This window comes from Pyxicephalus adspersus, chromosome 1 (genome assembly GCF_032062135.1).
Source record: "Pyxicephalus adspersus chromosome 1, UCB_Pads_2.0, whole genome shotgun sequence".
NCBI classification, from domain to species: Eukaryota; Metazoa; Chordata; class Amphibia; order Anura; family Pyxicephalidae; genus Pyxicephalus; species Pyxicephalus adspersus.
Window position 1 is genome coordinate 142,691,240 of NC_092858.1, and position 139,827 is coordinate 142,831,066.

General features: G+C 36.4%; 4 protein-coding genes across 4 annotated transcripts in view; 1 reads left to right on the top strand and 3 right to left on the bottom strand.

The window, feature by feature from the left end:
• The window catches only part of COL26A1 (collagen type XXVI alpha 1 chain), a 216,355-nt gene extending 174,246 nt beyond the window's left edge, over nt 1–42,109 (bottom strand). Inside the window, exon 1 of the mRNA XM_072429704.1 lies at nt 41,831–42,109. Coding sequence (XP_072285805.1) covers nt 41,831–42,003 — 173 coding nt within the window. The 5' untranslated portion in view covers nt 42,004–42,109. The remainder of the gene's footprint in view (nt 1–41,830) is intronic.
• A 14,107-nt stretch (nt 42,110–56,216) lies between these two features.
• On the top strand, nt 56,217–63,946 carry IFT22 (intraflagellar transport 22). The gene is made up of 4 exons (XM_072429714.1): nt 56,217–56,424; nt 58,218–58,300; nt 60,459–60,658; nt 63,545–63,946. Exons 1-4 carry the CDS (start codon nt 56,386–56,388, stop codon nt 63,691–63,693), a joined length of 471 nt encoding a protein of 156 aa, XP_072285815.1. The 5' UTR covers nt 56,217–56,385; the 3' UTR covers nt 63,694–63,946.
• A 6,808-nt stretch (nt 63,947–70,754) lies between these two features.
• NOS2 (nitric oxide synthase 2) lies at nt 70,755–112,101 on the bottom strand. The gene is made up of 28 exons (XM_072429727.1): nt 112,059–112,101; nt 109,516–109,659; nt 108,787–108,993; nt 106,190–106,262; nt 103,249–103,371; nt 101,820–101,968; nt 100,482–100,644; nt 99,388–99,479; nt 98,045–98,186; nt 96,984–97,123; nt 95,840–96,014; nt 93,361–93,462; nt 91,606–91,800; nt 90,250–90,332; nt 89,772–89,916; nt 88,314–88,418; nt 87,503–87,552; nt 87,082–87,256; nt 86,143–86,275; nt 85,079–85,157; nt 83,951–84,132; nt 80,702–80,865; nt 79,846–80,056; nt 79,192–79,279; nt 77,628–77,749; nt 76,678–76,823; nt 75,088–75,282; nt 70,755–74,352 (listed from the first exon to the last, which is right to left on the bottom strand). The coding sequence occupies exons 3-28, from the start codon at nt 108,897–108,899 to the stop codon at nt 74,293–74,295; spliced, it is 3,405 nt and encodes a 1,134-aa protein (XP_072285828.1). The 5' UTR covers nt 108,900–108,993; nt 109,516–109,659; nt 112,059–112,101; the 3' UTR covers nt 70,755–74,292.
• An 18,130-nt stretch (nt 112,102–130,231) lies between these two features.
• LYRM9 (LYR motif containing 9) overlaps nt 130,232–139,827 on the bottom strand; it is a 99,146-nt gene continuing 89,550 nt past the window's right edge. The window contains exon 5 of the mRNA XM_072416633.1: nt 130,232–130,291. Coding sequence (XP_072272734.1) covers nt 130,232–130,291 — 60 coding nt within the window. The remainder of the gene's footprint in view (nt 130,292–139,827) is intronic.

Below are 139,827 nucleotides of genomic sequence, written 5' to 3' on the forward strand. Positions count from 1 at the left end.
GTCAGCATCAAAGTCAAACACACAAGTGCTACAACTTTTCAGCTGCTCCTGCAAATGGCACACAGGACATATAGGGGTCTATTTATAAAGCAGTGATACTGACATTCGCTAAAGCATTCCCTGGTGGAGAATCTTCCATGTCCATGTGTTTTAATGACAATATTTGAAACTCCACTAAGGAATGATTTAGTCAATGTCAGATTCACTGGTTTATTAACAAATCCTACAGTCACTCATAGAGTTGCTTTAAGCTACTTTTTAGACAAATTAGGCAAAGTTCACACTTGTACTCATCTGACATAGTTCCAAAGTACAAATATTATCTATTTTAAAGATGAAAATCTAAAGATGCTGGATATTTTTTTGTGGATGACTTGATCAGAACTGCACAATCAGAAGTTTCAAGCCTAGAGAAATATGTGAGCTGACCTTGCTGACCTCTTGAAAATTCTGTCTGTCTCTGATGTCGACGCTGTCTTGGTCAGTGACCTAGAACAAGCATATAGCAAGTGATGTCAGAATTTCCAATTTACATTTTTGTTTCATGTCATTTTTCCACGCCAATAGTATTTTCAGAGGGAAAGGTCAGCAATAGTAGCTCATGTAGTTTCTCAGTACAAGATTTTTCTTAAAGGCTAGTTTCCACCACATGCCTTAACATGCATTGTTTTTTTAATGTAATGTGAAAGGGTAATGCAGTATACTCAAAATGCAGCAAGCATGACTTCTCCCTCAACATAAAACACATTTGATTTGTAGGAATCCGGTAAAACGATGAATTTGATGTTTGAAAATGGTTGGTTTCTTGAGCTTTGTGATCATTTAGTTTTGGCCATGGTTTTATTATGCCCTTGAATGGAACAGCAAATATTTTTTGCATTTCCCATTGCCTTATTCAAAAGAAAAAAAACACATTGTAAAGGACCTAATCATACCACACACAGATAGAAAAAAATTTTAGGTTTACAGTTGCCTGAATTCACCTGCATTTGCTGCTTGGCTTGAGGATTAATGAATTTGTATGACCAACTTGATTTGTTTTCTGTATCTGCCCAAAAAGCCAGTCACTTCTATTATGGTTACATTAGAGCTTCCACCTTCAGACATATTTTATTAGTTTGTATTTGCCCTGAAGCCATTATCAAATGCAATGGCTTTCCTTTGGGCTTTACCTTTTGGTTTATTTTTCAAAGCCTTCATGTCATCAGTTGTTTATTCTAGTCAACCTTTAATACCACATAGGTTAACGTCTCACATTCTATACAAGTGAGACAGTCTTGAGTCACATCAAAAGAGATTCAACAAAAATATCCCTTCATAGATCATAGACGATGGGGAAATAAAGCCATAGATGTAGAAGGCACCTCATTAGAATGTTGTTTGCAGACAAGTCAAACACTGCTTTTGTAAACGAAAAAGAAAGATATTTATATCTCATCACTGCCATCATATAACCTAAAAGAAGTAATTATTCTTTAATTATGGATAATAGAAAGGACCACGTAAATAATTCCTTTATACCACTATTGCTAACTTTGCATCAAGAACTTGTGGTTTAGCACACCACTACATCAATTACATGAACACATACACAACGCTGTTTCAAATGATATGGTACAATGATTAAAGTGAGTGCTAGCAGGAATGCAATTTAGGCATCCAGATGTACCTACTTATACTTTTATAAAATATCTAGAGTGCCACAAAACTGTCAAAACTAGTGGGATGCAATTGGAGGAATGTAAACAAGTACTTAGGTTCAAAAGTTGTGCATTGGTTGTACCCCTTCTGTATCATGGTTAGGGCCACGATAGAGCCATATATTACATTGAGGGACCTACATTTAGATGTTGGAAGAAGGGTGAGGAAAACAAACATCAACTTCAGATGTGACATTTTCATGTTAAAAAATCTTGGTTCACTCAAGTATGTATGGTAAATTGCAAATCCAACAGGGAGTGTAACATGCCAGCTATCTGGAAAAGGTCAGACAATAATTTTGGGTGGACTGATGCTTTGATTTCATTGTACAAGAATCTCTGCACAGATATAGGTCAGGTAGTATACTTTTGTCTGTCCAACTGGATTTAGTATGCACACCTTTAAAAGAGGCAAGAGAGTATCCTGTAAATTGCTATCTGGGTGGGTAGTCTTTCTAAATTACAGGGTGCAAACAATTCCCAAATGTATGAACTCTGAAAAAAGTTCCTAATCTTTAGAGAATTCATGTATGTGTACATCTGTGTCCAAGTGGGATGTGATTAGATGCAGCAGTCAGGCAGTATATACTTCAATTTTCATGAACTTTTGCAAAAAGGGAACAAGCTTGAAAACAGAAAAAAGGTGCCCTTTCATTTCCAAAGAAAGGTCCGAATATTATTTTGTTATAAGGAAGTTTGCTTCTCCATTGGACAAAAATTTTTCAGAAATGAAAATGTTTACATTTTAGATGTAATTGGTCAAAAATATCTCCAGATTTGTTTTTTGCCTTCCTCTTCTACAGAACAATTATTATTTATAACAGTGAATTGGTCTTAATGACTGCACTGTTTTAGGGATTTACCAAACTCTAAACTGGAAGACATTATTTTTAGAAGGCTTATTATAGTTTTTTTATTTAATGTAACTGTTGTTCTGCTTTTGTCAACAAAAGATGTTTATATATACAATGGTGCTCTTATAGTCTTTATATTGTTTCCATATTCCATATATAAAAAAATGCTTTGCCTTTCCTGCTAACCCAGCAATACAACTTGCTTGGGTCTATAAGGATAAAAAGGGTTCTGTTTTCCAATAAACTATTTTAATGCAGCACTCCAGCTTCCAATGTTGTGTTCAAATAAATACCCCAGTATTGGTGAAGAGCTAAGATGGGGTGTAAATGTTAAAGCCTACCAAAGAGAAGCATATCAAAATAGTTTAGGACCCACTGACAAAGTGCAACTGTAAAGAGGAGGACATATGAAAGATTATGGTTAATAAAAGTAATAGAAGGGAACTGGTTCTTTTATTCCTATTGTTACTGCATACATAAATAAATGCTAACAGGTATCTGTAACTTTATGCATGATTAGATTCGATTTTGTCTATTTGTATACTGTGTGGCATAAGTAATGTTCGGTGTACTCCCTCAACATCAATTCCATTTATCATAGGTAAGTGAACACTCCAGACGAGGAAGAAGACCAGAAGACAGTGAAAGCATAACTGTCAAGAAAAAAACACATCTCAAATGCTGACAAATATCACTTTTCAATGTGTGTGTGCCATACTGCCATACTGCCATACAAATATACTGAGCACACCTGCAAGATATGGCAAGAGCTCTGGAAAAAAAACATACAGTATATAAGGCCTGAAATAGGTGACGTCAACAAATCAGCAAGGCAGCTAGAGGTTCCCAAGAGAGGATCCATTTAACTCAAAATGACTCTGGTTGCCGCAAAGTGCCATGATCCAGTACTACAAAAGTAAAACCCAACTATGAGGTGCAACAGTAAATTCCCCTTGTCTACCATAATGCAGGATTTGAGGGCTAAATTTCCAATCACCATGCCTAAGCACTGTCACATGGGGATACCTTCCAGAAAAGTTGAAATTTGTATAGCAGATAAAAGGTTCAGTGGTTTTGCCTTTAGACCCCCATTACATTAAGTCTATTTAAACCCAAGAAAAATGTATTATATTGCAGATTACCTTTTTCAGGCTTTTTCCTTTTTTTTTCCATTTTTACCTAGTGATTCTGACTGTAACACATTTTCTCACTTTTAACACTTTCTTTTAACACTTTCTCACATACAGTATCTTTTAAAGATTAGTAGTGTCAGGAAGAAAATGAGCTACAAGCAAGTAGTAGTAAGCTAATGTGATTAATACTTTTTGAAGACTCCTGCATTTAGCTTGTTATTAAAGAAGCATTCAGAGCTACTGATGTATATTTATTTGAATTGTTGTATAACACACATACCAAATGGTAATGCTTAACAAAACAGTGATTCCAAATATTAGCTGTTTAAAGCCGATTTGTTAAAGTATACCCAACGTGTATACCCAATGTGTTTATGGACTCAATAAATCATTTTGGAGCTGTCAGGAATATCAAATTTAATATACCAAAAAAAATAAAAAATAAAACTCATACAAAACTAATAGCTATTGTACTTACACAAAGGCTTTTGTCAGCTAGTATTTGTGCTTGCTTCTATAGCAGAACATGATAAATGTGTTTTCCTGTGGAATTCAGAAGGAGCCAGGGAAACTAATGAGTATTGCTCTCAATTAGTGATTGACATTGTGCAAAATGAGCTATAGTATGGAAACAAACTTTGTAAATGAACTTAAAGGTACACTTCATTGGTATTTCAAGATTGGCCATGAAAAGACTTTCTTTAAACCAAAAACCTGATAAACACAGAAGCAATCAAACTATTTGCAGTTCTGCAAGAAATATATATATACAGATACCTTCAAACTTTTTTAATGCACACAGATACATGAAGGGGAAAATTGTACCACACATACCATATTTAAACATCAATGAAATAACCAACAGGGACTTACATTTCATCAATCTATTCCTTACTACTTAAAACTATAATCCTATTTAACCCTTCCAACATCTTAAATACAAAAATTCAATAACAGTTAAAGACTGCAACCCAATGCCACTTACAGCCACCAATATTTCTGAAAATGCCACACCAATTGAAGCAAATTGTTAACTCTTTCTGCATTATAATCCTAATTATTATTATTATGATCATTAATAAACAGTAATACAGAATTACACCAACAACATTACACAGTGCTATAGATTAAATAGTACATGATTCCCCTCTACTAATTTTCAACAATGCCCCTATATTTGGTCAGATTCCTATTGTCTGAAAGAGAAAATTTTGGACCCAATTCTAGTAAATCATTTATGCAGCTATGAACAAATAAGTTAGCCAAAACTCTATGAAGCCATTTTAAATGGGAAAAAAACTAGAGTCAAATGAGACCCAACTTTGGGTAATATTTTTGCTAATTAGGAGGGTAATAACCCTAGGTTGGAAAACTGCAGCAAAAAAAAAGTTCTACCAGAAGCTCTCTAGCCATAGAAAATTATTGCATTCTCAAATTTTGGTCTCTTTGGTCTCTATGAAATTATCGTTTTGCTAGCCAGAACTGGGTGCTGCCCTGCAAGGAAGCAATTCCCAGAGGTTAGTGGATGACCCTCTTACATGGCCTGTGTAACATGCCATAAAGGTTGGTAGGAAATTTGTGACTTTTGGATTTTGCTTGGGTATAATGAAGTAAATAAAAGTGTGTAAGTGTGTTACCTGATTATCTACAATTTATCTTCTTGTTTTGTCTATTTTGCCAACTGCAACCTTAAAAGAGAGATGGTTGCATATTGAACTGAAAAGGATCTGCTATCTAAAGCCTGCTTATTTATCCACTTCCAGGAAAAGTGATTTATTACAATTTAGCAACAGCTGCAGGCTGAGGACTATGGGAAGCCTGCACCATATTCCCCAGGTACCCAGGTCTTATGACTTCACTGACTACAAAAGAAAATGTATCATTCCAATTTCTCATTTTATTAATGGAAACCATCTAAAACAGTGTTAATAAAATATACAAGTTTTTTAAGCTGAATTCCTATTACAAAATCTTTTTTCCTCAATAGCAACAAAATATGAAATCTGCTTGGGGATCACTGGATGCCTTGCAAACCGTAGACCAAAGATGTGTATTGCGTAGACCAAAGATGTGCAAATCCGTTTCTTCTTATCTTTTCATATATCCCCATTGTAGGGGGATATATTCATACATGTGCAGCCAATGTACATTCAATATATTTCTGCCTCATATGTTGTACAGCATCCATAGAAGAGAAACAGGTGAACCTAGTTTACACGCAGTACATCCAGATAAGATTATTTCACTGGCAGGCTTGGCATTTAATGCATTGGATCAGACTTTCTTGACCTTTAAAACACAGGGGAACCCCTAAAATAAGTTTCAGGTCTTCAGAGAACCCCTGATATAATTACAATATCCACAGCTATAGTACATTAGTGTGGTGGTCAGTAGGAAAAACGTCTTTTACATTCCTGGCCATTGGGAAGAATGTAACCCTTACAGATAACCAAAAAAGATCATTGGTGTCAGTGGAAACTGTCCTGAGAGGTCCAACTTTCTCATGGCTTAAGGAACCCCTAGCAAACCTCTGGGGGAACCTTTTTTTTCATTGCAAATGTTTTTCAAAAGCTAGATCCCCTGGCAGGTGTCTTTTGATGTCTTTTCATGGTGAAATTGTTCACATTAAATGAGGGGAAATCCCCCTAATGGAGCCCCCTATAACAGTAAAAACCTGATAGGGGTTCAAAACATTCCCCATTTAATCTGATACTAAACAAATTATAGTTTATGATATAGATACATTTTATTTCTGCCTCCCAACAGGAAAAATCACAATTGCCTATTAAAAAGAAAAGATGTTTTACATAAAGCATAAAAACATTACGCAGATGTGCTTAAAAATGAATGACTTGTAAAATAATAAATTTGATACAATCCTTTTATTCCACGCATTGGCAGAAACAGAACGTGTACTGGAGTTTTCAACAGTTGTCATTTTGAAGCTTTCTGTTCTTTTCCGAAAACACATTGGAACTGTATGAAGACTGTTGGTGCTGCTGTGCACATTGAGGTAGTAAAGCAACTATTAATAAATCCGCCATGGCATGTTGACAGCATTTCTGCTTTGAGACTCTAGGGAGTCCGCAAGGGATGCCAGCACAGCTGTGCCCCAGATCCAAACAGGCGACAGGTAAAAAGCTTCTTTTCAGCAACTGCTGTTTATTTAAGAAGGAATGTGAATGCTTTGTTGAAAAGGGTCTGACTGAGAGAGTTTCAGAGGATTCTTCCCTTCTTATTAAAAAAAAAAAAAAAAAAAAACTATCCAGAAAACATGACAACTGTGCAAAATTAAATAAATATATATATATAAAATCATGTCTTGCAGTCATATTTAAGATGCTGTTGCCAATGATTCTGCATGCAATGCATCTTTTTGTCATGTGATTCTTTCTTTTGCCCCCTTCTTTTTGAGAATTACTGAACCTGACATTCTGCAAATGCATAGCACTTTATTCACTAAAAAAACAGTATAAAAATATAGTAAAAGTTAATAATCATAATTGGTGCTATCTACCCTCTAGGTAAAGTTTATGCATTGCACAGCTTTATTAAACTTTAATATAGAACCTTACTTGCATGTATTAAACACCAGGAGCCTTTCTTTTAATCACATGACAAATATCATAGTAATACTGAAACTGTCTTTCAATGCTCTATTTGGATGAGCAATATATCATCACCAAAATGAAACTCTATTTGCAAGGGATACCTGAAATTTGACCATGTACAGCTGCCTGGGAAGACAGTAAGCCAATCACATGAGTAAGAGAAAACAATGTACAGATGGATGGCTGCATTGAAGAAACTCACAGTTGTATTCTGATTGAAATAAAAAGATACTAAATTACTCAAATATAAAATTTATGAATGTACATAAAAGTGGACACATAAAAGGGAATGTCACCGCTCAAAAAGCTCCACTGGTGCCGAAAGATTAGGGTGCTTAGCATGATATGTAGCCTGTTTAATTTCATTATTTCTGTCCACAGATTCAAAGGACTTATTATTTCACATAATGAACTTAGCATGAATCATTTTATTGTTCCAAACAGTACATGCTCAAATGTCCCATCTTGGATCTCCCAATCCAAGATACAGTGGTAAGGATAGGCACAAACTTGGTAAAAGTTTTGTGTGTTAAGTATCTGTTCTTTCACTGAAAGTAAAGTGGGTAAAACCCTAGCAGGGTATTTTGTGTGGTTTCACCAGTCCCTTGTTTGAATATAGTCTTTAATTAGACCATATGTAGTATATAAATTAAGTGTAACCTACATCTTACCAGTAATATATCCTCTGGATCACTTAAATGATGTAACATATATGTACTGGTTTTAAGAGTTGACACCTATTCTATGGAACTAAGATGGGTTTCCTAATATCTAGAAATGTTTAAAGGCAATATTACCGGACATTAAGGCAGTTTCTCGTTTTACCTTTGAGCAGCCTTGAAATAATTGTCAGGTCCCTAGTAACTCCTGCAAAAATAATTACAGCTTATGGTACATTAGTGTAAAAAGTTTTAAAAAGTTTTTAATAAAATAAAAATGTGGCATATCTAGTGTAGTTGATGCCACACTGTATGACGATACATTGCCCCTGATTCATCAATGAAATCCGCGCTCGCTGGAAGCGCGAAAGTACGCGCGGCCAGCGATCGCGGATTACCGCGGTCCGGACTCGAGTATGCGCGTACAAAAAAAAAAAACAGAATTTTTACTTTACATAAAAGTGTTGTCTACCCTTTTAAGTAAAGTGAAAATTCCGAGTTTAGGTACGCTTTAATTGATTCAAATTTTGGAACAAGATTTAAATTTCAATAAATCATGTTGATTTTTAAATATTGTTATCTTAATAAGGTTCATGTTAAATTCATAGAAAATTAGGGTAAGAGGAAGTATATTTACATTTAAATTGGTTTAGGAGTTAGGATGTATGTGTTTAGAAGTTGTTTTGCAGTTTAGTGGTTTAGGGTATGTTTAGGTTAATGGTGAATCCCTTACTTTGAATTACATTCTTTGGAGGTGATTTATGTTTATTAGTTCATGTTTGAAATATCTTATCATCAAGCTCATATGCACCTAGAATTACTGCACAATGAAATCATGAATTCTTTATCAGCTGTGCATGCTGGTATACAGTGACCTTTGGAGATTTCAAAATCTTAAAGCTATCAATATTTTACCTGTCATAACTAATCCAATTGTTTATGTAGTGAAGGAATTATTTTATGTAACCATACCAATACTATCTGAAGCCAAGGTGAATATTACTACAAAACTGAAAAACCAAGGACAGAATTTGCAAACCCCTTTCTACATACTCGCTCCCACTTAACAGCTTTCATAGAGAACGTTATAATGAAGGGCCTGTACACCAAAACCAGGTATTACACCTATAGTTAAATTCAGTAGAGCTGGCTTCTGCTTCTGCCTACCTTTTTCTATATATTCTCATCCACCTTGTGATGTTTCTACTACTCTTTTTGTATTTTACCCAATATATAATAAATTTAACCCCAATAAGGCTTGTGGGACTCCCTTATGAGGAGCTTGGCTGGTGTGACTACCTAACTCAAGTACAGAGAGAACCTGTGAGAAGTTCTTTCACTTTCCTACACTGAGACCAAAAAATGTAAAACTCTATACTGGGTGGACTGACAAAACTCCATGCAAAATATTTTTTTAAGCTTTGGACAGATAAGACGAAAGGCCAGGACTTCTGGCAAATTGTTGTTATTTGTGTGCCTGTTGGGAAGGTACCCACCAGCCCCAAACTCTTAGCCCCTCTTTTAGGCCTTTATGAAGGCAGGTCTACTCCTAGTGCTATGCTAATGCAAGAGTAAAAATGGCGCCTGTCTCAGTATTCTTTCAGTGAGAAATCAACCTATTACGCATATGGCAGGCATAATATAATCTTTTCCTTTCTTGCCAGGAGAATAAATATCAGTTCCTTTGCACTGTTAGAACAAACTGAGCAACTATGAAATCGATGATAGTTTCTTTGCTTTCCCGTCCAAAGTCATGTTTGCGCAGGATATATACAATCTGTAGCCAAATAAGTGATTCAGATTCCCTGTTAAAAAAGTGGGGTTCTGCCACATTCTTTAATAGTGAGGAGTCATAGGCAATACTTTAAGCTCATAAAATGAATTTGAAAGTTAAACATTTAATTTAATAGAGGTGTTTGTAGAGTGACAGGCTGTGACTCATTAACATTTCTGTTTCAGGTATGTGACTCTGAGGTGGCATTCTAACACTTTAATGTGTAAAAACAGTGACACGTGCACTGTGCCATGTACTAGGCCACACCAAGAAGCTATTTCTGAACCATTTACTGGGCACTATGAGTATATTACGTAGTAAGTGCTGACCAGGCCCTTTTGGCGACCAAACTCTACATCAAAAATAGCCAACACATAGATCAATGTTGTTTTTAACAACAGTTAAAAGACCTCGAACTGTAGAATACTACCTACATTTTTTAAACAAGGTACAGATTCTGGTCCAGACTTCAAAACATTTGCAAACAAATAGCAAATTACTTTGAAGTAATCTATTCCAGGTTTGCCGGATCACCAAGCTTCATTGATGAAAGTTTATCCTCCCCATTCTTGGAGAGCTTTAATAAATCAGTCCCCTTATGTATACAATCATTTTTCAACTTTTATCTGAAAACGAGTGCAATGTTTCTACATTGCAATAGCATGTTTCCTGTGCTTATACATTTCCTGAATAAGCATAGCAGCCTTGCTTTTGCTATCTCCTGGAAAAAAAACTCAGATAGAGGGTACTGTACAGGTAGCAAAAATCCAGATAGCATTTCAGCTTTCAAATTGACTATAATCAGTTTGATTGTGTTTTCAACATCAATTTAACACAGACAGTATTTCCAGAATAATATAATAGCAGTAATCTAAGACAGAATTTCCACAGGAAACAATACAGTTTGATCCATATGTCCATCTCTTCAAAATATAAGATTGCTGTTATGAAATCTGCCAGCATATAATGTTTCTGTCTGGGTAAACTGAGATAAAATTGTTTGAGTAAATGAGGTGCTGAGTCTTGTTTTAACAAAGTATTCCTATGGTAATATTTGTCTTAGTCCCACTCATGTATAGGTGTCCTTTAACACTTTACCAGTGAAAAATGTATAGATGTGTACACATTTTGACACTCTTTTGACAACCACTTGAAGTTGTTCCATTGAACCTGAAAGCTAGCTTCTATGTTCTCAAAACTCTGCATGCTCTTTTACTTAGAGTAGATCAAATTGTTATCTACAGTTGCATGTTTGTACAGAACCTGCAAGGATCAATTTCCTGCAGTAGTGACCTGTGTTGAACAGCGGGATACCTTATAAAAAACAAATCCATCTTATTTTTTCTTTTTTTTTTATCTTCAAAGCTGTAGGCATTTGTCTAGATACTTCCTAGACAACGTTCTGTTCAACATACTAACTTACATCTGGAGGCAAATAGTAGAAACACAATCTTGTCTCTTTCTCTTTGCAACTCTTAAAACTTGTCTTTAAAGTTTCAAATTCCATACCAAGCAAAGTTCATCTTTTCACGGTTAATTAAACAGTAAGAATATGAAAAAGTGAATGAGGAAAAGGATCTGCATGCTACACGTTTTAACTTGTCTGAGAAACATAGAAAAATTTGCTTGAAATGCATAAAGTTTGTTGGTCATATAACGATTGATTAAAATACTACACAAGGTTTTTAAACCATTTGTTTAATGTAAGCACAGGCTTTTACTGAAAACTATGAATATTTTATTTTGTATATAATAGACATAAAGCTCAACTCATGAAGATTTACAAAAGGATGAGAAGTTTTATTTTAGCCATGTGACTGCAATTTTGAAATCTTTTTGATCTCAGATGAAAATAACTATCCATTTTTAAAAAAAATAGGGATTATCCTAGTGTTTTTGCTTTGTGAATGGAACCCATATAGTCATATTATTCTAGTTAATCCTAGATTACCAAACATGAAGCATCCTGATTTTTGTAACCATCAGATTTATGTCAGAACTGGTATAGTATTAACTTGTATGTTGACCTGCAAGAGAAGAATATAAACATGCATGAATAATAGATTAAACTGAACTGGTAAGGATGCTAATATCATTAAAAAAAAACAACTTAACCCCTATGCTTAAACTATTACTGACCCTCAACCAAAACCTCAAACACCATTTTTCAAAATCAGGCTCACACCTACCTGTTTCTTGATTTATTTTCTATTTCAATAAACTCCTTAAATCCAACCCAAAGTCCATCTAAAGCCTTTATCTTTCCCTATGAATAATAAACAGGCATTTTTTAAAAATGTCACTGTGTTATAAACTTTAAAGAAAAATATAATTCGTCCAATTTTTTAAGATAAATTAGGCAAGAGGCTAGATTTTTATGCATACTGCTATACAGAACTGGAGGGGTTTTTCATGACTTTAAAGGTCTGTGGACGGAGCTTGGTGTGGTTTTTCACAGATAAGGTAACCAATGGTGTCATTATCTAAAGCTACAGTGACAACTCAATTTATGTTACCCTAAAAGGAAGAGCCATGCCACCCCATCAAAGAACCAAAAGGTTACACTGGTGGCATCAACAGCTTTTTAAGAAATTATACTAACACCTAAATCTATTTTTAACTTTCTTAACCAACCCTTTAATAAAAACATTCAATCTAAGCACTACTATAATCTAAACAAAATAAGCACTACTATAAAATAGTCATAATCATAGAGGCTGATAGGTTTCAATGAACATAAAAGTGCTGTAATGCAATATATTAACAACAAATGTTTTGGAGACTACATCACCTGATCACCAAAGACACATACCAACCTTTTATGACAAGCTTCCCAAAGGGAGGCAAAGTGATCTAAAGGCTGCTATCAGGTATAAAGTGTATGTACCTAGGTGCCAGTACATATTTATGTTGGGCTGCTTCATTGATCAAAAGGAAAGTGTAGTAGAGGTAGGGCAAGATTGTTACACCCAATAAGATTTTCCCAATCAGAATAGCTGCTGGGGTTACTGCACCAGGAGGTGCCTGCAAAACGTTTAGCAGCTTTTTTGTTGTTGTGGATATTATTAACAGTATTTATATAGCATCAACATATTACTCAGTTCTGTACATTAAATTGGAGTTGCAAATTAAAGACAAATACAGACCCAGGAGGAGGGGAAGACCCTGCCCAGAAAAGTTTACAATCTAAAAGGTGGGGGAACAAGCACACAATAGGAGGGGATACATGGTAGGTAGGTAGTGAGGATTTTAGGAGACAGAAGAAGATGGGTAGGCAAGTTTGAAAGGATGGGTTTTTCCTGGCATATATCTTTTCTCCCGTGGTTTGGACGCATACATGCTATCAAGATGACCTTTTTGCCTAAAAAGTTATATCATCTGCGGGTTCTTGCAATTCCTATTCCTTATGGGATATGTCAAACCCTTCAAAAAGGTGTTACGGTTTATTTGGAAGGCTGGGTTTCCTCGTATCAACAACAAGTACTTTTTCGCCCTAAATTGGCGGGGGGTCTTGGAGTGCCTCATTTATACTCTTATTATAAAGCATCCTAAAAAGCCCCTTTCATTTTTATCCATAATAAAGACTTACAGTTTGGGCTCCGATCGAAGTGACTCTTATCTCTCCTAGTTCTGTGGCTAGTTTGTTTTGGGGACCCTTATCAATTAGGCCTAAGACTATCCCGAGTCCATTTATGCTGCATATGTGACAAGTCTGGGCAAAACTTATTAGTGGTTATCGTCTTTTAATGGATCTCTTTGAAAATCCCGTTTTGACTGGGTATTAGTAACAAACCTGATTTTACATTGTAGATCCAGCACAATCTTACTTCCGTAGGATCTATGATCTCTAGTTCAGGGGTATATACTTTTGTTTATTTTAAAGACAAATATGACTGTTAGGAGACGCTTTCTGGGCTTAAGATCCCAGGTGATACCTCACCGCAGGAAAGCGTACAGCCTATTCCCTTCGGAGGCTGCGCTCACAGTAGCACTGGGGTTGCAGGATCAGTGCCCTGTAGGTTGCAGCATCCCTATTGCTGAGGTTTCCCTCAGCATCCTCTGCACTAGGGCTGCACAGCTGAAGGGAATTGAGTTGTGTGCAGCTGATTGCTGAGTAGTTCCTGTGTAATCCCAGGCTGTCATTGGCTGCTGGGGCTTTATAGCCTCTCTGCTTCGAGTCAGAGGTGCCTGTTATACCATCTGCTGGGCAGACGGTATAACAGTTTGTACTGTGGGGAATCCGGACATTTTGTGCGATCCTGCACAAGGTGGAAGTCAGGACTTCAGCGCCTAGGGAGGCCAGAGGAAACCTCCCTAGGCGAGCAGGTATGTCCTCTAAAGTCAGATCGCATTTTATTGCCAGTTGAGATTTCCTGCGGTTCTACTGCAAAACATTGTCAGGCCTTTTTGGATAGCGGTGACGCTGGCAAATTTTTGGATAAGGCCCTAGCACACCTTCTGGGATGTCCTATTATTAGGCCTCCTGAATCTGTGTGTGTGTTGGCTATTGATGACTCCCCTCTGCAGTAGGGGAAACCCATAACCGTTACCCCTGAGATTTTGGGTAAAGTAGGGGTTACCCATTCCGAAAAGATTGAATTTTTTCTTGCTTGATATGCCTTCCTCACCTGTAGATTTGGGGCTGTCTTGGTTGCGCAGAAATAATCCCATAGTTGACTGGGATTCTGGACAGATTGTTAAATGGGGTGAGAAATGTTTTGAGAGTTGTTTAATAAGCTCACTACCTCTCCATATTGCTGGTACATCCCTGGAGAAGCTGCCCATTTCTTATTCAGACTTCTCGGATGTATTCTGTCCTCAGGCCGCGGATGTTCCTCCACCTCACCGGACCTATGACTGCCCAATAGACCTGCTTCCAGGTACTATGCCACCCCAAGGCCACCTCTAAAATTTCACTGTCCCTGAGAATTTGGCCATGAAAATGTATATAAAAGAAAATTTGGAAAAGAGCTTGACCTGGCCTTATACATCCCCTGCTGGGGCTGGTTTCTTTTTTGTTGAAAAGAAAGACGGTAGCCTAAGACTATGTATTGACTACAGAGGGTTAAAGATATCTTTTACCCTGTATCGATGACCTGTTTGGCCAGGTAGTCATGTTTTCCGTGATTTTCCAGGGAAATTTGTAGTGGTTTACTTGGACAATATTTTAGTCTTTTCACCTTCTCTGGCCCAGCATCGTGTTCATGTTAAGGCGGTTCTTCAGAAACATAGGGAGAACTGTTTGTATGCAAAACCAGAGAGGTGTGTGTTTGAAAGTCCAACAAGTTCCTTTCTTAGGTTACATTGTTTCTGATCAGGGTCAAGCGATGGATCCGGCCAAGATCACCGCTGTCCTTGATTGGCCCCCCAATTTGAAGGCCCTACAAAGATTCCTAGGTTTCACTAATTTTTATAGAAGATTTATTAAGAACTATTCGGTCATAGTCACTCCCCTTACTGATCTGACACAGAATGAAAAAAAATCCTTCCCAATGGCAAACCCAGGCTTGTGAAGCTTTTAAAAGGTTAAAAGAGGCTTTTGCCCCCCCCCCCCCCTTATCCTTGGAGGAGGTGGAGGCAGATGCATCCAAACTTGGGGTAGGAGCAATTTTGTCCCAGTAGGGGGGAAACCCAGAATGTTTACACTTTTGCGCCTTTTTTCCCGTAAATTTTCTCCACCAGAACAAAACTATGATATTGGAACTCAAGAACTCTTGGCTATCAAGTTAGCTTTTGAGGAGTGGAGACACTGGTTGAAGGGGGGAGAGCATCTAGTAACTGTATTCACTGACCATAAGAATCTAGAGTACATAGAGGGAGCCAAAAGGTTTATTTCCCGACAAGCACGTATTTTTTCACATTTTAACTTTACCATTACATACAGACAGGGGTCCAAAAATCTTAAGGTCGATGCCATATCACGTAATTTTCCTGAAGCAGGCTCCCGCACTGATTATGTGCCCCAATCCTACCCTTTCCTCTCACTGTGTGCTTGGGGTAATTATCTGCCAGTTCGCTCTCCCCCCTGATCTATCAGCCCTGTTAGAGTCCCATCAGTGTGACCCACCTCCAGGCAAACCCTTAGGGTGGCTATATGTACCACTGCCCCTACGCCTGCAGGTCCTCCAGCAGTTTCATGAGTCTAAGGTTACTGGACACCCGGGAAAGAGAAAGACTTTGGCGTTACTGGTATGTCGTGTGGTGGCCGTCCATTCCTGAGGATACTCAAGCATTTGTAAAGGCTTGCACCACATGTGCTCGTAGTAAAACTCCTCGTGCAGCCCCAGCGGGCACCCTTTGGCCCCTGCCTGTCCCTGACAAACCCTGGTTGCATATTGCGATGGATTTTATAGCAGACCTACCAGTGTCCAAAGGATGCACTGTGGTTTGGGTGGTGGTGGACTGGTTTAGTAAAATGGCACAATTGTGTCCCAATTCTAGCGTACTTTTTCTGCACGTTTAGGCATTTCCCTAAAGAACCTAAGGAACATATTTTTCATTTCATTCGTTTTTTCAGAGGATGATACTTTGAATTTATGGCAAGCTATACCCAAAAGTTCTAGAAACGTGTTTGCTTTGTAAAATTGTTATAAGGTCCTAATGAGATGGTATCTCACTGCTGCTAGAACAGTGTGTGCATTCCTTTCTCTGTCATCAAATTGTTTTAAAGTTTGTAATGTGAAAGTTACCATGTGTCATATATGGTGGCTTTTCCCTAAAGTATCGAGATTATGGATAAGAGTATATTATATGATTTATACACTATTGGGCATTAAAGAATCTTTGTCACGCATTCATTCATGTTCCTTTGCTTAATGTCATGTGTGTTAATATTTTTTGGCTACCAAACAGACTATGTGCATGAAAGACTCTTGTTTTAAACTTTATGGAAGTTAAAAACTGAATGCATGGTACTATGGTAATGAAAAAATTACAGCTATTGTAAATGATTCTCATGATAGGTTTTTGGCTATCTGGCAACACTGGTTAGACTATTATCTGCCTTCCCCAAGAACTCTTTCTCTTCTACATATTTAAATTAATATTTTCTCCATATTTTCTCCCATTTTTCCAACTTTTTCATTTCACATAACAACCATGTGTGTATATTTGTATTTTATTTTGTTCCTTCTGAGTATTTTTATTGGTGTTTTGTATTTGGTTATGACCAAAAGTCACAGTTAAATATCTTTTTTCTTTTTGTGTATTATGCTGGATTGTTGTTTCCATTTTCTGTGTTTTTTTATCGTTGTACACTCGTTGATGTTTTTTGTATATATGAATGTTCTCAATAAAACTTTTGTACCAGAAAAGATGGGTTGTGAGTGGTCTGTTTAAATGAGCAGAAAGTAGGATCAAGTTGAAATGAATTATGGAAGACCATTCCAGAGGGCATGGCCTGGCATGTGTCTGAGGAGGTTACTTATCTTAGAGAGATTGGGCCTCCTGGTTAAGCATTCCCAAATGCATAGTAAAATGATACATCTTCTCCTAACAAATATATCATAAATATTTAGTCAGTTTTTTATCCTCTTTTTATCCTCTTTTTACCCTTTCCCCTTTTGTACCCCAAACACTCCTTCCCCTGATTTTTGATACAATGATCACTACTTTGCAATCTCCTTTATTCAAATGTTTTATTACCTATCATGTTTATATTATCCCTTTTTTATACATTCTAGTAATGAAATACTTTTAAAAAAGTGACTTACCTTAAGCATGGTGTGAATTTTCATACAAGGCCTATCATAAAAATTTTGCTATACATACATATGGTTAAACCTATCTGATCTAAATTCATAGCTGTGGTCATACACACAGATGTAGTCATTGAGCAACTCATTTTTCCCTTCCTATCAATATTCCATCATATAACATTCAGTAAAGTAGTTACTTCCTCTATATACATGACCCAATTATCTCATGGTACATAAAAGACCAAATCTGAATGTATGTCATTTATTATAAAGGCTAAAAAGTAAAAACAAATATTATAATAAGAGTATTCCTCTAAACTCCAAAATGGTCATTTTGCTACATTTCTTTAAACACCTGCCTGTCAGATTTTACAATGAAACATTTTGATATTCACATGTCTACTCATGTTGACTTCTTCGTATTCTTGCAAAATATGATCCAACTTGCAGATGTTTCTATAATGAAGCCTGAGCTTCTTTTTCCTCAAATAGTTTATCTTGATAGTATTCACTGCTATTGACAACAATTTCCTGTTGGACACATTCCACTAATATGCCTTATAGAGTCACAGAAGGCAGAGTGATCAAAGGATTTACTGACATCTAGTGATTTCGTCTTATCAGCCGCCTTGTGTTTTAGGTAAAAGAAAGGCCAAATTGTTTATTGGTGAAAAGTGGTAAGTGTACATCCAGCACATTCTTGTGTGGCTCAAGATAAAAGAACCATTTCTAGAATGAAGCAGCCAGTGTGAATCCTGATGTAGGAGGATTGATACCGACACAGCTGTAAGCTGCCTTGGCAGGCCAAGAAAAGGACAAAACATTGCAGTCTGTTTCTTTCCTTATGTATAATATTAGACACAAGATCTACTGCTTCCCCCTACTGGGTCTATTCATCAAATTTAGGAAATGAAACAAGAACTACACTGAAAATGTGCACTATACATTATAGACAGGAACAGGAAAATAGTCTGCAATACATTATTAGACGAACATGTCTTTGTACCTAGCTAAGAGATTTAAGACATGGAAAAGAGAACTGACTGGCATCTCTCATTATTTTTTGGTATAAATGTTAGTAGGAGCTGTTTAAAAGGAAAACCAAGACACAATGTTTTCATTATCTATACATGCAACCAATCCTTTACCGATAATACTTTTTAATTAAACATTTTATTTCTTTAACTCCAAGTAATAGGGAGAATTAGTCACAATTGGGCATATACAAGAACCTGAATATGTAGAACCTATTTAGATGCATCGATTGTGTTAATGCATTTATATTAGTCGGAGTTATGTTGAATGTGAATCCACCAAAAAAAAAGGAAAACACCCAGTTAAAGATATATATATATATATATATATATATATATATATATTTATTGTTTAATGAATGCTTCATCATTGTGGTTCAAATATGGGCCATCTCCAGTCCACTAGCAACTGCAGTGCAACCACGTTCAACCTCAGCTCATTGGGGTTGGAACACATCCTATTCAAATCAATAGAAACAGCTGGTTACTCAAGACCAGAGGCTGGATGGTACATCCAAGAGCCATGTCGCAAACCACCACAATATGAACCTGTTCAAAAAATGGTTTCCAATTACTCCTATATATTTGAACGAAAGCATTGTAGAGAGTGGGGTAAACCCCTTCTGATAGCCTATCCCTTAGCATGGTATACTTTTTGATCTGCACTCCTTACCCCTCCACATTGCAGGAGTCCACCCTGGTTTTATAGTTTCAAATAGTGTAGAAGCTTAACTTAGTGGATAATGTCACCACTATTTCCCAAGTGAAAGTCTTTGGGCCTGGCAGCTGGCCATTGTCACATGGGAAGTTCATGATACTTAGGGGGGAAGTAAGAGCAAACTAAAAGAAGATTTTAATGGAGTATGGAGATGGCCAAAGAGCGTGGATTGATATCCACATTGTTGGGGTGTTGCCGATCAAAACACCTTTAAAGAATATTGACAAATGACATACTCCTGCCATGTCTCTATTTTACAGACCATAAAAAATAAAAACATAAAAGATTGGTTTGCCGATCAATACCTTTTTCACACATGCATTTGTGGTATGGGCTCATCAAGTGTCACAGTCATTGAACAGAAAAACCAAAAGTTTAACGGGATCAGGTTCTGACCAGCTCTAAACAAAACATAGGAATCTATTTAGGCTGAAGTTATCATTCAAAGAAAACATGCACTGCACTGAGAGGCTGTCACTGCTAAATGCTATATCCAAAATGCTTGCGGCATAGCTTTTATGCTGATCCCGTAACTTTTTCCTAAATCAATGACCCAAAACAAGCACTCAGATCATGAAAGCCAAAACTCTGCATACTTGTTCGGCTTTAGTGATTCAGAAAGCTCTGAAATTCTTACAATTCTTCTGACATTCTGACAACTAGCATTTTCTAACAGAGGTAAATGCAATATGTAAATAAGTCTTACCATTGGAATTGATCTGTACAAGTGCAAGAATTATGTAGCTGTGTACCTAATATTAACTAGTATTTTTATAGGGCCAGCATATAATATAGCATATATGTAGCGCTGTACAAAGTCATGTCATTAGCTGTCCCACAAAGGGGCCCACAACCTAATGTCCCCACCATAGTCATGTCATTATCACAGTCTAAGGTAAATTTGGGAAACCAATTAACCTACCTGCATGTTTTTTGGAATGCATCTATGCACAAGTTCAGGAACTCAAGGTCCTTTTAGTTTCCTGGTAATAAATTAAGGTCATACAGGTGCTCACCAACTTCTTCCTGTGACTAAAAGTCCTAACCCTCTTCATGTAGACACATGGGGGATGATACTAAAAGTATTTAGGTGCTTAGAATGGCTTTTTCACATAACTTAGTTGGGATGAACGTCCTCTGACTTTAACCATCCAACATATACATGGAGAAAAATCCTGTTTTTTTAGATTTCCTTGTGATTTTGTGTTATTTGCAAAGTGAATTTTACCTGCATTCTCTAAGCTAAGTGAAATATTCTTGGCAAGATTATAATTCACCTTGGTGAGGCAACTGCCTAAATTCCTTTAGTATATCAGCCCCATAGTTTTCACAGTAATGCAGGATTGATGGTAAATGTAGCATGGCGTCTGTTCTTCTTCTTTGGTCACAAGTTCACATCTAATTGACCCTCTCTCTGGCTATGATGAGGGAAATAGCTGTAATGAAGTGCACAAGCACGATATAGACCATAAAAAGCATATTCTGTCTACCACTTTGCTTCTATCCATTGTTTGTATCTACATTATTTATGCAGATGATTGCTATTACAATTTGCCTTGTTAAATTTTAAGATTAGTTGGACTTCAAGTAGAAAGATTAAAGAGGTGTTCTAGAATATGTAGTTCGCCATCTGGATCTAAGAAGCTTAAAGTGTCCCTTGGCTAACGTAAAGCTATGATACTTTATTACTCCGAAAAAATGGGGAAATTGTTCTTTTGACTGTCAACTATGAAATCATTCCCTGTTTCCACCTCATGCAGAGACAACCTGCTGACAGTTAACACCAGAAAGGAAGTAAAGAAAGTCAGAGGGAGAAAGAAAACCACACATCCCCCTAATTCAAGGTGAAGACACATAGGGAAACATCAGGGACTCCACAAAGACACAACAGCTGTGTTGCTTTGCTCTCTGAAGCAAACAATCCTGCTGTAAACTTTCTACCTAAGCATTTTTTAGAAATTAAATTGCTGCAAAGATCTGTCTGTCATTATTCTATGAATACCCTAAGGGTGCCTTCAGATATAAACCTAAATATAATGTAATGTGCAGTGTGATCAAAGTCTGACTTCACAGCAGTGTTGCAATGAATTGTGGAAGAGCATAGAAGTGGGATCATGGAGTTGATGGATGAAATTGGAGCAAAAGTGGAACTGCTGAGAATAGAAGCCAATCAGATCCCTCAAGACGGATCTATGGAAACTAGAGCAACATCTGGAATAAAAGTATAGCTGTTCTGCTGGTCATATCGAACACTTCCATTTTTCTGTAATTTGACTGAACCATTTTTCTTATATCACACTATATATCAATACCACTTATTAAGGTGCAGCTAAAAAGCCAACAATTTGTGTTTGTTTTAAATAGAGCAAGGAATGGTTAAAGCCCAATGGTTAAAGTTTTTTTTTGTCTAACTTTTAGGATTTAAAATTTTAAGTTTAAAAATTATTTTTATTGGTCACCTAGACACACAAAAAGAGAATATACACAGAAGCGCACAGATAGCAATACAAAATCTGACAGGGATTCTAACTTTTTAAACTTTATCCAAATTTTTAAAAAGAGTTTAGGCTATGATTACACCCTGATGTTCACCGTACATTTCTATTTGCATGCTTTCCTGCCTATGTATTCCCACAATTACATGCGTACATTTAGGCTGGTCAAACAGGCAGGTCTAGATCTATTGAGTCAAAAAAATAATAACAAATAGCATAAAATAGGACTTGGTGTACTTAGTTTGACATATAAAAGACAATCAAAACTAATGCTGTCAATGGAAAAAAATAGCAAACAAATCTAATTTATTTAATAATATTTTCTGCTCTGGTCTTACAAAAATGATCTCTTCCATGTGTATCTCATTTCTTTGTTACAGGATGCCAATGGTAGCTGCCCCTTCTTCCCGGCCCCCGGATATAGCAATTAAAATATCTCCTAAATTGGTAATAATATCACTTAGTATTAATTACTCCTAAATAAATTAAAATTAAAAAAGGGTCTCTTATTTCAAACACTTCACACTACTAAAGCACTCCATTTACTTGACTAACATGTGCTAAAATAAGCACATCCAAAAATGCTGGAAGCTTCCCTGTGTACATAGCAGCCAACTGGTGTATTCTTTACATGCACAAGGGAACAGGGTTTTCACAGCACCTTTGTTCAGCAATGCCTCTGTTTGCTGGAGGAACAATTGGAAAAACATACTGGAATTCTGTACTACAGTGCTACAAATCACAAGAGATGTGCCACCTGCTCTGAACCGTCATCCATATACAAAACCTGAAGCATCCAAAGAATCTTTGTCACACAACTCTGGTTTTGTTGTAAAAACAAATCTCCTTTGGGTGTTTTTTTGTGTATTTTAAACGTTTAGAGTCACACAAGCAAAAAGATAGAAATTTTGGGAAGTTCTGTACTATGTTCCTGTAGCAGTAATACATACACATGGCTTACATGTACTCGAAAAAGAACATATACAAATTCAAGGGCCTTTCTTTATTACACTGTATGATGAATAAGGACCATGTCACACTAGCAACTTTATAGTAGCAATTTCAAGAGTTGCTGCTGTAATACTTATCAATGCAGCTACTAATCAACTATATGCCCTCATTTGGGTGCCAGAAGCGGCTGTACTGGAGAACATGGGTAGCTAGCTATTCTGTCCCAAATTTTGAACACTGCAAAAAATAATGCTCAGATACATAATATTAAACTTTGATTTAACAGACCTTTCATTGCATGCAGTATTTTTCCTAGAAACATCAATATTAATGTAATGACTTCTACAATTCCTACAAAATAAGTGTTTTACAAATGTGCTTCTATCTACTAAAATTCATACAGCAAAAACAAAACAATAAGGAAGTCATGCAACCTGTCTATCTCTGCTGCAATTATGAAGCTCTTTGTGCTAGATTTAGAGGGTTATGTTGGCCACCCACCCTGGCAAAAGTTTTCTAAATTGGGTGGGTGGCCCTAAAGTGGCCGTACCAATGCACATTGCACAGGCATGATCCCCAGTCATAAAAAATGATCTGTAGCACTGGCTGGAATGCACACATGTAGATGGGAAGTGGCTGAAATCGGCAGCATGTCTCAGGATGAAAACAGGATGAAATAGTACTTATGGTAATTATTTATGTTATTAATGTTTTGGCAAATAAAACGTCAATCAGTTAGGCTTTGCCTGCATTCTAACACCAGGGTTCAGCCATGGGCACATCTTTTGTTTCAAAAATTCTATACATTACACCAAATAAGTCCCTTTTACCCTGCAGTATAAAACAACAGGAATGGAAAGTATTCATGTACACATTTCTTAAGGGAATGTAAACAGAAATAGCAGCTGCCCGTGTTCGTGTGCACAAGCCACACAAGTTTCAGGTTTATAAAATGGAGACAGTAATTTAACACAAATTTGAAAACAAATGCACAAACTAAAAGTTAGACAGATGTTTACTTCTCCTTTTTACTACTTTATACAACAAATGAAAAACCTTCATTTTTGTAATAAACTAAATCCAAAATACTAAACATTTCCATATTATCATGAAAGAGGATAATATGAAAATATTTTTTTTTTCGATGTTCACATTTCAGCGCTGATTGCCAAGTGTTTAGAAGGTGTCAGAAAGGAACAGACCTCCACTCAGCTGTGCAAGCCCTTCGTTACCGCCAGACACCAAACAAACGTCATCCTGGCTGCCTGTCAAGACACATCTGGTGGTGTCATGAGGGGACTTACTTGTGTACAGCACCTACTTGTTCAGGAACCTGAATGAGGAAATGACAAAATGAGCCTAAAGTGCTGCTGAGTTTTTAATGTGATGCCACCGGGGTGAGGACAACCTGGCTCACTCCACTTTTTCATATGATGAGCTTTAGAAGAATGTCACTAACACTTCACAGGCAAGTATGTATAAAAAATTAACAAGGAAACAATGCACTTGATTTGTTCACATAAGCCAATAATATCCCACTTGACATGTATTTCACTAAAATAAGAATGAAAACATTTAGTTGGTTGCTGTTGGAAACAACTTTATTTTTAATTTCTTTAGGTATTTAGTAGATTTTACCATTCCCCAAGCATGTATTTACCAGTAACTTCAAAATCCGATCCACCAGCTGTTTCATTCATGCTTATCCTTTTTTCCCCAAAATTTTAAGCAGCCTAAACAGTGCCAATACCAATTTTTAAATTTAATTGTATATTTATAACTGAAATCAGTTTGCAAATAACTGTATATACTTGTATATAAACAAGTCTGAATACAAACCAAAGTACCAACTTTAACCTGGAAAAACAAGAAAACTACACTGACTGAGCATAAACCTAGGGCACAAAATGCGGCTCTATTATTCAAATCAGTAGTTAATAGAAATGACAAAAAAATCTTTTTGATTTTGGATCATTGAATTCAAAATAAAATATGTGTACATTTTGGGGTAAATGCTGGTGGAATCCTAGGTGAAAGGATCAGTAAATCTGAGATTTTTTTTCCCTCCTGTTCTATCCCCAACTATTCCACTGGTCACTGATGGATAGAGAGAGTAGTGGCACATGACTGTCACGGGGAGACCACAGACGTCTTTCCAATTTATAGTGTTGAACAGTGATCCCCCAACCTTTTGGAGCTCACGGACAACCCACCTGTCAGACGGCAGGCGCGACCCAAACGCTGTATGGGAAATAAGTTAAGGGGTACCAAATGGAGAATAGCTGGTTCTCGGTACAGATTGGAACATAGAATTTTATTACTGACCATGTACCAGTGAGATAAAAAGCTAAATAGTTAATTTCAAAGCAGTTTATGTGAATGCTGGAAAAACAAAAGTTTCTTTACTGGTATATTAAAAAATCCAAGTATCTGCATCATTTTTGGTTCTTTATTCCTTTAATTTGATCATCAACTAATTTGTAAGAGCCATTAAGTCAGGGGTGCCCAAAATGTTGATCGTGATCTACTGGTCGATTGCAAAGGCAACCCAAGTTGATCACAGAGCCCTGCCCTACCCCTCCCTGCTGTTTCCTAGCAGCCGGGCTGCACGTCTTTAGGGATGCTGGGGATGTCTTTCTGTGTGAGAAAGCTCCGTGTAACAGTGGGGAGTGGGGAGGGAGGCAGAGAGGGCAGTCTGAGGTGAGCAGTGCTGGGCGGTTTCTTGTGCAGCACATCATTTTCCTATGACAGGTGCGCTGTACCTTTCCTGTCACTATAGTCTTGTAATGCAATGTCTGTGCAGTGTTCTGCCATTCAATGTCTTATTAGCTCCAGTCACTTCTGTGTCATACTCGGTATATATATAAATAAATATATGTTTAGCATTTTTACTGTTGGTAGATCATTTGCGTGGGCACCCCTGTATTTAGTCATTAACTTTAGCCAATGTTAATTAAGGTATATTCATACTTTCCAAATGTTTAAAATGTAAAACCGTGTATGAATGAGTTTTGTTACAGTCCCAATATAAAAGGTATGTGTTATGACAGCAATTGAACTGAATGTGGGCCTGACCTAATATTTTGACAAGCTGCTCTGCAGCTTAGTGGGTAATATCCTGCTAGATTGGGTAAAGATAAGTTTGATGGCTAAGAGTGATGGCTAAAGCTGCGTACACACGTCAGATTTTTCTCGCCTGATAATCGGCATCGGCCAGATATCGGGCGAGAATCTGGTGTGTGTAGAGTCGGCGTCGTTCATCGTCCGTGGATCCGTCCTGGCGGATCCACGAGCGATGAACGACGAGCGATCCTAATGCAAGGGAAGGGGGAGAACGCGCAGCAGGGTGCCGCTCCATCGCTCTCCCCCTCCCCTCTCCATAGAGCAGAACTGTGCTGTATGTGCAGCACCGTTCATGCATCGAGTAGTCCTTTGTCGTTGGAAAGGATCGTGAAAGATCCTTTCCAACGAAAAAAATTGCACGTGTGTATGCAGCTTAAGGGGGCTGGGGGGCAGGCTACAAAATAACCATAACTTTTTCAAAGGTGTATTTGATAGTATTTGTGAAACCCCTTTTCTACATCACACAAAATATCTCTACATTATTACTGATATTTAAAGAAAGTCTTAGTGTATCTTTGCCAATTAGCAGCCAAGTAACCTAACTGCATGCTTATGGAGGTGTGAGGAAGGAAACCCTTGTTAATACAGGCTGGCTTGGATTCAAACCTAGCAAAGGCATGAGTGCTGACCAATGAGCCATCTATGATGCACATTTAGATTTTAATTTGACATTTGACTAGTTTAATGTTTTTCACTGACCACAAATTTAGGGGGAATTACACTGGCCAACCATGAAAAGGTCATTTGTAGACTGACCACCAATGTAAATGCCATTCAAGACTAACCACATTTGTAAGAGGATACAACACTGGCCACCCATGTAAAGGTAATTTTTAGAATGGCCACCGATGTAAGAGACACTATACTGACCAACCCATGTAAGAGCTATTTCTGTACTGACCACCAATAAAAGGCACACTATACTGGTCACGCATATAAAAGCCAATTCTGAACTTGCCATCAATGTAACTAGGGAACTCCACTTATCACCACCATAAGCATTCACTAATCATCTATGTAAATTTTTTTTTGTAATTTGGAGGGTTATCAAACTAGATCCACTCTGATTGTCAGATACAGTAGGCACACCCCATTCCTTATTATTTTATTTACATGGTTACATAGTCAGGTTAAAAAAAAAATATATGTCCATCAAGTTTAACCACTAGGAAAACATACCCCAGATAAAACCCTACAGACATAGTTGATCCAGAGGAAGGCAAAACTGATTCAATTTGATCCAACAGGGGAAAAAAATCCTTCTTGATCCTGTGAGACAATCGGATGTTCCCTGGATCAACAGCCTTTGCTATCTTTTACTTTAAAACTTTAATACCCAATTAAATTATGTGCTTCTAGAAAAGCATCCAGATTTTTCTTAAAGCAATCAATAGAAATTACTAAAACTACTTATTATTACTTCTACAACTTACTTATGTTGATGTACCATGTGCTGTAATTATAATAATTCTAGCAGCATTTCCTGTAAGACCTGAACATTTTTCAAGTGTTCTTCCATGGTAAAAAAGCTACAAAAGACTTCCATAGACTAAACATGCATTTGTTTACTCAGTGATTTCACATGAAAATAACCAAAGACAGCTGATTTTTTAAACACAAAGGACGATAGAAGAAAGGAAACATGAACTAGCACAAAATTCTTACAGACAGAACAAGCATTACTAAGGAAAGGACACAAATGCAAAACATAATTCTAAATTTAAATGGAATGCAGCTAAAAGCGACATTCATAAAAATTAACAATATTTACTATACTGTCATAAACGAGTACAATAATTCATAAGCCATTCTAAATCTATGTTTGGTTTATATTAAATGACAAACTATGATATATTAAATTTAAACCAATATACCGCAAAACAAAATAAATCTGTTTGGATTTACATGGCAATGCAAATTGTAATAACATTACAGTCAGGATTTAAAGTAATAGTTTCAGTAGTTACAGTGAAGAAATTCAAGCATTGTACAATACTTTATTATAATATTTCCTATTTCAAAAGGAAATTGACAAAGGAATTAGGATGTGTTAATTTTAAGAAAGCCTGTGCTGGAAAGTAATGAAAGCTACCATTGCTGAGATCTGCTTTTAAAAAAACGCATTGCTTAGTTACTGAACCAGAACAATGTGCAGATCAGATGTATTGACCTTTTCAGGAGATGCTTGCTTGTTCCAGGTCAGTTACTCATAAAGTATTGAGGACAGAATCATCCAAGGATGTCACTCACTATATGTTTGTTTAAAGCTGAAGTGTAATTTGCTTACCTTCCCCAGTTCCTGCCTCCCATACTTATCAACATGCCAATGGAATGCTTAAATAAAACATTTTGTTTTCATTATATACCTTATAATAGACCCAGTGATGGCAATGCAGGCAGATCATGGAAGGTGGGAAGGGGTGGTAAATTAATGTGCATAACTTCCTGAAAGTATTACAGCACCCTAATTCTCTTGAAGCAGAACTAAAGTAAAAATAAAAAGAAATCACACTTACCTTTAATCCCGCAGATCCGTCGATCCATCAGGAGGTTTCTTTTTATTTAAAAAAAGGGTGTTGCATTTAAAAAAAAATAATACATTTTAATTTATATGAAAGAGTTGTCTACACTTTTATGTAAAGAAAACATTTTAGTTTAGGTCTGTTTTAGGGCTAATAACCCCAATGCAAGCATTGGGTTGACTTTTGAGAAAAGGTATGCAAATACCAAAATGAGATGATAGCTGGATATCAGTCTGCAGGCTGCCTTTGCATGACTACTGCCTTAAGCTACATAAACACGTGCAATAATTATCATTGGAAAGGATCTTTCACGATCCTTTCCAGCGACTAAGGACTGCATGATGCATGAACGAGTGCTGTACATACAGCAACATTTTGCTCTATGGAGAGGGGAGGGAAAAAACGACGGAGCGGCACCCCGCTGCGTGCTCTCCCCTTTCTCTTTCATTAAGATCGTTCATCGTCCATCATCTGCGGATCCGCCAGGGCGGTTGTTCAGATGATGGGCGCTCTATACACGCCAGATTCCCATCTGATATCAGCCCTGAGTCTCCGACTCTCTCCTCTAGAATCTATTATGAATGCTGCAGCCAAACTCATCCATCCTTCCCTCCGCTCCTCTTCTGCTGCCTCTCTTTGTAATTCTCTTCACTGGCTTCCATTTCACCTTAGAATCAAATTCACGCTCCTGTGCTTTGCCTTCAAATCCCTACACAGTTCTTGTCCCACTTACCTTTCTGGCCTGGTAGAAAAATACACCCCTAGCTGCTCCCTTAGCTCCTCCAATGATCTACTAATGACTTCCTCACTCATAACCTCTTCCCACACGGTTCCAAGACTTTTCTAGAGGTGCCCAAACTCTCTGGAATGGTCTTCCTCGTCCTATTCAGCTTGCTCCTACTTTCTGCTCATTTAAAAGAGCACTAAAAACCCATTTTTTCAAATTTGCCTACCCATTTTCTTCTGTCTTTTGAAACCGTCACTACTTCCCACCACTGCGTATCTCCCCTCATATTGTGTGCTACTTCCCCAACCTCCTAGATTGTAAGCTCTTTGAGGAAGAGTTTCTCCTCCTCCTGTGTCACTGTCTGTATCTGTCTGTAATTTGCAACCCCTATTTAATGTACAGCATTTTGTAATATGTTGGCGCTATATGATCCCTGTTTATTATTAAATAATAATAATTTCAGTACAGAAATGAAGCCTGTGTAACTGTAAATGTCTGAAGGTAATCCTGTAATTCATTTTAGCCATGGGCCAGTTCTAATTCAGTTCACTGCAACACGCTAATATATTTGATATTACAGGTTACACAGTGATGATGTGATTTCAATGAAAACAGTTTTTGCAAATACAAAAGTAAGTACACCCAATACACATAATTAAAGATAAATTAAATTTAAAAACGCCATAAGCTGCAGCTTTTATCCATGAGTGACTATAGAATAAAGTTATGTAAGCTCTAATGCTAGGGTTTTTTTCCAATCTATAGCTTGAGGGGAATTTGGGCTTGAATCCAGGTGACACTGAGCAGATCAGAGTCAAGAATGTGATGGCAGCTCTATTGTCAAGAAAAATGACTTCTTGTACTAGTGCTGGAAATGTAAAGTGAAGTTAGCAATCTTACAAAAAATATAAAATTCCTTAAGTCTGCAGAGGATGAAATATGATATAGTGCTTTAGACTTCTTTCGGAGACCCACATGCCATGTACCTGGCTTTTAATGTTAGAATTCCTAAATATCAATTTTTTTTTTACATTCTGATTTAAAAGTGCACAAATAAGTTTTTATGACCCATATTAGGCAGATCTTCTAACATTAGATATCAAATATTTCTTAAGTTGCCAGCTGCTCCCAGCAGTAAAAGAACAGGTATAAATATAACAATAAAGCCATAGATGTTTACACTTAAAAAAGGCAATCCACTAAATCCATTGGTGATTTATGGCCACTGGAATGGGGAGGGGGTCAGATAAAATTAACCAGCCTTTGAAAGCTTAGTAGGTTTATGCCCTCTCAAACCCTTACCATGCTATATTCTTATACAAATATTATATACTAAAGCAAACTGAGGGATCCATGTGGATATTTTTCAACTTTTACACTCGATTGAGTTATTTTTTATTTTTTTTTGGAACATGCAGCTTTTGAAAGAATTTTTTTTGTATGCAAATATGCATTTAAATAGAAAAAACATGTAAACTCCACAGTTTACTATTGTCTTTATCTGATAAATACAGACATTGTTCTGTGTTTTTTCAAAAGATTAAAGTAAACAGAGGAATCATTTTTAGTATGTACTGTGACCTTCAAATTTAAAGACATGTGTATGTGGTTATATGGTTTCCAGAATCTAAATTTCTTTCTTACTAACTAGGATAGTCTGAATATAATCAATACCTAATGAATCCCAAAACCAGAACATGGTGAGAAAGAATTCTAGGTTTTCTCAGACATTCTTGGTAGGATGTTTGTTTTTGGTCTGTGACTAAGAAGTATTAAAGCTTGAGCACTGGCATTTTCAGAAGAAATACAGCAAAGGTATATAATTTATTTCTCTCTAGGTGGGAGTAAAACTTTTTACTTCTAAGGTAATAAAGTATATATAAACCCAAAACAAAAAAATCATCTGTTGAAGTTTACCAGCCTTTAGATGGTTGGATTAGTTTTCTTATTTTAAGCTATCTTTCATTTGTTTTTACCTGGTCACCCTGTCCTTTGGTGGATATGCCTAATTTTCCATCATGGAGGCTGCTATGATTCTTATACATGATTACCTTCAAACATGTCTGCCTTTGTTAATCTCCATTGCATGGTAGTTGAGGGGGTTTGTGGTTTACACAAGAAAGATAACATTGCTTTTTCTATCTTTTCAGTTTACAGAAAATGACAAGGACGCTTTCTGGCAAGATCAACAGATCTTTCTGCTTACTGAAATATTTTCTTATATATTGTTTTTGGGTTTAGATATGTTTTAAATTCACTTATTGTCCTTGGGTATGTTTTTTTATTTCAGTATAGCAGCACCCATGGCAGAAGCAGAGGGGGGAATGTTCAAACAGAGATTGGGACTATTAGTGGCACAGTCTCTACTGAAGGATGCGATTGTGGGTCAGATAATCACATAGAAAAAAAAGGTTAATGAATCATGATAATGGGGAGGAAGCCAATCTGCTACAGCTAGTAAGATAAAAAGTGTTGAAAAAAATGTTTTCCAACATAGAAATAACATACAGCTCTTATTCTTCTTACCTATTGCTCTAATGGAACTTAGTTTGCATGACTATATGAAATATAATATATATGCTTGCCAAGTTATATGCAACAGGTTTTAGCACAGTCAAAACAGACAGGCAAGACATAAATCATATTTCCATCCAGCCTACCTGCCGCAAACAAGCAAATTGTTTCCCGGATAATAATTTACTACAGCAGAGTCGTTCTCCTTCTTTCTGTCATCACATCAGTTGGTTCTTATTATAATACTACATCATCAACTGAATGTTAACTTAAATGTTTCTTTTTGGTGATGTCCTAATTTTGTTATATAACACTGGATGATACACAGAGGTCTGCCTGAGTACTATGGTAAAATACTAAATTCCAATACTGCATTGTTGACCGATTACGATTACCAGAGCCCATTACCAGTTGAAAACAGTTTCCACACACATTTATTATGTATGATCAAAGAATATGTAAAATAATTCTGTATTGACTCTTTCACTAGTCATCTTGTCCAGTACAAGATTACTCCTAAATATGGTTTAGCAGATGTTTAACAAACCAAATTTCAGGGTAAATTACTGAGGAAATAGATTTTAATAAGTTACTCTTCTCTAATTTTCTAAAGTTCTAAAATTAAAAAAGAATGAATTCCATGAGCTCCATTTACAACTGCCTAAATAGATACGTTTATTGTGTATCAATGCATAGATTTCATGAAATTCCTTTTGGCTCCATCAAACATAAACGTAAAAACAATTATTATCTTTTTTAAGATAAACACCGGATGACCAAATCACAAAATATAGGTACAACATGACTTGCTGCTTTATGATCATGCTGAGACTTCATCAATCTATAGCAAGGCTCTATAGTATATCACAACAAGGAGATTCCATTCATATCACCATGGAGGACCTTAGTGTTAGACTTGGGTGCCTTCCAAACCAGAAAAGATAAAAACAATAGTCTTCTTTTGTTATACTCAACCCCAGGAATAACACTGAAAATGAAGAGGGGGTTAAAGGACAGCAGGGCATGTGGTCTGCATTACTGTCCACAGACATGCTTTTTTTCAACTATTTACTTTTCAACAGTTTTTATTTGGCTCTTTCCCAGCATTGGATAATTTGACCATATATTATACAGAAACATACCAGAACAAAATAAAAGCAATATTGCCTGTTATCATACATAAAATATCATAAGAACAAAAAGAGATAAATCATGAAGGCAGAGTAAACAAGAAAAACACATAAGAAAGAAACATAGCAGACAAATGTAATTAGCACAAAAGTAGCATCTAAATCAGTTTCTACTGGACATTAAATTAGATTGTATAGTGCCTTAGCCAGCACCTATATGGCAGGATAGGCAGATATTATCATATATAAAGAAGCTTTTAATTTAAAAAGATTAAAATTACTTTTGAAATGATAAGAATTTTTAGTGATGGGTTTACATCCAATATTCCTTAAAGCAGGGTAGAATTGGGCTTTGGGTCATTTTCTCATAGGGCCAGTGATAATACACCATTTAATACACCAAACAACATTTGTTAGGCCGGTAGTTTTGAATGGAAATACTGCACCAATGAGATATTGATCAGGCAGTCAAAAAAGGTGATGGCCATTTTATAGCTACCTGCTTGCCTATGATCACCGTGTCTGGCAGAGAAAAGTCTTCTACCACTTGCTTTTATGCCAAAAGCCACAAAAACCAGCTATAGTAAAGTTTCCATGTAGAAGACCCAGAAGAGCCCTTGCTGTAGCAGAAGAAAGACCATACAGCAACAGGGATAAGAACCATAAAGGGAAATCTTGGTGCTAAATTCACCAATAAATATAAAATACAGTGGCTATATCAGACCAGTATACCAAGCCAACAATCTTAACATCAACTTTGACATTACGTGATTTTTCACAGGGAGGACAATATTTCTGAAGAGCTTGAAAATGCCAAGTAAATATAGTTTTCAGTGCACAATTTCTCCACTCATTTTTGGCATATTTAGGTATTTGAGCATTCTAAATGTAGCAGTTACATCTTAAAAAAACAAAGTTTTTAGGATATATCTCCTTGCTTATCTTCTTTCTCCCTTTCGCTGTTTCCCCTATTGTTAATAATGGTAAATACCTGCAGTCAAGATGACAGCTGGGAATTGTTGTGTATTGCATAGCTGAAGTGACTGTCTCAATGTTACTTTCATCGATCAAGTAGAATAGTGTAACAATGTAATATTACATGTGAATCAAAGGTGACCTTTTATGACATTGGTTAAATAAATCTTATTTACTGATGTAAAGTGAAAAAGCAAAATGATGTTTTTTTAAAATTAAGTGTACTACCATTAAACCCCTAACTCTCCTCCTTTTTTTTAACATTTTCTCATGGCTTTTTTATTCATTTATATTTTTTCAACTTCGTTGAAGCTGGTGAATGTTTATTTTTCATGTTTGAATGCATATTTGGAATATTTGTTTCTCTTCATTTATATTTTTTTCCTTGTTCTTTTTTTTTTCTTTTTTCTTCATCCTATGTTGAACATTTTTCTATTCCACTTTTATTGCCATACATGACTTTGCCTACAAAGTTTTTAAAAAATGTAAAAAAAAATAGCAGTTAGGTGAGACAAAACGAAATGCAGTTATTTTGCCATCTTTGTAAATAGATACCAGACAGATGTCTGTATGGCTGGATCCGAAACAAAAAGAACTGTATAACATATACAGCTGGTTCATTGACTTGCCACATCCCTCATATTTTCCTTTTATCACATGAAGTCTCTGGACTCATGACTGTGTATTTTCTCATATGTTAAATTGACTCTTGATAATGTTAGAGGAGAAAAGTGAGTTGGCAGCTTGCACTGAGTCATTTCCTAATGCTGTCCAACACAGTACCAATTTCTAAGCAAAGCATTTATTTTCAATGACCACATAATAAGGTAACCGCTGTGTTACCACAACTGTCACTTCTATATAGTGGCGGTATATGTTTGTTTGACAAATGCTTCCCATAGCACTCCTCATAAATGACATAAACAATACATATGTGTACACTTACAGATGTGCAGGTCTGCTTACTTGTCATGTAAGATTTATGTGCAGCGATTATGTATATGGTGTGAATTTGACAATGAAACACAGAACATAAAGTACTCATTTGGTCTACACAGCTCATTATCCTGTTTTGTTCAAACCTTCTCAGCCACAATTCCCAATGTCTCAACTGAATGGAATTGTAGAAGGAATAATAAGTGTTTTAGATCAGGCTGTGACATATCTGCCGTGTTTGGGTTTTCCTAGTTGAATTAAAAAAAGTTGAACCATTACTTTGAGCTGATGGAAAAGTACAACTAAAGAATTATATATGACAGCATAAACAAGTACCAAATGGACTTACATGTCTCATAAAGAAAAAAAATTTACCTTCCCTGAGCCAAATCCTTTTTTATTTTTGTCTCACATATTATCTCTCCCAAACACTGCAAATTACAGTGGGATGATTTCAGAAACAAAGAAATTGCTGCCAATCTGGGAAGCAATGGGCAGGAATGGGTGCAACCAGGTGCTAATTGACAAGCTTTGGACCTGTAAATCAGCAGTGCAAAGTTGATGGTCAAGTCCCTTGTACTATTTTCTTTTATGATAATTTTGTTCAAGCAGACAGCCTTCATGAGGGTTTCAACTCCATCAAAGGGGACTGCATTTAGTGGATTTCTCTGGCATGTCCAACAAGTATCTGTGGGACTTTGTATGGGGAATTGGAGAAAATTGTAAATGCAGTTGGACTAAATTGCTACAGCTTGAACACAGAACTTATGAAACCCAAAACTTCTCAAAAAATTAAAGGAACACTAAAATCACTGGATGAGCTAACCTAAATGTTACCACAATGACTCAGGATAATGTGGATTATTAATGTGTATGGCCCCTACATGTCTGTATGTACCCCCAACAATATCTGGGGTTCTGATGGGAAGGCAGATGGCGCCCTAAGGGCTCACCTCACAGACTTGGATCAGGAATTCAGTGATCACTTGGACTGTGTAATTTTTTTGTGGAGTCAGATGCATTGATATATACTATCCTAGAGGGTGTCCTTTGGATTTGGCTCTGGGGACCATGGGGGCCAGTCAGTGGCATCAATGCCATAGTCATCCAAGGAACTACCTACACAATTTGGCCACATGACATTGTCCTGGACCAGGAAGAACTCAGGGCTCACTGCACCAGTGTAAGATCTGACAATTGGTCTGATGATTCCATCCGAATACCTAACATCAGTCCGGGTAACGCTAGCTAGCACATGTAGGTAGCACATGTAGGTGCACCCCTCAAAAGATATGCAGCTCAAAACCATTACAGATCTATTGCCAAACTGCTAATGCTGGATGATGTTGCAATGTCATCTCCACACTCTTTCATATGAGTCACATGTGATCATGGTGAACCTACTCTCATCTGTGAAGAAAATGGGCTTTGATGGTGAACCTGCCAACTTTAGTGTTCTCTGGCATCTCAGGAGGACCATAGTCTGAAGAGAGGACCCAAATATCTACCCAATGTTCAGCACTGTTGGTTCCCTGTATAAAGAGTAAGCCAGTTCCAGGAGAAACTCCCCTATGTAAGCCACTTGCTACTGATGTAATAGCTTGTACAGAGCTATAGACTCTCAGCATGTGCTTTGTAAAGTGGTATCACATCGTATGAATCACATGCTCCTCCATACCCAGATTTACCAGGTGTTTTGTTGGCTTGTAGAACCTGAACACAAAAGTAAGGGAACATTTTATTTAAATATGTGCTACTGGGGAGTGGACATTAAAGATATTAAAGCAAACTTGTGGCTTTACTCTGTTTGGATACAGCATGGGTTTGCTTTAAAACTTAATTCACTTTGGATCGTACTCCCACATAGATATATATTTACCATTGTAAAATCCATCTTTAATCCATATAAAAAGTGTCCCAAATACTTTATTGCCTCACTGCATGCACTGAAGAATATTTTATCATAGTAGACAGATGATGTCATTAGGTTAAAGCTCCATTACCTCCATTGCACCACCAATCCCTGGATTATATAGGGTACAATGGCTTCACAGTCTACACTGTGCACAGTCTTATGTGGTTTGTTAAGGAATGTCTGTTTATCTGCATCACCTTTAGCACAACACTAGATCTGTAAATGTGTGATGATGGCCAGATAACATTACAATCCTACTTTGTGAAGTAATCCTCTAGTGTAAACTTGTGGTCATGCCATCTGTTATCATACTAAATTCCAATATCAATGATGTCACAAAACTGTCCAGGTTCTGTTTCTTGAGAACCTGCAGGTTAATGGGATGTCCTAGACTAGAGCTATGGATGGTTATTCTAATGCACACCTGCAAATCATGTAATTCCTTACTAATGTACTACATAACCACTAACATACACAGTGTATGTATAGAGTCCATTCAACGAAACAAAAAATACACAAACAAATCATAGATGAGGTAACAAAAACATGAAAGATGCAAACCAAAAATAAAGGAAACATAAACATGAAATGTGTTAGCCAAACCAGGTCTACTCTTCCAAGATCCTACAGGAATACAGTTTTGTTTTCAGTGCTGTCATAAGAACTATGTTAATGTGACTGTATGGGAGAACCATTTGACATTGAAAACATGCAGTCTTACAAATGTCTGAGACAACATTACAAACATGACATCATTTCCTCCAAGCTGCCCTTCCCACAGGAAATTCTTTATGGACTAAACAATTAAAGGCATTTCAAAAAGGTACCTTAGAGTCCCAATTGGCATAACCACACTTTTTAAACTTGGAATGACACTGAATATTGTGATCTCACTGTGATTCAATAACATGTACGTTAAGGGACTGGACATCACCATAAATCAGAACGGTCAGGTTTAACATAAACCTTTGCTATAATTCATCCCCTGATATTTCAAAGTGACTGCTCAATATACTGCTATCTACACTTTGACATTGTCTGGTAACCTGCTTTGTTGTTTTATATAATGACCCTTTTTGTCCCCAGAGGTTATTGATGTCTAGATGCCCCAGTCAAATTTAAAAGCTTCAGGAAGAGTCTGTTAACTTGACTAATTTGTATAGCTAAATGATTTTTATATTACAATAAGACATATGAGGCTTTTTCCATATAAGTTTTTTCTAAAGTGTTACATTTTTTTACATTGGATTCAGTTTGCAAAAGTGTGAATAATTTTTTACTCCCAATTCATATATTTTCAAGTCTAATGTGTGTCAAATTGAGTGCAATGTGTAATTTCTGGGTAAAAATTGGGTGAATCTTGGGTGAAAACATTTATAAATAGACTACTATGTTTTTATTAATTTCATTGGTGATCAGTAGTGTTGGTGTTCGAATTTGGGTTGTCCTTATATTCGACCCGAATATGGCTGTTCGATTTCAGATAGACCCGACCCGAAAAACAAGGGATTCGACGGCGCAAATTTGTGTGTAAAAAATGTGTTAAAAAAAAAATTAATGGTAAAGTAATTTATTGAATGTGTGTGATTTGTGTAACTAACTTTTATTTTTTACAGGTTATCCCACAATGACAGAATGATTCCCACCGCTGCACAGCCGTGGGAATCCTCCTGTCAGTGTGGGATCCCCGGGCACTAGAGGTTAAATGGGGACAAGTCTCCCCATTCATCACCTCCAGTGCTCTGTGATTGGCTAAGGAAAGGTAAACTCTAATCAAAGCTCAAGCATCATCAGGATTTTCCTTTCCCCAGCCAATCACAGAGCACTAGGGGTGAATGAATAGGGAGACTTGTTCTCATTTAAGCTCTAGTGCCAGGGATCTTCTCAATGAATGCGGCCATGGCTAGTGTGCAATCCCGGCGGCACTAGAGGTTAATTACCTCTAGTGCCGGGGCCGGCCGCATTCATTGTCAACAGTGTACGATCCCTGGCACTAGAGGTTAAATGGGGAAAAGTCTCCCCATTCAAAACCTCTAGTGCTCTCTTATTGGCTGAGGAAAGCTTTCAGCTCCGCTCCCCTGATTGCTCTTACAGTTCTTCACAGTCCCTAAAAATAACCCGAATTCTCCCACCATTGACTTTAATGGTGTTTGAATTCAGCATTCGATCATCGAACAGTATCTCCCCATTCGTTTGAGTTGCTGTCGAATCGAATTAAGATATTCGACCAACACTAGTGATCAGATTTTTTACTTCTTTTAGTTCCTTATTAAAAGTGATGATACAGTTTGTCTTACATTTCTTAAACTCAAATAAAGGCCACACTTTTTTTATTCAGTTTTGGATATATTAGGGATCTTTTTTATGCTAACAGTATCTCAATGTCTCAGGATAATTACATTTCCTTCCTGTCCAATAAGATGACACAACAAGAAATAAGAGGAAACCTCTTCAAAATATGGGAAACCCCTCTTGGCTATTGTCCCAATGGGAAGACTCTCCTCTATTCCATAGTTACAGAATAAGTCAGGTTGAAAAAAGACATAAGTCCATCAAGTTCAACCACTAGGGAAATAAACATATCCCAGATATAAAACCTCATGGTGTAGGCACCCACAATTATCCCTATCTAGAAGATAATGGTCACCAGGACATATAGAGAGAGAGAATATCACCAGTGGAGACACAGACAGCAAGAAAACCTAGGAGTTATTGCAATTTCATACTCTATCCAAAACATAAAAAAAAAATATATAGATTTATATACGGTTTAGGAATGAAGCCAAGAATACTGTAACTTCATTTTAAGCGAAAGCAGGTGGAATTATAATATATGAAAAGCATTACTTGCCTTGTTCTATTTACCCTACTACACAAGCCTTCAATTGAAGAAGGTCTGCCCCAATATAGAAAAAAGGTAAAAAGCAGAATAGGAATCTGTGCTTGCTTTCCCCTACAACTGTGAACTAAAGGAAGTGACTATTGTTTCCTGCTGTGGTGATTGGAAGGAGGTTGTAGGGTCAGAGGAAGGACAAAGAGCAAATACCACCTGCTATAGGTAGCAGCTGGATTACAGAGCTCCTAATATTCCACTTGTCTCTAATTTACACAATATTTCCCAGCTGTACAATTCTACTGACTTTGTATTTATTTAAAGTGGTACTAAACTTAATGATTAAACAATTGTGAGCAAGAAGGTCCTTGTTATAGAAGAGACAGGTGATATCCCATCTGCAATAAAATAAACTTACCTGCCTGCTCACAATTGTTTACTTTCACTCCTCTGTCCTTGCTGTGATACGAGTGCCGCCATCTTGACCTCTTCCAGTTTCTTGTTTTTTGTCCATCTTGATTGGCCAGGCTATAATGATCCAACTCCAATAAATTCCAGTTTTCAGAGGTATTCTTGCACTGTACAGTTAGCTGTGTGGGTAGCAGTCCCTAAAGCCTGTTTGTTCTGTAATAATGAACTTTCCAGTTCACATTTTTTCTCTCCTTGGTTTAGTTCTAATTTAAATTTGTTTCCTTGGTAGATACATGTATAAAGAATGAAAAGTAATAGTGTCTCCTGATAGCACCCCTTCTCCCTTTTTCAGATCTATGCTACCTGATCTACCCATTCTGGCGGAAGCTCTTTGCTCCTCTGGGTATGGAGAAACATAAAACCTTCCCCTCAATTTGCCAGATCTGAACACTATTACCTGCAGGACCAGCAATGTCATTCCTCCAGGTAAGCTTCGACAACATCCAACACCAAAGCTAACATAGGGTGGATGACTGCAGTTGGAGGAGCCAATGACAAATGGTGAATACTTTGTTTCTGCTTGCTTAATCATGCTTTGCAAATTATATCAGTTAGTTGCATCCATTGCTCTAATATAAGCTCAAGCCCTTGTGCAAAAGATCTAAGTAAATGTTATACCAGTGCTGCACAATATGTTGGCACTTTTTAGTAATAATAACAAATATTATATATATTATTGTTATTTTATTATTAATATTAGCATGCCAATAATGCACAGCCACATTAGTCATACTCTGTATAATAATATTTTTTGTAATATAATGCATTAAAATAATACCTGGTGAACCGACCATGAAGGCCCTTCTCCAGGCACTTCCTGTTATGGTGTGACAACTGCCATTTGTGCTACTGCATTGTCACCCCGTCACATCTGCCACTGGTTAAGTCTAAAAACAGCTGTGCTGATTGTTTAGGAAAGCTCCTATTAGAATTAGACACATGTGCTAAAGAAAAGCTATGGCCATTATTTACCATGAGTCTGGTCCCTTAAGCTCAACTGTACAATTTCAAGTGCTCAATTCCAAATTACAGCAAATTAAATTTAGCTGGACATTAGCTCTTTAAATACATATACTAAAAAAAACTCATGTGACATAAACAGGATACATTATTTCTGAGTGGTACTGTAACCCTCCAAATTAATATGATACAAATCTAATATACCTGTGAACAGCAGAATGTCCTATCCTGTCCACAACAACACTACCCCCTGCTGGCCCAAGAGAGAACCACACAATGAAGTCAGCTATCCAGATGTGGAGTACTGCTTTCTCAGCAATGAATTTAAGACATTGGAGTTCAAATGGGTTCATGATCTACAAGATCACACCACTAAGAGTAGCTTGGGAAAATCTATCTTTGTTAAAACTGAGAAATTAAGATTTAGAGAAGCCAAAGGAGCCTGATAACATGCATATTAAAATGCTATGCTATAAAGCTTGAGAAATTGTATGTCCTGTTCACATGGCCCTGTTACATTGCATCTTTACTCCAACATTACTGTAATTGTCAAAAAATATACTCATATAATGCAGGAGGATCTAAACAGACATTCAGAAACTTTGTGTTAGTAAAAATGAGCATGCAAAATGTAAAGCCTGCAGTTTTGTTTTAAATATTTTATGAAGATACAACAAAGTCAAGATAAGTTAATATGACGTATAAAATATTGTGCTTTTCTAGACAGAAGTGCTGATATAGGAATACACCCAGTCTCATCTTGCAGAAGAGGAGGGAATTACCTTAAAAATGTCCAAATATCCAGATATCTAATCAACTTTTTTGAAACAGTGTGCATGCCATTGAGTGACCCATGATGGATAAGAATAAACTTTGAACAGCAAATTTCCTCCATGCATGAAATGTTTGTACAGTCCATTGTGCAAAGCAGAACAATTGTTAGGTTACAGTTTGAATCAATATGGGCAGTGGGTACATTATATTTTCCCTTGAAAAGGAAATTTCATTCATATAACAAGCCAAATGACAAGAACATGTAATTTCAATTTTAAAAAAATAAAGGAAAATGTCTTTGATATGCAGAACACTTGGACTTACCTGCGATTTGTGTAACTGGTACTTGCGGATGCTGCGTTTTGATCAGGGTAGTTGTGCTGCAGAGTGGATGCTGGGAATTGGTACAAGAACCCAGTGCCACAGGTAAATCCGAACAGACTGGAGGACCACAGCAAAACCAAAGGGTATTTCATCTTCATGGATGGGGGAATCATCTCAATGCCAAAAGTCAATCCAGCAGCAATGTAATGGAGTCTAAGGTACAAGAGCCCAAAAAGTTTTGCAGAGCTGGACTGAGCACACAGGAACTGGCTGCTCAAGGCATTCTCTGAACTGAAGTCCTTTAAATTTGGTGAGTTTGCTCATTGAAAAAGTGGGCTGTAACACAATCACAGTGTATATTCCTAGCACCATCTAGTGGAATGCATGCACAAGGTTCTGTATTAAAACCAGAGATCAATTAATGCTTAAAATAGAGCAGCAAGGTTTAGGTTTGCCATGTTATACATGTGGTGTAAAGCAAATTAAGTCAATATGTGGCATGACATTGCTAAAAGAAAAGGAGGTACATGCTACAAGATGTAAAATGGCATTACATTACATCACAAGTAGAACCAATTAGAAAAAATTAGAGTAGAAAAAGAGCAGCATGTGTATATGCATAGACTACTGAACAAAAGTTTGAAATACCTTTGTTTTTAAAGAAGTATCTTCTGGTATTTTGTGGGGTAAAAAATCAAAATGGATCTAACTAGGACAGAAAATGAAGTGGAAGGATTGTCAGTACAAATATACAAAAGGTTGAATATATCAGAGCATGCTTTTTAGGAAAGAATAACCTTGTAGGTTCTCATTTGTATACTCTGGACTCTGGCTTTAAAGGAAGTATCCTATATGCAAAAAAAAAAGGCTGAAGTGCATGTAAACGCAAAATAGATTGTAATGCAATCAAGTTATATGCTTTTTATTAATATACCCATTTTACATTTTTATCTTTTGTAGCCACTGTACATAAATGTGCTCCAGAGATGACTGTATACTAAATCTCAAGATAAGTTTCCTAACAGTGATAACAGTGGACTAAGCCTGTGTAGTGTGTTGAAGCTCAGAAGTGTGACAGCGTGACAATGCAAGAACACAAATGAGAGAAAAAGTTGCAATCAATAAAAGGAAATGTCTTATTAAAGCATACCTATACTCAGAATTTTCACTTTACACTTTAAGGGGTAGAGAACCCTTTTATGTAGGGTAAAAATTCTGTTTTTTTTTTTGTTGGTTTTTTAAGTGCAACACCCTTTAAAAAAAAAAAAAAGGTGCAGCACTGCCCCCAATTCTCGGCCACCTATGCAGTCGAGAATGAATGGGAGCCCTCTTGTATGCGCAGTGAGATTGGCAAATTTTTTTTTCATCCTACATCACCCAATCTCGCGCCTGGGTCGGGTGACGTGGGATGAAGAACCCGGAAGAGAAGACGAAGATGGCGGCGCCCAGAGCGCTGGTTCTAAGACGGTTGTTGGGATGACGCGGGACCAGATGCCGGACAGCCCGGGAGTGATCGGTCTGCCCTGCAGGATTAAAGGTAAGTGTGGGGTTTTTTGTTTTCAGTATAGTTCCTCTTTAACACAGACCTTCTTTGCAGGATAACTAGGTATTATCTCAATGAAAACTGCATGTATCAAATGAATGAAAGTTATTTTTAAAACACAATAACATGATTTTTGTGATTGGGTGATTTGCTCCACAAATGTGTGTTTGCTATAGAGTCTAAAATCATTGGTGTGCTTATAATGAGAACATGATTTTCTGTATTGTGATTAAACATAAATAAAAAAGTTTAGGGTAAATATTGATTCCATAAAAGGTGATTAAATAAATCGTTACAAACTGTTTGACATCCATATGATCAGTCTCAGGGCGCATCAGTGTTCAGCATTAGCACTAAACAGGGCTTTATTGTGCAATGCAACACATAGGAGTGAATTGCTGATAATAGTAAAATCAATAAAGAGTACATTGTGCTAGGACCTTTACCGTATGCATTACACATCAGTGTACAATTCCATAGATACAGGGATTAGCAGATTACTCTTTCTCTCTCCCTGTTTATTCTAAAGGCCAGGTTTACCAACAAATGTGTGACAAATTATGATTGCTGAGGATGCATTTAACCCTTTTCACTGCTGTCCCTGGAAATATTATGATGCAAGAGATAAACTTGGTACGCTAATTTTTCATTACAAACATTTTGTGTAGTACACATGATACTCTATTGAACCCAGGATTGGTGAGCCCAGTACAGCTTTCCGTTTTTAATCATTTCAATGTGACCATGTGCATGTCTCCTATAAATATGTTATTGCTTTTCCACCTCCACATCAATAGTTTTCAATGTAATAATGCTAAGATGTTTTTTGGCTTGATGCAATTTTGGCTTATTATTATGATAGTACAGCATTTTTATAGGTGTTTGCCCAGTGAAAACTATAAGGATAAGGTTTAGGTTTCTGGGGTAAGAATTTAATTTAAGAGTTACAAATAATGGTTTGGTTTGTCAGTAGGTTTAGTTTTTGGGTAGATTTGGGATTACATCTAGGGTTTAAATTTATATTTAGGGATTAGGTTAAGGATTAGTTTGTTTTGGGTTGAGTACATTAAGTGATATGCTTAGGCGGTTAGTTACTTTAAGGGTCAGGAGTTGATGTTAGGGCTTAAAATTGTTGTTTTCTATTAACATTTCTGAATTGTAAAATTACTGTTTTTAGTGGTTTCTGTTTAAATTTAATTGGTGTTTTAAGTTTGTCCAGGAGCCTTAGTGATATCACATATTGCAGTCATTATTTTGTTAGTACCTTTAAGGAAGATGCAGAAATTGAGTTGGCTACAGGACAGAGATTGCTCTGGGACCATTTAGAGATAAAACTGACCTCGAGGTCTTTCTGAAGAGTAAAAATAAACAAACATACTGCATCTAAATTTACCAAGTTAAATATAAATGAGAATCAAAACAAGCGCACTCCCTTCCTCTATTTGCCTAAGCATTTTATAGTATTTAGGCTGTAGACAGGGACTAAACTTTGGGGAAGGAAGTAGCTTGTTGGCACGCAACACTCAGAGTCTAATTTAACTCATTGTTGATATGACCTAATAGCTAACTTTTGTACAAGTAGGAATAATTTATTATAATATATAGTAAAATCCTATTTTTTTTATATCCTGAACTATATAATTCCCTGTGCTGTGAACATTGGGAAAGACGCTCATGGCATTGTAAACATTGATTAATTTTAATTTAGTTTGACTGTACTGTATGTTGTAGAGTAGGGATGAGGGAACCAATGTATTGGAGCAAATACAGTTGCTCTACTCCGAGATGGAATTCACCATCACCCGGTAATAGGATTTAACAGGAAACCTCATATATGATTGGCCTGTATTGGTAAAAGTGAAATCCCGTTTGGATTTTGCTGGCTGCCATCAAGTGCAGTGGCCCATTCTGCTTCTGGTAGTGGAAGGTAGCTGCCATTTGGCCAATAGAATATGGGATGACTTTAGGATATGACTTTAGGAGATAATCACAAGGACAAGTGACAGGGAGGTAGGATGGTATGTTTGTAATAGTGCTTGCTATTTCTGTATATGTAACAAATGCCAGCCTAATGACAGATAAAGTTGTTTCTCATTCAAATCAGATTAATTTCAGGTTATTATTGCTATAATTATTATTTTTTTTAAATATATTGCTATAATTATTATTATTATTTTAATAATAATAATTGCTACTTCATTTCCACTTCAGGCACCAATACAATCAAATACATTTTACTCTTCCTAAACACATGAGCACAGAAAGAATTTACCTGTAATTTATTTTGTGTTATATTTCCATTGTAAAGTGGTATCAAAAGTTCAAACAATCGTTATCAACAATGGCCCTGATATATTAAAGCTCTCCCAGGCTGGAGAGCATACACTTTCATCAGTGAATCTAGGTGATCCAGCAAACCTGGAATGGATTTCTTCAAAGCTATTTACTAGCAAATGTTTTGAATCCTGGACCAGATCTATTCCAATGTGCCCTTCACTTGAAACTGCAGTCTTCTGAGACTTATCTGTGACTGTTGGTATGACCATTCCAGTCATTCCATTTTCCAGTATTTCTCCAACTTAGGCAAAATAACACCTTTAGTGTGTTTAGTCTAATCTTGTGCATTCGTGTTATTAATTCTTTCTCTAGTTTAACTGTCCAGATGAAGGAAAACAAGTACTAATAGTGTAAATCCAACCATATCAACATTACATTAAAGTGCTCACAATCAAAGTTCACGGGAGTACTATGTAAGCCAGAAAATCTCCCTGTGATTATATTACCAGCAAGATATACTACTGACCTTCTATGAGTCTTATAAGTTTTATGACCTCTTATAAGTCAGTAGTGTGAAAGAAATACACCAAACAATTTAACTAACAAATACCAGTCTAAAAATAATTTTCTTTAATTTGATTGAGCAAGCACTAACATACAGACTATGGTGGGCAGGAGTGTTAAGGGCTAGGAAAAAGTGGCAATGAGGCCCCTAGGCCAAGGTTGAGTACCAAGGTTTTATAGAATATGTGGTGGTATTTGCTTTGCACTCTGCAGTCCATAGGCCGAGCAGAAAATTCTTTTACTATGAATTTTTTTTTTTTGTACAAAAAGTCTTACTAAATTATTGTATTATTGTAACACAGTAATAAAATAGGGAGGACATATTATGTAGCTCTTCCTGTTACTAGCCATAGTCATGTCACTAGATCATATCATCCCTATCATAGTCATATCATATCATATCATATCATAGTCCCTATCATAGTCATATGTCATTACCACAATCTAAGGTCTAGTTTAGGGGGAAGCCAATTAATTAAACTGCGTGTTTTTTGGAATGTGGAAGGAAACCAGAGTACCCAGGGGAAAGCCATGCAAACACAGGGAGAGTCTGCAAACTCCATGCAGATAGTGTCCTCCAAGATTTGAACCTGGGACCTAGCGCTGCAAAGGCCATAGTGCTAACCACTGAGTAGACAACCCTTCTAAATAAAGTAAATATGTTGGTTTTTTTTTAAGTGCAACACCCTTTTTTTAAACAAACAGATGCCACACTGCAATAAGTCTTAATGAGAGTGCAGAGTCTCCCGGGATAACTATGTCATGCATACCCGGAGACTCAGGCTGCTCTTTCTGTGCATGCCCAATCTTTCCACTAAGGGAAAAGAGATTCCGATGTCATGCATACTCAGTGAGATTGGCTCTTTTTTTCCCCTTCACACCTGCGCAGTGTGAGATCGGGTGATGTAGCAGGAAGAAGATGGAAGAGAAGATAGAAGATGGCGGCGCCCAGTGTTCCTTCACCGCCACAAACAGAAATCCCAGGACGACGCAGGAGTGGATCGTTAGAAGGACCAGTGCCATCAAACTATCTGCTAGATTAAAGTTAATTGTAATTTTTTTTGGTTTTAGTTTAGTTCCCCTTTAAAGTAAGTACTAACCCCACCAAGCCATCTACTTTGTTCATCTGCTTTACACATCTGCTTTAATGGTATAGTGGATCATTTTTTTAATCCAGGCATTGACATGCAGGATCAGTATTGGAACTCTCCTTTGCAATTAACTTGAACTTCTTTATAAATCTATAAATAAAGTAGTGGGAGGAAGTGCCATCGTGCACTAATTTTTGAAAAACAACACGTTTTCTATTGATAGTAGTGGACAGCTGCCTGTAAATGAAAGCCTATAAATACAACAATGCATAAGCAATATTAGTACAGAACTTTTGTAAGTACTTTAATTTATTTAAATAGGGTATTACAGAAAACAATGAACAATTACCATTTATTGTTTTTAATTTATTGCTACCATTTAGGCATCAACTACCCACGAATAGCAGCAGGACACGGCTCTTTCTTTACAAGCTAAATGTTTTGTTGAATATTGGAATTCTCAGAAGAAAGAATCCTAGAGGGCCATGTAGGGCAGAGCCCACCCAACCACCCATGCAAAGCCAATGAGGAGCAGCAAAATAAACAAAGCTATTCTTCAACTTTCTCATCCGCCTCAACATATAAAGTAAAAACAAAAGCATCAACCAAAATTATGAAAAGAACATAAACAATGACTTTGATGTTATGAAATGTGATGAACATGCAATAGAATGATTTTTATGTAAAAATATGGAGATATGTTACACAGAATAAGATCAACATCAATAGGATTTGGAGCCCTTGGGATATTTACATGAGAGGAGATCCTTTAATCTATATGTAAAGTATAGCATACTGCATGTGTAATCATCTGTAGTCTCTTCTGAACAAGTTTTAAGTGACTGTAAAAAGCTGAATACACAATTTTATGTTGTGATTTTATCAGACTGTATCTGATAGTGACAGTGTCAGTTCAATGCCAGGGGTGAACTGTTAAGTTAAAAAAAGAAACCAGAAAATCACTAAATACTGTTTTTTATAAATTACCTTTTCTGTAATTTATTGTGTTCTGAATTAGGATATTTACAGAATGCACAAACTGGATATTATGTGAGCCTAAAGCTGCAATCTGCTGTCCTCTGAATGTCTTTCTGAAGCCTTCCATTTAGTTATATGTATAAAATACTTAAGCCAGCCATAGACAAGAACATGCAGACACTATCTGTTGTTTGGAACCCCTTTGGCTTTTATGAATGCCAGCACAATCTGACATTCCTCAAGAGTTTGCAGCAATTCTCTGAACATGTGTGTTCACATAAGGTGGCCATTTGTGCTTGGACTAATTTGAAAGGCATGGGGAGATATACTGCACACACTTCCGGTGCCAATTTATCAGGAAGACCAGTCAAGGTGTTTTAAAATATCTGGATCTCTAGTGTCACTGAGAAGACTCAACCAATAATGTCCATGGGAAAATCATAGATGGTCATGTTGAGAGAACTAATGTCTAATGTTACTTAATGTCTCAGGCTCAGAGTGGTTGATAATGTAAAAAGAGAACTCCCCAGCTACTGATACATTCTCCATGTTCTCCACCATTCAATCAATTCATGCAATACTCTCTTTTGGATAGCACTCGCACAGTGTTAATAAACCCTGAGTTTAGGTAATTTGATGATCTTTTTAAATCCCTTCCTATTCTCATCTGCAACCTTTTAATTTTGGCAAGATAACTCCATATACATTAACATAGAAAACACTAGACCTGGGAAAATATAGCTAAAGAATTAAACAAGATCCAACAGAAAGCTCCCTAAGGATGTTCTTGTTATTGCCACCTAATATAAAACACCTAATTTCTCATCATTTCACAGATTTCAATTGGTGGTAAATGTAGGGGGTCTGCTTTTTCCTTTTGACAAATCTGTATTTTCATTTATTTAGAATATTTTCAATTATGTATAAGTATTGTATGTGTTTTATTATGTTAAAACTCACCTTTTTACATAAAGGTATTTTGGTTTAAAAAACTGAAAGCATAAACTTTATACAGGCTTTTATGGTAGGCTATTTTGCCACCCCTTCACCAGCTTTACAGATTTCACATTACCAATGACCTTGCACATCTCTTGCTCTTGGTTGGACCTGACCCCTATAAAAAGTCACTGATGATACATCTAATTAATACTGCTGGGGTGGTTGTCCCATAGTTTTGGAAAACTCCATCTTAGATTGGTGTAAAGACCTAAATTCTATATGCAATATCTAAATATACGAGGTCTATTGATTAAAAAACAAGACTGTGTTTATATTTTTTAAACAAAGCAGTGAGAACTGATTATGAGCACTTACCATGAAAATTTAAACTTACGCAAACATTCATGACAAACGACGCCACTCTCTGCTGTTTAGTTTGTTGCCATTCAACATTTAATGCATTTGTGTTCCCCTCATGTGCAGAAATCATGAAAAGTTGACCAACACGTCAATTTAAATATTTAAAAAAGTGCCGCCAAAAAAATTGAACTGACATTCTGCAGCAACTTGCGGTGGACCCGAACCCTTTTCAAAAATTCATCAACGAATCCTGGATCTTCCAGTATGATCCAGAAACAAAACGTCAGTCAATGCACTGGAAACACCTTCATCGCCAAGAATTGTTTTTTGACAAGGGCATAATTTTGACAGAATGGTTTCCAAAAGGCACAACAGTGAACCAACATCATTTTAAGGAAATTTTGACAAAGCTGAGAGAAAGAATCATGTGGCGAAATGATTTCATTCCTCATCAGCTTCTTCTCACACAGCACTTTCTGTTAAACAGTTTTTGACCGACAAACACATTGCTACACTGGAACATCCTCCATATTTACCAAATTTGTTACCTTCTGACTTTTTTTCCCCTGGTGTATATTTAAGCACACCCCTTCCCTTAAGGATCAAGATGAAAATTTCTGATGTACTTGGTACCCCTGGTTTATCTGTCCATATACAGAACAATACAACATTCACATGGTCTAATCCTATTTAGCATTTCCACCCCCTTAGATTTTTTGTAAACAATAATTCAGCCTGATGTGGCTCATTTGAAAACTGGAATGGAATTTTCTCCCCCTTTTCCTTATCTGCTTCCTTCCCTTAGTATGTTTACTGCCCTTTTAACTTTTTGACCCTAATCTCCATTCATCGCACAGATTTTCCTGGTCTGATCTTGATCTGTGCTGCCAATCAGCATTACTGAATGTAAGGGTACAGACAAAAATCACAATTCACTGTAATAGCACCTAAAGGTATTTTTAAAGTGACTGCCACTAAAAAAAAAAAAAGTGCCGAAAATGGCTTTCTAATAAAGGGTAAATCCCTAATTCGTTTATGTCACTGAACATTACACTATTGGAAAGAAATCGCTTTTCAGAAACCAAAAATGTCAGCCTCCATACAAACGTCAGCCAAGAGGTATCTTCAATAGAGCAATGTCTGTAGGTATAGGCATTAGGAGAAGTAAGTAACGGCTCATCTTTACAGAAACATATTTTTTTGGCACTTTTTAGTTATAGTGACATAGTTGCTTTGGTCATGCTACCATCCAACTATATAATCATAAGTCATTTTAGCATGCCTTAGATGGCTTTGCATTTTATTGAATTAGAACCATAATGTGGCATTGAATTGGGTGTTGTATTCACTTTATATATTTCTGTCAATCAGAAAAAGTATTTCTGTTTTGTGATTTCACCAGCTACAACAATTTAATCTTAAATAGGCGGGTATTCTGCATGTATAAGACATCTACACAGATCCTTCTTGGGTGATTGCTTGTCTAAGTTCAAAGCTGCGGGTCACAACACACTTACAAAACATGTCTGCAGACTGACTTATGGAAACAATTTTTATACAGGCATTCTGCTGAATAAACCATTTTCTTCACTGGTCCCACGAGTGCTCTTAGTAGAGGAATGCAATGTTTAGAATCCTATTTAACATTGTATGGTAAATATTATCTACTTATTACTTTACTGTTTTGCCCTCTTTATGTGTTTAGATCTTTAAAAAAGTTTAGTCGCTCTCAAAGCTTCCCCTTTGGCTCATGATGATGATTTATGGCTGTAAAGTTTGGGCTGATTTATTCCAATATGTATCACCTGAGTCACAATGTGCGCCCCTATGATTTTTTGACACAATGTGCACCTCCCACATCTGATTCTGCTTAGTAGAACCCACACAATCTGTAAATCCTTCTGTTTTGATAGCTGTTGTTCTGACTCGGTGCCAAACTTGAAAAAGTCATGCTCAATTTTCACAAGTTCTGCTGTAATTCTTTTGTTTGTTCTTTTCTTTTCTGTACCAAATGATAAAAAAGGCAGACATCAAGGTACTATTGTACTTGGTGAATTGTAGGACAAGATCACAAAATACTATTTTAATGGAAAAATTCTGCCTTTAATCACGAAAGTTGAAGACTTCTGTTTGATGATATGATTGAAGCTGATAAGGTACCAGAAGGAGACAATAAATATCAAAAGCATCCAGAAGTAAATTGGTAACATTATATGAAGTGAAAGGAAGATGAATTCTGTTTGAGATTTAGGAAGATAAAATTGGGAAAATACCCCACGCAGTAAAAAAAAAGTTATGTGTACGTGTACGTACAGTATATTCATATGTAGCTTTATATATAACTATATATAGTATATGAAATTATAAAATTACCAGTTTTGACACTCGGCTATCTGATTTTGCTCTCTGAAGTGTAAAGGGGGACTTTGGTTGGAAAACAAGATCTTCCTAAAATGAAATAAAAATATGAGGGTAAAACGGTGGTTTTTGTTCCAACCTCAGGATAGTTGTAAGGGCTTTGTAATCTTCAGGAAAAAAAAAACAATCTTAGGACCTTTGTTCCCAATCTATGAAAATGCAAAACCCCATTGACCTGAAGCTGGTCAAAGGCAGATCAGAATAAGATCAGTTTCATATCCTTTTATTCTCATAAGCATCTCAAACCAATGAAAAAATAATCTTAATTAGACCTTTTACATTAAAGCAAAACTAAGCATCTTGGCCAAATTTGACAGCGGCAGTGATCAGTTTTCAAAGTGAGACTTTTGCTCAATTATTTCTCATATTGCAGGGACAGGAAAACTTTTAGCTTATCTCCAGAAGTTAAACCTAAACCAAGAAAACAAAAAACCTCCAGGATGTAATACTATTTGACAAATAACTAACTATGTGACTCCTGGTGGCTTTTTGCCATGTAGCTTAGAGCTCAGCTCTGTGGAGCATTACTGCACACACAGGAAGCCGCCTGGGGGTTACATCATTTGATCAGTGAGGGGCATTGACATCTCTGTGGAAGCCCACCAGGAAGCTAGCAGTGAAGATGATGGCGCCCAGCGTTGCAGCAATGACAGGCTATGGACCCGTCATCACTGCAAGGCAACAGCGCAGGGTATGTGCCATAATTATGCATTATCTATATTATGGCAGAAACTCTTCACCCACCAACGAGTTGAGTTCCACTTTAGGTGAACATGTTACTTTGCCCTGCATAATCAAATACTGGTTAATTTTAAGATAAACAAAGTGGAATTTCTGAAGGTTTCCTTGTTTGCATTTGTTTTAGTCAAGCAGTGACTGTGTCAACAAATACTTCATGTGCTTAGCTATATGTTTATGTGACCTGCAGATACCAGGAAAAGGTATCCTCACAAGGAGGAACTCTATAAAGAGATCATTACGTCTGTTTACAGGTGTTATGAATCATACGTATGAATCATACGTTTACACACCTCCATTTTCCCCCATCTCCCGACAGATGGATGTAAGAGTTGCGTGTGGGCTTTTTACATTTGCTGACTATATTTGAGAGGCGAGAGACATAAACATACTGTTAAGGAAAAGTATTACAAATAATTTTAGAATTGTGGTTATGTTGCTGTACTTTAGTATGTTTATCCATTTATATTTTATAAATATTTATTGACATTTATATACATGTAATGTGAGTCTTAGACTAATCTTCACAGCATTATATATTGAGTGTCAGAGTACTTAATGTCAGTGCACCAACTGCATACAACAGAATAATTTGTTTATAATTGTTATGGAGTATACATTTCAGATAAAATCAATTGTTTATTCATTGGGATTCTATAACCAGCAAACATTTCAAAGTTAAACTAAGACTACAACACTATAGTACATCATGCAAAGGAGATCCTGTTCTGTTGTTATCTAGATACAGAACATTTTTTTGGGGAACAGCTGAGACATTTATAATGCAAAACCAAAAAGTGGCAGATTTGACCAGTTGCGTATGGCTTGTTTCCAACAGTGTGTTACGTTAACACACAATTGTATGCAGAAACACACACATTAACTTGGGGCACAGCAACACACAACACAATGGGTCTGATTTATTAAAGCTCTCCAAGGATACAAGGAGAGGATACAATTTCATCATCAAAGCTGGGTAATCCAGCAAACCTGGAATGGATCTGGTCCAGGATTCAAAACATTTGCAGTCATAGCAAGGGGCTTTGATGAAATTCATTCCACGCCCATTGTGTTGGTGTGCTGAATTGCCATTTATTCCTAATTGTGCCCTAAACTTTTAAAACTGTAGCATTCACAATTTATGACTGTCATTTGCTGCATTGGAAAGTCCATTCCAATTTATGGGCTACCCTAACATACAAGCAAAAAATATTTTAGAAATTCCGGGATGTAAAAGTTTTTGCAAAGTTTTTAAAGAGACATGCAAAAGAAGGGAAATGGGGGTGCAGAACCTGCATTGAGCAGTGATATGCATAGGCATGCTTGGAAGGTAATATCATGGACAGCATTTTTTTTTTTAAGAACTAATGTACATGTTTATTGAAGCGCCAATACAATAAATGGTTCCCATTATTGGATGTATAAGCTGACAAACACACTGTTTTTGAAGGGGGGAAAAAATTTCCACATAGGCAGCCAATACTGGAAGTTGCCAGGCAAAACCAAAAAGATGGCATATTAGGAAACAGGCTGCTGGTAAGGTAAATTGTTTCTTCTATTACAGATATGTAATAACACATAAAATGGCACTGTGCTGCCAGGGTCACTTTCACATTGTGGTATTGTTTTGCATTGTGTTTAGGCAGCTCAAATATTTTGAATAGGCCATCACTGTACAGATTTTAGGGTTCAATCTGCGTTTTGTTGTATTACAAATTTTTTGTGTTAAAGTTGAACCAAATCCACATTACTCACTTGTGTGTGCGCAACACAGCTTTTTGCCAGATACCCAGAGCAATCACTCAGGTAGGAGGAATCATTGCACAGGGGACATTGTCTGTCTCTTTCTGCAATAATGACCTGCCTGATTGTGTGTTATTAAAAGTGGATACTTTGTTACTGCGTTAAGGCATTTACCACTTTCATCATGACCTGACAAATGCATGTGAAAGTGGCAAAAGTAATGGCTCTGCAACATACTTTTTATGAGTTCAGGAGGATCAAAACTTTACGGTGCATTAACCAATGCATGTCAATATGCATTATTCTGCGCTCCTATGTACTCTGTCATGAAGCTACCATTGCTGAAATATTTCTGTAGAAAGCTGATTACCTGAATGTAAAGCTGATTTTCTGGTGTTGATAGTTCTAGTGACACAACAATAAAACAAGTAAGCACAAAACAAATTTGTGACAATTAGCTGAACACCTGAGCTGTATACTCATTCTGGGTCAGTGATTCACTTCTCAGGATAGAAGATGAAGCCGAGAAAAATGGAGGTCAGATACTGTGCTCCTGAACCCATGGAAGTGTGAGCCGTTGTTAAGTAAGTGAGGAATAGCTGTAATTAGTATTTTTTAGATCCAGGTTAGAAATGACAATTTATGTATTCTTTCAGTGACAGGTCAGCTTTAAGAATGAATGATATCACACCACACTAGCAAAAAGCAATGGCAATGACAATGAACTAATATATACAATGGCAAGTGTGTATACACAGTGGCAATGTGTGTAATACTGCAACGCCACAGCCTTAGGTCTCCTCTGTATTGTGGAAACACATGCATTACCACAACCTGTAGCAACACACAGGACAGACATTTGCACGCTGGGTTACCATTCATTCAGTCACACGCCGCATACACAACATGCAGCACAACATGCACAATGCATTGCCGTGCCTTTGTTAAGTGTAGCTTGCATACAATATTGTGCTATGTGGTGTATTGAATGAATGGGCTATGGACACAGCACATAACAAAACACACTAACAAACCCCTATGTAATGTACAGCGCTGCGTAATATGTTGGTGCTATATCAATCCTGTTTAATAATAATAATCAGGGGGTTAGGCCTCATTACGTGTGGTGCTGGTCACTGCTTGTCACATAGCGTGTGATACACAAGGACATCAGATACTTCATAGAGAGCAATGTCTGTGCCTCCACTTATTCTTTGCATTATTACAACACATTGCAGCTCACATTTCTGTCCGTTGTCATACGTTACCCCAGTCAGTGTGTAATGGACAGCCACGCAGGTATAACGCATTGCAGCTGCACTTTTTTTTTGCATTACCACAACACATACATGTGCATGGGCCCTCATGATAAACTTTACAGGCTTGCCACCTCTTAATCACATGAGCTGCAATGCAATGTATAGGTATGAAGGGGGGAACATTTAAAAAAAAATATAGAGAATATGAAAGCAGAAATTTAACATTCAATTCCAAATGTCATCAATGTCCAAATTTTCTGGTCAAGGCATTATAAAATTAGGTGTAGCATTCCATCCAGTCCCCATGTCTCCAGTACATAACACTGCATGGAGGCAAAGATCCCTACAGCTTAATACCTAGCCTGCAGTACTGCAGCTTGACCGCTGTGCGTCGAATGTGCGAGTGAGAAGTAGAAGGCCCGCGTAATATACATGTCATTTTCTCGAAAGTGCAACAACCAATCAGAACAGAGGAGCTGTTGTTATGGCAACAAAGAAGACGCCGCTGAAGGTGTAGGCCTCGGTCAGCCTTACCTATAGGATTGTGTGTGGCCCCTGTGCCGGGATAACGATAACGAGTGCCCCGTACAAAAGTCAAGGTGCTGCGTGTGAGGGAAGGAGCCGCCTCTCATCGTCTGCTGGAAAATGCTAAAGGCAAAAGTGCTGCTGGTGGGACCCAGTGAGGTGAGGACAAGGCCTCCTGTTATCCCGGTGTTGTCTCTGCTCTACAACCTCAATTCAGCATTGCAGAGTCCTATGTGTGTATGGATTGAATATATGGGCTGATTTATAAAAGTTCTCTAAGGCTGGAGACAATACACTTTTATCCGTGAAGCTGGGTGATCCAGCAATCCTGGAATAGGTCTGGTCCAGGATTCAAAACATTTGCTAGCAAATAGCAAATGACTTTGAAGAAATCCATTCCAGGTTTGCTGGATCACCCAGATTCACTGATGAAAATGTATCCTCTCCTAAAGCTTTGGAGAGCTTTAATAAATCAGGGCCATGGAGTCTCAGTGTGTGGAGCGCGGTGACCTTCTATCGGTGCTTGGGGCTCATCCGGTGTGACCGAACTCCTCTCAGTGTGCAGGGACAGAGATCAACCTTAATGGGAGAGAAGAAAACAACATCATTGGTGTTAATTAATTGTCCCATCATCAGTGTTAGTTGGGGTAATAAATGCCCCATTATTGGTGTCAGTAGGAGTAATAAATACCCCATCATTTGTATTACTGCAAAAAATAAATATCATCAGTGAAAGTAATAAATGCCCCATCATCAGTGTTATTGGGGGTAACATGGAGTAATAATACCCCACTGTTAATGTCAGTAGAGATAATAAATGCCCCATCATTAATGTAAGTGGTTTTGGGTGCCAATGGGATTCAGAAAGCCCCTTCATTAATCACTCATTGACGGATTTTACAACCAATAACATAAACAACCCTATTATTAAAGAGGGCTTCCAAATATGAAATAAGTCCCCCTCCCCTTTCCCAACAGACCCTCCCGACAGAGCATAAGGGCCCTTTCTCCCAACTCTGGGCCCTCACTGTTGGGGTAAGCAGAAGCCTAGTTTAGGGGGGGAGGAGGGACCTCCTTTTTGCTTTCCCTTTTCTTACCAGGTTTCATAATAAAGGTCTGGCTTAAACCAATTTTTAGGGACTGGGGGCATGTTCCTTCCACAGTTGTGCTTGGCCACCTAGCTTTTTTGGTGACAATACCATGTTCAAATAAACCATTTTAAATCCCATGTATTGTTGATGTTCTACTAATTGGCCATAGAATGCTTGTATACATTTGGGTATAAATAAAAACTAATATCCAATGAGGTTTGCATTTTGAACTCTTAGGGGAAGTTAGGAGCGCTCATACTTCTCTACAACCCCTTCCCACCTACTAAACGTTTATAATTGATCGTATATGATTTATCTACATTCTCCTCCAAGATATTCATTTTGCAGCCTACCAAGCATGGCCTAAACCAGCAGTCGCCATCCGGTGGTCTGTGGCTCTGTCCCCCATATGGACACAACTGCCCACTGTCCCATCGCAGACTCAGACCTGCTTGCTAAATTCTGGGGAAGACAGTAGTGCAAAAAGTTCCACAGCCCTGCGCTACCGCCCCCCTGGAATTTAGCAAGCAGGCTCAGACCTAAATGGGAGAGTGGGCGGGTTCTGGCATTATGACATCACTCTGGGGGAAGTTTCTTCACCTTTGAGTGACACACAGCTCCCCACGAATGTGCGGTCGGAGTTCGGTGAATTTAGTATTCTGTGAGGTTGGAAAGGTTGGCACCACTGGCCTAAACCATCCCGATTCTGTAGTGCCTCATATTAACACCTCCATTTGTTTCCTGATATCTCAGCTTGATGAATAATACCTTTACACTGCTTGTTATTCATATGAGCTGATAGAAATGTGTATATTAATGTTTGGATAATAGTGTGTTCCATGATTTATTTATTTTTTTCAGTGTGGAAAGAGCGTTTTGGCAAACTTTTTAGCTGATGCCACAGAGAACATTGGTGGGGAATACAGCCCAACACAAGGTGTAAGGTAATCTTCCTTTGGATTGTTATATATTTTAAGAAGAACTGGAACATATATACCTGGCAGCCAATTAGAATTCACTATTAAGCAAAGTTAGAATGCAAAATAGTTTTTTATTCTTGCCCACAAGTTCACAAAGGTATCCTTACGCTTGGTTATTTCCTGCTAAAGGTATTAGAGTGCATCAGATAGGAAGAAAACTTTACATGTTAATGCTTACCAGTCCTTAAATGTGGTGGCTGAATTTAGTTTATGATTTTCAAAACTAGTAAACACATATGAGAGGTGTTCTTTAGTTCAGAGTTGGACTAAACTGGTAAGACTTGAACATGACAGATAGATTTCTGGTATCCAGTCCTATTGCCCTATTGGAACAGATCTCACAAAACACTTTTAGTGCCGAAAAAAGGTAAATTTTATTGCTACTGTTTGAATTTACTTTAAATATACACAGAAGAGTTACTGAGGTCAATGTTTTACGTCTCTAATCCATTGTCCATTGAGAGGTTTCAGAATTTCTTCTAACCCAATAGGCATTTTATTAACATGACAGGTAATGCAGGGATTGGCTGGGTTCTCCATTGTGTTAAACGTTTGTTAATTGGGTAACAAAGCCAGGATGAACTAATAAAACAGAACTAAACTGTTACTTTAAAGAAAATGGCCAGATACTTTATTGCTGAGGGATTCCCTGTGCACAGAGTCCGGTGTCAGTGTGGGCCCCCTGTGCAGAGCACGTTCCTGGAAACAGAGTGGGCATGGTCCTTGCAGGTCCTGCACAGCACACGGTCATTATAATGACGTAGGAGATTCCCTGTGCACACATGGGGACTCCCGTTCTGCCGATTATGCCCGCCAAGTAGCAGGCTTTAATGAAATATAAAATTTTTTGTACGGGTGTATTTTATATTGTGGTCAACAGTGCTGGCGGGCCGCATAATATTGATTTTATGACAGAGGCCGCAATTGGCCCCCGGGCTGGACTTTTGACATGCCTGATCTAGGCAATACAGTGAGATGAGGTTCTCTCCTCCTGCTGTGTCACTGTCTGTATCTGTCTGTCATTTGCAAACCCTGTTTCTTGTACAGCGCTGTAAATGTCGGCACTATAAAAATTCTATTATTATTATTATTATTATTAATAATAATAATAATAATAATAATAATAATAATAATAATGAGTTGAGTAAATCACAAGAATAGCTTTTGTATGAGGTAAAACCTATTTGAAGGTAAAACAGTTCACATATATACATTTTTCTTGTTCTGTGTGAATGGATATGGACTATTGTACCTTAAGGTTAACTAGAGAAGGACACCTTCCACTCCTTCAGTCCTGGCTGCAGAGGTGTACTTTGTGAATAAGATTTCAAACAGGCAGGTACATATGTTATATTGCAGAAGGGATATCACTTACCCTATCTACAATAATAAAAAAAAAACTTAAACACAGGTAAATGTATTGATACATTGGTTTAATAACAGGTGTCATGCTCAAATTGTCCACTGTGTGGTGCTGTGTTCTCACAATGAATTACATCCGTATTCCAATCTTTGATTTACCTGTAACATTGGCTGCTTTAAGAAGGTTTTAGTGATATTCTGATATGTAAAACAAATATGCTGTTACACCATTATCTTTTATTGTCACAATGGCAACTGACAGAGTGCTACAACAGAAAATCGACACTCATAGAAGTGTCAATTGCTAGAGGGATTTTTATCAAGTGATTCCTCTAGGTCAGAATGGTGATAAGCGGTACAGACCGTGGAAAAGCTAAGTATTTTCTATATTGTTTGCAGAAACATAGGTTAATATTGTTTAATTTTTTTAGGTGCCTGCACATTCATGCATTAGCTTTCATTACAGCTAAAAGCTGGGCCATTCTGAATGAACATAGATTTCTTGAAGCTTGTTCCCCTCCCTTACACACATTGGTATTGGCCAATGATAGAGCCTGTTATATTATTGCAATAGGAAGGGGACTGGAAAGGGAAGGGGTTAGAAGTTTCGCCTGTTCAGAATGACCTTGCATTCAGGCTTAAGAAGGGGCAATTAAAGCTGCTGCAGGTATTTGCAGGAAACTTTTTTTAAGTGACAGAGTCACTTATTTTGATAATATATTTTTTAAGTCGTCCAACCTAATGTTTCTTCTTTTTGTAGGTTTGAAAGTTGCTGGCCTGCCATAATGAAGGATTCCCATGGGGTAATCATCGTTTTTAATGCAGACATTCCAAGTCACCTCAAAGAGATTGAAATGTGGCACAGCAACTTCATCCAACAAAAATTACAAGAAAATCAGTGTCTGCTGATTGCACATCACAAACCTGGGTCAGCAGATGAAGCAGAGAGACCAAATCTATGTAAGGATAATATCAAAATATATTGTGATCCTGTTTGTGACTAAGGTTTTTATTGTCTCCCATATTGTTAAATAAAAGTGCCAACAAACATTATCAATTGAGCCACTGGATTGTTACCCAAACTTCCAGTAAGCATACTACTGGAGTGTTGGCACAGAAATACATCCCATCCAGTCAGGCCTATTGACCGATATAGCTTGGACATGAGATATGAAATGCCACCTGAACCAACTATAAATGGCTGGATGATGGTTCAAACATTCTGTTGGTATACCAAGGTCTGCCATATATGTGCAGACCAGAACACCATGGCAGCTTTAGGACTCTAAAAGGACTCACTCTTTAAAGTTAATCTATAATGAAGGCAATAACATTTTATTTGTCTGTGTTGTCCCAGGTTGCAACTTAAAGCAGACCTAAACCTTTATTTTATATAAAAGTACAAAGTACAGCCCATTTATATAAAGTACAAATATTGTTTTTTTTTTTGTGCAACACCCTTTTTTTTTTTAAAAAAAAAAAACTTAAAAAAGGGGTGCAGCACCTCCCCTTTCTGTCTTGATTGCCGCAGCGAATAAAACTGAATGGGATCGCAGAGCCTTCTGGGCTACCTACGTCACAAATCCCAGGGGCCATTTCCTTCACTGAAGGGTAAGAGATGCTGATCTCATGCATGCGCAGTGGGACTGGCACTCTTTTTTTCCCCCAATTTCATGTCTACACAGTGAAAAATAGGTGATATAGCCAGAAGAAGGGTGAAGATGGCAGCGCTCTGCGCTCCCTCCTCGCCGGCAAGAAGAACAGTTCCAGGACATCACAGGACCTGAATGAGGACTTCTCCATGTATCTTTATGTATCAGCATATACTTATCAAACAAGTCCATAGGGTGTCTGTGGGAAAAGTGCTTTGAATGTTAAGAAAAAAACAATACATTGATAAAAAAATAAGGTTTTATGTGTAAAATATATTCTTACTAACTTTTATGTAAAAACAAATGTGCAAGTTAGTTACAATATGTAAGCGTCCGGCTTTTTGGGCAATTCGTGTCTCATAATTTTCATCTGTAATGGGCGATGCTGTGAAGGAATCAGCTTAGAGGAGTTTATTAGTGTCAGGGCTTGCTGTGTTCACATAACATTGTGTTTCAATAGTGGAATGTGCTGAGAAAGTTGGCTAGGTTGGTCCTACAGAGGTGACCATAGCCCCTCTAAAAAGTAAGTGCAAGGCTAATATACAAAAATTCAGGCATATGGAAGCAATCATGTCTAATGAAACATATTTATATGTGCACTAGATATGGTAATGGAAATCATACAAATATATTTAGTAAATACTTTTAATAATCTTAGTAGTATATGTATATTTTGCCATCATTTTTTCATCATGCATTAGGTGTACTTTCAGTCTTCTGACACTAGGTGGCTGTAGAGTACCAGTTTGTGTACACACTTCCGTTTGCTGCTGGTAAAGCTGTTCCATGGCCCTGAGACTCTTAAGCAGCTTTAGGGACAACAGTGCAAAGTAAAAAAAAGCATACTTTTTTGTCAAAGCTTACTATGTTTTTTCTTGTTTTATTTTATTTTGTAAAATACAATGTTTTTTGTTTGAGTATTTTGTGTATAAATGCACAAAAAATGTATGTAGACCATATAATACTCTTTACACTTATTGCTCTTTTGTTATGAAAAAAAAACTTTCAGCAATTGACTCTATTTTTTAAGGGATCTATTTATAAAACATTTACCAAACTTTTTCAGCTGGAGAATCTTCCAGGTCCATGTGTTGTCAATGACAGTGATTGATTCTTTAGCATAAAATGTTTGGTGAATGCAAGATTCACTGCTGTACATAAACCCCTAAAAGTCATGTGTACATTGTTCAAATAATAATAATATAGTGTCTTCCACATATTTTAAAATAACAATACTATAAAAATGCATAACAAAATAGGCCAATATGAACATGTTCTTTTTTTACATTTTCTTTCTTTTTGTCCTCCAATCACTTGTTGGCTGCATAAAACAAACACATGGTAACTATAAGGCCAAGGCGATTAAGAAAGGGAGGGCAAAGCCTCCCGGGATACCTAGGTCACGCATCCCTGGAGGCTCTTGGCTGCTCCTTCTGCACATGCCTAAGCATCTCGGGCATGCGCAGAAGGAGCCCATAAACAGGGAAAAAAATTGCAGATCTCACACATGTGCAGTGAGATTGGCAAGTTTTTTCCAATCTAAGTCATCCGATCCCCTGCGTGTGCAGTGCGAGATCGGGTGACGTTGAAAGAAGAACACGGAAGAAAAGAGGAGAAAATGTCGGCGCCTGGCGCTCTCTCTGCACCGGGCCAAAGACAGATACCGGGACGACACGAGATCTGATGGAAAAAACCTCCAGACGGACAGACTGATCTGCAGGATTGGGTTTTTTATTATTGTATGAAAAAATCACAAGTAGTTACAGAAAAATGCCTCAGAAAGTGAGATAGAAGCCACCTCCATGACTTAGTTTCTTTATGCATGTCTGAATGATGGCAGTTAGGGGATAACTCAGGTCAATGGAGACAGAGGCAGGTGGGCATGGCTGAACTGAAGAGACTGGATCAATAAGAAGAAGCTATCCCAATTCTCCCAGGATGCTTTAAGGCCAGAATAGTCTTGCTTATATTTTTGTATTTATGGTATTCAAATATGGTCTATAAGTTGATACTAGATAAGATAATAATAACATATTGCTACTGCAGATATAGTAAAAAAAATTCACAAAGTCTATTCACTGCTTTCAGCTTTATTTCGGAATGCAATAATAATTTTTGTTTATGGGAAAACAATTTTGTTTTATCTTTGTGTAGTTAAACATACAACAATTTTACGTTACCTTGTGTTTTACAGCGCCAGCCCTAGGCAAATTATCACTGGTACATTCAAACTTAGAAGAAGATCCTGAGGATGTAAGAATGGAATTTGTTAAGTATCTCCGAGATGTCGTCAGCTCATTGTCAGAGAGCAGAGACCGGGAAGAGATGTCTATTATCACATAACATGCACAGTGATGCAGAAACTCTTTTTTCTGATGAGTTTCCTCATTGATCAGTGGACTTTACACACATGTTTATACAAATGTCATACTTTGTTCACATTTATTGTTGAAATATATGTTTACTAAGACATTTATACTTCTTGTAATAAATAGTAATATTCCCACATTAATTTATTATGTAACAGTACCCACCATGATAGATATGGAAAAAATTCATAATTATATTTAATAAATAGGTTTATATTTGAAGAGAATTTTCTGCCCCATGTCTCTTACTTGGCTCATTTTTGACCCATGAATAACCTTACTGATTGCTTTTCAATCTTTTTTGTTTGACCCCCAGATGATTTGGTCCCCCTGCCTTCATCTTTAATGTGTCTTTATTGTGATCTTCTTTCTTTATGCTAGATTTCTCATAACCATATATATCATATCATAACCGTCTTCAGAATTTTCTGTAAACTGGGCAAAGCACCAAAGATTATATAAGTTTTCTATACACTTTAATTTTCCTTGTACTCCCAGTTACCAAGGACTATGCAGAATTATCAAGGTTCTTGAGTGTGTCTGTTTTGCTCATTTATCTGTGATAAGTATGTTGCTAAGAATAACAAATCCATATGTCCTCAGGCCTTTGGAGTTGCAAAATATACAAAACCAATGCAGAACTGTTCTGCCAAAACTGCATGCAAAACAAATTATTTACAAATGTAAAACAGATACTTAAAGCAGAACTAAACTCAATATAAAAAAAAAAACACACATACCTTTATTCCCGCAGATCCGTCGGGAGTTTTCTTTGTTTAGGTCTCGCGTTGCCTCGGTATCTGTCTTCAGCCCAGGGCCGGGCGCCGTCATCTTCTTCTTTCTACGTCACCCTATCTTGCACTGAGCAGGCGCGAGATCTGCTGATGTAGATATGGAATAAGATTGCAGATCTCACTGCTCATGCGTGAGATCAGCTTGATACATTAAAAAAAATAGCTCCTTTTGCTCATACCCAAGATCGGCATGCGCAAAAGGAGCAGCCAGAAGCCTTCCAGGGTTTTTTTGTTTTTTAAAGGGTGTTGCACTTTAAAAAAAATACAACTTTTACATAGTTACATAGTAGGTTAGGTTGAAAAAAGACATAAGTCCATCATTTTCATCCACTTGGGAAATAAACGCCAATCCATCGGTACCTTGCCAGTGACTAAAGAGTTTCCAAAAATTAGAAATAATAGCTTTGAAATAACTGAGCTCAGCTCTTTGAGGACACGTGGATGTAATCCATCGCCCTTAATAATGGAAAATTTGCTTTCCTAAAATTAAATGTTTTTATTTTTCCTGTTTTTGCTTCCTGTTTACAGCTTACATTAAATGAAATCATATTATGGTCAGTGCTATCTCTTTTATATGCACATTTGTTATAAGCTCTGCATTGTTAGGTCCAGCAGAGTATAATTTCTAGTTGGGGCTTCTATAAACTGTACCATAAAATTATCTTGTATTAAATTACAAATCTCCACCCTTTTGCTGTTCCTGTAGTGCTATTACTTTAGTCAATGTCAGGGTAGTTGAAATCTCCCATGATTAAAACACTTCCACTTTTTGCTGCTTTTTCTGTACGTGCTAGAAGTTGATTTTCTATTTCTTCCTTAGCACTGGGGGGCCTATAGCAGACTCCAATAATTGTGTGGTTTTCAACCCCACATTCAACTCCCATAATGCCTCAACCTCATCGCTTTTTCCATCCGCAATTTCTTCACTTTTAGATCACTTCTTACATAAAGACAGACACCACCTCCCTTTCGTTTGACTCTGTCTTTACAAAAGAGAGTATGCCCAGGAATATTGACAGCCCAGTCATGCGAGGAACAAAGCCAGGATTCAGCAATGCCAACGAAGTCATAATTCTCCTCACTCATTAAGGCTTCCAACTCCCCTTTTTTGTTTGCTAGACTTCTAGCATTGGTGAACAGACTCTTTAAACCATTGCTTATTTTACAGTTAAAATACAGTTACAGTTTATTTACAATTTGTGGTTACTATAGGGATTTAACTCCTTTTGTTTTCAAACTCCACTTTATTAAAAAGCCACTTGTTTCACCAGCCAAACAGCAAGCTCAATGTGAGTCTGGCAGGAACTTAAATAACCCGTGAAACCTTGACCACTCCCCCTTAGAGGTCAGCAAGAAAAAAGGAAAAAAAAGCTATTTAACCTACCTAGCGGTAACCCCGAGTGTGACTTGGGGTAGAAAAAAAGTCACACTCGGGGTAGGTAAACCTATGGGAAGGTTAGTAAATACAGCGCTTACCTGATCCACAAGCGTCCCGCATTGTCCATCACCATGAACCCTGTTTTCTTTCCTCTTTCTCCGGTGTCTTCTGCACAGAATGATTCACCGGGGGAGTTCCTGGTGATGTCGGTGTGTATGTACGTTGCCAGTGGGGTGGGGTGGGAAATTCAAAATCTATTTGTATTGCATTCAATACAAAATAACTGAACTGAATGCAATACATTGGATTTATATGTGCAAAAGCAGTACGTTGTTTTCACAAACATTTATTTTACAGTATATTATAAAAGTATGAGTATAGTATTATTATATAAGGGTTCAATATTTATTTATTTTTTAAATTAAAAAAAAAATTAAATAAAAATATATTATCTTTTTTTCATGTATTAAATGTATTATTTTTACATGATTTTGTTTTTCAAACTTTAATATACTCATACTATTATACTGTAAAAAAAGTTTTAATGAAAAACAATGTACCCCTTTTAGACATGTAAATCCAGACAGAAATATACCACTAGGGAGGTTAAAACAAAAACTCACAGTCAGGCAGACACAACCCAACAGTCAAACAAACACAACTCCCAAATGCACAATATTAGAGTCCTGTTTTTTCCAACTCCACTTGATTAAAAAGCCACTTGTTCACCAGCCAATCAGTGAGCAACTTTAAATAAAAGGGTTGTCTACCCTTTTACGTAAAGTAAAAATTTTGAATTCAGGTCTGCTTTAAGTTTTTCATTAACAGCAAATGAGAGCTTACAAGTTCATCCAAAGCAAAGGACATGATGTATTTTCCCAGTCCTTGCGAGACGGCATTTGAGGCCGATTTGGGTGTGCAGTCGCCGTGAACTCCTGACACCAATAAACACATATTTGAAGTGGAAGACAAGGGAAAGCAGAAAATGGAGATACACAGAACTAGTATTCAAGAAAGACGTGTACAGGTGCGCCAAACGTGACCAGGTGCAAATATTCCGCCGTCTGGAGATCAGAGAGCTCCGGTATACTGCTCTGTATCTATGTCTAATTCATAACAGTTCTCATTAGCTGCAAGGTATGTCAAAAATGTCCTTTCAGATATCCAGACTACCTACAGCCATCTACAGGAATATGATATTAGCAACATGATATCTATTATTAACATCCCTGCTCATCACTTACAGTAATATATTTAGTCTGGGATCAGATATTACTGAAAAGTATAAATCAAAAACCTTTATTTCAGATCTGTTTCAAGTTTTTGTTCTCTGTACAGTTTGTTCCTAGCAGAGCACAATCAGCCTCAGCTTACATAGGTATCTCCCTCACTTTAAGTATTATTATTACAGAACCGCAGGGCTTGTATAGAATGTATATTGTATGCAACTTTTAAGATGTTTAAAGATGTTTTAAAGAAATGAACTATAGCTTTTATAAAACAAAATGCCCTGATACTGCTATAGAAGGTTACTTATACATTTGTTGGCTGTAAATGTGTTTTTTGTTAATAATGTGACTCCTATATGTTTATATAGGGAGAACATATTCTTTAGAAGTGTACAGACAACAATGAACCATTCTTATCAGTTACAGTCATATGTATTTATACTATGATCTCAGTTGGAATATCAGCAAAAATGGTAGAACAAAAACTTCTTACATAAACAGACTTCCAAGTGTATAGTCAAGGAACAAAGTAAAGTTCACTTTCAACCAATCAGAATTTATTAGATTAATATTACATGGCACAACATGGGTTTTAATTGTTGCAAGTATTGTATTTGTATTTTAGCAATGCAAGTCCAGGCAACCAGTAATAATATTTGGAGAGCTGAAAATGTTATATAGCAAATGATGCAGTCATCAGAAAGAAAAATTAAATATAACTAAAGTCATTTTTTTTTAGATTTGAAAAGGCAATGAGGGGTTGTTATAAAACTGTTAAACTGAGTTTCAATGTCAGAAAAGCAACAGTAAATCCAAAATTTTGAGTTGCCATCAGAACAGGAATCTTTCAACAGGGAAGCTTGTTCCAATAACAACATTTACAAAGATATTATCTCACTTCCTTTTGAGTCAAAATAATGTAAATCCCTTGGATTTAGATATACTTTAATGTATATTAATCTTAAATTTGTATATTCTACTGTACTGCACAAGTTTACATTGCTCCATTAAGGATCAGCAAGGGGGAGAATGTACCCTCAGACATGTGTAATACATGTTTAAAAAGTTTCTTTTCAGTTTCTACTGTCTTAAAACTGTCACATGACTGTCAATGAGATCCACACCTAATTTTTTGCAAAAGTTTTGCAAAGTTTAGCTATAATATTTGTGTAGAATGAAACTCTCATGTTTCGAAAGGCAGAAATGAGGAAGGAGAAGATGTAAAACACCATTGTGGATGATTCAGCCCACCAGTGCTCATAACCAAAGACTGAAAATGGTGTAATGGCTTTTATTGTTCATGTGGCACTAAACCAGATCAGGAGCTCTGGCTTTACTAATAGTTCACTTTTTTAGGTCATTAACTTAAGCAGGAACAAAGTCAGCAAGGCAAGTGAGCACAAGCTAAAAAATAATAAGCCGTACACTGTTAATCCATGTCAATCTTTATGAGTACCAAGTCAACCAAGTTCATCTAAAAACAAGCCACTCAGATGAGTTTTACCCTGTAGGGGATCCTAATTGTAGCTTGTTTGGTAGTTAACTTTTAAAGATAACCCATATCTGTAAAAGAACTGAATAGATTTTTTCCTAGCTGCAAGTTCCACCTGAAAAAACTCCTGTTGACGTCTGCAAAGAAACCAACGCTTTGGGAGTGTGAATCTCTTAGGTCCCCACAGCTGTCTATGGGTCCTTCTACTAATATCAATGCAACTGCTGTATTTTGTATGGTCAGCAGGAGGAACCAGTGAAAGCTACGCAAGACCCAGGTGATCAACCCTGAAAAAACAATTTGATTATTATCTGTACAACCCTTGCCTTGTAAATGAGAATATATTTGTTTTTTAATACATGATTTGCTATGTACTATGTCTAGGTGATGTGCTAAAGATTCCCTTCCCTGGATGTACCCCAGTATAGGTCTCAGCTGATTTTGGGGTATGAGCAAATTGCATATTCTGAGATGTTAGGGGTACTCTTGGAAACATGTAATCTGAATCTGCTTCCAATACAACACAGTTTTTTCTAATGTATGTTGGGTGTATAGATGATTAAACTACTAATTAGTATTTTGAAAACTTGACTCCAATAATGAAATTGAGATAAAAATATAATGACGTTGATTTTCTAAACTAATAGAGCAAAGTGGAAGTTCGCCAATCTTAGTGAATAGGGTACAACTGAATTCACCTCTGTCATCAAATCATAGGCCCACAAAAGTTCTTTACTTGGTGATTGATTATTTTATGTCTGCATTTATATGACAGCTAGTAAAAGTGTACTCGTGCTTGCCCTCTCCAATTCCTACTCTCCTTTGGTGAAAATAACTTACCTATTACCAGTGCAGCCTATATATGCCAATCCTCTTCCAGAGACTCAAAAGATTTGCATCAAATGCTAAGAGAAGGCCCATAAAACTGGGTGACTCCTAAATTTCCTGGCTGAATGGACAGCTATGCACTTTACCTATGTGGTCAGGCAGTCATTCCAGCACTGTTCATTGTGTGTGATTTTAAGATAAAGAGGAGGAGATCCACATTTCCAGAGGAAGATGGAAGGGTTCCCTTCCAATGCAACAGTAAAATCCAAGAAGTCTGACATCCACATGTATTTTTTATTTATTATTTTCAAGCAACCCCAGTAGGTATTACTTCTATCTCCTAAACTATAAAACCTTTCTATATTCTTATTTTTATCAATCTTTTTATCAGGAGAAAACATAACATTTCTTGGATTCTCTTACAAAATGAATATTGTAAATGAAAATGTTCATTGTAGGATGGAATAAAGAATATATTTGTAGCGGTATCAGACAAACAGAACAGGGTAATCAATGTACTAATAAACTGCAGGAAGGGCTCCATGTACTCCATGTATTAAACAAATAAACATTTAACAAATATATATGTAGTGCTCCTTTAGGGTGGGATGCTTCCAGTCCTAAAACTCTCCAGAAACTTTAAGGTTTATGTGTTCATTTTGATTGGTTTGAAGTTGTGATCGTCCTTGCGGAGTGATTGGTAACTCTATCCTGTCCCCAGTTTCGGTATCTGGCCAGTAGTGAAGGGGATCATCAGCGACAGGTGTTTTTCCTGTGCCCAATCAGTGTGATTGTCAAGTGCATTAAGTGTATTAAAAAAAATTGAGAATTAGGAGGTATGGAGACCTGCCATGGAGTTCTAGTGATGAGTCTGTGGAGTTGGACAGCTCCGGGTGGGAGGGGGATGGGGGCAGGTATTATGTTGCCAAGGAAGGAGAGCAAGGGAAGCCTCCCGAGACGCCTTTGAGTTATACTAGAGACCTGTTGAGAAAGGGAACCTATAGTGATTACTATTTTCCAGACCTAAACCCCCTAGAACTAAGCTGAGTTCTGAATCTCTAGGTTTATTTCACTCCAACAAAAAAGAGAGGAGACAATGAACAAGCAGCTCCTATGGTGGTGGGGGGTGCATTCTACAAATATACTATATATATATATATATATATATATATATATATATATATTTATTTATAGTATATTCTTGTATAAACTCAAGCGAGAATAGGAAGGAAACAAATGTACAGAGAATTACCATCAAACAACACAAACATTTTTTCAGACATCAATTTTTCATTACAAAGACTTGACATGATATTGTGGTCATTCACTGTATGTTTTTATTTAATATCCTTTATATATATTACAAGATATTAGGATTTAAAATATATGTTCTGTACATTTATTAAAATATGTAAACTACTTTCCAGTTTTTAATAATTATTATTTAGTAAAAAACTATTACATAAAATAATACAAACTGATAACATTTAGATAAATTACAGAATACTATTGCACATTATAAATATCAAAGTACACATTTGGCCAAATATTTAAAAGAAACATGTATTGAGATATATACTGGTGCTGTTGTTGCTGACCTCTCATGAGAATACTAGTTACCTGGCTGTTAAGGCAACACAATTACTTCAATACTTTTTACTGGGCCAAAATAAGTGCAGACTGGAAGTTCTGTCTGCGCTCATTGAACAAAAAAACGGCCAGATAAGTAACATTTTACAAGGAGGTCATCAACCACAGTCTACCTGTTATATCAGGAATAGTAGCTGTGCAACTGGACCAGCCAGGTTGCTGTCAGAAAAATACTATACCTCCCAACATATTTAATTCACCCAGCAAAGCTGTCACATTAGGGCTTTAATAGAACATTCAGACCTCCCCCTGAGTCCCTACTGCTGTACAACCCAGTTCCCAAGCTCATCTAATGGTAGTCAACCTACACAGCAGACAGTGCTATTTAGCATCTCCTAAAAACGTGCTATAAAAGCCCTTATAAGAACAATTAAGGTTCATCTATTTACACCACAAGCAAATGCCTTTTATATTTGTTTTGATGCTCTGTTTTGCAGTTTCCAAGAATACCTCAGTTCAAAAATGTAATGTCAAGGCATTCTTTCTTAGCTCCAAGGTGCATATTTTTTGTAGCAGTAAGGATTCAGAAGGAGGTCTGCTTGTTCTTTGATACAATTTTAAATAATCAACTGCAATCAAACTGCAAAATGCAGCATTATTTAGGTTGTAATGAATTGCACAGGATTGCATACATACAAATTCACCTAAAAACAAAGAAATCTCTCATGCAAAAAAAAAATAAAAAATAAAATTCAGGTACCGGGACCCCTAACATCCAGGGCTGTGTAAGCTTTAGATTTATAACTGTCTATAACATCTTCCTGCTCCCACATGACAACACTAGGTACCTTAGCATTGGTAAATTACATGTTCTATATATGAAATGTAGTTCAGTCAACCCTAATAGTTACATATTTATGCTAAAAAAAGGCAAATGTCCACCAATTTCAACCAAAAAACAAAAACAAATTTGAAATCTGCATTTACAGATCGCTAGGGCTATGTTCAGTTTGTGAATATTGTAGTTAGCACTTCTTCACATCTGAGAACTGTGCCCACCTGTGGCTGCCCATACAGAATAAACATTGGTGATAGTGAGCAGTTTGGTAATGCTTTTTAAAGCAAAGATTTTAAAGCAAATCCATGTAAATCCACGTAAAGACATATTTTGGAAACTAGAGCAGTGCAGCCTCCATGTGTTATACTGATGTTACCTATATAGCATTAGGTGATTAAGGAAAAACATTCTTGTCCTTAAAATGTTAAAACAATAAAAAAATACAGAAAATATAGTTGTTTGGTTGTTTTCATACAATATTAAATTAGCACATTTAAAATTGAAATAATAGATTGGTAAAACTGTAAATTAGGTAACTACATCAAAATCCCACCAAAACACTCCTTAGTCATGACTATGCGATTGGCATCTGATTACATTGAACCACAATTTTTAACTCTGTACCTTAAATTGTGCTCTAGGGCAGTTCCTAGGTTGATCTTTATACTTAGATATGCTAAAGAGTTTCTACAAAATATATAAAAATATTAATTAAATAAGATTTATTCATATTATTTACACAGCGTTAGTATTACACAAGTGAAACAATGCTGGAATGTTCTGTTTTGTAATCAATGAAAAAAAAAATAGGTGTAGACATCAATGAGTGTTCTGTAAACCACAAAACAATAATATTATAGAAGTTGTGTGACAGCACCTTTGTACAAAATGTCACAATAACCCTATCATACTGGTAAAATCTAATATGTAACACGAGTTTGGTTACAAAGTTAAAAAATGGTAAGCCTAGGTTTACAGTTGCAGTAAAGTTGCGGTGTGTTTACTGCTTCCTTATGCCAGGAGCCGCTGCCTCTTGGGAGACGCTACCTGGTAGCCTCTACTTGCAGCAGCTCCATAAGGAATGAATAGGGGGTGGCAGTGAATGGTCATAGAACTGCTTACTGCCTCCAGCTATCAAATGTGCTGACGTTGGTATATAAGAACCAGTGCTGCAGTGTTCAAGTACCACCAAGTTGCCAGGTGGGGGGCCATGCAGGATCGCTCGATCCCAAGGTTGCATGTGAACCTGGCCTAAATCCTGCCTGCAGGATGCATTTCTGCACTGCCTTGTTGTATATCCAGTTATTGCTAAAGCTTTTCAGCAACAAACTCACATAAATATTAATACATTTTTATGCAGATTCATTCACTTTAAATTGAGTATACACAATAAAGTTTTTAAAGATGTTAGCAGCTTTAAAAATGTTTATCATTGCACTAGTCTAACAGATCTCACTGGTGTCATTTGACCTATTATTGTGCTGCCCGTGCAAAACAAAAGAGTCCGCTATGTGGGACAAAGGCACATAGTGTTTTTTGCTACATAAATTGTCACACTAAGTATCGAACTCATCCATCTAGTCAAAAACTTGCTTTAAGATTCTGCAATTAAATCCACTATATTCCTTGCAATATCCATAGCAGGCTGGGTGGGGTCTCTTACCATGCATCAGAGGCAGATCATGGTTGGCGGGACAGGAAAGCAAAGTGCCGTACATGCCTTCCTGCCTCAACTCTCAAGAGCCCCCAGCCCTGATACAAGCAGTGGAGATGGCTTTTAGGAAACATCATGCAAATATAAAAATGTCTCAATGGATGGATGCTTTTCTGGGGTAGGCTTTCCAAAGCGGGCTGCCCTAGGTAGCACCAACATGTGATGCTTTGTCTTCATGATTAAAAGAACTAAAATTCAATAAATAATGGTGGGCCAGGGACAGTAAGGCTGACATGGAAATAACTAGATGATACTGGAAATGAAATGGACTTCTAATACACACTGTGAAAAGCTGACTCTGAGCAATGAAGTGAAGGTAAGTCATTTCAGTACAGGAGAGTGAAGGTAAGGCTAGAGTTCAGCTTTAAATAAATATTGTGGACTGTGAAATTATTTTTATCAGGTATTCTGTAGTGACCCCAATATTGGTAAACTATTAGGTAATTTCCATTAGTAGGTGGAACCTGATAGAAGAAATTAACCAAAGTTTCTTTGTTGACTTTGGGTTTCATACTCTTTGCACTGTATATAAAAGATTGTATGATTCTAACTTAGCTTGTTTTGCATTCAACTTTTGATTATATTATATTTATACAAAACTAAACCACATATTATAATAACATTTTAGATTTTTTATAATAATATTCTGTTAGGCATTGAAAAACTAGCGACGTGCCAGGAACCCAGCTGGGTGAAATTCGAATTCCATTCTAAAGCTGGAGATGTTTGTGGCCAGCTCCAAATATATCCTCATGATAACGCATTTCATTCTGCAAAGCAAACAAAAACAATCACAATGTAGTGATCATGCATTTTGTTCTGGATATATTTCATAATTCTAGGCTTAGAACACAGCTGTTTGGAATAACTGTACATGATACCAAAATAATGGGCTCTTTGTCTCTTGAAGTAAGCTTCAACATTGTAGAATGTTTATGAATGGCAGTTACCATTTCTGGTATATGACAATGTTAAGGAATATTGTGCACCACTGTGAGGACAACGACATGCTCTCTCTAGTACCAAATCCAACTTACTGGCATTGTAACTTTTAAGGCAAATTGACATTAAATTTTTTTTTAAAAGATTCTCACATTTTAAATAGTAAATGCCACTGGCGATCTGGTTTTCTCCTGTAATTTGCTGGAGAAGGTTTTTACATGGTTTCCCTAAGCTTCAGCAGCTGGATAAAGGTACTGATGTAGGTAAATGGCTGCGGGCAGAGCTAGATGTAGCTATTCACTAATAGAGCTGTCTATGGTGCTACAGTTATTTACAGCAATAGAAAAAGATTTTTATCCAATCAAAGGAAAAGCCTGTCCAATAGTTGTAATAATAGGATCAACGGGTAAAGCCTGATACAAATATCTCTAGAGAGAGCCTGGTACTTGTAGCAGCCTACATCACATGAGATTTTGAAAATTTGACCATAGTTTCCTAATTCCTGCAACTTTTATCTTTAAGTCATTGGTTACTGATTGATGGCTCACTATGGTATAACTAACCTTTAGCTGGGAAATATAGTTTTCTGCTTCCTCCTCACTCATTCCCTTGTTTGTTGCAATAATCCACTTAATTGTTTTGGCCACATCTCTGGCCATCTCAATGTTTCCGCAAATATATATATGTCCTTCATCTTTGAAAACAATCCTGATCATATCATCAGCAAGTTGATTCTTCAGAATATCCTGAACATAAGTCTAGGAGTAAAAACAAGATTTATTAAAACATATGTATTGCAGAAAGTGAATGTGGTGAAGCTCTAACTTTAGCCAAATGATCAAATGCAAGCAAAACTTATGTTTTTTCCATGTGTTTGGGTATTCTTTACAAAGTAAATTTTTAGCAGAATTACTAAGGCAAGTGAATTACTGTGAACAGCCTAAACCTAATGAAATACAATAGGAAAGGTGTGTAGTAAAGCTGATCCCATGATTAGAAGAAAAGTTTAGGAATTTTAAAGCTCTACCCCCTAATGATACTTATCCCTAATGTAAGTGGTCAGTGGTCAAATACAAATGTATCTGCTTAAATTTCACTACTGGCAATGCATTGGAGGAAACATACTGATGGGATGCTAAGACTACAAATGGCTTCTTCTTTTATGTTTAATTTTCATCCTATCAAAGGCCACACTGTTTTCATAAGTAGTAATAATGACATAATTTATTCTAGACAAGATAAAACAAGAAATGAAGTCTAAAAAAAGAAAAAGAATGTCACCTAGAGCACAGAGAGTTGTCTGCCTATTAAAATCAGGCCTTGACCAGAGCCCCCCCTTTATTCACCTTTAAACCAACCCCCCCGTCCAAATGGGCATGAAGGGAATAGTATGCATGTGAAGGAAGGTTTGCAAATTGATGTACAAGCCCTTTGACTGGGTAATGCATGACAACATGTACAAGTCTAACAGCATTTCTAGTTAAGATTTCTCTCTTTATTGTTTTTAGTTAAAATGCTACCCAGATGAATTTAGTGGGAAACCAAGTAGGTATAATATGAGCTATGACTATGGGTAATAAAGGGTCAAATTTTGAGAGAGGTAAAAACATCTGACAACTTCTTTTTTGACTTTTTTGGTAAGAGATTGGCTCCTAAATTCCAGAGACTGCAGATATGTTATGTGGGGACCTACTGTATATGTTGTATTTATTTTGTATTATGCAGAATGTTATACGAGTCTTGGACACCTAATACTCCTATGATGATAAAAATTTCTGGCAGGTAGATCCCACTATTGGAGCACCTGAGATAAAGAAAACAGGCTTAGTTAGCACATCAGGTGATTTATAACTAATATTTAACTTTTGGCTGGCCTATCCTTTAATTTTTTATATAATGAAATAAAATACCTTATGGTATTAAATATACTCTTGTTTTGTACTCACTTTGCCAAAAACCCTGTCTTTATTCTATCCTCTTCATTTTGATTTACCTAATTACAGGCCAATAAAATCGAAAAATTTGATCTCCCTAAAACTGACACTCCTAGGGGTTACCACTATTCTATAATGAAATAAAATACTATAACAAAGTCACCAAGTTAGAGGCCAACTAGCCAGGTAAACAGTAATTTTACCCTACTTGTTTCTCACCTTAGTTTGCCCTGGTTGCCTGGAATATGCAGTGAATACATCTTTTAAAACACCTTTGTTTTTCATGAATTCCTTTTCTTCTTTGTAGATTTCATCAGAGGTTTGCTGGCAACCAGACAGCAGTATCATAGGGCTAGCCTGTGTTCCTGTGATTAAAGCAATCATACATAATGAGATCATTGTTAGTGAGGAGTAATCTATACAGTATAGGTAGATCCTCCTTAGGGAATAAATCCGCAGCAAGATTGGATTCTTCCTTGTATGTGTCTGTACGTGTTCATTTATTCATTCATAGACTAAACTAGAATAACTAAATCGTTAAATGAAACTTGTACTGAGATAAAACTGACTGAGGTCACCATTTCTGACTTTTCTAAAAGGTGAATATCCTAGATGTCTGTGATCTCAGTATTATAAGTTACTCATTCACAATAAAACTAAGCACAGATGCTAGATTGCTGTTGCTGAAAATGATCAATAAGGACAGTGTTTTTTATTGTATTGTGTGGTTGAAAGTCAGTAGGAGTTGTAGCTCTTCTTCCTTTTTTATGGGAAACAGTAACAGTCAATACCTGTCAGTCATTCATTGATTCAGCAGGGCAGGTAATGGAAAATACCAGTTCTTAGATCAGTTTTATTTTATTTTTTAAAGTTTATGTTTTTACATGCCACCGTCCTGGTACTACACTTGTGATACCTAGTGCAAAGGTGTGAGCCATCCTTCATAAGACCTTTATTCTATTTATGGTTTCAGCTCATATCATGTAAACTTTGTATATTTATAGCTGTCAGTCACAAGTCTATTTATAGTGCTGATTAGGTAACAACATTGAATAAATTAAAATTTGTTGAGAAAATCAGCACATTATCATGGAGGGCGCTTTAATATTAAACTTCATAAAAATAAAGTTACTAATATTAATTTAGCATCAGTTGGCTATTAGTCATACCTTTATTTTCTGCATCATACAGTCTTTGTTGCCAGAATGATCTGAATGGTGAAATTCCTGTACCTGGACCAATCAGAATGCAGGGAATTAAAGGGTTCTCTGGAAGATGGAACGTGTTTGTGCTGTAAAAAAGTTACATGTACATTATTACTATGTACTCAGGAATTCAACAAATAAAGATATTGTATTAAATTTGTGACTATTGAGATCCATGTCATTCAACGGTTTTTTACCTTTTTGCTAAACACAAACTGATAAATGTAAGGAGATGACTGATCAGGAGCATATATTGGGAAAAAAACTGGCTATTTAGAAATCAGCATATATCTAAACCAAAACACAAAATCTAATGTGTAGCAGCCAAGCAAACCATTAATATAGTAGCTATATTGGTTGTGCTTTTAGTTTTTCTTTCCTGGTGATCCTGCTAGTAACACCCTTCTTGTTCTAGGGTGAAAACAATTGTTCACTGTTTATCAATGGAAGAGTAGAATTGTCACCCAAGGACAGGAGGAGTGTGCAGGTATAAACGTACATTGGCTCACAAATAAATATGCTACAGCCACACCATTGGGTACACTATACTCATATTGGGTTGGACCTACTTTTGCCTTTAAAACTGCCATAATTCTTTGTGGCATAGATTCAACAAGGTGCTGGAAACATTCTTCAGGGATTTTGCTCCATATTGAGATACCCATGATAGAATACATCAGTTACTGCAGATTTGTCTGCTGCATATTCATAATGTGATTCTTCCATTCAACCACATCCTTTCTGTTTGATAGAGATCCTGGTGCTGTGGAGGTCATTTGAGTACAGTGAACTAATTTCCATGTTCAACAAACCAGTTTGGAATGATTTCAGCTCAGTAACATGGCATGTGTTTATACTTGAAGTATCCATCAGAAGATTGGTGCATTGCAGGAAAAATTTGTCACCAAGAATACTAAGGAAGGCTGTGGCACTCAATGATACTTAACTGGTACTAAGGACCCAATGTATGCCAATAAAATATGCTTCACACTATTACACCAAAAACTACTAACCTGAACCCATTGATACAAGGCAGGATAAAATCTATGATTTTATGTTGTTGACAATTCCAGTCCTACCATCCCAATGCAGCTTAGTGGATTTTTTTTCCCTATTCTGACCATTCTCTGTACACCTTGAAGATGCTTATACCTGAGAATCCTAGCAAATCAGCCGTTTCTGAAATACCTTTCTTCCCCATTCTGATACTCAGTATGACAAAAAGTTTAACAGGTGCATCCAATAAAGTGGCTGGGGAATTTACATACATACATATATATATATATATATATATATATATATAAATATATATATATCTCCTAGATTGTAAGCTTTTCTGGGCAGGGTCCTCTCCTCCTCCTGTGTCACTGTCTATATTTGTCATTTGCAACCCCTATTTAATGTACAGCGTTGTGTAATATGTTGGTGCTATATAAAGCCTGTTTATTAATAATAAAAATAATAATATTATTATATCAGAATTCCAATATATGTTACGGTATTGTGCATAGCAATATCTTATACATACCTTCTAATAAAACAAGGAACCAGTGCATTGAGACCAATGGTATTAAACCATGTACTGCACACTCCATGGTGAACAGGACCATGACCTCCTAGAACAGCAAAGAAAGGAATTTTTTTAATATACTGAAGATTGTAATATTATAAAACAAAGATATTTACCGTGTAATTGTTTTAGGTCTGGAATGAAAAGCTTACACAGAATCACTCCATGGAAGCCTTTTGATTTTTAATGTTAGAAGCAACACTTCAGAGTTGCTGTCGAGTATTAAAAAATTACTATAGTTAATGGTCTGAAAAGGAAAACCCTTTTAGCTTTCTACCATCACAATGGCGATCCCTACATACTCAAGGCATTTTCTTTTGCTTTCTATGTTAAGAAAAATAAGTATAATAAAAAGTAGTGGTAATATTTTGCTATTTTATTTAGAAAATAATGCAATTTTTTCAGTTCTGTAAATGTATGTGACAATTACAGTAACTACCAGTTGGCAGTGTTAATCTGCAGGCTAAATGCAGCCTCCAGGCTTATTGTGATCACTGTTATAGCAAAGCTGATCATATGACTCAGAATTGCCTTAGTGGTTCCTTAATATCAGTGATAGCCAAGGTTAAGAGTCCTTTGTGGTGCAAGGTGTTAATTCAAGTTCAGTATTACCTTTTGTTTTGTAGTTTACAACAGCCAATGTCAGATGGATCTCCCCTGGTGACATATCTTTTGAAGAGCTTATAGAGTAGTACCGTGCCTTCAGTGGTGGGAGCTGGGTTAACACAAATGTAGCGGGCACCTCCAGAGATGGAAAGTCTTCCAGTACCTCAAGTAATGATGGAAAGTTGTACGACTTCCATGCATTATACTTTTCAGTGTTCTACAAAAGCAAAGACATTGGCCCTATTACAAAGGATAACCTGGCAAACAATTAGGAGATGCAATTTAAAATCCAATTGGTGATTATGTTATGTGTAAACTGTAATTACTACTGCAAGGGGATTACCATGTAACAAAAGCATGGGGATACCTACAGCCTAGCCCCTAACTCTAACTTGATATGCTGAAGAACCAAATAAGTGTTGGCCCTCCATACCAATGATGGTGCCATGAATGTTACCTGTAATGAGGGTTGGTATTATAGACACCCCCTGCAATGGGTTTTTTCCCACTGGCCACCAGTTTAAGATACTTTTTTCGCACCACTGCATCAAAATAAATTGGTTTTGCTAGGAGTTTTAATATGGCAGTGCAAAATATTCTCTTGCCTAATAGGCCGAAAATCTTAAATCTATTTGGTTGATATGAAGTTAGGACCCTTTAAACTGCTTTTCTACATATATTTAAATGTCTGCTGCTTAGAAAAGTACAATATCAGATTCACTTTTAAATTATTTTGTCATGCAACTGTTTTCTATATACATACCAATTGAAGTATATCTCAAATGCACCTAAAATAGACATACAACACGCCTGAAATAAAATGAAAGTCTGGTGCTTAAAATGAAATGAACCTTGTACGTACATTACTCAAGTCTTCCAGTCTCTGTTTATCCTTTGCATCAGCGGCCAGCAGTGACAGCTTTTTCAGAAGTAGCTGGGAGGGTGGAGTAGTTATGTCTACAAAATAGGTCAAAGCTTGGAACAGAGAGCAAGGAGGGATTTTCTCACTGACTGTCCAGAAGTTACCTGCAAATACAACAGAAGAGGAAATCATTTGGAAGATGTTACAAATTGTTCCAGTCAGTTTCTAATTTTCATTGTCTCAAAAAGTTTGGGGGATTATCCTGTTATCCTGTTTCAGGGATACTATAATGTTTCGTAACTGACGTAACCTTGAACAGTTTTGGATATCCTTCCTACAGTATATCCTATTTAGATAGCTTCTCTTGCCAATAAACATTTGTAAATTACCCAATTTAATACTTAAGTTTAAAAGAACCGTAATTAATGTTTGTACCAACTTTTGCACTATTACATAACCCATGTCACGTTGAAGGCCCCTTAGTTAACATAAATAGATCTTGACATCATTTAAGTTATTTTTAAGTTTTTTATAGTATATAATTATTAAAGATTTTTAAACAAAATGATTGTGCCATTTTTTAGAGGAAATTTTCTAAATTTGATCTTTTGATCATTATGGCTGTGACAGCCTCTCTTCTAATCTCAAACAAGCAGTCTGGCAGAGGTATGTTGCTACAGACCTAAATCATTTTATACTTATGAACAATTGTATGATCTGCTCTCTAGTTGATACTTTATAGAAATACATACAAGTGAGCTGCCTGGCTAGATCTTTGACTGAATGGTTTTGACTGAATGGTTGAAAAATTTCATGTTTTTATGCACAGATATCAACTTGATCAGTTGGCACTGGTTGAATAAAAATCTAACGTTTGCTTGTTCAGATATGTTGAATAAGTTAACACTTCTATGTGATCTAAATACGTTTTTACATATATGTGAGATTTTCCTAAAAGATAAAGACCATGTAAAAGTTTCTACCCAACTTACTGTACCCAAAACAGTAAAAATCCACCTTGAGAACAGTGGCTATTTAAATAGAATTTACATGAAATGATGTATATTTTCTTTATTACAGTCATCAAATTATACATCTTGAGTAAATGCAAATTTCAAATAAAATTAGCATTACAATTAACTTGCATCTTCTGCTGTCCTTGGGCTTTAAAAGCCACATTAAATAGAATTTGTAGATGAGGATCTGAGCACATAATTCTAATGTCAGTCATTGTTCTGCTGACTTTCACTGTTGTATAACAAAATGTACCAACATCATGAATCTCCTCAAATGGCAACTCTAGTCTCCCAAGGTTATCTGATGTAATCTTACACACAGAATGTGTGGTAAGGCACTAAAAATGATGATACGATTCAATAATCATATGTTTTCCTGTTTAGGAAGTAGATCCTGGAATTTTATAAGGGGTCTACATTTCCCCTGCATGCTCTAATTCAAGCAATAGGAAAGCCAGTTGACCTAGAAAGGTGTGTTTTTTGATGTTCACATGATTATATTGCTGTTATTGTTCTTTATAGTGGAGGCACTGTAGCTACTGATGTAGGAATGTCACAAAATGTTGGCAAAGCCTGGTCAATCGAGAGCATATTGCTCTCTCCAGAAGGGGTAACTGTGAGGCATCAATTTTGGTACCAACAGAGAACTAATTTTTAGCGAACTTAAACAAGTTCCCTTTCTCTGCAAGGACAACATTTTGTTTGCTCGACTAGAATTTATTTTCATGATTTCTGCTGTGGTTGCTTTTGTAATCTGCCCATACAATAAAGTAGGTTGTGGCAAGTTCAAAATGAAAACTGCAATGTGCAAAAGTTATGTCCTTTAAAAGAAAAACACTCATTTCAGAGTATAAGGAAGTCAGTGTTTTATTGTTTTACAATGGTTCAATGTAAGCTATAATTTTCTAATTAGTGTAACCAGACACCAGGGTTATAGCTTTTTTTAAACTTTATTCTTCATCGATATGTCTAACTAAACAGACTTTCCTTTATAATCAGCAGCTGTTGCACAATATATACAAAGCTGAAATAAATATATGTTTCTTAATGCTTCTGATTTTACCAGTGTGGCAACAAATACCACTGACAATGGCCTTGTTGTGTCTTTGATTTAAGAAACCTAAAAATAATAATAATTATTTTTCTTTACTATGGCGACATGAAATGTTTGTGTGAGTGATGCGACTCACTCAACTATTATGTTAGATCAACCATATACAGAGTGAGCTTTTTCAGCATCACAACAATTGAGCAATGATTAGGAAGTCTGGGGGTCTATTTATAAAACAGTGATCTAATATTCACTGAAACATTCCCTGGTGAGTTAAAATGCATACATTAGCCTTAACTGGTACTCCCCCCAAGTACCCCAAACTCAAGTTTCCACTTGAATGAAAATGACACTACTGTAGTTTGTTCCTAAAGCAGCGGTCGCTAACTGGTGATCCGCGGACCACGAGAAAATTTTCTCATGGTCTGCGGCCCTGGCCGGTGCACCCCGAGCAGGGTCAGGAGAAAGACCCCCCTAGCAGGGCGCACTGACCAGAGCCGTTGAACATGTCCCCCTACAAGTCCCAGGTGCAGGGAAGTGGGCGGGCTGTGTCCCTGGACGTAACCCACCCACTCTCCCATTGCAGGCTCAAAGGGATGGGAGAGGGCGGGGCTATGTCACAATGACATCACTATGGGGGAGTGACAAACCAGGCCCCCTTGATTGACAAACCGGGCCCCCTTGATTGACAAACCGGGCCCCCCTGTGCATGCGCGGTCAGGAGCCGGTGATTTTAGTGGTCCATGGAAGCAAAAAGGTATGCGACCACTGTCCTAAAGAGTGTTCTATTGAAAGCTTTCTATGATATCATAATATTATCTACAATATTAATCCTTTACAGAGGGAAATACCATTTTCTTTGCATTTCATGTCTTTCATGTCATTCATTCTGTTTCATGAGCTCCATCAATATTGATATTGTTTTAAAAAAACAATATTGATCCTACTTCGGCCCTGATAGACATTTATTGGATGATCCATTATATGGTGTTCAATGGCAAAAATATAAAGCAATACATAGCAAGTTTATCTTTTTTTATGTGAAATGTGACTGCCTAAATTACTGCAGCTGGAATCAAACAAAGAAACACATCCAAGATTGTTTTTTAAAATGACGAAAGACTTATCTGAATATACCAAGAAGGAAGTCAAGGCGTTCACCAAAACAAAACAGATTCTTACCCTGTTGGCTGCGTGTCTCCAGTCGGATGTCCTGATTGTTGGGGGGAACATCCTTCAGAAGTTTAATTATGCTGGTAACTAGGTCTGGCTGATTGCCAGGAAATACACCAACATGTTCCCCTGGCAGATACTGAACTTCCTCGTAATTCTCACTGGAAAGTTTCACTAGCAGGGTGGCACGGCTGAAAACAACAAAAAAGAACTCATAAGAGGACTAAATACGTATGCAGGATTTCCTTTTTCCTAGCAGAATCAACAAGTGGTATGACTGTGGGACCTCATTATGCTAAAAGATTAGTTATCATTGTCTTTGATGCGCAGAAATGAAATACTGGCTTAGGGAAACACAATGATGTACTGGCACAAAGAAAAGTGGAGATCCATTGTAGAAATCTTAAAATTTTACACTGTGCTGGATTTTATGCAATAATTAGTAATAGTTTGGGCATAATTACTTCCTCTACAATGCTAGATAAAGAATGCAGGAAATTATTTCCAATCCAAAACAAAATTAGGAAGATTCTATGACTAAATGTACCCACAGACAACAGAGGGTCATCATGTCTATGGTTACCAAAAGACAATTGATATTCTTTAAACAAATGATGAAATGGGTTAGATTTTTTAAACTTTCATACCAGGGTATCTTGCTACTCCTGTCCAAATGTATTAAATTGTATTTGATCCCTAACAAGACTCCTCTCTTATTTATTTCCTTTGATCTGTTAAACAGATTATCAAAAACATTAAAATACAATAAATATTTCCACAAGATATTGACCTGTAGATTTTTTGCTTATCCCTGGGTTTTCTTTTGTATTGTAGATTTTCTTGTATACAGAGGTATTACACACAATTAAAAGCTTTCTTATGCCTCATGCTCACTTCCCGTGTTATCTTATGAAGGCTGATTGGTGCTCCCAGTTTTTATCTTGGACTACAGATTAGGAAAGTTTTGATTCTGTAGTTTACATAAAACAAATAGGCAGGACTAACATTATTCCTGTACCACATATGTTGGTATAATATTCTCTTTATTATTATCACTTTAGGTCACAAATCAAAGCTTGATACTACCTACACTCCAATAATAACTATACTAATGTAAAGACTATATAAATAACTTACCCAGAATTATCACTTTGCAGATTTTGCCTTGATTTCAGTTTCATCTTCACCAGTTTTTTTGAGTGCACTTTGGAGAGTGCTAAATTAAAAAAAAAGCCAATAAAAAAATATTTTTAGTGAAGAAAAGCTAAATTTTCTGTAGAAATGATCTTAAAAAATATTACATAATACGTAGCTAAGTACACTAAACAACAATTTCAGGCATCACCACACTTCTTCAAGTCTTCCCAGGGGTGTAGTCGTAAAAAAAGAAGAGGGGGCACGGTAATAGCAAAGGCTCTCCATGGCGAGCATGCATCCTTGTTATGTAAATGCCTGTGTGCTCATTCTCAAAAAAAGTGTGCCCACGCTTGCCCGCCCCCCTAAACCCTTAGGTCCTCCACAATAAACTGATATATTATATGGACCAGAGCTAGAAAAGGTACAACATTCAAGAAAGCTAAAAACTCAAAAAAAGGGAACTTTTTATTTTTTTTTTTTACAATCTATACAGTAATTAAATACACAAAGTTATCTGTAATAGTTTCCCATATTTTAATAAACATTTGTGTCCCTTGGCACAGTACATTTAGTGCCATTAATAGGCACATCACTATACAGGCTGCTTCCTTAGTACACAGAGCCCACACCTTTTCCTGACCCCTACTATTGGGCAGATGTTAAGTAACAATGAGCAAAGTGTACAGTGCAGAATGGTGTAAAATGGAAACAAGCAGAACTTGGAAACATGTACGCTGCCTTCCCGTAGCAGTTCCCAGCACACAGTTTGTAACTCTTTAGAACTTGAAGCCAGCAGGTGCAATACCCTGGGAAATATGAGCTGTAAAAATATTGCCTTCTCAAGATCTCTTCTCTGCCCAATGACTTTATGGAAAATGAGTCTGTGGGTTGACTGTGAAGAATGGTTGCATGTAGACTGTAAACCTCCTATACAGTTGGTTGAGTAAAATCTTCATTTTGGGCAGTCATACCATGTAACATTAATCAATTAGGTGAAATGATTTACAAATAAAACTTTACAAATACAAATGTAATTCTATTTTTCTGTTTGCATGTAGAAATACCTTTGATGTAATCTAAAGGCTGAGCTTCATTCACCAGACGATAGTTTTCTGCATTCCAGGTTTCAGTTGACGTATAACATTTTGGCAGTGTGATATTTTGTCTGTCTCTAATCTGGAATGATTCACAAGCGGCCTAGAATACATACAAGGAAATGAAAGGACAATGTCACAGTGATTTACCAGAATGAAAGTCAAGGCAAAGTGGTAAGCAATTCTTACTTCTTTGTGTCCTAAACTAGGAAAATAGTGTGGGTAATGCTTTTAACATACAACAGCTATTAAACTTTGCATTGCCTTAATATTGAAGGTAACAAAATAAAACTAAAGGACATATTAACACAACTGTGATTTCAAAAAACCAACTTCATTTTCTCTAAGATTCATTGAGAAGATTTACTAAAGATTTTTAGATTTTGGATAGAATGTAGATTCTTCACTTATCAGACGACACATTATTACCTTTCAAACAATATTTCACTTAGATTAGATGAGTGTGGTGATAGCTCACTTAGCAAAGAATACACAATCATGTGCAAAGAATAAATAGGATTTCTCCTTTACACATGATTAGATGATTGAAGTCAGCAGAGTTGAATTTACTAAGCTAGTTGAACATAACCCCTTGCCAGGCGATATTTCACTTTGCTAGGTAAGGAATGTATATTCCTTTGGTAAATCAAGACCATTACAACAAATTGTGTTCTACTGAGTACCAAACTTCATAATCATGCTGATGAACCCCCTTAGCTTACTTTCTAACACCTCTCAGGTTACTGCTATCATTCCTAGGCTGCACCACTCTCAGTTCTTTCAACTTAAAAGGATATTGATGAAATTTTAGCCTCTCTACAATTGGAAGGTTCATTCTCAAAAGTTTGTACATATTGACTGGACTTCCTGACAATATTTCTAGGATAGTATTAGCATGTTTTCTTTTACCTTAAATGTGTGAACAGCCCATAATAAAAAGGATTCTTCTTGCCCATTGAGCTCATCCCCTTCACCAGTCGGAGTAATCTGGGTGCTGCCAAGCTGTGCCATTTTCTGGTCCAAAGTATGAGCAAAGGCACAAAATTGTGGATACATGCTGGAGCCCAGTCCAAAAATTGCGTACCTGGTAAGAAAAACAGGATGTATGACATACTTCTAACACACAACTCATACACACATCACATATTAGATCAGGCAGGGCAGAAAGGGATATGTGAGTTAGGGCATTTTAAGTGTGTATGAAATGACCTTCATTGAATACATGGGATAAGGCTGCTTGTTAACTTATCCTTATCCAGAAGACAGAACAATGCAGAAGTGACATATATACACAGGTACATCAATTGTTACATGTATTATTCTTACATACCTTACTTTGTTGTCAAGTTGTTTCAGATTAAACAAAGATTTCTTGAATGTCTATAGAATAAAAGGGGAAAAAATTGAATGATTAATTTAGTCAGCATGTGCTGGGTAACCTAATAATAATAACAAAGTTATGACTAATTTGAGTACCTAAATTATTACAATAGAATATTTTAAAAAGTTATTACTTATATTTGAAACACTGTAAATGTGCCTTTTATTATCAGCTGACAAACACGCGTAAATGCGACAAAGAAAAGGCTGGGAAATAACAGCCACATAAAGGGGGTGGATATTTAATAATGTATTCTCAGGATGAGGCATTATGCTTAGGATTGTCTATATACAAATTGTGAACAGAAAAGAGTTAATGGAGAAAACTAATTTTTTATATTAAGTAACAATCATACAGCTCAGACTTTATCAGTGCAGTAAACACTTGAGGTCATAATAAGAATTCCAGACATCAGCCCTGCCTACCAAAAGGAAACATTGAAGGATATTTTAGATCCTTTTATTCAGCATTTAGTAAAGGGTATTCAGAGTCAAGGGTTTTTTAGAAATTAATTCCAACAAAACAGTTTTATAATTTTATCTAAATTATTGAATTAAAACTTGATTGATGTTTTGTAGTGTGCAGGAAATGCCCTTTACCTCACTGCAAAAAATGAAATGTTTGCTTTTATATCCTAAAGTGAGTGTTACACCTATTTCCTGTGCTTTTTTACATACGTGTTTGTATTTTTATGTTATTGTTCTTTAAAGTGCTGATTTTCATTATTTGACTATTTTCCAAACATTTACATGGAGCTTACCTCCCCATTACCAGGGCAGTCACCATTTCCAAATGTACTTGTAACGATTAGAAGGAGAGTTTCTTTGTCCAGATTGCTGATATTGTAATCTTGCATGCAAATAACCTAAAAGTAAACATACATTAAAAAAATATTTAGTAATATCAAATGAGTGAAAGGTGGCAGTTACTAATATCATGGTATGGCCTAAGAAAGATTTAGTCTGAGTGTTCTGAATGGATGATGAATGGGCTATTTTGGGTTTTGCTGAGATATTAATCTAATGATATTGCCCTGAAGTTAAATAAATAATAACCACAGCCATAGCTGTACTGCTGAATATCTTCAGTGACACAGGAACAGGGGTTGAAATGGATATACCTAGAACAAGCTCCATTCCGCTTAGCCTAAGCATGTGTTTGTTAGCATTGCATATAATAGTGAAAAGTTGAAATTCCTGCAAAGTTTATTTTCACTCTTTCTGATATCCCTCTAATGCCAATAGAAGTGTAGGGATTATCTCCTTATCCTCTAATTATTACCCCTAGAGAATATTGATTTTTTGGACATCCTACATTATATGTTCTGCAAGTTACAGTTAAGAGACCTCCAGAGTTGACTGCTTGAGGTGGATAGACCTGGCAGGTTTCCATTTTTATTACTGTCTGTTGACCCCTTGGGTAGACTTCACTTTCTGTTCCATTGACACCAAGTCACATCCTGACATAAGAGGGTGTCTTTGAGCTCGAAAGGGTGAAATATTTCCTCGTAGGAGATAAAGACAGCAATTAGAAAGGCTGATAAAGGTTGTAATCTTGCTGTCTTTATTGCCTTTATTATTGGCCCTGAAGCTGGGTGATCTAGCAAAGCTGGAATGCATCTGGTCCAGAATTGAAAACATTTGCTAACAACTGACTTTGAGAGAATCCATTCCAGGTTTGCTGGATCACCCAGTTTCACTGATGAAACTGTAATCTTTTCCAGCCTTGGTGAACTTTAATAAATCAGACCCATTGATGGGAGAGGATATCCCCACAATCAAGAAGGTAACAATTAGAGCCTGGCAAGCTCTAAAACTAAAAGAAAAAAAAAATTCCGTGAAAATTGGTTTCAAATAATTATCCATATTATTTAAGGTATGGGTCCTTCAATTCCATTTATTCATGACTTTCAAGAGTTTATTTTTGGGTTAGAAACTATCAAACTATCAACTATACCAGAATGCCTGGTAGCCCATCTTTCTTAAAGTCTTCTTTCTTACGTCCTGGTCTGCTGCTGATGTACAAAAATATGTTGCCACCAAGGTCAGTTATTAAACTTGGCAGCACAATAAAGGCAAACAACTGACTCAGCTCGGTATGAACCACATCATGATATCAGGGTGTTTATTGCAGTAAGTAAATATTCCAACTCCATCTATCCACAGTATGGCCACTCTCATTGCCCCTTGGTGAGACATATATGTTTGACTTTTCTTACCTTGGTGTTGAAAGCAAAGCTGAATAATGTTTGCAGTTTTCTTGCAAATGTCTCTGATTTTCCAGTCTCCGTAGCGTACAGAATTGTGGTCTCTATCCTAGCAGCCATAGATTTCCTCAAAAGTGCCGAAGCAAAGAGCACAGCCCTGAAACATTCATTTCAAAAGTCAAACATTTTATTGCTGGCAACACACCTCAGATTATTCCCCCCACTATTTTTGTACACTGATTAATAGGTTACTTCCTAAGAGTTTAGCAGAATGTATATCCATAATACATGTCCGCCAACAAAAATGGATAGGAAGATTTATCTCAATGCTTCAGCAAACTTGTTCCATTATTGCAAAGCTGAAAACTCCCTAAACATGTCTATTGACTTGTCACAGAGGATAAATGTGACTGTGACCACTTAATGCCACAACAAGTGGAAAAGCTCAGTTCCCATTCACATATCTGTTCTGACAATCTCAGTTTCTTACTTGGCAATAACACTAAACTTGAATTCCTTCTTCTTAGGTTTTCGCTTCTCATCATGCCACACATGAGTTTTCCAGGCATCAATCTGGAATATATAGAATTTATAAAGTTATGTATATAACAAAGTAGATCAACCAAACATTTAACGTTTTGATCAACATATTTTTTTAGTTCAATTACACTTAGGGAACTTATAAAGCAGGGAATCAGACATTCCGTCAAACAATCCCTGGTAGACAATCTTCCAGGTTCAATGGCAGTTATTGAATCTCCACTAGGCAATGATTGAGAGAATGTCAGATTCCCTGTTTTTATAATAATATAAAAAAAGGAAAAATTAAAAAAAAAAAAAAAAAAAGCAATTCACTGACAGCAAGATTGCTGACACAACAAACAACAACAAAATAGGAAATACATATTTTTTACTATACTGCAGTGAGTAATAATTCTATATTTGGATTGGTGACAGCAAGAAATACTTCCAGTATTTAATTATGAAAGACTTTGGGTTTGGATGTAGTTTGTGGTAAATATAAAATTTTAACAAACGAAGGAAACTTTTGTAAACATAAGCTGTACTGCAACTTAAAAACTACTGCAGTGGGAGCACAGGAGTTTTTGAGTACCGTAATATAGTTTCAGTAAAATGCATATTATAATTTCTAAATAGGCAACTCTTAGGTCAGGTTCACAGTATGGTTTATGTTAGATCTCTTTTTTTCTTTTTATTTTATTTATGGCTGCTTAAAGGCCATTGACAATCTGCAATTTTAAATGTTTTTATAAATTGTTAAAGAATGTTACAGATAACAAACAACTGTAATTTACTTAAACACTGGTATTACATATCTAACTGCTACACACATCATCTAAAGTAAATTAACGTAAGGTAAATCTAATCCCAAGAACCAAAATATCATATATTGCAATTTGCTGCTTATCAGCGCTTAGATATGGTGGCTGTGCAAGAGTACATTTCCTTCAAGTACAGAAATGACATGCAAACCAAAATTCCAGTGACCTTGTAACTTTCTTTGCTCTGCAATGGGAACTACAAAATGAAGAAAGGGGAGATGTAAGTAGTCCAAATTGGAGCGGAGCCTAGGGTGACAACATTGCTCCTACATAGATACAGTGAGCCACTGTTGTCATCCATGGACAGGAAATGTGGTATTGACAAGGATGCCAGGTGAACTGGCAAGCTGCAATAAATTACATTTTAGTTTCGGGATTATGGACGCTTTTAGGATGAACTCTGGGCAGACAGCATCATTTGTATTCTCCCTATAGGATCTGTTTAGTGACTAGCTGATAGTTTGATAAATAAGGCTCATCGCAGTTCACCACACTTTTCCCACCTGGTAGTAGTAAAAAGGGCTGAGAATATAGTTGAGCATTTCCTGGTGAAACACAGAGGTGATGCTCCCTGACATTGGAGGTACAATCCAAACCCAGTCAGCTGGGCAGCCTCCCCGCAGCTTGTATTCATTCTCCATGTGTTTGATGAAAGACTGTGCTGCAGAATGGTGATCCATTATAGTTACATTTTGTTTCTGAAAAATAAAATGCATTTAAAAGAAATTAACTTCATATTATCCTTTCATAACATTTTTATAGTGATGTCAGTATACCTTTATACAGTTACTCCTATTGATGATACAAAGCCGCAATAATGTAGGTGTTGCAGAAAAAATAAAACTATAACAATGACATTATATGTATTGGAATGGGAGACCTAGCAAAGTACCTTACAGTCATTAAGGATATTGTAAAGTAAGACAAAATAGATTTCTTTAATGTTGGCGGTAGACATTAGTCATGTAGGCGTCAGTTAACTTCCTGAAGGCTCATTTTCCCATAGGTGTTCACTTCACAATGCATGCTTTGATTTCCGTGTACTCTAGGGAAATTCATCTTCAAATTCACCAAATTAGTCAATGCCAGTCTACTTTCTCTACCAGCAGTGACATAAAAGCCTTTCCAGCCCTCTACTCTCTAATATAAGCACCGAGTGGGTGTTCTGGAAGAGGAAGCAGAGAGGTCTACTGGGGGAACAACTTGAACATATTCAGTATTTTTTTCAGAAATCAGTATTCATGATTTCTGAAGTTTAAGGATGAATTATTCCACAGTTCCTACAGCTTCAGGCATCAGTTAAAACTTCTTTAAAGTTTATTTACTTATTTGTAATACAAAATTAATTTAATGCTTGATTGTCCAAAGCTTGCTCACAGATTTACTTTAGGAATACAGGGCATGTATAACTAATAAATATTATATATATATAGTTACACAAATAAAACAAGTACCAATTAGATATCCTGCAATTTAAAAGAAAACTGTCATCAAAGAAACAGAATGACTACCATGCTAAGTCACCACAGTGATTACCTGGCTTCGCAAATGAGTTGCGCTAGATGTCTAGGTATAATTAAACTTAATGCATGCTGCCATAACCAATTACATTTGTTTTGTATGTAACAAAGTCATGGTCATAAAAACAGCCGAGATTTTGTTTACCTTTAGACTTATTGCTGTTGGCATGTAGTAGAAATTATTTTACAGCTGCCTGTCTCTTCTACATCCTGGAAAGGAAAGAATGAGCTCTGATCACTGAGCTCTCCTGCAAAGTATGAACCCAGAAGTACTCAGCCCTCAGCATTTCTGAGTTCATGGAAGTCAAACCTCTGCCCAGGTAAAAAGCTGATTAGGCTCAGTTGGTGCTCATTCTGCTTTAGTAGAGTGATGGATCCCTGATGTCTGCGGTCCCCTGCACAATGCCCTCTTATAGCATGTATTTTTATTTATTTGGGTTTCCTGATATTTTAAGTCCACAAGGTTCACTAGTGGCCATTGGAACAGAAGTAATGTATGTGAAAAAATGACACTGATGTATGGGACAAAGATTTTTTTGCTAAAGCTTTCAAATATAGAATAAGTCATTCAGAAAGCTTTGTAATGTAAACTTTATAACTATACGTCGGAAATCCCGAATTAAATTCTCAAATCAAATCAAAATGTCTACAACAGGGCCACCTAAAATACTAAACTGTGGAAATCTGCAATACGTGATTATCAATATGTGAATAATATATAAATTAAACAGAACTTACCTGGAAGCTGTAAAGGACAGCTACATTAAGTTCAACTACTGCCTGGTCTTTCCAGAGAGATGCCAGCTTGTGGGTTTCTAATCCCATCCTTCTTCCAACATCCTGAAGGAATAAAAAAAAAGTATATGCAAGTCCATTTTATTATGAAAGCAGAGTGCACAACATCAAGCAAACCCAATTTTCTAATATTAGAAAAGGTAACAATTAGGGATGAGCGAGCGGGAATATTAAGTTCGGTGAATCAGGCCTTTCACGCTTACCGAAAATGTAAGCGAGAACAGCCTTCTGATTAGCTGAAAGATCAAGATCTTGCCGAACAGGAGAATTTCCAGGGCTGCATCATGCACCTCTAGTGCCCCGGGAATCGCACACCCTTCTCAATGAATGCAGCCTGACATTGTAGTATAAGTATTATATTTATATAACATCCTGACATTGTAATATAAGTATAAGTAAGAAGAGTGTGCGATCCCCAGTCACTAGAGGTTAATTAACCTGTGAATCCTCCTGTTATAATTTTCTGGATCTTCTGATGGTTTCGCGAAATCATTTTGCGTAACCATCGGAAGTTTGAGGACATTTTCGCGAGAATAGCAGAGGCATTCTCGCTCATCCCTAGTAACAATATCTTAATATTGGGTACTAAAAATTGTTTTGTGAAAACAAGTCCTTCTGCCTAAACTAATAAACTAACTCAACTTTACTGCATCTTGAAACCAAACCATTCTTATGGTAAAACATTTGCCAATCAATGAACAAATAGGGTCTTTTGGCCACATGAGAATGCATATTCACTAGGCTGTCCCATGTGTTTTTGAAAATGCCAACAGAACAAATAGGTTGTTTGCTTCTCTTTAGCTGGGACATGGACAGCCATAAAAGTGGGATTTAACCTTTCTAAAAAAAAGTTTCATCTTTAAATATACTTTTAAGCCTGATCAGTGTGAGTCGAGCCAATACAGTCCTGATGTATAGTGCATTTTTTATATGCAATTAGTCCAGTATTAGATTGCAGTTTGAAATTATCTAAACACTAGAAATAATAAACCCAATAACATAAAGCTTCAATTTTAACATAAGACAATGGCTTCCTGTTATAGAAGGTTGGTATTCTGCTTTTTTTCTTTCACTAAATTTTAGATATTTTTTCTTACTTAAACTTTGTTGACAGGACACCTGTAATGCCTAAAGTGTATGTATTACCAAACTGTTCCTTAGTTCCCTTAGAATGGGGACAGGTAAAACCCCTGTTAGGCTATATAGAAAACCTCTTTTCACTTCCTATCCCAGAGACATATTAGAAACTTATGGAAAATCTGCTGGAATATCTCTTCTTACCTCCAATTTATGTGGACAAAAAAATGTGCATTTCACAATCACCATCTTTTTTTGGGACAATCATCACCACTATTACGGAGGAGTAAACCTCCATAATAGAAGCACAGACAGTAATAAATTGTAACATACGGTCTAACTCTCCCCCACTATATCTAAAACTAAAAAAAAAAACTTTGCCTAGTACAGTAAATACTTAATATTACTTATTAATACAGTAAATGTTTATTAACATGGATAGCAAGCCTTTATACTATGATCTTGTAATTGTATTTCACAATATAATATTGTTAGGATTATTACCGTATTAGTTTACTTCAGCATGTTGATTAAATGGAATGGGAAGTAAGGGTTAGAGATTGGGCTGTAATTCAGAAGAAGCTGACCGTAACCCATGAAACCAGCACATTTTCACAAGAAATGGGTGGTCTACGTGTCAGTTCCTGTTAGACTAATTTCCCATGCCACTGATCTGTCATCTCTGCTGTAAAAACTGCTATTGCAGTTTCATAGACTACAAAAAATTATCTACACATGCAAAACAGTTCAGCCACCCTTTCTATTCCAAGCTGTATTTCTTAAATTAGGCAAATACAAAGTGCAACGACCATGTGCAATGTACAATAGTCCAATTAACTAATAAACTTGGGGAATTAAGACCTAATTCTGTTATTTTACTTTATATATTGTCATGGATAAAGTAGAGATCAATAATAATATTGATTAATATTAAAAATAGGAAATCAATATACACTTGCTTAAAATTAATCAGGAATATATTACAAAAACTCTAAATTTCTATAGTTGCTATTTGGAACTGCATTTGCATATCACTGCAATTTCTATAATCTTAAATAATCTCTTTACACACAGAAAGCTTTTTGAGTTTCATTAATGCCCATTATATGCTAAAGCATGCTAAGCAGGTATAGTATATACATTTTACATGTAATATTGAAGAATACAAATGTAATTTTGTTTGGGAACAGCAAACAATTTGTAATTGATTAAAGTGGTTTATTTTACAAAAAAAGTAAAACTGGTAATAAAATCTGCCATTGAACCTAAATATTCTGTAATTTTATATGATATCTAAAGAAGATTGTAACAGTGATACATAAATCATAAAGTTCAAAAAAATTACCTCTAGCACATTGTAACGTTGAACATCACAAAAATCTCGAACACCAATTTCCGTCCCCATGTACCAACCATTAAATGGGCAAGCTGGGAATTCAATGCCTCCAACTTCAAGCAGCATGTTGGCAACTGCAGGCAAGGTATACCACTTCAAGTTCATTTCTTTAAACCACTCAAACCTTTAAGAAATAAAAAGGCTTTATAATACAACCTGGGCAATAATAAAGATCTAAAGGTACATTTTACAATGTAAAGCACACCCATGATCTGCATAACACCCTTCATTAGTATTTAAACTGCCTAATAAATCTCAGAATTACTTTACTGATATTACGAATTACATATGCAACATTTGTCCTAATTTTTAACAGACATCCATAAAAAAATTACATTTTTGGCTAATTTTAGATATGTAGTAAATATCATTAGACAACCACACGCTTAACTGCACTTCCAAACGCTCCCTTTTAACCGAATTGGAGTGGCTGGGACATTTTATGCATGTATTTGCATGTAGTTGTGTTTGCACTGTGGTTGCTGTTGGGTTGTGGTGCAGTTCCTGAAAGCAACACATTGCCTTTGGCCACACAGTTGCTTTTCCTTCTATAGAGGAAAAACTTGCACCACCACTGCAAATGCAAAAAAGACATATGTAAACTTGCCGACCTGCGACATGTTAATAGGATGATAGCAATAAAAAGTGGCAGGGAAAACCATAATGTTTGCACCCCTGGGTCTGGTGTCCTTATGAATACTGATATTGCCAATGCACTCTGTTGCTCTATTTCCGTATCAAAAGTCAAACTGGGACATGATGACTTTCTTATCTGATGCACTTTTATGAAGATAGGATGTTGTTAGGAACGTTATACAATAACTATGGTAGGGACTTTTGCTTGTGAGCTTCCTTGAGGAGTAGTTGGTAACAAGATTATGAACTTGTATGTAAAATGCCACATTATCTACATGACATGTACCGATATAAATAGCATAATATACATAATATGCTTGCACTCTATAAATATGGATATAAAAAATATTGATATGGAATATAAATAAGTACCACCAAATAATTGTAGCATTCCAGCCCTCTTGGTATTATGTTTTTGTATTTACCATAACAGAATCTGTTTATATCCTGGGCTTACCTAGGATGTTCAATGGTGACTTCAGATATAAGATCCTTTGGAATTTCAAATAATTCTGGGTCTTCACCATTGGCCTGCAGTATCAAGGGAAGAATCTCGAAGCGTTCATAATTTGGTTTCCATCCAAGTTGTATGCATAGCTGTAAATAAATGTTTTTATTATATTTAAAAAATTTAACTGCATGATAATATTTGTTGGTTTTAAATTGTTATTGATCCTGAAATATATAATTCAATATGTACACTTACAGGGTTTCAGAAAAGTTTACTCCTTTCTTCCTCGAGGCCATCTTTTCTTTAGAGGCAGAACTCAAATATCTGTCCCTACACTTTCTACTAAACAACAGCCAAGACTACAGCTGCACATTAAAATCACACATGATGATACATGAACAACTGTCGGATGAAGGCCGTACCATCATTTACCTACTTCCAGCCCACCCAGCATCCCCTAAATGACAGCAGTGATTGACTAGCGGACATATCCACTATCTGCTGTAGGGCAAGTGAGAGGGCATGCATTAACATGCTATGACTTCTTTAAAAGAACCCCACTGTCCTGACAAAAGAGGCCGTGTTGCAGCATACAACAATGCATGGTAAAGTATTACTGCGTGTTGTGCACTGAATCAGAAAAAAAAGCGCATAACTATCGTGAAATTTACATAGCTCTGACACACAGTTCAGTTACTTTTCTTTTTCTTTTCTCAGCTTGGTCACCTCCTTACCCCTAGCCTTTGATTGGACAGTAAATGATCAGTAGTATGAGTAACATCTGGGGTTCAATGCTAGCATTTCATTGTAATAAACTAAGCCAATAAAAGTAAATATAGAAATGCCTTTAGCAGAATACATTTGAACTGTTTTTCATGGCTTAGTGAACAGGGCCATGTAGTAAATTCATTTGTTTGTTTTAATAACACCCACATCAAACTCACTGGAAACAGGCAGGCTTGTGAATTTAGTTACAAAATTACAATTAATAAAATACTTTTATTCACAAATAATATTTGCACGTACTGCCCAAGCACATTTACTTTGTCACTCCATAAATCGCATACCTCTGTAAACTCCACACTGGCTGGATCCCCAATGACCGTTCCATCTGGCATCTGGAAACCTGCATAGCGGACTAACTGGCTGTTCCAGACTCTAAAATCATGTTTCCCATCAGTCCTCTGAGGAAATATAGTAATTGTCGACCTAGAAGAAGCACAAAGAAGAAATATGTCACCAAAATACAGGAAGAAAAGTTTTGTGTCCTCGAGGGTTCAATCAAGGCAATCAAAAATCTAAGATATTTCAATAATGAATACATGTGTAAGTTTGTATATTAGGCATATGCATAGCAAGGTTTTGAACATCATAATCACAAACAAGCCATTTTAATAAATCCATTTAAATCCAGCTTGTTATAATTTAGTTATAGCTTAAGCTGCCCACATACTAATCAACTTCCTAATATAAAATGAAAAGGTAAAAACAAATTGTCATTCTGGCAATCTTGCATGGTTTCTTTATATATAGAATGTTTATTGATACATATAGTATATCTCAAAAAACATATCTCAAAAAACTCCTGATGAAGTGTACTTTGGTATTTGTGAAACGCGTTGTGTAAGTGTGAAATATTTGAAAATAATATGCTGAGTTTGTTAAAGTATGTCCTTCACACAATTTATGTTTTTATAGTAAATTATTTAATGAAGCTTGTTGACATTTTATATTAGAATTTATCACTGGTAATTAGATGCCCTAAAAGTCTTGTTTTCACTGCTATTGGAACATGACCTGGTGGAGGAGACATCATTTTTGTATTTAGGTAACCTATTGGAAAAAATATTTCTTTATCGCTATGCATTAGATACTGGATCACTGACAGCCCTAGAAAGTTTGCCTTTTAATAGGACTAAAATAGTAGTTCCCACTTTTCACTAAAAGGTTTTAACTTTTCTCTAATTTCCATGTATTTATTACCTTTAAAATGGTCAGATTATGAAAAGGTCTGCATACCCATAACAAAATGCCATACAATTACCAAACTGAAGGGGATAATAAGTAAAATTATAAAAAATTAAAAAGCATTTAAAAAAAAAAAAAAAAAAGCATTTAAAAGCATGTATCTATCTGTCATTTGCAACCCCTATTTAATGTACAGCACTGCATAATATATACAAAACCTGTTTTTTATTATTATAATTATTATTATTATTAGTATTACTATTAAAAATAATAATAATAATAGACCTACCACTAAAGCAAGCCATAGCAAGTTCACATTCCTTAGTATAGTACAACCAGATCAATAGAAAATTTCCACCCATTTGATTATTTTTGCACATTTTGCTTTTTAGCTTATTAAATACAGACTCAAGTCTGTCTCCACTGAGCCAAGGTAGTGTACCTTATATTTCCACCATTTGTGGCATACTTTATGTGACGACAAATGAGCTCAAACATTTCTTTAGCCGTCTTGCAGGTTCTGGCATCAAACACCTTGAAAAAAATATAAATGTCATATATAGTCAATTATTGATTAAGGTCAATTAGATTCAGTCTATATTAATACTCATAATGCTGTTACAGAAAAAAAACATTTGCAAGGCCCAATAGTGATGTAGATGCTTTCAAGTGTGGAAAAATTGTCTTTTTTCATTTTTTATTTTTTTATGTTTTGTGGTAGTCAGATGAATTCTCTGTATTAATCTGGTCAATTATACAAATATCAGCTAGAGATGTCACTTCTAGTAATAGAACACACCCAGACCACATTTACTCCATTTAAAGCTTTAAAGTTATTTTCCACAATCCAGTATCTCATGATATGTTTATCCACAGGAATATTGTGCTATAAACACCAAACTGTTTTGTTTTACTGTTCTTTTATATATATGAAGCTCCAAAAGTTGGATTTTTATAGGATGAAAAGATCAATAACTGAACCTTTTATAATAAAATATAGAAAAAGATAAAATCTTTGAATAGATACAATATGCCATACTTTATTCTGCACAGGTCTCCAGACACACCTTTTCTCATCATATTAAAGTAATGATAGAACTATTTATCACTGTCACCATTTTAGGGAATTCCTAAGGCCTATATTTACAAACAATGTTGGGTTTCCTGAATATGATGAATATTGTGCTACCTGCTACTCTGTCATGGCTGAATGCTAGACCACACTTCCAGGTTGTGCCAAATTCTACTGCTTGCCCACAACCTCACATACTGGCCCACAACTATTATGGGAAGCCACCTAGCTAACAGAAATGTGCAGAATGTAGTAAGGGATAGTTGAGTTTAGACATGAGGACATATAAGCCAATACATTGCCTGAGATTGATAGTGACAAAAAAAAGTTTTAAAGGCCGCAACACTGACCAGGTATTGGCCAGCACATTTACCAGTTTCAACATATACAGTCATATACACTCATAGTGTATACAAGTTGTTTGCACTCGTAGGAGTGTAACTCAATTACAGAATATCTGTTACCTGTAAATTGTTCCACTGAATCCGACCTATGCACCTAGGGGCATTTCTCCAAGCTTGTTTAGCAGCAAAGACCAGCTCATCCATAGTTAGCTGGTATGTTCCAGTTAGTTCAATCTCTTTGGTAATGGCTTCCAACCTGTTCAGGTGATTTTCTATCTGTGGCCTAAAATAAACAAGTTTATAAGTTTTAAAGCACAGTACAGAACACATTGACAAGTTGTATCTATTATTTCTCCATTGCTTAACAGTCATTTACACTTTCTTACTGGTCATTCCAGAAATATAGGTCTTTAGTACATTTTCACCAAACATCAGGACTATGTTACAATTTAACAGTATTATAGCAGGTAACAGTACATAGTTACATAGTAGGTTAGGTTAAAAAAAGACATAAGTCCATCAAGTTCAACCACTAGGGAAATAAACATATACCAGATATAAAACCCTATAAGACATAGTTGGTCCAGAGGAAGGCAAAAAACCACTGGTACAATTTGCTTCAACAGGGGAAAAAAATTCCTTCCTGATTCCATGAGGCAATCAGGTGTTCCCTGGATCAATAGTCACTGTTATCTTTACTTTAAAGTCTTAATCCCCAGTTATATTCTGTGCTTCTAGAAAAACATCCAGCTTTATCTTAAAGCAATCTATAGTAGTTGCTGAAACTACTTCCTGAGGGAGCTGATTCCACATTTTCACAGACCTTACAGTGAAGAATCTGAATACAGGACATCTCTGATTTCTATCATCTCATTTCTTTATCATTTCTATAAAGGTTACTAATAATGAGTGTTATATATAACTCTCATCTACATTACTATCACAAGCATCGCTACAAGGTTAACAAGCATCGCTAGACTGGCCTCTGCTATTATTTAGGCTTTAGTACTTACACTAAAAAATATGGGTTCACTTTTTGATTTAGAAAAAGCAGAAAAAAATTGAATTGAAAAGAATTGAATTGATTATCACTTCCTAGTTTTGTGAAAATTGTCACCAGGATAGATGGAACAGGCAGCAATGAAAACATATTAAAGATTCTAATACCTCCCTTTTCTATCTAAAGCTGAAAACTTGAATTTATTGTCGATGATATGTAATTGCAAAGTTTATTTAATTACATAGAAAGTATATGTGGCCTCTGTAGTAGGACTGTTGTTAACGTATTTCTGTAAAAAATTTTATTTGTATGAATTTACCATAAAACAACATTATAATACACAACTATTTCATCCAGATAATCCTAACTTTATGAACAGTTCATTGTTTTTTATTCTTCTGAAGAACCTTTATTTGCTGCTAATTTGAATAACTTTCTTTGATGTTAGATTGACTTACTCTTTGAAGTATTTGTAATATTGGTTTATAAACTCTATTGCTTGAGGGAAGACAACATCCTGTGACTCCGACTTGTCTCTTGGTCCTCTTACATAGGCCTTTGAGTTCATTATTGATCCTTGACAGATCGATGATTTGCAGCCAAGTTTCTGTAAAAATTAGAATAAGTATACAAGACTAAAGGAACTTTGACTTTGTTAAAACAATACAATGCAAATAAACCTCATAAAAGGGAAGTCAGAACTTGGTGTAAATGCCATTCTTACACACACTGAGTTCACAAGTAAGGTTAAACCACCAATAACATAATATGCTGATAAAAATATAGTGACGAATGTCTCGGTGGAAATGGTCACCGGGACAAATAGAGGGATGAATCTCTTCAGGACAGCACTGTAAACTTGACAAAGTATTTACCCATCCCACTCCAGCATTGAAAAAATTGCTTTAACATATACTTGGAGTAACAATAAAAATAACAAAAAAGTAGAATGTTGTACTTCAGCTGGGCTCTAGATTCCTTTCTTATTTCCTATAGTTCCCTTATGCCTATTCAAATTACCTTCTTGCAGGAAAGAAATGTTAAAGTCAATATTACAGGAAGTCCCAGGGTTACATACGAGATAGGGACTGTAGGTTTGTTCTTAAGTCGAATTTGAATGTAAGTCAGAACTTGTACAATATTTTAATAAATGTAATTAAGACAGATGTTTGTCTCAACATATTATTAGGCAGCATGGTGTCAGTTACTGTATAAAATCCTCACAGTGAGCTAATCCAAAACAAAGCAAAAAAAAAAAATTATGGAGCCTAGACATTCATTAACTTCCGGAGCAAGCTCTGCATCGATATGCAAAAAGAGACAACTGCAGAGTTTGTCTGGGTATTGAAAGAGCTATAGGATGTTACAGATCAGCTCAGTTCTTAAGATCACCCACAACTTCAGCTGTGTTTAGCAAAAGATTTCTTCTGCAAGTCTTGCAAAATGCCCCCCAGCTCCCCATTCAGCCTCCGTCTTGCACACGAGCAAGCAGGGAATCCCGTTTGTATCTAGGAGTCGTCTGTATGTTGGGTGTCCTTAACTCGCGGACTACCTGTATTTAGTAGCATATAGTTATCTGTAAACGTCACCCTCTTCACCTAAAACCTATGGCAATATTGATCCAGTATGATAGAATGCAGGCTGGTATAGCATCCAAATTACAGGTGTCTTACTAAACCTAAACTTTTGACTGTTTATTAGATTTAGTCTTTTCCCTAGTTGTTTTTTTAGTCAGTTAACTAGATAAGTGCAATTTTTCCAACATCAAATCAATGAAACATTAACATATCTTCACCATGTGTACTTTGACAATCACTTTCATCTTTTATTATTTTTTTTAATTTTATTATAATACTATTACACATTTTTCATATTCATCCCACAAACCTGTTTTGCTTGGAGGTGTAAAGTATCTTGTAGAGTTTTTCCATTTTCATAGTTTTTGACCTTCATGTATCTTGGACAACCTCCTTTTTTGTAAGAATGCCTATGGTTCTCTGGAACATTCTTCTGAAAGATATTAGAAAGAAATAGTTTGGGATATATATAGTACCTAAACTGATGTCTCTCATTTGAAATACAGATAGGGGTATATTTATAAAGCATTAATGTGACATTTATCTTGTATTCGTTGCATGTGAACATTTATGATGTAACTGTTTTCAAGTACAGGATATATTTCACCCATAGGGCCTGATTTAATAAAGCTCTCCAGAGCTGGAGAAGATACACTTTCCACAGTAAAGCTGGGTGATCCAGCAAACCTGGAATGGATTTCCTAAAAGTCATTTGATAATTGATGAAAAAAATTTTTCAATCCTGGACCAGATACATCCCAGATTTTCACTGATTAAAGTGTATCTTTTCCAGCCTTGGAGAGCTTTAATAAATCAGAACCATAGTAAATGTTTAGTACATAGTAATGGTAGTTATGGAAAAAGCCTCCACTTTTTGTTCCCAAAAATAAATAGGCTCTTTACCTGCTAAATATATCCTATAGAATGCCCACTGACTGTGCACAATTAACAGGAGTCCCTCAGTACATGAGGTCTGCAAGTTTCTTAATTATATCACTTACGCCAAGGTTGTCCATCTCTAGTGGTTGGGGGTCAGGCTCTGCATATGCTTGTAGTATTTTACAAACAGACTGCAATAGATTTAGGCCACAGCATTCTACTGCGGGCTCAACCACAGCACCAACTGAGGTTGGGAACCATCTTTTGCAAACTACTGCATGCAACAACTTTAACGGCTGTGCCCAGCTGTGAAATCCAATTTGACCTATGAGTCAACTTCATGCATTCAGTCTACCCACATACACATTCATGTATAAATGACATATGACTACATGTTACTTCCTCTACCTAGAACTCTCTGTAAGTGTCCAAAAGGGAAAATAAGATAAAAGATTGTCAACATAAAACAATCGTTTAAATTTAGTATTGCTCAATCTGGTGACTGTCTTAGGTCTTGGCCAGTAAATGTCTGATGGTAAATATACTATAACATTCATGCAAATCACAGCAGTTTTATCTTTATATTTTGTCACTGCAAAAAAAGTTTCAGCAAATACTATTGTATTAGATATTGTATTGTAATAAATGTATTAGCTATTTTGTATCTATATTAGTATATAGTGGAAAACCCTGGAAGCTCTAAATGTTTGTTTTAGGCAGGTATGAGGTTATTTTTTCTGCTGGCCATGGCAGTGGCACATGTGGAATGATTGTTCATCATAAAACAAAGGGGACAGAAGCTAGGTAAATCAGTTAAAAATGATGTAGTGATCAATATAGAGATCCTTGGTTGTACACTTGGTGTAAAACTGACCAATGTTTTTTAATCCTGTTTAGTCAATTGTTTGCTCAATTGAACTATGCCAAACTGCAAAGACAGAACAGTGACACAACTTTCTTAGATTATTAACTGAAACTCAGTGATGTCACCTTTCCACCCCCTGCCCACTGGTTGGATGATGCTGGACCAGTAGCCCACTGGTAAGTCTTTAACTCTGTATAAAGCAAAGCCTAGTAGATATAGTTGGTTGTCTGTCTCTCTGGATTGTTACAATTAAATTAGTGGCCGCCCCGTAAATAGTACATATAGATAGTATATATAGAAAAAGACAGGAAAAGATGGGATATGAAGGCCCAGTTTTTTCAGAGTTAAACATATATTTATAAAGATTCATACATAATTCCAAAGCAATCATTTCATATATCACCAAGCCTGTTGTTTCATTGTGGGGTTGGAATATTCATGCATACATTACACAACTAACAACGTCAAGTATCATTGCAGTCTAATTTACCCGACCGCATATATAGGCTTGCTCAGGGGTTGGCTGGGACTTAGACTTTTTTTGTGGTAGTTATTTGAGAAAGCAGTAAACGTAGAGCTAATTAACTTATCAATGAACGGAATAGGTGGTTTTGACCTATGGACTTATTCTGTAAAATACTCAAAAAGTGTTTAGTAAAAAAAATAAATCTTCAGAAACGACCTAAGCAGTTCCAAAAGACACCTACCTTATGTCAGTATAACCAAATTAACATACTACGTTAGCCTTCCTCCTGATCTCAGCTCTGTTCATTACTGGTGCCCAGGTGGCAATCCTAGAAAAGCTATTAGCCTGACTCTGGTTGGTATGAAAGCACTGATTTGAAAGAAAAAGTGAATCCCAAGAAAATTTTGAGCGTGTATTAAAATGAAGCTAAACTGCTTTTTGTGTAGCCGTCGCAAATTAGCTTGCAGACACAATGGGCGGATTTATTAAAGCTCTCTAAGCCTCAAGGAGATAGACTTTCTTGGGTGAACTGTGGTTATATAGCAAACTTTGAAGAGATTTCCTAAAAATACTTTGCTCTTAGTTTGTAAATGTTCTCTATCCTGAACCGGATCCAGGTTTGCTGGATCACCCAGTTTTCCCCTTATAGATCATCTCCAATCTTGAAAAGTTTTAATATATCAGGCCCAATGAGTCTATTTATAAAGCAGTGAATCTGACACTCAATACCATTCCCTGGTGGAGAGTCAGTCACTGCCATTAAAAACACACAGACCTGAAACATTGTCCACCAGAGATAGTTAATAAATGTCAGATCCAACCCAAATGACAACCCAATCAAAACAAAAAGCTTTCACACTCTCTTTTCCAGCACATAAAGTGTAAAGCGACAACCAAAAGTAAAATAAAATGCACATTACCAAATATACATTTAAAACAAATTTGATTCCTCCCCAAATTTAAGTTATGAAGTCATATAAGTATATATCAAAATCAACTTGAACTGAAATAATGATTGCTTTTTAATTAGATGGTACTAACCTCTAAAGTATCTTTAATCTCGGCCATGTCTTTAGTTGGGCCATTGACGCTGGCATCCTGCTGTTTGAAAGAGCTTTAAAAAAACAAATTAAGTTATAAAATATGAGACACGGTTCTGTTTTTTAATGCAAATACATTATTACAAATACAGAAATATTAGCATACTGTTTATTACCTTCTCTTTTGTTGATTTATAGGACAAAACAAATAACCTGCAATGTATCTTCAGATAGTTGACATGGGTTTGTAAGCTGTGTTTCTTGTATTTATATATATCAGAACCTTCAGATAGGATGGGTTGGGTCTCAGAATAAAAAGCACTGACGCAATGATAATTATTATGTATTTGTATGTTATGTATATGTATGGGCAGCATGGCGGTTCAGAGTACTCTGGCCTTTGCAGTGCTATGTCCCAAGTTCAATGCAATCTGCATGGATTTTTCAGGTTCTCCCTCATTTTGCATGGGTTTCCTCCCACATTCCAAAAACATGCAGTTAGGTAATTGGCTACCCCCCAAATATTAACCTTAGACAGTTTTAAAGACATATGACTGAGGTAGGAACATTAGATTGTGAGCCCCTTTTAGGGACAGCCAGTGACATGACATGGACTTTGTAAAGCACTTTGTTATATTTTGGGGCTATATAATTACTGTGTAATAATAATATAAGGAGTAAGAATAAAAGGTCTTTATTGCTTCAAATGGGTCCAATTCAGATCTTATTATCCATGACCAAGGACTCTCTCTAGTCAACAAGCAACAGTACTGGCACAACAGCAACTTGATATGCACATGATACTTAAAAAACATTGCCCATTTTTTAGTAGTGGTCAGAGCAGGGGAGGAGTAAAGAATAGTTAAGAATGTGGGGAAAAAGGTTTGGGGTAATTTACTAAAAGAATAAGCTATTCTCCTAACAAGGGTTATTTCACTTAGCTTAGTAAATTGAATGACTTTCTGCTGACTTTAACCATCCAATAATGTGCTAGAATAAAATGTTGTTTTTTAGATTTCCAAGCCCTTGATGTGGCAAAAAGACTTCTGTTTATAATTGGACAACATAGGGCTAAACAGCCAGTAACCCACTGTATCTTATCAGAGGTCATGTTATAATGAAAAGAAGAAATAAGTCAATGCCTGCTGGGTACTGTGCAGCTTAGTTTGCATTTTACTGAATTACTCAGCGAGTTTCATTTAAATAGTCATCCTGAAATGACTAATATTGCTACTCAAGTCAAACAGGAACATAATAAACAGTATTATTAGTTACCTTGTTATTACAAAGTGTTCTGGTATTACATTACAATGAAATGATTCTCATAAAGATATAACCTGTAAAATCCCATCACGTGTAATGTTTTATGACTAAAACCTGCATAACTAGAATACTATCTATGTAGATTGGAAAGTTGGATTAAACACATTTATTTTCACTACAATTGCACAAGACAAAAGTAACAGGGACTGTATGCAGATGAAAATGATATGCAGATATGCATAGTAGTCAGTTAAATGTGCGTCTAAAGCCCCAAACAAAACTTCATGGACTTCTGAGGATTGTTGCTGGAAACAATATTTCTTTTTTTTCACTCACGAATGAATGAATGAGCATTGTACACAGTGCACCTTTCTGTTCTATGGAGGAGGGAGGGAGCACTCCGCTGTGCTCTCCATAGGAGTGAAGAGCGGTCATTCCTTATGGGTCACATTACACCTTACAGAAAATGTAATATTTAATGAACAATGTCAAAGAATGATGACTTAGTGTTCCCTCTTATATTATGATTATTGATTTCATTCTTAGATTAAGCAGTTAAAAGTTAAAGTTACAGTTAAAGTCAGATGGACTGCATGGACTTGAACTTGGACACTACATCTATTTGATATTAGACAGTGTTTTTTTTATATCATTTTTACTTTATTTAGGTTTACCTTTCTTTACATTTCACCAAAACCACTACTTTCCTCTACATGGATTTTTAAGTGATACTTTGCTACCTGGACTACTAATTGGTATTTCTGAGAATCTTCATTTTATATATCATTATTATCATAATATATTTATTTTAGTATGTGTAATATTTATAAACCATTAGGAAGGATCATTGGTTGAATTTATTTACATGCAATTTTTACACAAGGCACTGCAACAATTATGTCCCCATTGATAAAGCTTTATAATATATTAATAGAAAGTATCTGTAAGACCATTTATACAATACAGAATACAAAATTATTTAAAGTAAAAAATGAGATTGGAAAGAAGATTTACATAGAAGATAATGTAAACATTTCAGCTGTGATCAATTTTAGAAATTAATGCACTTTTTAAATAAGCAAATTCAGATACTAACATGTGCTGCAGGTTATCTAGGACATTCAATGTTCTAGCTCTTCACTATCCACTACTTTTAAAACACACAGTTTCAGAAACTAAAATGTTTAAAGTTCATTAACAAGTTTCAGGCTCATCTGCGCCAGAGTCCTAGAAGCAATGTAATACTAAAAGCAAAATCATTTCCACAATGACTACACACAACTCTCATAGTAAAAAAAAAAAAAAACAAAGATAGGACTTTTAAATTCCTATTACCTGCAATATTTTTCTTCCTCCTTTGACAGATTGTTGTTAAGATCTGTTGAATCTTTCGTGAATTTTTCCTTAAAGTTCCCAGATTTCATGAACAGCTTCCATGGGCACATCATATTTAGATATTAGGACCTTGACAGCTTTTACACTAAGTGCAAAAAAAAAAATGTTCTCACGGGGCTGGGCTTCTGAATGGCAAAAAAAAAGATCCTAGCCAAAAGGAGTAAAACATATTACTTTTAATGAAACCAGGAAACACAGTTTTTTTTTCTTACAGTAAAAGAACAACATCCTCTGCACTTAAATACATGAACTGGGAGATCTATTTATAAGTTTTGCACAATTTGTACCCAGGATTCACACATTTTAGTTTATTCTCTTAGAAAAAAACATTTTTAAATAGACAAATATAGTCATTGTATGATAAATAAATATACAGGCAAAAGGTTTGAGGGCCATATATATGACCCAGTATTCCCTCCATAATTTTTGTTTAAGCAAGAACTGTAGGCAGGTGGGGGCCCCTGTATTATGACCCAACTATTCAGTAACCACCCAAAAACAGCCGGGTGGTTACTGAAAGATGCCAAGTGGTGCCCCCAGCTAAAAGGGGCTGGGGAGAACACTTCTTCTGGGTTAGTGGCTTGCAAAAAAATATTTTTCCTATTATTTTATTTTTTTTGAAAATATATGGTTAAAACTATACTTGGCTAGTAGAAAGAACATACATACCTCTGCTAAAGGCTGTGCAGGTAAATGCTGCTATGATACAAAGGAATCACCTCCTAAAGTCTGCTCAAAATCAGGTTCTTTCAGAAGTGTTAGATTTCTGGTCTTTGCTGTGCTTATTAGTTCTTCTGACTGACCCCTAAATTGCTACAGGAGAAAGCAGAAGGGTGAAGGTTGGTGAAACAGAAGGGTGAAAGTTTCTAGTGAAAATTTAGACACCCATCCCTCTCTACGAACATGTGAAGGTATATGCTTTCTGTAGAACTATATTTATTGATCCTTTAAGACTAGCAGTATATATGTAAAGAAGTAGTAGTAGGTTTTTGGTGGCATGAACATGGAACACTCTTCCCTTGCAGTGCTGGAGATATGGGTTTTATTTCAATCAATGGCACAATCAGCAAGATTTATTTCATTTCCTCCCGCAACGTAACAACACAATAAACAAATTGGTTTCTGATCAAACTGACTCTAGGGTGTGTACTGCGAATGTGGTGAGGAGTATCTGTGCTCTCCTCCCTGCTACTCAACAAATTTGAATTTGAATACTTCTTAGTAGAGTGTCTCATTACGAAAAAAGACTGGAGACTTTATCATTCATCTCATTCTACATACTACAGAGGAAGAAGGTGATGTTTTAATAATCCTATCATTGTCCAAGCCAGTCCTTTCCACCAGGATTCCATGGAACTCCTGAGGTTGGTATGGGTTCCTTGGTTCCTTGAGCAGTTTGTGTCTCTTGGGTCAGTTTACCTGATACCAGTGATCTTTTTGGCTATCTATAAGATTGACATTCTTCCCACTGGTTATTCTTTTCACTGACCACACCACTAATATACTGTGAGCTGTGGGTATGGTAATTATATCTGGGGTCCCTGAAGACTTGAAAGTTATTTCATAGTTTCTCCAATAATAAAAAGATTGGGAAACACTGGTATAAGCCCTTCAAAAAACAACAAGAGATTATTTATTCATTCCATATAAATTGTTACATGTGTATTTAGCCTTTGCAGCAAATATTTGCAATACATCATATCTGCAAATTCAAAGGTCTGGTAATTTGGCAGATTGCATGGCAAGATTTGATAAGCAATCAGCAAGCCTGTGCTGTGTTCAAGATTGTGAGTTCACACTGTTACCCATAGAACACTGTTGTGTGATTGTTTAAGAAGTCTTCTCATTTTATTGGGGAGGAAGTTGGGAGAGCAGAAGAATTGGGGGGCAGGGTTGCAGTCAGAGGTAGCCCACGTGAAAGAGCCCACATGGCAGGCTGACTATGACAGTGACTTAGCATTGTCCACCTGCAACCGTTATTTCTCTTACTGGTGGGATTTCTGGGTAACTTTGCAACAGATACACAAACACAAATTTGCTTAAGGAAACATACATTAAGAAAATATATAGTAAAAAAAAATTGGGGGGGAAATGTGATTTACTTGCTCTATAATGAGAAATATATTCACAGACCCAGAACTAGCATTTAGGTTGGAAAGTGAGTAAAGCCAGGACTTATCCTGATGACAGTCTTACAAACTGTCTAAAAAACTGTAGCAACTGAGCCACAAGAAGAACCAATGAAGTTCACACATATTAACAAAAAAAAACTTGCAATGACAGTGTAAAAGACATGACACATTCTGCCAGTAGATGGCATCCTATCTCAGCAGTATGCTGTGCCATCTCATTACACTGCACCTATAAAATAGAATGTGAAAGTGTTCTCCAGGAAACATATAGTATGTTTCTTTTAGAAATTAGAAATTTTAAATATATATAATATGTCTTTTTTGAGCCTATTTTACTAAATGGAAACAAGGAAGAACAAATATTGTTATGATTTGCTTGTACTATAGGATGATGCAAATGTGTGCTAGCATAGCGAACCTGATAGTGAACACTGCATCTGTATACTGTCCCAGAAAAGTACACAAAGAAATGTGTCTTTTTTCTAAAATGTAAAATAATAAAAAAAACTCAAAATTTATCACTAAACTTCTATTGCATGCAAGTGTCCAATAATCATATACATGCAATTGTCATGACCAGAGCCTGTAAACATGAACTCACAGTTCACTCTATAGCTTTCTTTTACTTTTACTGTTTCTTTTATTATCAGTATCTACTTCCTGCATTTTCCATATGAAATGGCATTTAATATTGATAGAAAGAAGATTTATAATTAACACCTTTTTAGTAAATGTGCACTGTAGCCGGTGTGTGTGTATAATCTGTATTACAGGGGCAAAGAAAATAACAAGATGATACAATATGGATCCCAATGCATTGCCAATGGACTGTCATATCTGCATAGGTTTTAGCACATAAGGCGCTCTTGGCTCTCTACAAATGAATATTTAGACCTAAAGTAGGTGAATATTAATATAAGTAACATCTTCCCAGACTCTATCCATCCCAGCTCTGTCGCCTTGTTATACCAAGTCAATTCAGCCCTGTGCAGCTTTCTGCAAAGGTGGCAGGGACTTCAATAAATAACCAAATGTTGATAACAGATACTAAATATGAATGCATTTTTGATTTACACTTACCGCACACACTGCAATCTCACAATAGATGTAGGTCTAGCCTGAATAGGGATACAAATTGATTAGTTTATTTGATCGGATAGTTTAGGTAGGTTCTCATAAAACATAGTTCTAATTGAGCTAATGAAGATTGTAAATAATATAATATTAGTACCTTGTAAAGTAAATTTTAATCTTTTTATTATTAAACAGCATTTATATAGCACCAACATATTACGTAGCACGGTACATTAAAAAGAGGTGGTAAATAACAGACAGATACAGACAGTGACACAGGAGGAGGAGAGGACTCTGCCCCGAAGAGCTTACAATCTAGGGAATGACATTAGCAACAGTGATCTTGTGTCACTAGTAGAAAATTCTCTTTACAAATCAATGCAATATTGCTCATTTCAGTTACTTGCTGAACAGCAGCAGTACCTACAAATATCAGTTCTAAGTGTATATATATATATATATATATATTATTATAGATCCATATAAAATTAAAAAAACACAATTAGACATTTACTAAAAAATGTAACTGGACAAAATACAGAAGAATTTGTAGATGGAAAACTTTGGAGAGTGCTGATTCTACCTTCTGTCTGACAGGTACATTCCAACAAACATTGTCCCGCAGGAATCTTCCAGGTCCATGTGTTTCAATGGCATTAATTGATTCCCACCAGGGAATATTTGAGGGAATGTCAGATTCCCTGCTTTATAAATAGAACCCTATCTGTTTTTGCAATACAACCAAGGCACCTCAAAACAATGACAAACTTAAAAAAGATATACTAAAGTATAGATTAAAGCAAAATAAAAACAGAAAGTACACTCTTTCAGGAACAAAACAAGTAAAGTAAAAATCAAGAATAAATTATTTTAGTATTATGCCAGCATAATCATTTACTACCAGTCTGCCTTATTTATATATATAAAATTACCTTTTTAGCTATGAAGTTGTCAGGAAAAATTGAGAGATGCTGTTTATCTAGCCCAAGGTGTCCTGAACAATCTTCTTGTGTTTTCAGTGTTTAGGTATAATAAACCTATTTAATGATATTTAATATTTCTGCACAGTGACAGGCAGATGAGCCCAGGTATGAAATGATCCCAGGCAGACTATGTGGCACAGGTGGATGTATAAACACTGTCTTGTTCCGTCTTCATTATCAGTCCAATCAGCAGAAAAAATGGAATGTTATCAGAGTTCTGCAGTTCTCTATTCTGCTGACTTACAGGTACATGGCACAGGAAAGCTACAGATTTACAGTTACATAATACATTGAAGGGTTTATACATCCAAAGCCATGATATTGGATAAGGCCCCTGTATCATTTATTTAAATATATCCCAGCTATTTTTGGAGGGCTTCAATGTTAGGCTTTGTCTTTGTGTTCTAGGATCTAAAAGTTATGAACAGACATTTAAACAATTTATTTGCTGATTTGCAATACCTTATCATAGTCTGAAGATGTCACTATTGTGAGTCCAAAAAATATTTTTGGGAGCACCTAAATAAAATATGTGCACTTATACCCGATATCTTTTCTAAGCCTTAATTTATAATATCATTAATAGCATCTACTATTGGAAATATGGTTCCCAATTTTATCTAATAAAAGTAAATGCAATTTTTGACAGTGGGACCCATATTTGGGTTTCCAAATATGAAATTTGCAAATCAACCTTTTTTAATGGTAGGTGGTGCAAGCATAATTGACTTACCAAAAAAATTCTATAATTTTACCAAATTCTTTTACAGACAATGCAATTACTTGAAAAAAGTTGAACAAAATGTTTATATCTTTATGTTCATTTATGTATAATAATGGATATTATATGTACAGCGCTGCTTATTATGTTGGCGCCATATAAATATTGTTTAATATTAATATTAATAATATTTGTATCTTCGATAGACTTTTCACAATCATTGGCATCTCCAATACTTTACATAATTCAAAGTACCAACTCTTGGTGATTTTTAGGACATTACCAGGAGAGCATTGTTCCATCATTTTAAAATCAATTGATATCTATAATACTAAGGACTACATAGTCTATATAGTTTTTCCTTACCTGAACACTGCTTCAGCTTGTCTTTTGAGTAAATGACATGTTGAACAGCCAAAGTGAAAGCTTTATTTATACACCCCTGCTATGAGGATATGAAAGGGTTTGTCCCTGGATGAAACAGTAACAGAATGACTTGAGTTACCTAACTTCTGGGAAAATCCTTCATGGTTTAATACTTTTATTTCCTATCAAAGTATCAGATGAGATGCTGAGGATGAACAATTCAGTTTTGCTTTTAACAATATATTAGTCAGATGCTAAATATAACACAATTATCCAATATTGTGATACATAGTTACCCTGTTTACCATACCAGTGTATGGTGGTAAGACAATTTAAGGTTATCTTACCATTATCTTTTATTATTACTCATTTAGTTCCCTTTTAAAAGACATGTAAGCTCACAATAACACTGCAAGTGTTAATGATAAACCCTTGTTACCACTATCTAGAGTAAGATCAGGGGTGTTCAGGTTCCCCTGGACCTTGAGGGCTACATACCGGCCAGGATTTCTATAAACCCCATAATACTATATAAGATACTTATATACAATACTAAAATGTTTGCAGATCCTAACCATTGACTGGAGTTAGACACCTGTGTTATAAGTAAAGAATTATCATAATGGTAGTTTGGAGATGTTTGGGGGGATGATCACACCATTAGGTGCAACAAAATATCAAAAATTAGTTTTTCTTGTTTTGTATATAACACAGATTACTAAAAACTTTACCTTTAAACTAAAAAAGGGAGGTCTCCCCCCTTCCATCTTTTCTGTTATGAAGGGACTGAAGGGTAAAATCCACAGCTTCTGGGGATACTTGCGTCACATATCCTGGGAGGTTTCTGGGTGCTCTTTCTGCACATGCCTGTGATAAGGCATAATGTAAAAAAAGTGCTGCATTTAACGTATGCACAGCGAGATCTCACCTTTTTTTTTAGATTTGCATTACCTGATCTCGCCCCTGTGCAGTGTAAGATTGGGTGATGTGAGAAGAACCCAGATGAGATAAAAAACAAGATGGCTGTGTTCCATATACGCTGGAAAGAAGAGAACGCCAAAATGGTGTAGGATTTCTGGGCTTAGTTTGTGGAGGGATCTGCAAAGGTAAGTGGTAAAAGTTCTACTTTAAGCTATTAGTGGAATCCCCCATAAGCTTTGTACCATAAAATGAAACAATGTGATACCAGTGTTCCCCTCTATCAGAGTTTGGCACTTTAATTTCCCCCAGGTCTTTGTCTGAGTTTGGAGTCTTAGGCCTCTTGATTGGCAGGGCCTTGATAATGTAACTTTTGTGTGGTTACTTTGTCACAGGAAAAAATCATACTGTGATTGTACACTTAGCTGAGCATGGAGTTTGTTTTGTGGAATGACCAATACATTTTGAAGCAATTCGAATCTATTGCTTGTTTTAAAGCGTAAAAAAACTAACACATATTCTGCCACCTGGTGGTCAATTATCAAAAGATACGCACAGCAATCACAATAGTAATTGCAATATCTTATAACAAATAAACTTCCAAGTCTAAAATGTATAAATGAATGTATAAAATGTATAAATACACCCTTTAGACTGCTGCTAGATATTTTTCTTTCAGGAACATATATTAGATTTGCTTGTAATCAGCCTACAACTTCATCTGTAGTGTTGGTCGAATATCTCACTATTCGAATCAACAGCTATTCGATGAAATAGCGAGATATTGTGATCGAATGTGGAATTTGAACACCATTGAAGTCAATAGTGGGAGAATTCGGGTTATTTTTAGGGACTATTAAGGGCTGCAAGAGCAATCAGAACTGAACAGCAGATGAACTCTGCAGTTCCACTACAATCCCCCGGGCACTACAGATTATTGTAGTGTCCTGGGGATCGCACACTCTTCTCAATGATTGCAGACTCAGCTGCAATCATTGCGAAGATGCCCAGCGGGCAAGTATCTCTTATTCTGTAACACACAATAATATGATACATTTGTTACATTTTTCTTGCAGTGGATAAAAGAAAAATGTAACAAATGTTTCACAATATTACTATGCTGGAAAGTGTGTTACAGAGTAAGAGATATAATGTCATTGTAGGATAAACTGTAAAAAAAAAAATTAGTTAAACACAAACACTCAATCAATTAATTTAACTTTAATTTTTTATTTTTTTACATGTTTTTTTTACCATTGAATCTTGTTTTTTTTTCGGGTCGGGTCTACCCAAATTCGAACAGCTGTTTTCGGGTCGAATATAAGGACAACCCGATTTCGAACACCAACAGTATTCATCTGGTTCACTAGTTGCCTTAAGGGAGTTGGGGTATGGTTTACATCACTATACAAGTTACAAAAAAAGTGCTGAAGACAGGTGTAAGTGTCTATAAATAAATGAAGAAATTCTAAACATAAAAAATGTCTGCCATTCCTGGTCCTGCACACTAATGGAAGGTGTGGCTGGAATTTATATTCAACCATAATAAACAACCCATAGACAACAGAGAATCATATTTTGTACTTCCTCCCCACTCTAGCACATTGTGAAATAGCAAATGTCTATCACAATGGAAACTTTACTATGTCGATATCTCTAATGATTAGGTAGCTTTTTCTCGAGTACCAGTAACATATAGCTGGCATTGTTAGCATTGTACAATCCAAAAATCCCATCTAAACAAATAAACAAGTTAACAAAGTAATATTCAACTATGTAATTATATGATAATTACAACACTACATCAATAGGAACATTTGCATTTTAATGTTTTATTGAATTTTTAAACAAGGCGAAGCATACAAGAGGAGGTAAAGAATACACACGGAAATACAAGAATTATAGTAAGATTCTTTTCCAACAAGACGATGAAGTACAAACTAGTACAAGTTCTTTACCAGTCTTTTTATGATGAAACTGATAAAAAAGGAATAAACTAACAAATTATTGCTCGGTTGTCTAAAAATAGAAAGCAAAATTTTTAAGGAACCAAAGATAGTAAAGGAAAGAAGAAAAATAGAGAAATACGTAGAACTGAAGTATCTGTAATTATGACATCACAGGTTCTATGTTTATTCAAATATAACAAGATTCTAGTTGGGGATATCTATGAGCTTATCCAGAGAAAGGGTTGTTGAATAATGTGATATTGCTATAGGAATATAATGCTGCTAGCAACATAGCATATTACATAGCATAGCAACATAGCATATAAGATAGCAGGTGAAAAGTGTGTTTGGGTAATACTAGCTTACCAATTAGGACACTGGTAGGACTAATAGGGAGATTTCCTTCTGTTATCTAGGACATTAAGCTGAAGATTCCTCTACAATACCTATAAACCATAGGGCAAGATCACCACATATACTTTATTATACCCCCTTCTTATAGAGAACAGAGGGCATAACTGAGTCTCTCCAGTACCAGGTACCATCTGAGAATGGTTTTGATGAATGGGAACATTTGAAGTGTACTGAATATCACTCATCTGTTCTGGATGTCATTTTCTAGAATTCTGCAGAATGTGAAACTATTATGTGAATTCTTGCTTTTAAATTTTTAGGCAACTGTGTCATATATTTGTGCTGGCGATCACTCATCTATTTGGTGGTATTTTCAATCACTTGTAAGAAGTTCTGCAGAATTTGAAACTATGAAGTGATTTCTTTTTTCTCATTTTAAACCAGCTGTGTGGTCATGTGGAAAAAGTAAGTGTACTTAAGCTAATATTGGGTCTTCATTCAAACAGTGTCTACAGATAAATGCAATATATTGGAACACATGGCACACGCAGCTGACACAGGGTCTTCATTTTCATAATCTAACTAATAAAAAGCATCTTTATTAAAATTTTTATTAATAAAATTTAAAGGACATTTTGCGGATTGCCAAACATACTTATAACAATCCCCTTAAAGAATCTGATAGTGGAACCTGTCTTGTTTATTCCTTGGATATCTAGGGTTAGATGTTCTCCTTGGTAGTGATGTTTGTGGCGGCATCATCCATCAGAAGAGCTCTAAGATGAATATGGGTGCTTATGAGTCTAGAAAGGGATTTTAAAGGTCACCAAAATATTATCAGTCATTGTAAGGCAACAAATCTACAAATTGGGCCAGAGCCAGATGTCCGCTGCTGTGGTAATTATGCACCACCGCTGATGGTCCAACCCTAGCCTCTTATCTATGTGCCTTTTTAAAATATGTCATTTTACCAGTTCCTCGCAAATCAGAATCCAACCTTAACATCTGAACTCCCCTTCAATAGTTCAGAGCCTGGCGTCCCTGCTGTGGCAACTAAGCACCACTGCTGATAGTCTAACCCTAGCTACTCATCTATGTACCCCAGTTCTAGTTTTTGACAGGGTCCCCAAAATACCTTTTTAAATCAAATTTCCCCCTGCCATTTTAACAGTCCCTTGGGAATCAAAGTCCAACCTTAGCATCTGAACCTCTATTCACATTATCATTCCCCCCTGTACATTGGACTTTAAATCAGAACCCCCATACCTTTGTTAGTGTGGACCCCTAGCACTTGATTCGCAAATGTAACTTGACTAGCCCTCAATCACTTTATAATCACTTTATATCTAAGATCCCCCTTTCAGCAGTTCAGTCACAAGTGTAACCATCACCTGCTGTTCACTTCATACACAGAGCTGGCGGGAAGATTTGTTTTACTACTGTTACAGCTGTAATATTCTATATGCTAATGTGGTATTCTAGGAAGATGACGTCACTGGTTTAAGCTGTGCACCTATCTGTCCTTTTTAAAAGAAGGAAGTGCTCACATTGCAAAGAGGGATTCTCCATTCCTTGTGCAATTCTCATCAATATCAGGTAAAGGGATGAGCAATGTTGCTACCTTGCCCTTTTCCCATTTTGCTTTAGTCGGTTTTTACCCATGATTCATCCAAATTTTACCAAAAATCACATATTTTTTACAATGAAGTCCATTAGCAAATGTGTAAATCACAAGCAAACAATCCGACTGCATAAAAGTTTGGGACTTTGAAGGTACAATACAAGACTCTACCAACAACATTTAAATATTCTAAAGAATCTTTTACATTTTATTTTCAATTTCCTTCCTCCAGTATTGCTATTTCTATTTATGTTTGATACCTGAAACATGTCTGAGTAATAAAATTAATGTATATTACTCCTCTTTCTGATTTTAATAGTTAGTCTTCTACTGCAACTACAATCTTCAAGGGGTATAGTGCATCAAAATTGGCCTGATTTATTAAAACTCTCCAAGGCTTGGGAAACTTTATTTAATCAGACCCAATGCATTTCATGTAAATAAAATTCCTATAATATACAACTTCTTCAAAAGTATGGAGGCAGAAATTCATAGTACATGCTGTCTTATGATCTCTTAGGGAAGCCAGTTTAGGAAAAGTTCTGCAAACTAGCTGAAAAATGACTATGAAATAATGACTAATAATGATAATGACTATGACTATTAATTACTAATGAATGATGACCAAGAAACTTTCTTCAAATCAATTGATATTACAGATAAAATTATTAAATAAATTGGAATACACAGGTAATGCCTTCTTTTCCAGTAGGTAGCGTGGAACTATTAATAAACTTAAGAACCTTGATGCCCAAGGCTGGCAACACCACCATATCTAGATGATGCAAACTAGATGGTTGTTCACATTCAGCACCACATTTAGAAACAGCACCTTTGCTGATGATTAAAGTGGATCTATCGCCAACATTTTTACTTTATATATTGTTTTTTTTTTAAATCTCTATTACTTTTTTCATCTCTTCTTTTATACAGAAACTGAAGTGGAGATGTGATTTCTGGTGGACCGTGGCTGGCATAGATTATTCCAAAGCAGACTCCACTGGGCACAAGTATTTTATCTGTTTTTAGCAGTAATATGATACTGTCAGCATTGCCTGGCATTACCCAATGTGAAAAGATTTTTGATCTCCAGTATGGCATGAGGCACACAAAAGAAGTAGAGGATGATGTTGCCAGCCTTATAATTTTACTTCTATAGACTAAATTAGAAAGCACAAATATTATTGTTTTTCTCTCTCCACCCATGTGTGCTATTAGTACACGTGGAAATAATTAGACCCTGCCCAAGATATATTAAATACCTAGATGGGGTGGTATTTTTAGACCTTAGCTAAACGGAAAGTGAACACATTATTCCCAAATTTCACAATAAAGAGTTTGACAAACTCGGGAAAGTCAGAAAGATTATTTAAAGCAATCATAGCACATTTTGTATATTCCATTGTATAATCATACAGAAAAAGGCCAAAATTATATTGTCCACAGAGGTTTAGATAATAACTACTTATGGTTTGTCAACTGTTAGATATTTAAACACATTCCCAGTCTAAAAAAAAATACCATAACTTAAAATTTTATTTTGCTGTAGTGATACACAGCTAAGCCATAGTAATAGAAGATAATTATAAGAAAAAAAAAGCAGCACCAAAGTGTTTGGGGTGTGCTAAAGCCCCTCTTCATGACCACTGCCTCCATACCAAGCTTTTCCAGCAGCAGTATTTAGGACACCTGCAAATGAAGGATAGCAAACAAGGATAGACACCCTGCACTCTGCCTTCCATACTACCTAATAAAGTATTACTGTTTACTGACCTCTGCACTCTGCATTCCATACCACTTAATAATGCATTACTGACCTCTGCACTCTGCGTACCATACTACCTAATAATGTATTATGGATTACTGATCCCTGCACTCTCCATTCCATACTACTTATTAATGCATTACTGATTACTGACCCCTGCACTCTGCGTACCATACTACTTAATAATGCATTATCGATTACTGACCCCTGCACTCTGCATTCCATACTACTTAATAATGTATTACTGAATACTGATCCCTGCACTCCGCCTTCCATAATACCTCATAATGTATTACTGATTACTGATCCCTGCACTCTGCATTCCATACCACTTAATAATGCTGTACTGATTACTGACCCCTGCACTCTGTATTCCATACTACTTTATAATACATTACTGATTACTGACCCCTGCACTCTGCGTACCATACTTCTTAATAATGCATTACTAATTCCTGACCCCTGCCCTCTGCCTTCCATACTACTTAATGCATTAATGATTACTGACCCCTGCACTCTGCATAACATACTACTTAATAATGCATTATCGATTACTGACCCCTGCACTCTGCGTTCCATACTACTTCCTAATGCATTCGTTATTACTGACCCCTGGACTATGCATTCCATACTACTTAATAATGCATTATTGATTACTGACCCCAGCACTCTGTGTACCATACTACTTATTAATACATTATCAATTGTTGACCCCTGCACTCTGCGTTCCATACTACTTCCTAATGCATTAGTTATTACTGACCCCTGGACTATGCATTCCATACTACTTATTAATACATTATCGATTATTGACCCCGCACTACGTTTACACAAATATATGTGATGAAAAGTTTCAGCCTGTGAGACTTTTACTTGTGGAACAGTAATTAAATAAATAAAATAACATGGTATAAATTTTGTTTATTCTTGCACATGTATATTTTATGTACTTTTTTGTGTAAATGTTTTTTTATATTGTATGTCTGCAATTAATAATAGTTAGGTTTCAGGATTGGGGTCAAAGATGGCTAGCGCTACACTTAATGAAATCCAATACTAAATGCTTGTTGAGGAGCTGAGGACCATTTTGTAATTTTCAAATCCCAGAACTAATGTATAAAGATGTCACCTCTAGATTTTCTAGGGTATATAATACACTGTCAGCTGATTTATCATTACAGCAAAAAAAAAAAAAAAGAAATGAGTTTTGGGTAGGACTGTACCTATAATAAATATCAACAAAGATTAATTTGCAGAGGAAAAATAACCGCTTCAGTTACACGTATGTTTTATTGTAAATCATGCTAAGGACCTTGCTAATGTTAACAATTTACATACTGAAGTTGATTGATAGGTTATGGCATTGCGGAATTCCGAGAGAAAGCAATAAAAAACAAATAAACATGTTTGTTCACCTGTTGTTCACCTGTAACCATCTGTCGCTAGAAACGATCATGAAAGATTGACAAAACTCCAACATGTGTGTATATAGTTTAAGGGCAGTAGTGGTGTGCAGTGTAAAACTGCAAACCTAGTTGTAGTTTGCCTAGCAGCCAGAAAGACGAAGGAGGCCAATTTGTGATCATTTGGAGAAAATGTGCTTGTGGAGCAAAGCTTTTCCTGATATTTTAGGAAGATAAGTGTGTAAAACAGAATGATGAAAATTATGGACTCAAATCCAAAATCTCTTAGATTTCAGACATTAACACCAAATATGGAGCAAAGCCCTTGATTCAGCTCACCTGCTAAATAGAGTGAAAAACCCCAGGGATAAACCCAGCTAGACAGTGAGGGGTTATGTTACACCTAAAAATTAGTTTATGTGCATTTTCTGGGGCTAATATAAAAGAACTTTGAACTGCTACAGTGAAGATTTTACCGCATTAAAAAAAATCTAGTGATTCCCAGCCTACCATTTTAACATGTATCGGGGCTTATGAGTAGTGGAATGGGTAAGAACACCATAAATTAGAGGGATGAGGTTAGCAGATGTTGGGTTATGAAGACAGCAAGACTCAAATGGTGATAGTTGCAGTGGGATATTAGAGAGCCCAATCTACCATCTATGTAATGAAGGTTGCGCATTTGTAGGTTTCAGTAAAGACTAGTGCAAAGGATTTAAGATAAATACAAAAGAAGAGGTTATATCCATACTTAATAGAATGAGATAGCCACCATTAGAAAGCATGGGGATTCTTACATGCTGGGTGAAGAACAGACTTCTAGTTTCTGAAAGCATAACATTAGCTTTAAGTTTGCAGACTTCCTGCATGATGTCAATGTTTGACCTAGAAGGAAAAACAAAAAAATTTGGGATGGGTATTTTCATGGTACCAACTTAAACAGTTCACAGTGTTGGTTTTAGGAGAAGTTCTTTACATAGTAGGTCAGGTTTAAAAAAAGACACAAGTCCATCAAGTTCAACCACTGAGGAAATAAACATATCATAGATATAAACCCTACGAACATAGTTGGTGCAGAGGAAGGCAAAAAAACCCTACGACACTTTGCTTCAACAGGGGAAAAAAATTCCTTCCTGATTCGAGGAGGCAACCAGATGCCCTGGATCAAAGGTCTCTGCTATCTTTACTTTAAAACTTCAAAACCCAGGTATATTCTGTGCCTCTAAAAAAGCATCCAGCTTTTTCTTAAGGCAATCTATAGTAGTTGCTGAAACTACTTACTGAGGGAGCCTATTTTACATTTTCACTGACGTTACAGTGAAGAATCTTTTCCTTATCCGGAGCTTAAATTATTTTTCCTCCAGATGCTAAAGTGCCCTCTTGTTCTTTGTAATGATCTCAAAGTGAATAATTGGGAAGAGAGTTCTCTATATGGACCATTTATATATTTATACAGGGTGATCATATCTCCCCTTAAACGTCTCTTCCCAAGGGATATTAGATTCTGTTCAGCTAATCTCTTCTCATAGCTGAGCTTCTCCATTCAATTTATTAGTTTAGTTGCCCTTCTCTGCACTCTCCCCAATTCCACCTGGTCCTTTTTGTGAGCGGGTGCCTAAAACTTGACGGCATATTCCAGATGTGGTCTGACCAATGCTTTGTACAGGGGCAGGATAATGTCTCCATCTCTGCAGTTTATTGTTCTTTTAATAAAAGAAAGTATTTTACCAGCTTTAGATAATGCAGCTTGGCATTGCATGCTGTTATTTAGTCTATGATCTACCAGAACCTCCAGACCCTTTTCCATTCCTGACTCCCCAAAATGTATTCCCCCTAGATAGTATGAAGCATGCATGTGCATACCTTTACATTTGTCTATAGTAAATGTCATTTGCCATTTTGCTGCCCAAACAAACAGTACATCCAGGTCTGCTTGTAGATTATAGACATCCTGTATGGACATAATTCCATTACATATTTTGGTGTCATCTGCAAACACACAAATGGTACTTTTATTCACAAACTCTATATCATTTATAAAGATGTTAAACCGTAAAGGTCCCAACACTGAACCCTGGGGTACACCACTAATAACCTTAGAGTATGAATCATTTATCACTACTACTATTTAGAACTTTAAGCCAGTTCTTCATCCATTTACAGATTGGCTTTTCTAAACCTATTGATCCTAACTTGCATATTAACCTTCTGTGGGGTACAGTGTCAAATGCTTTAGCAAAGTCCAAATACACTATATCAACTGCTACTCCACTGTCTACCTGTTTACTTACTTCCTCATAAACAGAGAGTAAATTTTGTTTGACAACTTCGTCTTTCTTGAAGCCATGCTGACTATCACTTATATTATTATTTTCTAGCAGAAACTCCCCTATGTGGTTCTTTATCAAACTTTCCCGGACCATTCCAACTATGGATGTTAAACTAACCTGTCCGTAGCTACCTGGTAATGACTTTGCTCCCTTTTTGAAAATAGGAACCACACTGGCCTTACGCCAATCCATCGGTACCTTGCCAGTGACTAAAGAGTCTCTAAAATTTGGAAATAATGGCTTTGAAATAACTGAGCTCAGCTCTTTGAGGACACGTGGATGTAATCCATCAGTTCCTCATGCTTTATCAACCTTAATTTTGCCCAACTGTTTTTCACTCATATCAATTCTGAGCCATTGTGACTCATTTAAGGCAGTGACATTGCTGTTATGAATTTGGACTTGAGCTCTGCCACTTTCCTGTCTGTACACAGAGCTAAAAAAAAAGTGTTTAGTAAATCTTTAGCCTTTTCTTTATCCTCAGTTACCAAACCCAGAGACATTCTTTAAGGCAGGGGTCGGCAAACTCCAGCCTCCTAGGCCAAATACAACCTAGTCATTAGTTCGTTGCGGCCTAACGCCCAGGGGCTTTAGGAACTACCGGAGCCACCAGAGCTAGGGTGCTGCCCCCTTGTAGTTGCTCCCCTATTTACTGTGGCCGGCGTTAATACTTCCACCTCCACAGTAAATAGGGAAAACTTCCTGAAGGTAAATCCCTCTCTGCAATGCATACGGAGGAGAGGGATTTCACTTCAGGGGGCCTTTCCTTGGTGGTGGGCGGAGCCATTAGGGTGGGTAAATGGCCTAGTGGCCATAAAACTTTGCCGACCCCAGCTTTAAGGGGTCTACATGCTTAGATCCTATCTTTTGCTATTATTATATTTAAAACTTTTTTTTATATTCTTTATAGTTTTCAAACGATGAAGGTGATCCTTTTTTTTTATATTTTTGGAATGCCCTTTTCTTCTTCTTTATGGCATTTTTAACATCAGCTGTGAGCCACATAGGTTGTAATTTTAGCCTCCTAAACCTATTACCCATTGGATTATATTTTTCAGTGTGTTTGTGTGGAGCACACTGAAGCTGCCCTTAATATTAGAAAATTTGCTCTCCTAAAATTAAATGTTTTTATCTTTCCTGTTTTTGCTTCCTGTTTACAGCTTACAATAAATGAAATTATATTATGGTCACTACCCAGATTCTCTTTTTTATGCAGATTTGTTCTAAGCTCTGCATTGTTAGAAAGAACTAGGTTCAGCACAGTATCATTTCTAGTGGGGGCTTCTATAAACTGTACCATAAAATTTTCTTATAATAATGTCATACATTTCCTCATCTTTGCTGTCCTTGTAGTGCCTTTACTCCAGTCAATATCAGGGTAGTTAAAATCTCCCATGATTGAAACATTTCCAAATTTTGCCGCTTTTTCTGTCTAAACTAGTATTTAATTCTCTATTTCTTCCATAGCACTGGGGGCCTATAGCAGACTTCAATAATGAATTGTGTATTGTGCATCCTCATATTCAGCTCCACCCATAATGTCTCAACCTCATCACTTGCTCCATCAACAATTTCTTCTTTCACATTCATTTTCAGATCACTTACCACGTATAGACAGACACCACCACCTTTTCGTTTGACGAAAGAGAGTATAACCAGGAATATTGACAGCCCAGTCATGTGAAGAACAAAGCCAGGATTAAGCAATAACAAATAAGTCATAATGCTTTTCATTCATTAAGGCTTCCAACTCCCCTATCTTTTTTGCCAGAATTCTAGCATTGGTGAGCAGACTCTTTAAACCATTGTTGCATTTCCAGCACTGTTTGCAATCCAATGTTTATGTGTAACATGGGAAGCTCCTTATATTTATCCATAACCCTCCCCCACACTATCCCCAATCCATCCTTCACTAGTGACTGACCCCTGTCTGACTTTTCTGCCACCAAACTATTCTATCCGTCTTCCTGATCATAGATTCCCATATGAAAACCAATTGTCTACGCCTTCCTGCATTGCCTTCCCCACCCCTACTAGGTGAGTTGACACCACTGGGTCTGCCACCTGCACATCTTTACATAAATTTGCAAATTTGTTAGGGTGCTCAAACACAGGGCTGGCCTTCCTTTTCTGGGAGCCCCTACTACAGTAACCCAGCTGCCTACTTGTTTATCCTGATTAACCTCTCCACCCTCCAAATCTAAGCCATTACCTTTTTGCTTAGTGAGCAGGAGACTCCTCTCAAGGTGATCCAGTGTTGCAATGCACTTCTCCTGCTCTCCAATGCCAAATACCAAAAGGGCAACTTGCTCACATCTGTCACAGCGGTATTCATCTAAGAGCTGTTGCTCCATTTGTGCATACATATGGCAAACTGTGCAATGAATACAACCTTCCACCTTGCTACCACTCATTTTCCCAGTTACATAGTTTATTGTTTTCAAGGAGTTATAAAGCTTTTTTACAGTTTGTAGTTACGTTAAGGGTTCAACTCCTATGTTTTCTAACTCCACTTATATCCAGCCACTTGTTTTACAAGCTCAAGGTGAGTATGCCCAGGAACGTGAATCACCTGTGAAACATATATATATATATTTAGATATATTTTTATCTACAGATAACATTAGACAACATAGATACATTTTGACTTCAGTGGGGTCTGTATCCTGGCTTACCAAGTCATTTTATTTTAATAAAATTTATCTAATTTGAATACACAATTGAAATTAGTGTTTTTGCTTTATCATGATAAAGTTTTGTTTTCAGCTTTTTTTTCATTACAGTTGTAATATTCTGTTTAATATTAGTATAATATAATATTTATGTAATATCTATTTGTTAATAGGGTAAAAGAAGAATTTTAATTTCCGTATTATAGGAGGGTGGGCCCATGCATTTTCTTTCCACTATCTAATTGGGCAGATTTGTGAAAGTCTAGTCTGGAAATATTATTGTTAAAAAGTTACTGGCAGTCTTTGAAAGCATATATTTAAACCATGTTCGTATCCTTCCCCTTACATCTACAACATGGAATATACAATAACATATAAAATGCTTACATTTACAATAACAACAGCTAGTCTGATCCAGATGAAATATTTTCATTTTCAGTGTTTCAGAAGATAAGTGACTAATATAGGAAGACTGGATTTTGTGCCAGTAACTATTCCTGCAATATAAGGCACCAGTATAAAATATAGTGCTTCATTGAAGTGCTGCAAATTCGAAATAAGTAACGTTAAGGCTGAAGGCAGACAGTTCAGCTTTCACTTTCAGAATGACTTTAATAACATATTTGTACTGCTTGTGTTGGTTATGTAAGACAGCGTCTGTCTGCTGATGTTAGTCACGTAAAGCAATAACTAAAATAGTAAAACTAAAAAATACTGCACTTTATTAAACCAGTGGCTGAAAACTTTAATGTTCTGATAACATGATAACTTGTTCTTCATATCAGGGGGTAGCTTTTACCATGAAAGATTTACAGGCTTTTACCACTTTCAAGTAACAATCACGGATGGTGCCGTGCTAGAGCTCATGAAAACAGAAGATGAAGTCACCAGCACTCCAAAATACAGGATATTAGTTTATACAAGTATCTTGATATCTAGCCAAACACACATTTGACCTGGTATTTTCCAAACTCTGCAACCTCACCCACCCTGACAACTTACCATTTCCCCTTTCTGATGACAACCCAATCACCTTCAACTTATTTAATTCTTGCCCCCCCCTTGCCACATCCCAGACCTGGTCAATGGCAGAGAGATATCCGTAACCTTGACCACAACCTATTTTCAAACTGCCTTAGGTCTCTAATCACCACTCTCTATAAAATAACATCTCCAGATAAAGCTGCCACTCAGATCAACCACACTCTTTCTTTGGCTTTGGATAAAGTTGCCCCTGCCACCTTCCGCTAACCCTTGACCCTTGCACAACAATCACACTAAACATCTAAAAAAGACTGTTCTTGAAGCTAAGTGCAAGTGGGGGGTAAATCTGGCCTCAGTGCTGATTTCATAGACTAGAAAGCAAGACTACAACACTTTAACACTGAACTCACTGTTGCCAAGCAAAATTATTTCTCCGCTGTCATATACTCCCAAGTTTCCAACCCACACAGCCCCTTCTCAACAATTGACTCACTTCTAAACCCCACAACTTCTCCTACCACAACTACCTTCTCTGCCCAAGACATAGCTACCTTCTTTAGAGATAAAATCGTCAAAATCAGACAGGATGTCCCTGCTTACCATGCCACTCTAACCATATCCATCTGTAAATCATCACTAACCTCCCTCAGCCCTGTTACTCTGGATAAAGTATCTTCTCTTCTCTCATTGCCATCTACTACCTGTCCACTTGACCCGATTCCCTCTGATCTACTCTTAGTCCATTCCTCCACCCTGGCCCCCACACTAACCCAACTATTCAATCTCCCCCTTTCTGATGATATCTACCCCTCTACTTTCAAACATGCCATTATTCTCGACCCCTCCCTACCTTCCAGCTACCGTCCTATTTCCCTTCTCCCATATGTTTCCAAACTCCTTGTGCGCCTTGTCTATAAAAGACTCACTACTAACACAACTACCTTAACACCAACTCTCACCTTTACCCTCTCCAGTCTGGCTTTTGAGCTGCCCATTCCACCGAAACAGCCCTTACTAAAGTGTCCAATGACCTCCTCAGAGCTAAGTCTAAAGGCAACTTTTCCCTGCTCTTTCTCCCAAATCTTTCCTCTGCTTTTGACACTGTTGATCACCCCCTTCTAATACAAATAATGCGCTCCATTGGTATCAGTGACACTGCTCTCTCTTGGTTTGCTTCTTTCCTCTGCTTTTGACACTGTTGATCACCCCCTTCTAATTCAAATCATGTGCTCCATTGGTATCAGTGACATTGCTCTCTCTTGGTTTGCTTCCTATCTGTCTGACCACAACTTTCAAGTTTCTTTCAATGGTAATTCCTCCTCTCCCACTCTCCTCACTGTTGGTGTTCCCCAAGCATCAGTTCTTGGACCGATTCTCTTTTCTTTGTACACCTCCTCACTCGGTAGTCTCATATTCTCCTTTGGCTTACAGTACCATCTGTATGCTGATGACACTCAAATTTATCTGTCCACCCCTGACCTGTGTTCCTCAGAGACAAGTCAGAGGTCAATAAGGTTTCATGCCGCCTGTTGGCCATCTCATCATGGATGGCTGACACATTTCTGAAACTCAACCTGGATAAAACAGAACTCAAAACCCATTTTTTCAAACTTGCCAAGCCATCATTCCATATCTCCCCTCCTATGTGATACTTCCCCCATTGCAAGCTCTTCTGGGCAGGGTCCTCTCCTGCTCCTGTGTCACTGTCTGTATCTGTCTGTCATTTGCAACCCCTATTTAATGTACAGCGCTGCATAATATGTTGGCACTATATAAATCCAGTTTAATAATAAGTATTAATTGTTTATGTGTGTAAAAAGCACAATTCTCCATTATTCATGGCTACATCAATCCTTGTTAAGAGGGAATACTCTACATCAGAATAAAAAGTATATTGTTTCTCAATCAATGCAAGTGTCAACCATTAGTAGCTGTGATCAGATAGTTTTGATCCGAGTTGATTCTAACTCAGATATGAGCTATTGTGACCTCAGATCAGAACTTGTAATTTTATGCAATCCAATTTTTTGCAATCCAAGTTCTGTTTTGATAGTACTATACTTGTCATTGACAGGTATGGTAGGGCTCAGCCAATCCACAAATTGCCCATTGCTTAAGGAACCACTTTCCTCTTTGGAGGAATACTAGGGTTGCACAGAGAACGCTGCTCTTCCTAAGATAGAGACAAACAAGAAGGAGTTGTCACCGTAGGACAGAAAATGTGACACTAGCAGGATCACCAGGTGAAATTATTAGTAAAAAGCCTAAAATAAAAAGAAAACTAATAAAGGCACAACATCAAATGATTACTAAATTGCAATATATTACAATTTGCTTTTTGGTTTAGATACTCACTTAAGGACAAAACATTTTTTTAGTATTGAGGTTAAACTGACTAGAAAAAATTTCCAGGTCAAAACATTTGGACTCACTGGATGGCACAAAACCAAGCGTCTGCCAGCCATACTTTCCATTGAATAATTCCAGAAATAAAGAATGTTTTTTTTTCTGTAGTTTTAATATAAATGGAATTTCCCTCGCTAAAATTATGTTTGTATATTACCTGGGGCTGGTTTGTACAGAGTTGCACAATATGAACATATCCATGAAATGTATACAGTACAGGAAACCATTTGCTGTCCAACTGAGAAGTCAGGCACAGACCTTATTTTCTTTCTACTAGTAGAATACTTATAATGAAAAATCTGTTAACAAGATAGCGAAATGTAAAAATTTTATCAGTTATATATCCATTTTGGCTAATAGTGACATAGCTAGGGTTGCTTTCCCCCAGCATAGTAACTTATGGCTTTTCACCTCACATTGGTACAGTAATAAGCATCTGCATTGGTAATAGAGATCACATTAATAACCCCAGGAGTGGTGCCAGCAGACTGATGTAAGTGGCAACAATGATAACCAAAAGTATTGCTTTCAGTGGCCAACATAATACCCCCCATTGCTGACAATTACAATAACAGCCCTCACTATTACTGAACACAGTAATAACTATTTAAAGGTAGTTAGTGGCAATGAAATTTTAACCAACCTTCCTCCCTATTGGTGGTCAGCAGCATTTGTGTTATCCAAACATTTGAACCATGCCACACCTTTTATGTGTTGTCCATTTCCACAACTTACCACTTCCCGTGCAACAGCTAACATAAGGTGGAATGCTATCATTATTTTAAATACAAACTGAAAAAAAATTCACTATGTAAGATAAAACTATATACAGTACTTAATTGTAGAATATTGAGAAGCATTTTAACTCATAGTCCTTATACCCCAGGCATTATTTGTGCAGACAACTCACTAATACAATGAATTTATCAACCACTGAATATATGCAGCACCTAAAACCAGGCAATGAGGATTCATAGTAAATTTACAAGAAGCCTTGTATCTTGGTCTCTATAGGAACCCATATCATAGATTTTAGTGCCTGTCAGGTGCGGTTGAATTTTAATCTCGGCAAATGTTCACATTGTGGGCATTACCCAGTGGCTGATAGTCATCCAGCTCCAGATTCTGGTAAACTTGATGTTGATATAATTTTGTAACTAATATCAACTTCTCCATTGCTATTTTTACTTTCTTAGTAATCTTTCTTTGTGGTAATCCTATGCCGTGGCATGTGTTGACTAGTTAGATCATGCCCTTATAAGGGCATACTTAATAAATACGTAATAAATGAAATGAACATTGCTGCAGGCATTATTTTCAAACAGTATTTCAAAAAAAGACATAAAAAGAGTTACCTAAAATGGAATTAGTACTAAAACAAGGTCAATGGCTTGATACAAAGTTAAAGTTTGGATCTGAGGTTTCCCCACCTAATTAACAAAGCTGATGTTGAATCCAATTTTCTTGGATAATTCCAAAATTCCCTGGAAAAAGATTTTACATTTTAAAATCTATCACATCTTTGCTCAGCATGAAATAATTACAGGAAGTCCCCGGGTTACATACAGGATAGGGACTGTAGGTTTGTTCTTAAGTTGAATTCGTATGCAAGTCGGAACAGGTACATTATTTAATAATGTAATTAGGACAGATGTTTGTCTCAACATATTATTAGGCAGCATGGTGCCAGTTACTGTAAAAAAAACCTCACTGTGAGTTAATCACAATAAAAGCAAAAAAAAAATCTTTATGGAGCCTAGACATTTATTAACTTCTGGAGCAAGCTGTGCTTTGATATGCAAAAAAGAAACAACTGCAGAGTTTGTCTTGGCCATTAAAGAGTTACAAGAGGCTGCAGAAAGAGCTCGCCCATCTAAGATCACGACAACCTCAGCTGTCATGCAAACTGCCCCCCATCAAGCCTTAGTCCTGCACATGAGCAAGCACGGAAGCCTGTTCATATCTAGGAGTCGTCCGTATGCCTGATGTCCTTAACTCTGGGACTACCTGTACTATATAAACATTCTTGGTAAATCTATTATGTATTACAACTTGGAGGTAATAACCTGCTTTCCTCGTTTGCAGGACATGGTTGATGGGTGCACAGCAGTACCCAAAAATCATTATCACTGAGATATTGATTGTTTACACCGGTTGTGCACCCCTCGATCAGTGTATGGCCATCTTTAGAGTACATAAGTTTTACAGCATGTTTGCATAATTTCTAAAACAGACTTCTGCCTGCTTTGTTACATATTTGCTGTCATAGTGTGGCTGTCAAGCACAAACGTGCCATTTATTTTCCAACTTTGGATTTACAAATGTTTTAAAAAATAGGGTGGTTCTGAATAGTCACTCCTCTCTTTTTTACCATATTGGAGTAATTTGATCTCTTTCATTTATCCCATTTCTCCTTGTTGCAGAAACAGCCTATTTTTCACACTCCAATGGTCAAGTCATTGGTGAATGGGAGTGCGAAACGACCCCTCCGGTTTAAGGAGGTGGTGGCTAAATTTCCTTTTCTGAGGTCAGCAGTTTTTATGTCATTACAGTCATACACTTCGAAGGTATTGAAGTTCCTATCTGCTAGGGATTGGAAGAATCCTCTGGATAGTTTGCTGTTCAGCGGCAATCCCTCTAGAAAAGCAATCACAGAAAATTATAGGACGATTAGTTTTAGTTTACTCCACTAAAAAACGGGTCTGGTTAAATGGTTTAAACCTTTCCCAAGTAAATCAATTGATGATATCCTTGTTGCATTCTCTAGGGCATGGTCAGTCGCTCCTTTGCCGATATACAGGGAAATGACTCTCAGAATCTACCGTGGGGTATATATCTCCCCACAGGGTGCATATTTGATGGGCTATGCCCCTACCTCTAACTGTCTTAAGTGTGCACAGGATCGGGCAGACTTATACTATGCTTTTTGGAACTGTTTCTAGCAAGAGGTGGCTCATTAAATTACTTCACATTTGATTAACTATGTTCCACTGACCCCGGAATGGGCTATTTTAGGTACCTATCATTTACGAGGTGCAAAGATTACCAGGGGCAGCTGCAGTATATTGGCTATCCTCTTCTTAGTGGCCAAAAAAACAGTACTACATAAATGGCTGAACTCAAATCCACCAACACCTGGGCTTTCAAGAAAAATTGGGATATGTTTTCAGAATGGCTTGGGTTGAGGCATCTCTGGATAAGGACACTAAGGTGGGGACATTTTTGGAAATATGGGAATCCTTTATAGAGACCCAGTCTCCTTCAATAAAACGTCAGATTATGTCTACCTTTGAACATACCTCCTGGTATGCTTTGCGCATGTTGGAAAATTACCCCCCTGTGGTCATAGATGATATGTGAATGGAAACTTTCTGATATTGTCAACGAGATGGTGTAACCATTTTTTCCTCCTTCTATGTTATATAAGTATATTTTCATATACCTGTTTTTGTTTCCTTTTTTTATTTATTCTATGTATATTTCTCTACACATTTGTATATTTATGTCAATCTATTTGTTATAACCCTGATTGTTGTTTTTTTTATTGATATTTATTGAAAGATTCTTCAATAAAAAGTTCAAAAAAATAAGGGTGGTATTGTGTTCAGCAAAACTTCCCCACACAGTTTGGGATCAGTTTGACCACCCTATCAACACAACACCCCATATCCCTCAAAAATGTTTAAAACTCACAATCAGCAAAAGTTTTCCTAATATAACAGAGATTTCAAACTTTGTTTTTTAATTCATTGTTTTCTAGATGCTCTCACTGAAACATAAGTATATGCACCCCAACAATTAATCTACAGCTTTTCTATGATAATAATAATAGATTAATAATAAAAAAAAAAAAAAACATTTACAAAATGAAAGAAATTATACCAAAGAACAACATACCTCCAAAAGGGGGTGTAAAGGTTACACTGTGCTAGTTTGTTGCTACAGGTTAGTGAAAAGGCACCAAGCGTTACAAGAGACTGTGGGCCACCAACCTACTACCGAATATAGCTGCTGACTATTGATGATGCCTAGGCAAAGATGTTCTAAAGTGAATAAAAATATTGTATTGTCATCATAGAAATTACTTAGCATGCAAAGAACAACATTTCCTTGTGGGTAGATCTACTTTAAAGTAGTTATTTTAGATTTCCCCCACATCTACCACTGGTTTACCACTGTGCTTATTTCTAGGGAACAAAAGAGAACTGGCGTCATTGGCGTGTCCACTGGATGACCACATGTACTTAGTCACCAGAGATCCTGACTTAATTATGTTGGGAAGAAAATATTATGTCTCATATACATTGCACAACCAAAAAGTAGAATTCTGAGACGTGATGAATTAATACATTCTTGTAGAAGTCCCATGTTTTGCAAATTCCAATAAAGTGAAAGTGAAACAAACGGTATGCTGTAACAGTAGTCAAACACGTTTTCATCTTTTATAAGCCATAATTTTGCAAGTATACCTAACACATAAAAATGTCTGGTAGTTGGGTTTTCTATTTTAATTCCATTTTAATTTCTTTTTAATCATTTTATTTGGCTGATTTACCAAAAGAATATATTTACATGTTTGTAAAAAATAATGTCAAAAAAATTATCAGGTGAAAAGCAATGTCTGGTTTACTTTGTATACCCAATCATGTTCATATATAATAAGTAAACTGGAATTTTCTTTCTCATGTGATTAATAATTGAAGTTACTATTCATACAATTTACTGTATGAATCTGCAAGCACATGTGCAAATACATCACATGAAACAGAAAAATCGGAAAATGTAATGCTACAAGTGCTACACACTTGTATAGAGTTACCTCCTCCATGAACAATGGCAGCACAGATAGACTTTTGGACTATGGAAATGGGAGGACAAGCAGAAGGCACTGAACTATATCGCTAAACAATAGTATAAAAATAGGATGTGGTAATGGGTGTTAGTAATTCTATAGGGTGCATCACTTTTTACCTTCTTAATGACAGTATGGGATGCCTGTTCATAACTTAAAATTTTGCCACAGATGATCATGATTGATCCTTTCAAGTGAAAAAGTTTAGGACAGTATAAACCCTATAAACAAAGCATTTAATTAGGTAAAATTATGAAGGAACAATTGTAAATGCAACAGATCCAAATGCCATCTACAAGCACAAAATATTGGTGACCACAAACTACTCTACATTTTTCCAATCCTCCTTGTTAAAGTATAAAGGTTATTAATGATATAATAATAACAATAATACTATAAAAAATGTAAAAGTACCACAATCATTTCAGGTCTGTAGTGATTGACTTCTATTTAATAATCTTTCAGATTTTCCTTTAAAGTCAGTTTATAGTTAGTTGCACATTGGGTGAAGTTCTCACTATTGGGAATGGGGAAGAATCGGTTCAATGCCTTTATCACTGTGTAATTGTGAATCCAATTTACTCCTTGTCAGTTTCATGATCCAGTATATGGCTTTTTGTTCATTCAGTTTGGAATAAATGGAATACCTTGATTTTTATTCTAAGTTCTTAGTTTTGTAATTTGTGGTAAGTGATCCTAATTATAGATTCAGCTGGTAATATTTGGACAAAATTACTAGAGCAGGTTCTGTAATATTACCACCTCTCCCATGGTATACTTATTAGAATATGTAAAGTAGAACTGGTTGCTTCTCAAACTTTCATACTTCGCAACCTTTTTTGAACAATAAACACTTAGCTTGCCAAATAATGATTAGACCTGTGTTTCTCAACCAGGGTTCCTGCAGACGTTCCTAGGGGTTCCTTAAGCAATGAGCAGTTTCTGACTCTCAGGTCTGTTTAATAGATTCCAATGTTCTTTTTGGCTATTTGTAAGAATGACATTCTTCCCAATGGCCAGCAATGTAAGAGACATTCTTCTTACTGACCACCATACCAATGTACTGTGAGCTGTGGACATAGTAATTATAGCAGGGGTTGTTCAAGTGACAAATGTCGAGAAACACTGGATTAGACTAAAGCATATATATAATCCCAATGACTACAGCCTTACAAAAGCTTTAAGATTTTTCAGTATTTTTTAATACATCTTATATGATTGTTCAATATTTTTAGCAAACCAAAGGGACCATTTAACAAGCTCTGTTTTAAAAGGAACACTTCTAAAGCACAACAAGAATGATTAGGTGTAATATATAAAAAACATGAGTGCTCAGTCAAACATGCCCCCAATATTCCCAGATACAATCTCCTTTTTTTTATCACAGCTGTGCATGTATGCACACATTTACTCAATTATTGCCATTATTGACAAAATCATCTATGTGATGTGACATTTTACTTACTGTCTATGTATTTCCATATTCGTCTGTCAATGTATAACCACAGTCGGCACTGTACTGTCAGAGCTTACCATGTAATGCCCCAATCATTCAGTGAATGCGATAGCACCAGGTGGTATTTTATATACTGGTTGAAAGTACCATGGTGGCTGCCTTTAAGAATTCATCCTGGAGATTTTCTATTTGAAAGAAGTTAAATTATGGACAGAAACTCCTGTTCTCAGCAGTCCTTTGGATGTGCAAAGTAGTGCACGTCCTAGGGGTGCTGTGGGAAGAGGTCCGCGCGCTACCATGCGTGCCTCTTGTACCCCCCGAGGGCGTGGCACTCGGCTGCCTCACTGCGGGGTTGGACATAGTTAGTTTGAATTCCCTGCGGCCTGCGGATTCAGTTACTGTCCAATCAAATGGCGCCAGGTGGCTCAAGGTCATTGGTCACTCTGGCCATTTAAGAAGAGCCTGTCCTGTACACCATTGCCCGCTATAAGCCTCTGTGAACACAGTGTGCTTGGATGCGTCCTTGTATTGGTTTATGCTAATCCCATTTGTCATTTCCATAGCGACCTGGTCTGAACCTGACTCTTGCCTGAACTCTGCCTGCCCTGACCTCAGATTTTTAATGACCATTCTTGTCTGCTGCCTGCCCTGACCTCGAATTTTTCCTGACCTGCCTTTGCCTTACCCTCCTGTACTTTGCTTATTTGGACTTTACCCTTGTCGTGTTTTATGACATTAAAAAAAACGTGATAGAAGGATATCTGGAGTTGGTTGTGGTTTGTGTGCCCAGGCGCATTACACATAGGGCCTGGTTCATTAAAGCTATCCAAGAATGAACAAAATACACTATCATAGGTGAACCTGGGTGATCCAGCAAACTTCGAATGGATTTCTCAAAATCATTTCCATTTTTGACAAATGTTTTCACTCTTTGGCCAAATCCATTGCAGGTTTTATGGATCGCCCAGGTTCATCCATGATAGACTATCCTCTCCAGTCTTGGAGATAGTTAAAAAATCGAGAACATTGAATAGATAATTATAAGTGGATAAATTCCTGATTACATTTTTTGTTAATTATTTTAGCGTTTTTTGAGCATTTGGGTGCTTTGTTTTATCTTGTAAAAAAAAACTTGTTTTTGCCACTGGATGTATCATTATTAATATTTAATATTAGTATTTATATAGCGCCATCATATTACACAGTGCTGTAAAAAGTCAATAGTTATGTCACTAATTGTCCCTCAAAGGGGTTCACAATCTAATGTTCCTACCTCAGTCATATGTCTTTTAATACAGTCTAAGGCCAAATTTAGGGGAAGCCAATTAACCAAACTGCATGTTTTTGGGATGTGGGAGGAAACCCACGCAAACATGGGAGAACCTGCAAACTCCATGCAGATATTGTTCCGGCCAAGGTTTGAACCTGGGACCTAGCACTGCAATGGCCAGAGCACTTACCTCTGAGTCATTTTTCAGTACACCAGTAAAACACTTCGCTTTGGTTTCCAGCTGGGTTTTCAATTCTGTACAAATAGATTCAATCTTACATATTATTATTTCCATTATCCCACAAAAGCAAGTTTCTAGGTAATTGTATCAATCTTCTGTGAAGATTTCATCACTGGAGAATAAGGAAAGAAACATTTTTTGCTTATGGGAAACAGTCATGTTTCTTCGCCTGCTTGTTAAATAATTCTAATTTGATGAGTTCTGATGAAATCTGAGAATGTTTTCTTTACATCTGAGGGTCAAAAGGGCAATGGTTCCTCAAAAGAAGGTAATAGAGGTGTTGGAAAATGTAATTCAATGAATCATTGTTTCATCACAATGCAATAAATCAATGTTTAATGCATTGTGTGCCCATTGTGCCACTTTACATGATGCAGTCCAAAAAATGTGTTATTGTGCAGCAGGTCTGCCTGGAAAAACAAATATGCTGATGTAAGCTCTGCCCAACACGTTTCGCCTTTAGGTGAATTCGCCTTCTAAGGCAACTTTTATATTTTCTCGGCACTAGTGTAAAGTCACTGACACTGTTTTTTTCTAAAATTATCCTTTCTCATTTTTTTAAACATGGGGAAACCCTTGAAATATCTTTCATGCTTTTGGGGAACCCCTTCTATAATTACTATATCTACAGCTCACTGTACATTAATGTGGTGATCAATGGGAAGAATGCCACTTAAATTACTGACGAGGGGGGAAGAATGAATGTGAAGAATGAAAAAGTGGGCTAACAATTTATTTGTGCCCACTGACATGGGCTTGCTACGTTTTCCCACTTTCCCCCATTCCTCCGTTCTTTCTCATCTCCTTCTTCTTATTATTCCCTTTTTACTGATTATTTATTTAAATATGTCTAATGCAATGTTATTTACCTTTTTCTATGTTCTGGCAGGAAATCGTGGTGGGCTTCTGAAAGCTAGTAGAGCCAGTAGGTTGTATAAGGAGGTTCAGTGTCAGTGCTTGACTGTTCACTTGACAGGACTGAAAGAAGCTCCCAACCCTCTCTTCCTTTTTACCACTTATTAAGGGGGGGGGGCTAATTTGGTATGGTTTTGTTGATATTGCTTGAGCTCCAATGGCTTAACACGTTTATTTATTGATATGTACTGAATTTTCTTGATAATAAGCTAAGATATTAAAACCAATAAAGTGCCGCGGCCATTTATTGCCAGTTAAAATTGTTGAACTGTCTTTATTATATATTTAAATGTATTTAGATGTTGGGTTGGGGGAGTAACGTCTGCAATCCCATGTGTCACCCTTTCAAATTCCCAAAAAGATCATTGGTGTCACTTAAACTGACCCAAGAGGTTGTTGATTGAGTATATTTTATCTATATTTTATCTGCATAAATATGGAAATTATATTCCTATCGATGCATATAGATATTCAATTAAAGAAGGTTCATGCACAAATAATAGCTAGTCATTCAAACAGTTTAATTAAGAAACAAGGTAAGACAAAATACACAGCAATATTATCAGATA

What these genes read in the sequence shown, in the direction of transcription:
- IFT22 (XM_072429714.1), top strand. Translation starts at nt 56,386, where the DNA reads ATGCTAAAGGCAAAAGTGCTGCTGGTGGGACCCAGTGAG. An exon ending in TGCTGGTGGGACCCAGTGAG is followed by an intron (nt 56,425 to 58,217) that starts GTGAGGACAAGG and finishes TATTTTTTTCAG; the next exon opens with TGTGGAAAGAGCGTTTTGGC. An exon ending in AGCAGAGAGACCAAATCTAT is followed by an intron (nt 60,659 to 63,544) that starts GTAAGGATAATA and finishes TGTGTTTTACAG; the next exon opens with CGCCAGCCCTAGGCAAATTA.
- NOS2 (XM_072429727.1), bottom strand. Translation starts at nt 108,899, where the DNA reads ATGATGTGCCCATGGAAGCTGTTCATGAAATCTGGGAACTTTAAGGAA. An exon ending in AACGTTACAATGTGCTAGAG is followed by an intron (nt 93,463 to 95,839) that starts GTAATTTTTTTG and finishes TTATTCCTTCAG; the next exon opens with GATGTTGGAAGAAGGATGGG. An exon ending in AAGTTTAGTGTTATTGCCAA is followed by an intron (nt 89,917 to 90,249) that starts GTAAGAAACTGA and finishes TGAATGTTTCAG; the next exon opens with GGCTGTGCTCTTTGCTTCGG.